The following is a 144179-nucleotide window of genomic DNA, read 5'->3' as shown; positions in this document are numbered from 1 at the left end:
TACCGGAGGGGGAAACTGAGGCAGGGACATGCATTGGCACAGCCGACTGAGAGGCTGGGTTGGTGGCAGAAGGCAGAAGTCTCCAGGCCACAGCCTGGCTTCTGGGTCAGTTCTAACTCTTAAAACTTGATGTGAAGGGGCATTATAGACTTAATGTGACCACAAATGATGGGTAGTTCTACTCTTAAAACTTCGTTAGTCATTTCTAAATTGGAAAACCTTTTCGAGGAGGTAAAATTATCCCAGATGATTCAGGTATTCACAACCATGCATCCAAATGCATGGGTTTATTTCTGGCTGGCTTGGCTCCATTGGTTGGACCATCGTCTCTTACACCAAAAGGTTGAAGGTTCAATTCCTGATCACGGCGCATGTGGAAGGCAGCTAATTGATGTTTCTCTCCCACATCAATGTTTCTCTGTCTTTCTCCTTCTCTCTTCCTCCCCCTTTCTCTCTCTCTCAAATCAATAAACACATTTTTTTTAAAAATCATGGTTTTAGAATTTTCCCTAAAATTGATATGGTGGAAGCCATCAGGATGACCACCAAATAACTCTCCTAGCCAAAGAGAGATTCTGGGAGGAAAATGCAGCAAGTTTAAACACGAAGTTCCAATACCTTGAAATCCAAAACCACAAAACCAGGCAAAGAAACAATCAAATACACACCAGTGCTCATGTTCAAGTTTCTGTGTGCCACAACCTTACCTTCTGCGGGGCCACCGGGCAACCCCCCGCCCACCCCCCGCAAACACCGAGGAGCCAGGCCTGCGCCCCAGCCCGGCTCAGGCCTCTCGCATGAAGGCTGTATGAATAACAGGCATGTTTCTGCGGTGGAATTTCAAAAGCAGCAAGCAACAATTTAATTAGCTCTAAGTCCATAAATCTCCCCGAACCCCAGCAGGTCAGCAAACCATAAGCCTCACTAGCAATTATCAGCAGAAGACTATTCATGTGGAACCAAGATGCCTAACGTTTGGCAACCCCCGCCATGAAATAGTCATAATTTTCCGAGAACAACAATGGAGGATGGCATTAAAGTGCATCAGACTTAATTCTGCCAGAATCCTTAATTTAGAAAGAACTCACACAAAAGGACATAAAACACAGGAAAACCCCAAATGACAAATGGCCAGAGGAGAGAGACAAATCACAGGATAATTTCACAGGTGATTTGTAAAGTTTTTCTTCTAAAACATGGCTGTGTGAATATTTTCAGTAGGAAAATGGTAATCCTGGTAGGAGTGGGTGGGACACACTGTGTTACTTACATATGAGTTATATATAACTACTTATCATATTATGATGCTCTCGCTTGAATAATTCTTTACATTAAGCAGTCCCTAAAATCTACCTCAAATCTCATTTATGATGCTAAACACTGTTTTAGGTTAGGAGGTGATTTTGGCTTCAATATAATCTGAGAATGTGTGATAGTTTTGATAAAAGACTCTACTAAAATGAGACAGATACGCATATTTATCAGGCACCCAGAACAATTCAAATCCAGCAGATGTACCCAAGTTCTTTAGGGCACACTCCCTGACTGGCTACAGAAAGTAGAATACAAGATTTCTTCCTACAAAGTCGTGAAGGTAACTCCAAGTTTTGAAGAGTGGCAGGCTAGTGGAATGCTATTTTTCCTGCACTCACCAGCCTACCTAATTCTCATGGGATTACTCTGACCGTCTGATCTTTTCAGGGTTTTCACTGCCTAGTCCTGCTGACCTTGCTAATTGCTGTGGCTTAGGTCCGGCTGTGAGTAATGGAAAACTCAAAACAGGATTCTCTTAAACAAGAGAGAAGCATCAAGTAGGTGGAAAGGGCTGGTGCAATGGTCGGTAGTGACTGGGAACCCTTCCGCTCAGTTGGTCTGGGGCACCCGCCGTGACCTCGCGGTCCAGGGTGGAAAGAGCTGTTTTCCAGGAGGCCAGACAGAGGAAAGACGAGGAAGAGGACAGGGGTCCCTGCACACACGCTGCTGCTAGAGGGTCTTTGTGACCATTCCAAACATACCCACGACCCCCGCCACTCCCATCAAGAGGGGCTTCGCACGTCCCTGCCCCTTGAACCTGGACGGGCCTTTAGAAAGCGGCTGAAGTGACTCTGTGTCATTTCCCAAATAGGAGAACGGCTACGAAAGAAATGCCAGTTTCTCCCGGGACGTTCATTCTGAGAGCCGTCAGGCGTCATGAAAAGACTCTGACTACCATAAGTCCCTCTGGGGGAGGGAGAAGAGATGGGCGGTAAAGAAGCAGGGGAGGGGCAGCGAGTTCCTTCTCCTTGGGTAGGTAAAGGAGGCGCACGTTTCCTTACGTAGCTCCCGCACTGAGCAGACGAAAGAAGGAAACCAGATTGGGGGCATCTCATCACTGAGCGCAGTTGTGGAGTGGCTGTTTCTGGACAGAGGACCCCGATCAGGGACTCCGCTGTCACGCATTCAGGAAGTGGTCATCCGGCACCTACCGCGTCCTGGGTGTTTCGCTGTGCCTTGGGGCAAAATCTCTGAACTTGAGTTCCTCTCAGTCTACTTCTAGGTTAAGTGGAATTTTCTAGATATAGTGCATTCCAAACAAAATATACAAATGAAGTGGGTAGTGAGGATAAAAATAGAGCTGATGGTATGCTTAGTTCGTCTAAATTAAAATGCATTTATTGACCTCAGGGATGACCTTTTAAACAAGTGCAAGTAATTTTGCACTTAAAAATAGCTTACCAATAAAAGAGTGTTTGATCGGTCTTGTGTATTGGGGTTCCATTGAAAAACAGTTTGGAAACCACAACATACAGAAATCCCCTTCCAACAGCCCGCATCAGGGGTCATCTGTCATCCGTCTCGTCCTGCCAGTGACAATGTGGCCCATTCCGTTGTCACAAGTTCTACTAGAAAAGTTTTCTCTTTGCCTTTGTTACTTCACATCTGCATTTTTGCTGACCTGCCACTCACGTTGACCTCCATGGAAATCTCAGGGAGGCATTGGTTTTTGTTTTTGGTCTCACACACCTGTTAGCAGGAGCCTCTCTACTTTTATGGTCTGGGGAGACTTTGCACAACCAACAACCCCAAAACTCAGGGGCTTAAAACAAAAGCAGTTTAGTGGTCTCATGATCCTGTGGGTCCGCTTGGTGGGTTTCCTGCTGGTCTCACCTGGGGCAGCCTGAGGGCGTGCAGTCATTGGCTGGTGGACAGCTGGTGCCTTGCTTCTCCCTCTCACGACATTTCCATGTCCTTGTTTGGCTGCTTTGCTGCATGTTGTTCTCAGTGTAGTCGGAGTTTTTATGCCACGACTGGATTCCAAGAGGAAGTCTCTCAAGTCCCAGGCTCAGAAGTCCCAGAACGTCATTTCTGTTGCGTTGGGACAGGGACAGAAGTTAAAGCAAGAAAAGCAAGTTACAAAGTCAAGCCAGATTCAGGGAAAGAGGAAGTAGATTCACATTTTTAGTAGGAAAAGCATCGAAGAGGGAATTTTTGGAGGTCCTATTTGCATACAACCAGCCACATCCCGAAAAGCTGTAATAAGACATTTTCCTCCCATAGATTCTAATGGCCAAGACAGGTTTATACGTGGTTGTCCAAAGTGTTTTCATCCAGTAGGAGAGTGACTTGTTCTGCTAAGAGCTTTAAAACCAGGTAACATTTTCCTCCGTGCTAGTGTAGAGAGGTAAAACTTCACCTCCGCCATTTTTGGGTCTCCAGCTTGGCCTGAGAATTAAATAGACATAAGATAGAGTATAAAAACATGAAAATAATGGAAATTTTATTTTTAAATGTGCATAAAAGTCTCCACAACATAATAAAAACTCACAGGAGTGGCAAAACCCAGATGCTTTTATACTGACTGGAACAACGAGAGGCAATGGTGGAACAGGAACTGAAACATGTGGGGAGGCTGAAGGAGAAGAGAATCATTTTAACAAAGTCTGTGCACAGAATTCTCTAGCCCTCAACTCCTGGTCTCTGGTGGTAAGCATGTTTCTTTCCTCCTGGGACGGGGGGACATGTTTCACATGGGAGCTCTGTCTCCTGCCTTCAGGGAACAAAGGGGAGGTCAGAATACACTGCATGTACCTTCTGTTTATCAAGTGCCTTTAGCTCCATATGATTCTCATGCCATAGGGGCATATTTTGAGGTGCCATAGTCAGCCACCTTTAAATGGCATACATCCTTACACCTGTCTCCAAGTCAGACTGGTTTGAACTATAAGGAAAGTCTTGTGGGCAGGTATCCCCTCTCGAAGGGACTGTCACACGTGTTGTGGGGTGTTATCTGGCAGTCAAACTTGTATACACAGGCTGGTCATCCACCGAGGCGGTGAATGAGAGCCCAGTTCCTACCCTTGCCCCACTCCCTGAGCCCCGTGCCCTGGTGTGGCATGGAGGGTCCTGCAGAACTTCATCGCTGCTCCATCTGTCTTGGACACAGCACCGCCGACCTGCACATGGTGCGGGTCTGAAGAAGCCTGGGCATCTACTGCTCGTCGCCAAGCGGTGGCGGTGGCTTACCACTCCGGCCAGGCTGAGGCTTTGGACAGCCTCCTAGCCTTTTTCTTAAACCTGCCGAGCTCATTTTCTTTTTCAGCTTGCTCGTTATTCTTTCTAATCTTTTGCTAAACATTATTGTCACTTCTGTGTAATTTGTAAAATTATTTATTGATTTGAGAGACAAGAAGAGGAAGAGAGAAACATTGATGTGAGAGATAAATATCAATTGATTGCCTCTTATGGATTGAACGCACCAACTGGGATCAAACCCAAATACGTGCATGGGACGATCCTCCAACCAACTGAGCCACCCGGCCAGCGTGAGAGCTGCCCTTGTTACTCATCGCTCTGTCACACTAAATTGTTCCAATGGACCAATGAGTAATGCTTATAATGTCTAAAGATATATAATTTTCAAATAATTTTTCTATTATTTCTACTGTTGTTTTCCATTATAATTGGGTGCGTCTTTGAACTTTCACGTTTAACAGCCTTATTGTTTTGTACTTATTGGAGACAGTGGAGCAAAGCCTGCTCATAGAAGTACCTCCGTGCCAAATGTGAAGGTAGCAGATACATGCTAGGCAAATGGCTAAAGCCACCAGCAAATTTATGCTCAAATAAAAATGATGGTGTGTAACCGTTACTGCCATCTGTTGGTAGTAGGCAGAATCAATGTGATTTTGTTCTGGAAAATGGTTTTGCTCCTGTGTGTATGATGGCTTACAAGTTACGTTTGCAAGTACAGTAGTCTCCCTTGTCCACAGTTTTGCTTTCTTACTGATGATCAACTACAGTCCAAAAATATTAAGTGGAAAATTCCAGAAATAAACAATTCATACGTTTTATGTTTTGAGCCATTTTGAATAGCATGAGGAAATCTCCATGTCTCCACGTGTCCTGCCTGGGACATCACTCGTCCCTTTGTCCGGTGTATGCATGCTGTGGACCCCCGCCCCTCCGCCTGTTAGTAGCCCTCTCGGTTATCAGACAGACTGTCGCAGTACCGCAGTGCTTGTGTTCAGGTCACCCTTATTTCACCTCATGGTGTCCCCAGAGCACAGGAGTAGTCATGCTGGCGACCTGGATCTGCCACAGGAGACTGTACAGGGCTCCCTTGAACTGAAAAGGTGAGTTCAGTACAACAAGACATTTTGAGAGAGAAGAGAGACCACTTTCACACAACTTTTATTATGGTATATTGTTATAATTGTTTTATTATATTATTGATTATTGTAATCTCTTATTATGCCTAACTGATAAATTAAACTTTAGCAAAGGTATGTATGTGTAGGGAAAACATAGTTTCGATAGGGCGTGGTGCTGTCCGTGATTTCAGGCGTCCACTGGGGCTTGGGAGCTACGCCCTGTAGTCGAGGGGGGCCACTGTATGAGAGTTTCCATAGCAACCGTGAAGCTTTGGAGAACTGTCAGTCTTTAGGAGACGCTATGGACATGATTCACTATTTTATGAGCATTAATTGTCTGCATTGAGAGTGCTTAACTAGTCACGCTTGCAGTCAATTTTTAAAGTAATTGAGTTTTTGTAAAAATAGCATTTTATGAGTTCAGTGAGTCTCGAAAATATTAATTAACAGTTACATCATCCCAGTGAGATAATAAAATGCATTTTTTTTTATTTTTTGGAGAAAGAAGATTGTACACCATTTACAGCAAATAATTTCTGGATTAACTTCCAATATAAAGACATTCACCTCTTTAGTGTCACAGTGTAAGGTCATTCTCTTTCCTCCTTTTGAGTGCAAGTAGGTCTGTATTTGTTCTAGAAGAGCCACTCCTTGGCCACAAAGACTTCTGCTTTCACAATGACTGCTGTGAGCCTCTCTCCCCTGGGAGACTTTGTCCTTTCTTCCTTAGGGCCCTGTGGGGCCCCAGACCGATTTCTGACGCACCACTTAAGTCGAGTTAGTGAATGTACTTGGGGCGTGGCTGCCTCCTCTTACTAGCCAGTAAGTCCCATTGAGCAGTGCCATTTTTGAATTTCCACAGCACCTACCTCAGTGCCTATTATATTGAAGACAGTATTGTGTAATTAACAGTCACTGAAGAAATGTGTCCTTAACTTTTCCTCGGAGCTTTATATTCCACCACTTACTGCTCAGTGTTTTGGCTGCCTTTCAGGCCCTGCCAACTCTCCAACAGCTCTTTAGAAGGGGAGTAGATGACATTCTCTAGTTTGATGATGACAGCTACTTCTAGTTCAATCAGTGTGGCTTCTTAACACATTGTTTGCGGGTAGTTTTTATTGTACGCTCTACTACCAGTCAACGTAAAATGTATAAATACGTTTCCCGCAAAGTGTTAATGACAACCCAGTCTAGGGGGTGGTCTTCCAAATAAGTGAAGTTTGACCTGACCTCTGAAGGGTGAGTGGGCATTCACCGGTAAAGGCAGTGGGGACCACCGCAGGCAGATAGAACCGTGTATGGACAGGAGAATGAGGCACTTAAAGGATGGAAAGAGCAGTAGGGTGTTTTCTCTGATAGATACTGTGAATTATACCTCTGTACGCACACTTCATGGTACCTAGCTCAGTGCTATGAGCACTGTGCTGGCTAGACACCTATCAGTGATGACGGAAGGAAGAAACGGCGGGCTGTAAGCTGGTCCTGGGCACACAGCATTCTAACACCTTCTCTTTGCTTCTAACAGTCTTGAGGTTCTCTAAGCTATTTTTTTCTTCTTCAGCCATTATTGTTAAAGGGAATTCCATTGGCAGCGATGGCCTTAGTAATGTACGCTCTGTGTTAAAATAAGCTCATTTCTGTTTATTTTCTGCATAGAAATAAAGTGCAACCGATGATCAACGTTCTTTCCTTTATTCAACAATTGTTTACTGAACACCTACATCTGCTAGTTTCCATGTAATGCACTTGGCTTTAGAAGGAGCCAAAATTACCTCCCCCCCCCAAAAAAAAAACCCACTTCAATACAAAGCAATAATTGCACTTAACTAAAAGTCTGTATAAAATGCATACTTTGGGGTACTCTCAAAGTATTTCCCAATAAGAGCTAAATTACAAATGGCAGTTAAGTTTTCAAAGCAGTCCAGCAAATCTTATGTAACTTGCGGGTAGTGATGAAGGATCTAGTTCAAGTCCCTTCGGGGTGTCTCTGTGTGTGTATCTGTCTTGCTGGTAAATAGGTCACACAGTGCTTCTCCTTTCCTACGTGTGGAATTTCCAGCCAAACTTCGGAATAGATGAGGTTCACCTCTAGTTTCCTTCTATCTCCAGCCTACGTGCTGCCCCAGTGGCATGCGCTCCCCAGACCCCCAGGTGTGCAGCACCCACCTGCAGCCTGACCCCGGAACCCACCGCCCCGCCTGCATGCAGCACTGCGCTCACGGCTGTGCTGGTTCCCACAGAGGTCCCAGCTCTTTGACAGAACTTCTAGGTGTGAAAACCAAATAGACGGCTGGGCCAGAAGTGGGCTCAGAGAAAAGGAAGCCCAGAAGAGTGGGGAATTTCTAGTCTGCAGGGAGGACAGACATTAAACACTTACCCGATTCTAACTGGGAGAAGTTCAAGAAGTCAAGGGTCTGATGAGAGCACTCAGTCCAGTGACTGACCGAGCCTGGGGTACAGGAGAAAATCTTTACTGAGAAATGGCATTTAAGGGGACTCAGGAGGGATGGAGAGGAGTCTTCCTATAACATAGAGAGATTGTTTTTTGGCAGGACCTTCTCTTTGTCTCTCATAAATCCCTGGTTCAAGGTGTCCTGAGCCTCTGAAAGCACCATCCTCACCGGGCCACGCCCAGGACAAATGCCTTGGATTGGGGGCCCCTGGGATGATCAAGGCCCTCTGCATTCATGCCTATGACCTTTGACCTTCTCACCCAAGTCAGATTAATCATGTCAAATAGAGGCTCTGAGTCTGAAAACAGACTTAGAAGCTGAGCCACGTTGGGTTCAAATCCTGACTCTACCTTTGGAGCTGACTAATATTGGAAACATTGCTTAATGTTAAGCTTCAGTTTCCTCATCTGTAGAAGAGGGAGAAAAAAAAAATCTTACATTGTCATACCAATAGGATGATTTGATGGCCATAAACAGAAGGCCCGGATGAAACTTGCTTAAACAATGAGATTTATCACCTCACGGTGCACGCAGTCTGCTCCACGGACAGGCTATCAGAAATCTGGTTTCGGTTCTCCGTGGTTATCTCGATCCACCCAGCTCCCCGTGTGCAGGCTCTGACCTCGGGCAAGCAGGTTCTAGCAAGTGGGCTAAAGGCCAGCGTGGAACAGAGACAAAACAGCAAGTCCTTCTCTCGGCCTCTCCGGAATGAGGCGGCACTTCCCAGAAACTCGGCGTGCTTCCTCGCTCAGGTCTTGTCAGCCAAAACCTGGTCATGGGTTCTTTCCTGCAGTAGAAACTAGGGAAAGGAATGGGCGGGCCCTTGGACAAATCAGGGCCACCGTAGCGCTGAGCATGCGGTGACCTCTCCTGGGGAGAGGGTGGGGAATGGAACAGAGTCAGGGCTCCAGGGAAAAGAAGAAAGTGGCCGTGAATGCGGGGGAGGGTCCATGAGAATCACATGTTAAATGCTTATCACTGTGCTTGACATATAAATAATTAATCCCCATTATTTGGTAAAAGGGCAACACAGGAAGCATCTGCAGTCCTACAGACAATATAAGTAGTGCAGCCACCTCAACCAACGGGCATTTGCTACAACGATCCACCGTTCCCCTCCCCCAAGAATATCCCATTCGAGAACAACAGGCCTGGCTGTCGACAGGTACCTGTGGTGGGAGGAACTGGGACACCTATAGCAGCCTCTAGAAAACCATGTAGTATGTACAGGGTCAAAACAAGTCCTACAGTGATAGCTGTCCATCCCTAAAGGAGGGCATCTCAGTGGAAGACGCCCGGGCTTCCTCTAGAATCTTACAGACCTGACACCTCAGAAGCCGGAGGTCCACGTGTGGCCTCCGAGCTGTCAGAGGCCATCATTCCTGTGACCTCCTGTCCCTAGTCTTCCTCTTCTGCAAACATCCCCACCACGCTCCATCGGTTCCCGCTACACCCAACCCACCCTCCAAAAACTGACCCTGAACATCAGACCCCAGTAAGAGCTCCAGTCGCTTCTCCACTGTGACAACAGAAAACTCCCTCATGTACGAAATACAAGCTCCAGACTTCTCCAGAGCCTTCCACCAGGCAAGTTGAGGGAAACCCTACGGGAGGAAGGCTGGTGGTGGTGGAGGGGCTGGTCTTAGTTCTGAACTACTTTAGTTCTAAATGTGGTCAGCTGATCTCAAAACACTGCCCCCTCGGGTCCCACCTGCTCCCACCACTTCTCACTTCTCTTTGTTTTGTTTTCCTAACCCATTTGGCGTGTTATCTCAGTTGCCACTCATGATTTGGCCTCTGGGGCTGCTGACCCGGTTTCGACTGTTTGCTTTGGCTCTGACTTTGCATTCCTTTGGAGACTTGACTTTCAGAATTACCTGTTTGCACCTTGCACAACTTTTAGCAATAGAGGCCTCATTCCTCCAACCTATTCCAACCCCTAGACTGCGTGGGTGCCCCTCGGTCGGCCCCACCAACCCCGGAGGGCAGTTGAAGAAGAGAATTCTGTGGCCGAGAATCACGTGCTCTGCCTCTACCCTGTGAACAAGGCTGTTCTGAACAGGTGGCAAGAAAGCCACCTGATGGAATTGGTTCCTTCTCATGTGTAAATGAATTATGCCATGGGCACTTGAGCCGATTCCTTATATGCATTTCCAGTTTTTAGAAATGCATCAACGTAACAATACGAAGTGAAATCTTCAATGTGTGGGGTCCAAGAAATTTCCGAGTGATACAAGGAGGAATTTCCCGAGTCTCCCTCACAGGGGCAGGCCGCTCAGGCCTGTCACTGCCATCTTCACCCTTGCTTTGCTCCAGAAATCCCAGAGCCCAGACATGTCTCCACTTCTCTAATGACTTCTGTGGTTGTCGTAGCGGGTACCCAGACACGGCAGAATCTGGATATTCCGCTGTTTCTTAATTTTTATGGTTTGATTTGAGTGCTTTGCTACCAAAACATGTATCTGCTTTAACCAGCCTTGACTCTCTCCTTTCTCCCTTCAGCTGGGGCCCAGGGCTGGCATAGAGAACGGCTTGCTTCCGACTGGAGCCTGAATGGGTGCTCCACTGACTACCTCCGTGTTTTCTGCTGCACCCGACAGAAAAGAGCTCCGCAGAATGAAAGACGAGAAGGGGGATAAATTAAACTTGGCCTACGAAAAAAATACATCAGGTTTTAAAGTGCACAGTAACTGGTGTCTGGGATTTAGTAGGCACAGATCGAGGTTCTGTTCCTTCCTTAGAGCCGCCTCGTCCTAATGAAATGCTGTGAACGGCAGGTAAACAAAACCTGCCGGTTGACATTCCCCCGCTCAGCCTCTCTGGTGGGTGTTTCAAAATGTAATGAAACTATTGAGGTTAGTGTGACACTGTGTTATAACAATAAATATGTGCTTTGGTCTTTGTCCACGGCTCTTGGCCAGAGCTCTCGCAATCTTATAAAGAGGCTAGGAGCATCTTTTGTCCTTATATTCAGTCAAGTGTCCATCACAGAGCTCCTGAATCCCTCGGCGTTTCCTGGGTGATAGGAGTGTCTTTTCTCAGGTGGGGGCTCCTGGTGGGCTCCTGAACCACTGCAGGATGGGAGCTGGTCACCGGAAGACTGAGCCGTGGTCAGGAGTGCGGAACACCCATCTCCACTCCCATCCTCTAGGCCGGGGAGGGACCAGAAACTGCGCTGATAATTAATCCCGCCTGTGCGATGAAACCTAACCTACACTATTCACACTGTGTGTGCATTCCCTAAACAGCAGTGCTGAAGGCTTTTAAGTTCCTGAACACATCTACCTGCTGGGAGGGCGGTGCACCCCAATTCCACCGAGACAGGTGCTCCTGTGCTGGGGACCCTTTTGGACCTCGCCCCATGTATCTCTTCACCTGGCTGCTCATTCGGGTCTTTCCCCTCTTCTTCATTATACAGTAAACTGGTAAACATAGGGAAGCATTTCCTTGAGTTCTGTGAGATGTTATAGTAAGTTATGGAACCTGAGGCAAGGGTCGTTGGAACCCCCAGTTTGTAGCCAAGTCAGGCAGCAGCTGGGGTAACCTGGGGCATTGGCATCTGAAGTGGGGGCAGGAGTGTGGGACTGAGTCTTTAGCCCGTGGGATCTGACGCCAACTCTAGGTGGACAGTGTCAGAGCTGAACTGAGCTGTAGGTCACCCAGCTGGCGGCAGAGAACAGGTCCAGGTGGGGGAAGCCACGCCCATCTGCTGCCCAAGGCTGTGAGTAGAGAACAGAGGAAGAGTGCGTTTCCTTCATCAAGCAAATGGTCATCGGGGCTGTTACCAGGTGGCGGGGGTTCTATGCATGAAACCGGAGTCAATCCCTGAGTCAGAGATGCCACCGGTGATAACCACTTCCCTGCACTTCCCACCAAACCTTTACTGAGAAAGCAGAACAGGGGCTTGTAAAATGATCTACAGACAATTCCGTCAGGAGCTGCTGAGTCCAGTAATAACTCGAGATGTTTTTATAAAGCTGACTCATACAAGGGTTGAATAAACATATATAACTTCTTACAATATGGAAGATCTGTATAACTCTTGTAAATAAATGAGTAGGATGATACTATGGAATCCAGCAAGGAAAGCACTTGTTTTTGGGGTCCGTGTGCAAAGCGAGGGGCCCTGGGACACGAGTGAACAATTCCATTCGCCGAGGGGCCATTTCCAGTACCTGCTCAGGACCAGCGGGCGTGAGCTGTTGGTGAGGCAGAGGCTTGTGTCAATACCAACGTGAAATGGATATCAGTTTGCAAGTCTGTTTCAGTTACATGGGCGTCAAGTTTGAGAATAAGCACCTCCTTGGTGTAGGATGTTTATCTTCCTTCCCAGGGTGTTGCTAATTTTGTTATCTCAAAACCAAAATGGATGGTTTCTGGAACATTCATCGGTTTACCTTGGCAGAGCCAGGAAATACATCTATGACATTCAGAATAAGAAACACATTTGTAGCTAGGAAAATAATAATAGGGAAAACGGTCTTCACAAATAAATATCCTTCCGACGTTCATCGCTCCTTTGTTTAATGTGAACCGCTGACAGTGGCCCGTCAAGCAGCTGCCACTGTGTTTTCTGAGGAGCAGCGCAGACCGAGAGGAGCCAGAAGACGGAGAAACTTAAAACTACTATAAAACTGCCGTCATTTTTCCTAATTAAAGAGCAGGCTTGTCTGATTCAGAGAAGGGCCTGCATCAGAAGACGTTTTATGAGGAATGTAATTTATGGCAGCCCTTAACGAGGGTAAGAAGAATCAAATGGAAAGCCTTAGAAAATAAAAATAAATTAAATGAAACAAAGGCTGATAACTTATAACTCATTCATTATTTGTATATAAAGGCTACTGCGAGGTTCATTTTCAGTTTTTTTTAGAAAAGATGCAACCCCTCTTTGATAATCACTGGCACGGCGGTGCACCTGGAATGACACCAACGTCCAGATTAAGAGAGTACACGTTAATCAACTATGTTGGCTTTGCCTGTATCCTGTCAGTTAGAGATATATCAGTTGCTGGCTCTGGGGGCGGGACATGTTTTATTCACATTCCCAGAAGACAGCATTTATAGCTGTGTGACAAAAATGACTGTACATTTCAGCTCTGGCCGCCAGAGGTCTACTTGCCACTACAAATATCCCATCCCAAGCCTTGCTGCTGCTGAGCTGTGTGTGAGCTGCAGAGTGTGGTGGGGGCCTGCGAGAGAGAGAGAGAGAGAGAGAGAGAGAGAGAGAGAGAGAGAGAGAGAGAGAGAGGAGAGAGAGAGAGAGAGGGAGAGAGACGGAGAGAGACGCGTCCGCACTCTCCCAGGCCCACGGCATCAGAACCTCAGAATCTGCACTGTCACATCTCCAGGTGATTTGTATGGACAGTAAGTGTGAGAGGCATTGTTCCAGGTTATGGGGACACAGATTTTGGGTTCCACATATGACCAGGATTAAAAAATTTAACAGCTCAGTGGAGCTGGCCGCCCAGTTTTGAGCTCCATCTCCTGATCCCAGATTCATTATTTTTTTCCTAAAAGCATTGCAACTCAAAAACTCTCCTTTCCTTTAAAAATACTTGTCCTAAAGTGTTCCTTTCATGACACACTCTAATCCCATAAATGATCATAATCATGAACCTTTTTAATTTAACATTTGATTTACAGATATTATACTGGCATTGGAAAAGCCCTTAAGTACTAACACTAGTCTAAGATTCCTCATTTTGCAGAAGACACCCCTGGCAGGGCATTTTTAGAACTGGGCGATCTAAATGAGATTCTGTTCCCCCTACTTCCAAATCCAAGAGACTTGCCCTTTAAGAGCCAGGACCTATGGTGGGTGTGAGGGAGCCCTTGGGCTCTCAGTAAGAATATCCGCCCCCACCCCCAAACCTTTATATGCAAAGGAAGTGGTGCAGAGGTGGGAAAGGGCTTGTCCATCAAGATGTGCAGACGCTGGGGGTAGCAGTCTGCCCTACTGGAGTGTGCCAGGATTCCTTAAGAGACTTAAGGGACCAGGCAAATGTTTTCTGCCGTGGGTGCAGGGAGAGCCCAGGGTGATCTGAGAGCAGGGGTGCCTCCTCGGGGTGCTGCGGACGGGCAGTGTCAGCCTCTCCACCGAGCTCACAGGGAGAGGAAGGACCCCTTGGCCTGACAGTTTCCTGAGTTTCAGAGCAGCGCCCCTTCCCCTAAAAAGACCTCAAGTCCCATTGGCCAGCAGAGAAGAATAATCATCTCTTCAGAGGGGTCCAGAAGCCAAAGAGAGGGCAAATAAACACAACAATCGGGTCACTCCCCCAGTGGAACAGGCTCGCTGGAGTGGACAATCGGGCTCCTACATCAACAACTGAGAGGAATACTTAAGGACAAAACCACAAAATGGCAAGTGAAATAAAAAGACTTTTGAAAAACCTGACCCATTCAGTAGGTGACTCAAGAAGGGGGTGGTGACAGATGAGAACCATGTTGTTGGCCTGGAAGATGGACAATCACCAGCATCACAAATCACAAACACGCCCAGAGATGGAAATCGCGAGGGAAGAGGGGAGAGATCTGGGGATGGGGGCAGGATACTTGTCACTCGGATAACACATTCGGGAAAAAGAGGAAGGACCACGTGGAGGAGAAGAACTAGTTTTAATAACTCAGGGGAACGTTTTCTAAGCCACCGAAAGGTGTAGGGTTTCGGCGCCTACAGAGGTCTTACAGGTCCCTTGTAGGCAGGGTGACCTGCGGCCCAGTGCACCCAGAACAGCCCCAGCATGACGAGTCCTGACACCTCCTTTCACTCTCAGGAGTGCCCTCGTTTGGGTGACACATGATACGGTCACTCTTCCTTTAACTGACAGCTTTTAACTTCAGTGCTTCTCACTTGTTCATACTGTCTAAGATGTGTGTTTTATGTTATGAAAAAACAGAAGTCATTAATTTTTCTATTGACAAAAGCACTCTGCGGCTTAAAAGGCAACTGTTCAGAGCTACAACACATTTGATCCTCACAGTCTCTGTAAATGAGTGGAAATTTAATTAGCTCCTGTTGCAAAGGAAGCAACTGTGATTCTTCATAAATACGGCCCAAGGGCTGCTCTGGCTTACCAGCTGGGTACACTGAAGCAATGGTGACCGGGGGGCTCTGTTCAGCCCACGCTGCCACCCATAGGCAGTTCCCTCCCCAAGACCTCCTGTCCCCCTGCCTCCCAACCCAAAGATTTCTGGGACTTCCCAGATACCCAGCCTGTCCACGTCAGCTTCCCCACACATCTGCTGCATTCCCTCCCTAGCCTGTGTCTCCCTTTTCCACGCCTGCTGCCTCACAAAGGTACTAGAAGGAGCCACACTCTTGCTACAGCAGACTGGGTCACAAATAAGGGCCCATGTCTGTGCAAAGGTGCCCTTGATCAGTGCTCTCCCAGCGGCCTGTCACCAAAGGGGCACAGAAGAGCTGGGCTCCCTGGACAGCTGCAGAGAAAGGCTCTCTGCCGACCACAGTGGGGAGCAGGCTGGTGCTTGGAGTCTGTCGCTTTTCCAGCCCTTTATCTTTATTGCTACCAGGGCTCCAAGCAGGCCAAAGGGCGAGAACGGAAACTCTATGTGGTCTCCTTCTCTTTGTCTTCCCTCTCTACCTCCTCTTGGTCAAACAAAGCTCTTACTCATATTACTTCATGCACAGGATACGCGATGAGGGACGTGTGAACTCTTAGCAGTATTCAAAACCCAGCCTCCTCCCATCACAGATGACTTTGTAACAATCAGACTGTTTGAAAGTAGATACCTGGTTAGGTCACAACTTGCCCCTCCTACCAGCCATATTCAAGACCCCCGGCCCCCCCCCCAGTCTGGGTCAGCCCCCAGGGTATTAGAGAAGGAGTACCTTCATTGGGTGAGAACTTCCAGGTCAAGGCCACCGGGATAGCTGCAACTCTGGGTCTGCTATTCTAAAATGAAGTTACTTACTGCTCACTGACATAGAGATGTGAAAAAAAGTTTCTTTCAGTCACGGCCCATTGATTAGATCATGTAATTTATAAACCAGAAAAAAAAAAGACAATGTCCAAAAGATGCATTTTCGAAGCAAAGCGACCCTTTTTGCTTGCAGGATTACTCTTCGTCCCTCACTCTTACTAACATTTTGGTTTGGGACAGGATGTTCCTTTTGGACTCTTTACACTGTTATTGGCTTACCTACTTAGGCCGGAATGCCAAACCCTTCATACCTCCGCTGTAGAACAGAGCAGAGGCTGTCGCCCGCAGTCTGGGTGATGAATGGGCCCAGCCCCTGCTCCGTGGCGTGTGTGGCAGGGTGCCTGGTATGCAATCACTCAGCGCTCCACCTTCCCCGTCAAAGGCCTGGGGTTGGTAGGTCCTTTATCACTTCCTGGTTTCCCGTCACACACTATTCACCGCCACATGGTAATTGACAGGATGTATACCGAGTTATGAGTAATAGTCTTTCCCCAACGGCTCCTAATCTTTTCTCTGGTCGCTGTTGCCATCTCATCAGCATTTCTTCCCAGGGCACAAGGTCTGCCGAGCGGAAGGGCTGACATGTGTGCAGAGATGAGGTTGCAACAAAGGTTACTACTTGAATTCCGTGTGTAGAAAACTTAGGACGTGGGAGAATCAAAGAAGGCCAAGAGAGTTAAAATAAATAATTCTGAGTGCTTAGCTACGCCCTCCCGTTTAAAAATATAACTTTACATAAGCTATGCGTATGCAAACCATATGTGATATCCGAATCCGTTCCCCCCTCTGTAAAGGAAGGGGTTGGGTACAACAGCTGTGCTCTCCACCCAGAAATTCGCTAGGCACTCCCGAGTAATGAGCATGAAAATAATTAATTCTGGAAAATGGAACAATCAAGCTCTGTCATTTAAATATTCTGCACAAATATTTGCATTTGCCCTGCAAAAACAATACGAATATTAAAGTACGTATTTATTTTCTCATTTGCAAATAAACGAGGAGAGTGACTTTGCTCTCCGGGCGCACTGCGACATGCAAACATCTCTGACTGGGCCAGGTCCGGCCAACCGTCGTGCTGTGGCTGGGGACCCTCTGCCTTCTGGAACCTCACCTGTTCCATCCCTCCATCCCCAATCCTACGTCTAAGCCTGTTTCTCCAGCTTACAGCTTCCTAGTGATACACTTTGAAGAGTTGCAGCTCTTTATATAGTTCTATGGTCTCTTTAGAGAGAAGCATTTCTACAGGGAAATGGAGACACACACACACACAGATATTCCCCTTCACGGCCTCTGTCTTTATTACCATCCATCTCGTTCTCCTTCCCTGTTTTCCTACCCTTGTTATCTCTTAAAACTATTAAAACAACTTTATTCAATCTGAATACATGAGAAAAGTGTATATTATGGTTCACTACTTGTGGAAGAATATTTCATCACTAGGCAGCTAGTGGGCCTGAGCAATATTTCCCTGTGGTTTTTCTCCTCTGTCCTGTGAGTTTCTGCCCTCATGTGGGTCACAGCACAAGTGCTGCAAGGCAGCCTGGAATCGGCCTCAGGAGACCCGAGTTTGAATTCCCGTCGAGCTGTTACTGGATTTGACTTCCCCATTTCATTTGTGCTATGCAAACTGAAGACACATGCAAACATACACATAGAAGCACACCATGTGCCGATACATACATTTTATGTGATCCTATAGTCCTTATAACCTTCCCTATTTTCTATTGCAGTGTGAACTGATAGCCCTTGCCTTGCCCCAAATTTTACACAACTGAAGCTGATTTTTTGAGGGTATAGTAACATTATTTTTCATTTTGCTTTCAAACAAACAAACAAACAGCAGGAGGAAAAGCAGGTTTATTCTATACAAACACCCGCGCTCTCCGTGCAGGGATGTCAGATGCTGCTAACTCTCTGTTGTGTAAAGAGATCATCTCTAAATCCCTTGAGTGGCTGTTTAGCTCGAGTTTAGAGTCTCTTAATCTTATATTTGATGCTAAACCAAATAGACCCTTAGGGAAGAATTAAGAACAAGGCAGACAGTATACAATTCTTATTTTGTTAAAGCTAAATAGTATTTGTTGCATTAGGTATAGCCAGGGAGACTCCTGTGAGGGTTAGTTGAGTGACTGTTTGCACACAAACCCTCTAAAATAAAGTGATCTAGCTACACAAGTGGACTAATGGGATTAAATACTTTTATTTCTATTTTATCAATTGCCATTCAGAGTACTGCCCTTTAAAACACCAGAAGGTCATAGCTTCCAAGATCACAATAGAAATAAAAACAGAGGTGAGTTGCAAATCTTGATCTAAGTGCCATGAACTTTCTTTTCGTATTGAGTCTCAAATTTTGTCCACAGAAATAATAATATTATTCAAACAATAGTAAAGAAAAAATTCATCGGTAATGAGCAAAACTTTAAGGAAACAAAAATGAATATGAACTCCTAAGAAGCTGATATTTTAAACACCAACTCTTCTTTGGGTTGATATTGTGATGACTTAAAATATATTATTTTGCTTTAGGAAAATCATTACTGGTGGACATATTTTTCAGTTAAAATACAGATTGTGCCTAAAATCTAAGTTAAAATAAAAGCAACTCAAATACTTCTCCATATGGCCATTGGAATTTTTTTTTAATGGAGGTTACATTTACAGTAATCACTTGTGTTTATTGCTCTTGCCACAGATTTTTTTCAGGAGTTCTTTGGGGTTTGTTCTTGTGTTTATCTGTGCATAATATTATTTCTCTTTTTTCCATTGCTTCTGTTTGGACATTGCTCTGCCTAAGTAATAACTACCAGATCCATCTGTCACTTCAGACACTACAGAAGCTTCTACTTGGAACCAGGGTTCTGGTCAGGGCCGGCTGCCTCCCCGGGACACGGCTCTGTCTGTACTGGGTACCAGACCTCGCCGTTGAGCAGTACCAGGCTGCCGTGCTGTGTGCTACAGTCTCTGCCGTCCTGCGGCATCGCTGCCTCCCACTGTTCACTTTCGCCCAGGACGACCTGGAGCCCGTGCAGTGAAGACTGGGGTACTGAAGGCTCAGGGCTGGGAGTGGTGCAGGGATGGCGCTGAGTCGCATAATGTTCCTGGGAAACGTGGGAGAGAATTCTTAACTCCCTATCAATGCTACAGGCCATTCAACTGGTCCAGCAGCTCGGCAGCTTGTGCCCAAGCGTTTTGTGACGCAGCTGTATTCACTGTCCTTATAACGTGACTCTACTTATATTCTGTCTGAAATCAGAGTCAGGCATGCGTCCATGGGGCAGGACCGGGAGACAGATCTGAAAGAGAAACACAGCCATCCTTTTCCTGGATCGCTCCATCTTCAGTCTCATAAGAAGTAGGTCTCCTGCCCCTCCTTCCCTTAGGTCCACTTTTACATATGCGTGCGTTTTTCTTCCCCAGGAGTCGTTGCGGTTTTCACGTAAATAGGCGACTACGCGCCCAGGCCAGGTCTGCATCCCAAAGCTGGAGGTACTTGGGGCTCCAGCTGACATGACGCCCCATAAAACGCAACACTCCCTGGTGAGACCCGAGGGCGAGGGGAGGATGTTCCCAGAACCCTATATCAACTTATTTTTTGTGAACTCTTGTTGTAATTGCACAGACTATTAGTTCTTATATTGCATATAGCCACTTTTTACTTCTTTATATTCTTTACCTCTCCGTGCCTCAGTCTGCCCGTCTACAAAGTGGGGCCATTATAGTGTTGAACTCCCAGGGCTTCCATGAAGCTTCAGTGAGTTAATAACCGTCTCATGCTTTGAAATGGGCTTTTAGAGTGACTGCTATTTTAGTGTTAGCTATTATTACTTTCCCTCACTTTTTCTAACTCATTTGGTCATATCCTGTATTTTATCCGCTCACTCAGTGATTTTTTTACAGGTGACCTGAGTTTGTTTTTCCCTTTCTCTTTTTTATTTTTGTCTCTCTACTTCCTGTCCGAGGCTCTTCCTCTGAAACATCCTTCCTGCTTTTGTTGAACCCTCTTGCCAGGATACCTGGGATGGCTGATTTCTCATTCATTTACTTGCTAATCTCTCTCGGCCTTTCCTTTCCAGCCCAGGCAAAATGGCTGAGCAGGTGGTGCTTACCAGTCAGATCAGGGCCCAGCAGGATTTATGACCAGGAGGCCGGATCCGGATGAGAGAGGTGTAATGATAAGTCATCCCAGAGGCAGAGAGGAGGTGGGGGCCGAGAGGAAAGGGTTCCGTGAGGACCACGTGCTCCTCCAAGGCCACGGGCTGTGCGAGACTTGATGGACAGCGGGAACCGGAAGTCCCGGCCCCGCCCCCGCCCCTACTCCACCCACAGCCCTGAGCCTTCAGCAGACGCAGGGCATCCTCAGCTGCTGTTGCTCTCCAAATGCAACGTGCTTCTCAGACCCTGGGCCTGTGTGTATGTCTCCCTTCTTCCTGCAAGAAAGACCACGTCTCCTTCAGAGAGAACCATGCTCCACCTGCCCCCAGTCCCCCTCTCCCTGACAGGACCCTGCCCTTTCTCCCCACGGTCCCTCCCTCTGGTCACCAGCACAGAACTTACCAGAGGTCCATCCTGATGATGCGGACTTGGTACCCTCGGGCCTACTAAAGGCTTTAGCACACGCTGACCACTCAGTGGTGAGGACCTGACAGGCTGAATGACAGAGGCAGGAAAATGAGATGAGGTGACGGCAGGTGAGGTTGCTGCTGTGTAGAGAAGGAGGGGCTGTTGGGAGCAGGACCCCCTGTAAGCCCAGGTTGGTGAAATAAGATGTCTCTCTCCGAGTCGGGGAGAAGAGAGGGGGAGCAGCAGGAGGAGGGGATTGTTAGGAAGAATCAGTGTGCCCCCTCCTGTGAATGGGGCGCTTGGCTGAGCCTCACCCCTGAGAGCCTCCATCTACACAACTCGTTCATCTGGGGCTCCTGCACCTAACTCCCGTGATTCGACCTGTCTGAGGTCAAGTTCACGGCTCTCCAATCACCCTTTTCTGACCACGCAATGGACCGCTACTGGGAGGGTGAGAGCCACTGTGAGAAAGGAGCTGGGGCCAAGCCCGTGAAACGTGCTCTGTGAGCACCCAGGTCCAGCCACACCAGCTGACCGCGCCTGCGCAGGGCGTCTCTCCCAGCCTCTGGGGCTGTCCTTCGTGCTCTCGGGAGAACCAAGATACCCCGCAGGGCTCCGAGCGGCCCACTGGCCCCAGCTCTAGGTGTTATGCCCAAGGCCTCAAGTCCATACCCGATGTCCTGTCTCAGTAAGACCTGTGGCACCTCCGTGGAAACTCTTTTTTAAAAAAATCACAGGCTGAGTTGCACATGGACGGCCACCACCGCCTTCTCCCAGCGGCCAGGTCCCACTGCGGAAGTGCGGGGCCCCTCCTCGCCGTTTGTGAGTCTGCCGCTCGATCCGAGCTCCGATCCCCTCTGCAGGGAAGACACGACTCTGCACAAGTCTGGGGGACACCGCTCTGCCAGGCGGTGCCCACGCAGACCCCGAGTTTCTCAGCTCCGTGAGAAAATGTTTGCTGATTCCCTGCCACGTGCTGGGGCAAGACACCGCCTCGCTTGGTCCTCCACTGGATGGACTTTTCCCTCCTGGTCCAGGTGGCTGGTGCAGGTGAGAGGCCCCCCACCCACCCACTCCCAAGAGCCCGGAAGAGCCCACCCATCCGAGGAGCAACCAGAAGTTGGATTTGCTGGAAAAAGCGAATGCGTGGGTCGAGACAGATGGAGCCTCTGCCCAGGCGGAGGAGAGTGACTAACCGCCTGCTCCCCGCGGGGGGTGGGAAGCCTGCTCCCCGGCTCCCCTCCCGCTGGGAGCCCTTGGTGCGCAGTTTGGCTCTGTCTCCGCGGGGCTCCTCTCACCCCGTGACTCACAGCCCAGGACCGGGGCGGGTGTTACCTAGGAGCATTCCATTCGGCTGACCTCAGCAGTCAGCCCTGACCTCGCCCTCCTGCTAGCAAGGGCGTTCAGGGCACTAGTTCATGACCACAGCCGTTTCCTGCCTCCCCTCACCCTCTCTTTCTGCGAGTAGGCCAAGTTCCCGGGAACTTGGCAAGTGACCTCTATCAGAGAACTTTGTTCTTCCACACCGAGGGAGGCTGGTGCAGAGCAGGAAAAACCATTTTGCAGGAAGAGGGGTCAGCAGGCCAGGGCTTGGAGGGTTCTGCTCCACAGTTGGGGTCATTTGTGGGACAGTAGGACATATTCTTAGTCACAGACCTGTGTGGTAAACCTGGGCTGTGGAGGGACCCGCCCCTTCTCCCAGGCTGGAAGGAACACCAGAGAGGCCAAGGGTAGAGGTGGGGAAGGGATGGATCTGTTGGGGGGGGGGGTCTTTTCTCCATTATCACGGGTCCATGCAGACGATCCGAGTACAGGTACGAAAACAGAAGCAGTGGACAAGATTAGATTGGTTCAAGAGCTATTATGAGGTCTACTCATTCAGATAAAACTTGGAAAGAAAACAGAAAATTTAGGCCTCCGCATGGCTTTTGAGTAATTGTATAACCAGTTAGTGTGGTGACTTGGATGCCCTAAAGTTTCCTTCTTTTTAAAAATGGAGCTGATGGTGTCTCCTGCTGTCTCCCAAAAAGATACAGAAGGAACAGAAACACGTAGACAGGGGTGGCATTGTGGCGGGAAGTCACCAGTGTTCCGTTGCACCAAAGCAGACCGGGAGCGCCCTGGAAAATGACGAGGCAGGAGCAGGTGTGGTGGGGACTTCAGGTCTGCAGCTCTGCCTGGGGTGGGGGTGGGGGGGCGGACAGATTGAGAAGGGAAATGCGCAGTGTGCCCCCAGGGCTGGCCCCCTAGACAGGGTGGATGGGTCGCTGGGCAATTCGTATGGTGAGGGAAACTCTCGGGCCGTGTTTTAACAAGGGGAATGTCTCTGTACGGAGGGAAGGCGGAAACCAAGAGAAAGCCAAACAGGGTGAGAGAGAAGGATAGTGTGAGAAGAGGAAAGGAAGAAGAATCAATGTCTAGTGTACAGAGACTCACTGCCAGGAGAAAACGAATGTTAACATTCAAGAAGGTCCCCTACAGTGAGCCATTCGGCCATCTCGAGGAAGCCTTCACTTCTTGCAGGAATGCTTCGGCTAAACACAAAGACAATGAGAGACCGGCCAGAGGGATGGTGGTCCGAAAGAGGACACTGCAGAGCCCTTCCTTAGTGACCTGATTGCTAATGGTGGCTGTAGAGGGTCTTTATCATTCATGTATTGGTAACTTTAATCTTTTTTTTTTAAAGATTTTATTTATTTATTTTTAGAGAGGGAAGGGAGGGAGAAAGAGAGAGAGAGAAACATCAATGTGCGGTTGCTGAGGGCCATGGCCTGCAACCCAGGTATGTGCCCTGACTGGGAATTGAACCTGCGACACTTTGGTTCGTGGCCCGCGCTCAATCCACTGAGCTACACCGGCCAGGGCTGGTAACTTTAATCTTAAGTTAAAAGATCAGTTGCATCTCATCATTACGAGTTTATCTGGTTCCTCCCCATTTGCCCCCAGACCAGGCGCTCAGAATACCCACAAAGCACAAGAAGGGGCCAACGTCTGATGCCCCCAAGGACCACCAACCACGTGCAGGGTTTGGGTCAAAACACAGGGGCAGAAACCAAGTCTAACTCTAGTCAGTTTCCCTCTGATGACAGTCTTCTCTGAGCCAGGAAGCCCGTCCTTTGTACCTACAGGGTTGTCAACTCATTCTGGCTAGTGTTTAAAAAACAACTGTAGTATCCAGTCCCTTTTTAGGTTGGTGTGAGTCAGTTGTCGAAGGTGACAAACCCCATCATGCCTCCAGACTGTCCCTATGAAGCATCACAGCGGTTAAAACGGGACAGGAAAAATAAATGCCTGAATGGCCAAGAGTAAGGTCAAGGTAAGGTGCCGGGGTGGCATGAACGATAAAGTTCTCTAACATCTGTGAAAGGGCGGAAACCTTCACTGCGCTTAAAAAGACAGAAACAGTAGCGATTTGTTTTTCCAAAAGGAAATAGCCTCCGGAGAACCACAAAACTGGAAAAGACATTACAGGTTATACTCTAATGTAACCCCTGGACTACATTTTTCCAAAAACACTTCAGAAGGATGGATGATAAAAATAAACACATTTATAAGTGATATAAATAGTGGTGTTTGAGCGACGGAAAAATAAAAAGGAGTTTTAATCAAGTTCAAAGAAACTCCAAGTGAGTCCTTATACTTGAGCGAAAATGGAGCTCACAGCCTAGACTCCATTACAATGCCTTCCAGAGCTGCTTCGGTCTGCACATCCCGGCTCTTGACCTCAGCGATAGACACCTCCTGCCCTGTGCCCTGCAGTCCTTACCTCCAGAGAGACACCCGAAAATGCAGGGGCCACAGAAGGCCGGTGACTGAAAAGCATATAAACAAACCCTCCCCACCAAACCCCTCTCTACACAAACTGCCCCACCACAGGATCAGGATGGGACCTTTCTGTACAGGAATTCCACGGAGATGGAAGAGGATTTTAAGAGGTAAAGGTCAATAAGATAAAATCCTTGTTAGGAGGGTGGATGAATAAAGAATTTTATGGAAAACAGTTGGCAATATAAGACAAGAGATTTAAATGTTCATTTGAATATCACCTCGATGATTTTCTTCCAAAGGACTCATGGGAAGTGTGCTCTGGCACACACAAAACATGTAAAATTAACGTGAAAAAACCCCGCCAGGCCCAGTCATGTGGAGGGACTAGAACTCATGCACCGCAGGAGGCTATGTCTGATAGTACAAAAAGTGCGGAACGCTATTTGGCAGGTCCTAAAACGTTAACCTGGTACCTACCCAATGACTCAGTCCTAGGTGTTTAGCCACACCTAGGTATTTACCCGAGAGAAAAGAAGGTGTAAGTAAGTACACACAAAGACTTGTACATGAATGTTCTTAGCAGCAGTTTTATAAAACTAGAAACAACTCAAACATACATAAAACGTGATGATTACCATGTAGTATATCCGCACAATGAAAATTGCTCAACAATGAAAAGGAACACGTTACTGATATCATAACAACATAGATTAATCTCAAAATAATTCATGCTGAGTGAAAAGGGTGCATGTCCTACAATTCCGTTTATATACAATTCTAGGAAAATGCAAATTAACGTGGCGAGAAAGCAGTTCAGTGGTTACTTGGGGGTGGGATGAGCGTGCAGTGGGTGGGGTGGGGCAGGGGGAGGAATCACAGGGGGCCCCAAGGAAGCCTCTGGGAGTGATGAATACATACCTTCACCATCTCGATTGTGACATAATTTCTTGGGGGAGTGCATATGTCAAAACTTACCAAATCTTAAATTTGAATGTATGTGCCTTGTGATGTATCAATTATATCTCAAAATAGCTGTTAAAAAATAAAATGTCCTTCCCACTCTTGTCCATCTTACACACTTTTAATTACTCTTTAAGACTTTCCTCTAACATCACTTTCTCTGTGATCTTTCCTGGTTTCTCCCCTTTTCTACTTCATAAGGAAAAAAAACAAAACAAAATAGTTTTTCCTTCCTTTGTACTCTCCTTGCACCTCAGCTCCCGTCTCCACTGAAGTTCACGTAAATGCTTATAGTTCGTACTTCTGCCACACTAATCATTTCTTTTCGCCTTTTTTCTTTACCTGCATTGCGACTCATTCCTACTGATAATCTAGTCAACATTCAGATGCTTAGAATTATATAAAAACACCATCCTAAAGACTGCATGACCAATACCGTGCGCTCTTATGTGGAGAGGTACTACAGAACCTTAATAAGTAAATCATAAGGAAATGCATAAACGTATGAGAGGCAAGCCACTCACCATGACGAATTCTCAGCATCTGGCAAAAGCAGAGGAGCCGCGCATTTTAATTGGCATCGCAGGTCACAGTAGAGGGAAAGCTGGAGCTAGAGAGCTTGCCTTGCACTTGGCTTTCGTGTAAATATCTTTAAAAATGTCTCCCCTTCAGACTGCCTTGCATGAGTAAAACACTGATTAGGAGAAAAGTTATGAAACAGTCCATTTTTGAATCTGAGTTCAGTCTAAACGGCAGAGAAACTGACTAAGCTCGCAGGTACGACTAGGCCTTGGAGAAAGAATATTGTCCATCCGAGTTCACAACTTTCCTTCATTAGACTAAATCTTTTGGGTGATCTTAGAAAATGCAATTAACTTGTTCTCTGTTAATTATACCATTCACCAGTGTAATCAACGTAAAGTCAAAAGACAGAATTAAACAACTGGAAGGGTCCACAGGAAGTCAGCCCCTTGGACCTCGGTTTCCTCCTCTCTTAAATGGGGATAGCAGACTCACTTTCTTGGAAACACAGGCAAATGCTTTAAAAACATAAAGCACGACCCAGCAACTCTGCTCCCGGTCCCGTAACTAAAAGCGATGAAAACATGGGTCCACACAAACACTCACACATGAATGTTCACAGAAGCTTTATTCAGGGGAGTCAAAGAGCAGAAACAACCCAAAGGTCTATCAACTGATGAAGGGACACATGCAATGTATCATCCACACAATGGAATATTATTTGGAAATGCAAAGAAGCGAAGGACTGATACCTGCTATGGCATGGACGAACACTGAAGGTATGCTGAGTGAAGGGGACAGTCACAAAGAGCCTATGTTGGATGGTTTCATGTGTATGAAATGCCCATAATAGGCAACATTCTAAAGACAGAAAGTCAATTAGGATTTGCTGGGGTCTAGGGGAAATGCAGGCTTGAGAGGTGATGGTGCAAAACTCTGTCTAGACTAAAAGCCATTGAATTACACATTGTACGTGGTTGAGTTGTGTGGTTTGCAATTGTATCTCAAGGAAATTAAGAATGAAGCATTTTTATCATAACTGAATATTATGTGTGAAATAGCTGAACAGTGAAGATTGGTGGTGTGGAGATACAAACGGTATACAGCAGCACTTCTCAAACTTTGAATACAAATCCCCTGGCGATCTTTTAAAGCACAGATCCTGATTCAGCAGGTCCTGGGTGGGGCCTGGCATTCTGCATTTCCTGCAAGTTTGAGGGCAGGCAGATGCTGCTGGCTTGTGGATCACGTTTTGAAGGATGTAAAGTCTATAGAAATAAAGCCTTTTCTCCTTGAAGAAATTGTACAAGGATTGGTGAGAAAAAGGCACCCATAAAATATGATTAAAGAAGATACGTTTGAGAAAGGTGTGTGTGCAAATACTGTGTTATACAGTTTTATGAAGGCTAGTCAAGTTCTAGCACTTAGAACTCTCTGAGAAAATGACTGTAACTTTTTGCAAGACCTGACTCAATACTAACTTATTTTGGCCACTGTTTCCTGATGCTCCCTATCTTTAGCCAATAATCTCTGCTTCTATTCCTGCCATGTATATAAGTCCCAGGATATGATCATGACTTTGTTCTCTAGTGTTTTCCCCCCCAGGGCCAGCCCATTCCTTACTAAGGATGCTGGACCCGTGGTTGACAACTGAGAGGGAGAGTCTCGCCTGAGTGTAAAAGCGACTTAGGGAAGCTTTCTGAGGTTGTCATAGCTCTTAGTAGCTGAACGGTGCTACAGATTTGTATCAGTCAGAAAAGCAATGACTGGAGAAATTGGTTAGGGCCCAGGACATCCAAGGGTGATCACGTTACTGCTCTGTGATGGACCGTGAGAAAACACGGTTTCTCGCTGCAGGATGCTGGTGTGCCACTTGTTTCACTGGCTTTTGAAAGCAGGCAACTTTCCTAAGATCTATGGATACATGAATGACTTACATAGGAAGACTTCCATGTTGCATCTCTGTCACGATTTTACCACGGGCTGGATGTTATCAACTCAGAAGCTTGAGGAGAGCTGTTACAGCCTCTATGGCTCACCTAGCGGCCTCAGCTGGAGATCTTCCGCTCTCGTATGGTCTAACCTCCCTCCGACCTTCCTGGACGAGGAGGGCTGGGAAAGGCCTGGCACCCGCCGATCCGCCCTGCCGCAGCCACAGAGTGTCCGTAGGAGTCAGCCCCTGGCTCCAGATGCAGAGAATACCCTCGGTCTCCGCCAAAGCAAACACTTCCCCATCTGGGAGGCCCACCGAGTGACAAGCAGCTTTTGATGTAGACATCACTCCCCCAGAGAGCCATTTGTTTGGAGGTGGAGGGGGGGTGGGAGGGAGCTTGCCTGCCAAGATGCCATGCTATCATATTTTTGCTTCCTGCAATGAGATCCTCAGGGGTTTGGGTAGGAGCGATTACACTGGCCCTTTAAAAGAATGTTGCTTCTGAAACCAGATTCTTTGTGGTAGAGCCCTGACATGCCTTTATTAGGGCTGATGAAATAATCTGTGGAAGATTTAGCTTACTTTCACAGACCTTTCTACCAGAAACGGAGAGAAACCAGGCAGAGGTCCAAGCCCCACCAAGTGCCACTGCCAGGAGCACTGGGATAGGTTCTTGAGGTTTACGATCCTCTGTCTCAGAAAGACAGGGGAATTATTTTGGAAAACTGAACTCCTGCTATAAAAACATAATACTGAGAAGCAGCTCATAAACAAGGCACCCTTGGGCCACACCCCAGACATAGAAGTGTGTCTTTTTTCTTTTTTAAGATTTTATTTATTTATTTTTTAGAGAGAGAAGGGAGGGGGAGAGAGAGAGAGAAACATCAATGTGCCATTGCTGGGGGTTATGGCCTGCAACCCAGGCATGTACCCTGGCTGGGAATTGAATCTGGGACACTTTGGTTCCCAGCCCGTGCTCATCCACTGAGCTACGCCAGCCAGGGCTTAGAAGTGTGTCTTTAAGCCAACCCAAATTTGGGGAATCTCAGAGAGCAGAACCCTACAACATAAGGAAGTTTTTCAATCAACTGTATTCCTTTAAAACCATACACAAACATTTCAATGATTTGTAAACTTATTTATGTACACTTATGGACCCAGGTGCTTCTCATCAAATTGCATCTTACGTTTCACCTAGGCATCGAAGAAAAAATGTGCCTCCTGTGTAAGGAGTCGCACAAGGGCCTTGTGTACATGCGCTGCCTGTAGACCTGCTGAGCTAGCAGTGTGTCCAGGATGCCTTTCAGCACTGAGCCCCGCTCTGCAGAGCCCTGTGTCAAAGGTGCAGTTGCTGGGAATATTGGGACAGTCTCGTTATACACCTGAGTTGTCTCACCAGGTTGGCATCTTAACCTCACAACACAGAGTGAAAAGCTTGGGAAGCTGAAGGTCCTTGCTCCCTTTCTGCCCTGTTAGCCTCAGTTGGGTGCAGAGAACAGAATTTGGTTTTATAGCAGTCTTCAGGAGAAACTGCGCTCCTCTCTCAGTCCAGCTTTCCTGCTTGGGGTTGAGCCCCAGGCAGACAAGTCTGAGAAGGGGGACCCCTCAGGAAGGTGATCATGGAGCCATAGCAGCTTGCTTGTAGGTACGCTGTCCGAGGGGGCTGGAAGCAGAGCCTGGTGCAGAGCCCTGCAGGGGCTGAACTGGGCAGACACCTTGGACTTGTCCCACATGCCCATGGGACAAGTCTGTCAAAGCCTCAGCATGGGGGAGCTGGCAGCATGGAAGAGCGCTGGCCTGGGTTGACCAGATGATCCAAGAGAGAATGTTCTCCCTCCGGAGCACCGCAGTGCACTCTGTTGCTGTGGGAATGTATTTAATGTAGTCAAGTTGAAAACGGTTCTAAGAAAATTTGTGTGCATCTGTTACTACCCACCTCATCACTACGCATTTCAGAGAGTATTTGCATGACATGCCTAAGAAAATATAGAATGTTCCTTTGATTTTTAACTTTTGATATTCATAAATGGAGCGCTATGCTATCCCTATTCTACTGGAAGCCACTGAGTAGAACAGAAAAAATACACAGCAGCTCTGATATACAAAGCTGAGGCCTTGGGGGCCTCAGAGTGAAGGCAAGGGTGGTGTTCTTCAGAAACACGGGTGGTGGTGGTGCTGTGCATTTGAATAGAGACGACATGTCTCCGGTCTGAGTCCTGCCACTCACCAGTCGCAGTCTCTGATGCTCATTGTCATGCTCTGTACTTGGGGATGTTGTACGACCTTAGGGGCTGGTGAGGGACAAGGCCTGCGACAGTGCCTTAACAACTGTAAAACTCTGTGTTGTTTGTGGGGCATCATTTTTCCTAAGCAGTGGCCCTTGTCACCAACTATAAACTATGCATCATCATAAATGGCATCAACACTTTTATTTTTCATTTAAAGATTTTATTTATTTTATTTTTAGAGAGGGAAGGGAGGGAGAAAGAAAGAGAAACATCAATGTACGGTTGCTGGGGGCCATGGCCTGCAACCCAGGCATGTGCCCTGACTGGGAATTGAACCTTCGATGCTTTGGTTCTCAGCCCATGCTCAATCCACTAAGCTACACCAGCCAGGGCAACACTTTTATTTTTTATTTAAAGATTTTATTTATTTATTTTTAGAGAGAAGAGAAGGGAACGAGAAAGAGAGAGAGAAAAATATCAATGTGTGGTTGCCCCTCATGCGTCCCCCACTGGGGACCTGGACTGCAACCCAGTCATGTGCCCTGCTGGGAATTAAACCAGTGACCCTTTGGTTCACAGCCCACGATCAGTCCACTGAGCTACACCAGCCAGGGTCAACACTTTTATGAAGCACTGACTGTATACAACACGAGGGGTTAAGGAACAGGGAGAAAACAAAGTGGTTTCAGACACGACCATTGTCCTCACGGGGCTCACAGTCTCCTTAGTGGGAAAGAACACGCTACATCACCGCTCTCGCTACTGAAACAAAAAACAACCCTAGGAGAGACCCAGTTATTAGTGAGGCAACAGTGCCGGGTCGAGAATGACCCAGGATGAGTGCCCAGGAGAAAGGGACACTAGCTTTTATGGGCAGGGGAAAATGACCTGAATGCGGAAGGACAGCCAGGCCGTTGCTAGGTCCCCAGTAAACCCTCGACCACACGCGGTACAGGGGTGTGCAGTGGAGAACAGAAGGCATGGGGCCCAGACACGAGTCCTGGGCTTACAGTTCACCTGTCTGGTCACCTCTCCAAGCCTCATTTTCTCTTGAAATGTAGGTCACCCATCCTGGTCCCTACATCTATCAGGAAAATATTGTAAGACGGTAAAATGATATTTTAAATACCAGGACGTTAAGTCTTTGGGAACAGAGAAGCCAGGTAAACAAAGAGACTATTATTATGTCATTCACAATTTTTCAATGTTTTCATTAGACACCAAGCTGAAAACTTCTGTTTATGCAACCCAGGGAGCCTATGAATGAAAGGTTTGCTCTTATTAAGGAATTCTTTTCATGGTGCTCAGAACACAGGGGTATGTGAGTGAAAACTAGACAAAGGGCTTGCATTATCTGGCCGGTTTCTGTTTGCTCAGTGTCACACAGACGCCCAAGGGAGCCCAGCTGTAGCCATTCCCAGGGCTTGTGGCTTCTGCCCTACTGACATCAGTCCAGGAATATGGCATCTCTCCTACATCCTTTCTCTCTCTTCATGGAAATGTTGGAGGACCCACAAAGGAGGAATTCCAGACCTTCCAGCACCTGCACCCCGGGACGTGATAATCCCACCGCTCCAGCCTGCAGCTCCGGAGAGCTGCTCCCAGAGGCCTGCGTGCGCCCTTGTGTGGGAGCACTGTGAGCCCGGTGCTGCTTAGAAATGGTCATCCTAGCCCAAGGACAGCGCAGCCACAACCCCCCTGTGACCATGCTCTTGGTTTTATTTTTCCCGAAGCTTTCTCTGATGAGCTGCTGCCTTTTCAGAGTTGAAACAAAGAGTGTTGTTCGGTGATAACCAAAGGCCCAGGGGCTGGCCGGCCGGGCCTGTCTGCAGGATGAGGGCTGTGATCGAGTGTGTGACTCACAGCCGGGAGGAGGCTGCCAACCCCAGCTGCTCTGTGCCCCACGTCCTTTCTCCGCTGGGAGCACAACTTCCACCCCCTCCGCTCCCCCGACCTTTGTCTCTGCACGGGACTGTTCGGCGGGACAGAACACCCAGGGAGCCCCCTCATCCTGTCCAGATTCAGTCAGGTACTTGACACAGCAGATGACTCACGCTGGACTCAGCCAAGGCCAGCGGCACCAGGCTTCTTTTGTTGAAGAGTTAACTGTAAGTTCCATAAACGATTCCAACGAGCGGAGTCCTTGTTGCTCACAGGGCAGCTCTTTAATGTCTGTGAAGGAAACAACCGCCCTGGAGCCACGGAACAGCCAAGCCCAGAGTAGCCCAATCTCTTTCTCTCTTCAACACGCTTCTGGAAGATCACCCCGAAGTACTTTCCTCTGAGATCTGGCCGTGGTCACCAGATTGAGTTTGCTGCAAGAGAGGAGTGTACAGTCTATCAAAGAAGTGTTGGGTTTCAAGTTCAAGAGCTAGCAACATCACTCCAGAAATAAATAAGGGCCCGAGGATGAATTTCCTTGTTTAACTCAGGGGTTTGCTGCCAATGTCGACTGTGGTTTGGGGGCCAGCCTCATTCATGGTTTCCATCTGGAAGGAAAAACGTCCGTATCTCCCAATGGAAATAAAATACGTTGTTCAAAGAACCAAGGAACACCACTAGTGAGACATCACTAAAAGTTGAATGGATTAATGAATTAGTGGGTGGGAGCAGGATGGAAAGGAGGGAGGAATGGGGACAGGATATGGGGGAGTGATACTTTGCTCTGAGTATTTTTTAAATGGTTTTGGCATTTAGTGTCATGTTATTTTACATACTCAGTATAAAACCAGTAAGACTGAGGGCCAAGGGAGAAGAAATCTCTTTTACTCTTTCAGGAAGAGTGAAAATAGTCTTTATCGTCACGATGATGGGGATGGACTGTGAGCAAAGGGCATAAACAAAGAGCACAATTTTTAAAGTCTTTCTGACTTTTAAGGGCTCTGATACAAGCTCTGAAATTGAGATCAGCACAATCTAGAGTTCTAGAGCTTCCTCATCCCTGGAAATCTTTGAGAATAGAGTAGATATACAAGCATTTGTGTGATCCCAGTACAGGGTTGACAAGTGTGACTCTTGACTTAATGTTTGCGATCCCCTCAAAATTTGTATGTTGAAACATAGTCCCCACTGTGATGGTATTAGGGGGTGGGGTCTCTGAGAGGTAATGAGGTCAGGAAGATTGAGTCTTCATAAGGAAGAGTGGAATCAGCGCCCTTGTGAAAGAGACCCCTGAGAGATCCCTTGTCCTTTCTGCCAAATGAGGAAACAGCAAGAATACAGCCGTCCATGAACGAGGAAGTGGCCGCTCACCAGAACTGAATTGTTGGCACCTCGATCTTGGACTTCCCAGCTTCCAGGACTGTGAAAAATAAGCTTCTGTGGTTTATCAGCCACTAGTCTACAGTATTTTGTTGCAGCAGCGTGGCTGGACTAAGACCCGTGCATAGCCTTTGGGAGGTTGTGGGGACCTCTCAGGGCTGGATCCAGGCGAGCGGTCACACAGGTGGTTTGTCTCGGAATCTTGCCTTCTCACTTCCTATCTTCTCTTCTTCCCTTAAACCTCCATACTTAGTTTTCTCAACCTGTCTCCATGCCTGCTTGTCCCCAGTAATGCATTGCCCGGAGTCTGCAGAAAAAGCTTTAAGTCCTAACATCACACATACGAGTTTTGATAGTCTAATGATATCCACTGTTCAGTACAGCATTCTTAGGAAAGAACTATGACCATATCTGGTAAAAGACCCAGAGGATTTGAATCCAGAATTCAGATTGTGTGAAGTGTATGTGTTCAAATCCTCACTGAGATGGCCCAATATCAAGTTGGCTTGTTGGCATGCAGAAAAATCCTGAGTAAACTGAGTGACTTTGCTTCCTCCACTCCAGAAACTTAGAATAAACTTAGTCAAGTTCTAGGAGAAAAGATGCAGGTCAGGGAAGACTGAGTATCCAGGATCCAGTAAGGATCCAAATTGCTTATGGAAGTTCTGATCCGACCTCGGTTGCCCCTAAATCAATGATACATGTTTGGGTTAGTTTGGGCTCCTTTCCTCAACCCTAACCTCTTTCCCAGGCCACGAGTCCTCCCAGGACATCTCTTGCCAGGAATAGTTCTCCTTGGTTGTCCCTTACCCTAATTAGCATTAGAATAGAGAAAGAAAGAGGAATTGGTCGAGATATTCACCCCATGGAACTTGCCCCAAACATTTTATTCTTGTCTTTTATTTTTAGCAATGACATCAGTTGGGTTTGATTTGGGTTTCTAATGAGTCAGTTCCACTCACATCACCCTCCATTAAACGTGCCAAGCAGATTTTACATTACAAAGCTACTTTTTAATAAGATTTAGTAAGCTTATCCTTAGATCTTCAAGGATTTATAGATATTCAGGAGAGTGGGAAAGGGCTGCCTCATTTATTGGCTATATATTTAAAGAACAAATTTTGGAGAAGTTATTCAAGTAACATGTGTTTTCCCTCTTCAACCCCCCACCCCCACCCCCACTATACATGCGGACCTCACAAAAGAGCTTTCTTGAGCCCTGGGTTCTTGAAAACCAGGAAGCGCTACACAGAGCAATAACTACAGTTCCCCAGGGCCCCGTCTTTTTAGATCTGAGCCATGTGTTATGATAAATAAATAATCCCCGAAGTGCTTATCTTGCTTCTGGCAAGGGTATAACAATTCAGATGCACGGCTTCATAACGCCTACACGAAAGAATTTAGGAGAAGGAAGAAAGAATCCCCGTCTTGGCATAAAAAGGGAAAGTCACGTCAACAGCAGAAACTACAAACACGAAGAGGGTATGGGGGCGACCTGACTGAGCAGGAGCAGGAAAAAACCTGGAGGTTTCAATACCAGTAGTTGGGTCTCCAGCCAAGAAAAAGGGAGATGAACTCACAGATACCAGGAGTATTAAATAACCAGATGTTATGAGACTGTCATCATCCAAAAGTCCCTGCTTATTTCTGAACCTCCGTCCTGAGGAATAAGCTGTGGTTTCTGGACTTCATCTATTTAGTGCTGAGCTTTCTGGGAGAGAAAGTCATGCATCCGGGTGTATTTTGGGTTTACAAAAAGTTAGTGTGACTGAAACTATTCGCCAAACCTAGTATTTGTAGCCACGTGGCTTATCATTTCTGGAAAAAGCCTCCCCCTGGACAGGAATGGGTGAGGATCACCCTACAGAACCTCTTTGATAGGCCTGGCTTGAATGCTACCCACTCGGATTTCACCAGTGATGGGCGTGAGAAATTGCTGCACCTAGAAAAAATGTCTTTAAACAAGGAACTCCTTCTCGAAGTCCCTTGAGAACCAAGCTCTGGCAATAGGTTTCTTCCTCCTGATGAATTGAACTGTTGCTTAAAACTACACTCAGGATTCTGCAACCGGCCGTCTTCCCCTTTCTCTAGGTTGACGGAAAGCTCAGGAGTACATTTGATGTTGGATGGCTATCATTCTTCTCTGTCAGATTTTACTGCTAGTTTTTTTTTCCCCCACTTTGACGTTTTGGTTCATTTTGGTTCTTAAAAACTGTTTTACAATCTCTCTCTCTCTCTCTTCTTTTTTGCCTGAAGTGGGCGGTATATAAAAACGATTTGATTAATTCAGAGATTTAAAATGTGCCTCTTCAGACATGTGTTTCCAAATGGCACCGCATCCCCCTGGCAGAACACGTCTCCTCCTTCTCGTGTGTACCTCCCCACAGTGAGGAAGGACAAGAAAGCAAGACAGCAGGCCCAAGGCGGAGGGCTGGCCTGGCCTGGAAAATCCTCAGGAGCAAACACCTGACAAAATAATACCCTCTGAAACTACGAGAGGTCTTATGGAGAGTTATGGTTTCAATGTTCAAAGGCTCTTTCTCTTGTACGAAAACCTAGTTGAAAGCTGGTTTTAGCCTGTCCTTTCCTGAACGCTCAAGTGACAATTGAAATAAGAAGTGTGCCCCACGGGTGCTGTCGTCACCCCAGATGCACGGCAATGTGGATGTTTACCTACAGTCCGGGCAGGAAGGCGGGGCTTGCAAAAACAGACCTCAACAGGCAGAGGGTGACCCGGGAGATTTCCCCACCCTGGTTGCTAGCCACATCCCGATTTTTAGGCCATCCATTAGAATCTTTGCATTTGTTTTATGCTGCCTGTCATTATTCATGAGGTTTTAGACATTCATTCACAAATTGCAAGATTATCCTTTACATACAAATACAAGGGTCTTGGGACTTTTAGGGCTCTTAACTCTTCAAATGAGCAATTGTTTTTTTTTTTGAGTGCTATTTTGAAGAGGAAAGCTCTGGAGCTTCCTAATTCCCTGTGCACGTTAAAGGCACAGTAACAAACCTTGACTCCAGCAGGTAGTAGGGGGCACTGTGTTCAATGTATGAGTTTTTACAACCGGAAATCTGAAGAAGCTTAGAACAGCAGGCGGCTCCTGACTTCTGTTCCTGAGCTGCCGTTATATGGCAGAGTAGGGACAGTGAGCTGTTTGCCCACTGGCGCCCCATCCGCCCACCCCTTTTCCCTACTTGGGGAGGCTGACCCTGCCCGGTGTGTCACCCGAGCCCCTCCTGCCTGGGGGGGTCCCACTGGCCTTGGCCTGGAGGTGACAGCTGGAAAACAGAGTGAATAGGCGATTCTCCTACGCCAGCCCTGGCTTTTGCCTCATCACTGTTTTTTTCTCTTAACCTTGCCCACTCCTTTCTAAGTGGTCCCTTGTTGTGGTTTTTACATTTGACCCTTCTCGGGTGGATTTTGTTTGCAGCCAGGCCTTTGACTGATACCAATGGTAACCAGCAAGGAAAGTGGAAGTGGTTCGGAGCAGTGAGACTGAATTCCCAAGCTGTGGAATCACACCTGAGGCTTCTGGATTCTTCTTGAGACTGCCGGGTGGGGAGAGAAGCAGGGGACATGAACTGTCGGTCTGCCCAGGGCCCTAAGGGCCCGCTGCTCTGTCTCCTGGGAAGTATAAGGCCAAGGACACTTCAAGCCAAGCCTCAGAGGTTTGCCCTCAACTCTACCCATCACAGATGCTTACTGTATTTGGGCACTGGGGATAAAAGAACTGGCTCATGACTTAATCAAAATTTTTTAATGACATTTTTTGTTTTTTTGTAAATAAACACTTGACAGGAAGGGGAGCGATCCCCTGATGGGGCAGGGAAGCCAGTCAGAGCCCAGGCTTCATTCTTCGGGCGGGGCTGCCCCCCCGGGACCGTGCACTGAGCTGGAACAGCGGGAGACAACTGGGGCAACTCGGGAAGCCAAGGAGGCCCGAGCAGGCAACGACATCCTCAGTCTTTCATATTTATATATTATTTATATGTGTATATATACATATATATTACATCCAAGTGTGGCAGTCATTTGTACCATTTCCCAGGGAGACACGAACGTTTCTGAGGCAGTAGGGCGTGGGGCTGGGGCAGGAACAGAGGGGTCAGCTAAAGTGCAGGGCTGGGGGCTCACAGGAGCTGCAGGAGCCGGAGCGACTGTAAGAGCGCCCTGGGCTCTGCGGCCGCCAGGTACTGGCAGCAAAGCCAGTCCTCCAGCTCCACCCCGCGCCTGCGGTCCACGGCCTTCTCGGCGAACTTCATCATCATCAGGGCGCGCTTCATGTCGATCCAGTTGTGCAGCGTGCTGCACAGCGCCTCCTCCGAGGTGCCCCGCTGCTCCACCAGATCCCTCCGCGGCCCCCACAGCAGGCACTGCAGCACCCGCCGGGCCTCGCTGATGCGGATGCGCTTGCTGGGGTCGGCCTCCAGCAGCAGGTGGGCGAGCTGCTGCAGGCCGCGCGAGTAGAGGGACAGGGTGGGCAGGGGCGGCAGGTCTTCCCGCCGGTAGCCCTGCTCCCGCTGCTGGGCCCGCAGCTGGGCCCGCACCTCGAACGGGTTGGGCTGGTGGAGCAGCTCGTAGATGAGAATGCCTGCTTGGAACTCGTCGGACTTGCTGTACTGGGAGGCAGACACGATCTCGGGGGCCAGCCGGGCCTGGCTCTTTACCTGCTGCAGGTTGGTGGTGGCCTTCAGGAAGTTGCTGATAATGAGCCGGGGCAGGTGCTTCTCACTGGGCGGCCCCTGGCAGGTGGGGGCGGTTGGGGGGCTGGGGGTGACACTGGCTGGGAGGGTGGCAGAGGGGCAAGGGAAGGAAGTGGCAGCGGAGGCAGGGGATGTGGTGGAGGCAGGGGCGCCAGAGGGGGCGGAGGAGACACGGGGCCTGGAGGCGGCCGTGGAGGGGCCGGGGGAGGCCTGGGGGGCGCAGTGAACCAGCAGCAGGTTCTCCAGGCACAGGTCTCCGTGGATGACCCCGTGCTCCTTCAGATGCTCCAGCCCGTTGCACAGCTGCAGAAGCAGGAAGCACACGCGCCGCTCGTAGGCCTCGGGCTCGGACTGGTGGCTGCCGGCCGAGTCCCGCACAAAGTCAGAGGCGGTCTGGTGGGGCACCTCCCGGGTGATGACCACCACGCAGTCCTGCTCCTGCGCAGGCGGAGGGTCCTTGGGCACGTCGGGAGAGGCGAGCATGCTGGAGGGCACGGAGGCCACGAAGTGGCCGCAGTCCTGCTGGATGTTGAAGTGCACAGGCACAGAGGGGCTGCAGTATGAGGCCACTTTGGGCTCCGGGGTCTTGCAGATCTGTGGGGAAAAGGAGAAGCAAGGTCAAGAGTGGGATCTGCCATTCTGTTCCACGGGGCGGGGGGGGGGGTGGAGACACTTGGAAATCCCCACGCGGAAAGTGAACTGGGACCCTTACCTCACACCATACACACCAATGCACATAAAATGCATCTCACAGACTTAGGTGGAAGAGCCCAAACCAATTTTAGAAGAAAGCACAGGAGAGAATTTTTGAGACCTTAATGTGAGCAAAGGTTTCTGATACCACAGCAAAAGCATGGTCTGTAAGGGAAAGAACTGAAAAACTTAACCCCATCAAAATTCAAAACTTCTGTGCTTCAAAATACACTTTTATTACAAAAACAGAAAGGCAAGTAACAGACTGGGAGAAAATATGTGCAAAACATGTATCTGATAAATGATTTGTATGCAGAGTCCCCTGCTGCCCCACCACAAAAAAAAAAACTCTTATAACTCAATAGTAAGATAAACTTCCTAATGAAAACAGCGGGGCAAAGATATTAATAGGCACTTCACCAGAGATATATGTAAATGACCGCAGGCGCATGGAAAGATGTTTAACATCATGAGTCACTAGGGGAATGCAAATCAGACCCACCATGACACACTAGCTGCCGCCCACTCGAAGGGCCATAAGACACACGACAGACAGTGACAAGCGTCTATGAAATGTGGAGAAACGGGAACACTCCTTATGGCAGGTGGTTTATAAAACTGTGCAGTCATTTTGGGACACAGTTTGGCAACTTCTTAAGAAGTTAAACATAAAATGATCGTACAACCCAGCAAGAGTGGGGTCCCTGGACCACAGCGCAGAGTGTGGCCTCCTGGTAGTGGTGGAAAGACCTCCCTCTGCCCACGGTGTGGGCCAGGCAAATTCCCAGGGACCCTGGTCAGAGCCGACACAGGCAGTCGGCCTTGTGGCCCATTGCTTGCACTTGCGGCGGCAGCTACCTGAAGGGATGTGCTTGACCGCTGCGGAGCACCGTCTTGGGAACCTCCCAGGCAGGCGCAGCCCCTAAGCCTCTAGGGCAGGAGTGTCCAACTTGCGGCCCGACACAAAATCATAGATGCACGTAAAGCATGATGAGACTTTTTTGTGATTACGTATCGCAATGTATTTAATGTGCGGCCCAAGACAACTCTTCTTTTTCCACTGTGGCCCAGAGACGCCAAAAGGTGGGACTTCCTGCTCTAGGGCTTGCCCACGTCCTCCGAGGCTGCCCTAGATTCTAGCCCCAGGTAAACAGGCCTACTGGCTGGTGTGAGCAGCAGGGCTGCTTTAATGAAACGGCTGTGTGGAGACTTCTCCGTGAGTCAGAGCAGCGGGAAGAAGACGGAAAGCTCTCCAGGGCCCGGGAAGCCACGGGGCCATAGGCACCCTCTGGAGCAAACAAACAGGGGATCTCAAGCTCCTTCAGAGAACCCCATGACCATCTCTCCTCAGCCTCTTCAACATCTCCTGGTCCTACTGACAGCACCAGCCACCCGAGGATCCGTAGCACGCCAGTCCTCACTAAGGCCACCCCACGACCGGAGAAGCCTGACCCAGACACCGTGGGTCTCAACTTCCCTGTAATTACACTGAAAGGGGCTGAACGTGGTCTGAGGTCTCCTCTCTCAAAGGCTGTTGTGCAGCCTCAGCCATGCTTTACAGAAAGGTGGGGATCAGCGCGTAATCCCGAGAAGAAAGGCACCTTGCATAAAAACATCACCCTGCAAACAATCCCCAAATAACCCTTCGGGCTGCTGCGGTGTCACCCTCAGATGACTACAGCAGTGGCCGAGACACGCCGCAGTGCTCACAGGTGCTGTTTGTGGAAGCTGCGTGGCAAGCACCTTTTCACAGACATTTATTTATACTGCTGCTGTGCAAACCTTCTCAGCACGCCACCTGAGATCAAAGAGTTCAGCCGCTTAGAAAACTTTTATCTAGGTAGTTGGGAGGTGGGGGAGGTAACACACTAATCTAGTAATCTCTCTATTATGGAACTGGAATAGAAATAAAAGGGAAGTGCATTTATCCTAGATAGTGGTTCCAATTACACCGCAAACATGACTTTGGAACACATATCTAAAGGCGCTTTCTTATTCTAGCCCACCCACTCTCTTTAGCTTTTCGACGGCCAGCTTCTGGAACGCTGTGACACTAGAGGAAAGGTGGGGGTCTTTACAAATAGTCTTGCATAGAAGTACCAACTGCTGCATAAGGACCTGTCTGCAGTGCTGTGTGTGGGTCTGCCGGGTCACTCCCCTCCGGCGAGGGCTCTCAGCCACGCAGACGCCTCCGGGAGTCCTGCGCGTGCAAGATGTGGTGCCGGCTCAGCATTTCACCCTCAGTGTCTCGTTCCATCTCAAACCACCAGATGAGGTGGGTGGTGTCACAGAGGGGGACACTCAGGGTCCAAGAGGTTAAATTATTTGCTTGAGAGCATACAACCGAGAGGTATCTGAGAGGTCAAGGGACAGGCTTTGGAGCACACAAGACCTTGATTTAAACAGACACTGCAAATATTGCACATGTTGCAGCGGAGTCCGGTTACGTGCAGTAGTTCCGTTCTATGAGGTAGCCGCCAGCAGTGAGTTACTCACTACCGAACCACTGCTCCCCGGGGAAATGCAAGCTTCGGGCCACGACATTTTCATCAACTGGCCAACACAGACCCTTGTTGTATGTGGGCTTCTGTTTAAAGATGCCTTATTAATAGGTGCTGTTGATTCATTAACATTGAATTCATGGCCAACAGTACTGTACCTCCTGCCTGAATGAAGCTGACCTAAGACTCTCCCGCAGGCACCCTGTGGCCTTCCTGCACCTGGAAATGCCGGACAGGACTTCAGGGCTCAGTCTGGCCACTTAAGCAGCGAAGTCACCACCAGTAAGCACAAAAATGTGAAGAATGGAGACTGAAGCTCTGCATGGACCACAGAAGGGACACTTTTGGCCGTGTGAGGGCTGAAACAACACGGAGAGCTCCCTGGTGCCATGTCAGCTGGGAATTTGCATGTCGAGTGACTCAAGTTCCCCCACCCTGTGCATGCCCAGACATGACCATGAAAATACCACACGTATTGGTTTGGGTTCCAAATAAATTCTATCAGTGAATTTGCAACACAGAATCCACAAACAATGAGGATTGACTGTCTTTATCTCGAAGTCTCAGAGGCAGTGACAGCTCCTTCCTCACAGGGCCACCGGCAGCATTAAATAACACAACACAGGTGTGGCTTCCAGCACAGCACCGAGCGCCTGGCACAGGTGAGCAGCCACCAGGAAAGGTTGCCATGGTGATTACTCTGGCAGGTTTGGCTGCAGCCGTGCTTAGTACACAATCCAGAGCTGGTGGGGAGGTTATTTTACCAACCCGGAGGGTGCAGCTGCCCGGGGCCTAAGAAGTGTTTCCAAGGATCCCTGTTCTCCAGGGTATCAAAGGCCTGGGCCCAGCAAACGCTCCCAGCAGAGCTGCTGACAGTTCGCACAGAGATGTAAATGAGGGCGCAGGGCGAATGGCGACGGGCTGGATGTGGTTCAGAATCTGTGAGCTGGCCTCTGGCTGCCTGGAGAGAGGGGAGGAGATTCTAGGGGCAGGAATGGGGGCAGGAGGCTTCCTCTCTATCCCATCTCCCCACTCCCCCACCCCTGCAACTCCCTCATTTCATTTTCAGGGGGTATGCACTTGTGTTTTGGCTCAAGAACCTTCACACAAACCTTTGATTCAGCTCAGATTTCAAACGTTTTGTGGAGCCAAGTCTCACTTTAAACCTCACAGCCTGGGCCTCGTTCATGGTTGAAAATCTGAGCAAAGTCACGTCTGTTAAATAAAAAAGGCCCAGACGGCTAAACACGGGTCCCTAATTACTCAACTGGAGTTCCAGTTGACCGAGGAATGAAATGGGCTTCGAAAGCGCACACGCATCTAATGACATTTTTCTGCCATATCCTCACAGAGCAGGGCTGCAGAGCTGGCTCCCTCTCCTCCCTCGCTGCTGCGAGGCGCTGAGCCCGGGAACCAGGGCCCAGCATTAGCGGGAGCAGGTGCAAGCCTTACCAGGCCCAGATGAAATGAGCTCAGCGGCAGACAGGCCTCGGAGAGGGACCCAGGCCGCCTCCCTTGGAGTCCAGACGACTGCCTTCCGTCTAGACTGCGGAGGTAACGAAGTGGAACAGCTGCGCGAGCAGAGCGATGCTCCACACCCCGCCCCCTGGCCCTCCACCGCCAGGCCGGCGCATGTGCAAGTTCACATGGTTGTTCCCCACACTCTGACCGTTTCGAGCTCGTCTCCAGATTTCCTTCTCAATGGCACCGAGGCAGCCCTCCAGCTGCCGAGTGTCTGGCAGAGTCAGATGGGAGACCCCTGGGTCCCTGTTCCCCAGAGGACCAAGGCTATCTTCAGTTTCCTCCCGGTTCACATTTCTGCTGACGTGAGCAGCAGTGCTGGCTTTTATCATCCCCTGGGGAAGCTGCATCCTCTTCAGGGAATGTAGCTGATTCCGCATTATTATAGGGGGTTCTGGAATGCAAGCTGCACATCACAATCGCCCCTGTGTATAAAACCCAAACCCTGGCAGGCCTTGCCAGGCGGCCCCTGGGTTCTTTGCAGCAGGGTCACATGGCTCCTGCCCCATAGGAAAGAGGGATCAAGCCTCTTCCCCCAGGCTTTCCCCCTCAGAACTGCTGGATGTCTCTGGACAATGCATGGGCCCCCAGCTGAGGCCAGGAGAACAGTGAGAGTGAGGGATGCCCGTGGACACAGGAAGGTGTGTGCAGCCCCCTTTCTCAGGCTCACTGGGGCCGGCAAAACTGAAGGGCTTCCTAAGGTGCCTCCCTCTCTTCCTCGGCCTTCAAGGATCTCAAATCTACGTTCCTTTCATTGGATGGCTACGGACCCTTGGCTCTGGGCTGACTGCGATAACGGGCCAATCACATTCAGCCCACTGGAAGGTACACTCCCTCCTATCTCTGCTGGACACAGCACCATCCTTATGGGAGGGGAAATGCTAGGATTGTTTCTTTTGCTTTTGAATCACAGCTGGGGGAGTGGCAGGGAAGGGACCTTACCAAGAGACCAGCTGCTGGGTTTAGACATAAAGAGGCAACGAAGTTCAGGAAACCCACAGACTCCCGGGCCAGACAGTTGAGTTTTCTTCCTTGACTGCCACTGTGGCCACGCCCCCATGTCTGTCAGGGGGCCTTGGTTTCTGTGCAATAACTGGATCCCCCTAGTAGCCACCCCCTCCCTAGTGTTTTCACAGGCAGGCAGCAAGCAAGTATAGACAGTTCTTTGGACATAGAAATCGGCAGTTGCCAATCTATATTCTATGGGGGTGGCACCAATTTCTTAAAAGAAAAATCTCATAAAATTCATTGCAATTTTCCTTGGCTAATAATTATAATATTTAAAAAATTTTTTCGCCACTGGTATGTAGGAAGCTGCCCCACCCAAGGTCATTTTGCTGTTTACATTTTTTTTCTGACTGGAAATAAAATATCTTGGGACAGGTGATGGCAAAAAAGAGCTCAGTGTTTCCCTCCTCATTCCTGACAAAAGCCTGCATTTATAGGAGGGCCACAGAGACATCAGATATTCCAGGGGCACTGAAAGAAGATGAAGAAAGGAGTCCTATGGAAAGACTTGAGTCCGTGGCCAGGGTCAGAGTGGCCAGCCGTGTGCAGACGCTCGGCCAGCTGGCTTAGAGCTGTCCTGAGAGAACAGTGGGGTGTGGAAGCATTAGCCCGGATCCCCTGGCAGAGATTAGAGAGCTGTGTTACCTGGGACTCATCACTTAACTTCTCTGAACTTCAATTTTCTTAACTGACATGATGGGAACATAGGCTTTGGAGGCAAGACAAAGCAGGGTTTGAATACATCTCAGCCACCAGCTAGCTATGGGCAAATGACTTAATCACTGTAAGGTTCAGATTCTTCATGTGTAAAATCCGCCTACCCCGGAGGATTCAAGATCACGCAGTTAATACACTAAGACAAGAGTCCAGTTATACAGTAAATGCTCAACCAATGCTTTTCCTCTTATTGTTCAAGATGATGCCTAGGTCTAACTTTCCTTCCGGCCCTGTTTGAAGAACAATACCCTAAACGTCCATCTTCTGTACTGGAATACAAGCTCTGTATATTCTCCTCTCTATACTCAGATCTTGACAAAATACCTGGCAAATAGTAGGCTCTTAGTAAAAAACCACAGAATAAATGAATAAGTCCTCTGTTGCATTGAAAGGCAACTGTTTCCTCAATCCAACTAGATCACATAAGTTCCTGCCTGCAAGCACAAAATGAATCTTCTATTCATGCTACAAATCTCGTCACATCGTGCCCCCCACCAGGCAGAGAGTGAGATCACTGAGCGTTGTGTGAAAAGGGACCCTGGGACCCGACCCTCCTCCTGAAGCCTGGAGAGGTGAGAGGGCTCGCTCCTAATTCTGCCCAAGCCAGGCCCAGCTGGCTGGACTGCAGAACTGGAGGGGCGGTACCTACTTTCACAGCATAGGTGCTGCCGGGGTCCTCGGAGCAGGTGGCGCAGTAGTAAATGGCATCCCCCGAGTCACAACAGGGCTTGTTGCAAGTCAGCTTGAAGAGCGACCAGTTATTCTCATCGAAGTGCAGCTCCTTTTTCTGGCCGCCCATGAAGAGGTCCTCACACTTGGCCAGGAGGCGGACCAGGGACTGGGCGTAGAGCCCCACCAGCTTGGTGTAGGTGCCCTCCTTGCTGCTGATGCTGCTCAGGAGGCTGTGGAGCTGCAGCTGCGTGCTGCCGGTGGAGGCCTGGCTGGCCACGCTCAGCTGGGAGGAGGAGGCCGACGGGACGCCTTTGCCCTGGAGGCTGGGGCTCGCGCTGCCACTTCTGCTGCCTGCCAGCCCAGGCGCTGGGACCCAGTGGCCATTGCCTTTGAATGTTTTCTCCAGAGGCTCCGAAGAGGAGAAGGGGTGATGGCGGCGGTTCCCGGGGCTGGAGGAGAAGCCGAAGTGGGGCTCCTCACGCGCACAGACGTTGGATTCCGAGTGGCTGAGGTTCAGCTTGGGGCTCGCTGTTCTCGGCTTGGGGGAGCCCTGGTTCCAGAAGAAGCCATCTGGCGAAGAGGCCGCCCGGCTCACTAACTTCTTCTGGGGGAGCGGCGGGGGCTGCAGGGGGCTGCTGGGGGACACGTCCTCAGTGGAGCCCGAAGGGAAAGGAACAGGAGCAAAGAGCTTCTTCCCGCTGCTGGTGGGCGAGTGGGTCGGCTCGGACGAGGGGCCTGAAAACAGGAAATGGAAACGATCAGGCTGGAGGTCAACGCCATGCAGGTCCAGGGCCCCGTGGGCCTGCATCCCTCTGTGTATCTATTCTCTCTCTCTCAAAGCAATTTATTTTTATTTTTATTTATCTCTTGAAGTAACAACATACACACAACAAACCAAATTTAAATGCAAAAACAGTGTACAGCGCTGACGAAGCCTTCCCCCTACCCTGGCTGCCTGCACCCAGGCCCTCTCATGAGAGGAAACTGCTTGGCAGTTCCTCGCACGTGCCTCTGGGGATGCGCCAAACCCACCAGCGGACGCCGCACATACACTCACACAAAGGACGGCTAACTTGCCCACTGTTCGGAATTCTGCTTTTCTTCAGCTGATGCAACATCTTGGGGCTATTTCACAGTGGGGGTACGGATCTGTCTAGGTCCTGTAAACAGCTGCCCCACCACACGCCACTGCACGCGAGTGCCACGATTCACTTGTGCAGCGCCCTCCTGATGGTCCCGGAGGTCGCTTCCGGCGTCTGCAAACGGCGCTGCAGCAGCAACCGCAACCCCGCCACGTGTGTGGCTTTAGATCATTTTTTAGGAAGTCTAGATTATAGAGGGTACAATTTACCTACAGTAAAATCCCACCCTTTTAGGGTATTGTTCTAAGAGTTTTTCTTGTTTTACTTTTTTATTGACTTTATTGGGGTGACGTGGGCTAATAAAATTATACAGCTTGCAGGTGTGCAACTCTGTAACACATCATCTGCATATTGTACCGTGCGCTCACCACCCCAAGTCAAGTCTCCTTCCATCACCACTTACCCGCCATCCCACCCCCCTGCCCCATTGCCCTCTCCGACCTCCCCACCACGTAGTGCTTTGAGCTTTGACACACACGGCAGTGGCTGGGGGCAGCACTGACCCACAGACATGTTAGAAGGCAAAGAATGTGGTTTCACTAAAGAAAAGACAGGTCTCCAGAGAAAGCAAGTGGAGAAGACTCCACAGGTCTCCCCAGGGCACAGGAAGATTCAGAAATGTCCCAGATGGTGAGATCACCTACATAGGGAGGAGACTGCACTTTACTCTTTTTTTTTTTTTAATCCTCAACTGAGAATGTTTTTTTCATTGCTTTTAGAGATGGAGGAAAGGGGAGAGAGAGAGGGAGACAGAGAAACAGTGATTGTGCTCTGACTGGGGATCGAACCTGCAACCTAGGTATGTGCTCTAACCGGGAATCAAACCCGAAACCTTTCGGTGTACGTAATGACGCTCCAACCAACTCAGCCCAATGGGCCAGGGCTGCGCCTCCGTCTTTGTATCAATGTGTAAAATGGAGTTTTACAGAGAAACAAGTCGGGCAATAAAATACGCAGGGAAAAGTGATAGACACTGGAAACAGGAAAGGCCAAGTGAACTACTTATTTCTTTCATTCTAAGAACAGAGACTGGAAGAGGTACCCATTATTTTCATAACAGCTTTTAGGGGGATAAAAACAAACATCAACTGTATTCGTAGGTTCGAAAATGCATCCTATCATCCTGAAGGTTAAAGTGTGAAAGAAATACGGGTCTTAGATCCGAGGGAACAGGTACTCGTGCTGTGAGCCCGTCACCTCGCTCACCGCGCCAGGTCGCCTTCAGGACAGGGCACGCGCCCTGTACCGCTCCCCACCTCAGCAGAACGGCCATCGAGGAGGAGGCACAACTATCACACAGGCGCGAGGCAAGTGGTGGAAGGCTCCAAAGGACGCAACCTGTCCGTTAGTCTTGTGTCACCTCACTCAGGTGCACATGCCCCCCCCCACCCCAGGGCTGCCCCTGAATGGTTAATAACCGTCAATGCCCACATGAGTCCCCCTCTGCTCTCTCCAACCCAAATGGGGACAGAATGGACAGCTAAGGACGGGCACTGGCACCAGGCCCCTCAGATGATCACTGGGCCTCCTCACTGGGGATGCTCCGCAGGGAGGGGGGACCCTCTCAGGAGCAAGGTGCCCAGTGCTCATGCCCCAGCCTCACTGCCACCCAGACACACGACCGTGTGCGACAGCAGCGGGTCTCCTGCCCAATGCCACCCTGAATGCCAGGCTCACAGGAGGACAAAGTGGGAGCACTCAGCTTGTTGGACATAGGAGCCGGGAACTAACAGGTTCTTGCAAAGAGAAGCCCAGAGCGGCAGCGAGGCTGCCGGGTCCCACGTCTGTCACCAGACCCGGGAGGAAGCACAATCCTTGGCATGCTCCCACATCTGCAGTGGGTAGCCACTCTTGCTTCCCAGCGGTTTACCAAGATTGTGGCAAGATTCCCGACCCACCTCGCCACACTGGCTAATGACAGGCGGGGCACCTGCCGGCAAGGCTGAGTGAGCAGTGATTTCCACCCATCCCAGGAAGCCCAGGTTAATTATAAATCCAGCGGCAGTGGCACAGTGGGGACCAGTCACTACACACACCCATGCATCTTCCCTTCCCTGCCCTTCCCCCGTCAGAATGGGGGCACGTGAAGAACAGCCGGCATTACAGAGGAGCGGAGATCCTATCACAGCTGATCTCGGCAAGCTGCAACCCTGAAGTCCATAGGTTCTCCAACCCAAGCTCGGGGGTGGGAGCTTTCCTCCTCCTGGGGCTCAGTCAGCAATGGGGACAGAGGCAGGCTGGGGTGGTGAGTCATTTCCTTCCCTCCTTCCTCCAGCAGCACAGGCTGAGATGGGGGAGGGTCACCTACCAGCTTCTAGGCTACAAAAGGGAGCAGCAAGATCTTTTATGTTCAGGGCTCTCAGAGGTCTGAGCACCTCAGCCACCCAGCACCCAGGTGCAGAAGCATGGCCGGGCCGAACCACGCCCATTCCCTGGCTTTTCCGCATTTTGGATCACAGAGGCCCACCCCACTGGGCTGTTGGAACCTCAGTTTCTTTATTATCAAAGTGCAGAACGTGGGGGATGAGGAGATGAGGTGGAGTTGATGAGAACCCGGTGTATGTGTGTTAATCAGCGCCTCCAGCATCAGGGACGGCCGGCCTCTCTGCTCAGGCCCTCTGGTCCTCGGGCTGGCGGCAGCGGAGGTTCTGACAAACCAGTTCCTTGCCGAGTTTCCTCTGTAAGCCTTGTGCTTGTTTTACTTCCCAGTCCTTACTGGGTTTTCCTCTTTGACTTCCTCGTAAGGTTCTCCTTGACACCTCCAATATGTCCCTATTTCTGCCTGTGCTCTGCTCTGAGGGATGAACCAGTAACCAGCTGGCGACCTCCTCCCCCAGGTCGAGTTGCCTCATTTAAAAACTGACCGGATGGCATCACCGTGACGGCCCCTTCCAGCACTAATAGTCTATAATTTCAGCCACTCCCTCGACTTTCGACCTCGGCTAACATGCATTTTGTCTCCGAGCTGCCCCTGAAATAAAATACCTCCGGGCAGGCAGATGGTTAGGTTGCTCCTGCCTTCCCACTCCCTGGCTCTTCCCACGGCTGCCCACGGTGAGCCTTCCAATCTGTTAGGACAGCGGGGATCTTTACATAAAAAAAAAATCTGTACACTCTTACTCCACAGATTACCAAAGAGAATCAAGAGGTTCTGCTTTAGTGCAAAAAAAGTAACTCGCGTGTTCAGGCAGGGGGAAGGAAACGACCTTCTCTGGCTACTGTGGGGGCTGTGCTGGTCCAGGGCTCCCGATGGAGCCAGGTCCCACAGCCACTGGGGCGAGGAGTGCGGCCACTCGGAGGAGGCGGGGCTTCAAGGATCCGCATGCGGGCCATTTCGTTTTTCTTCGATTCTCAGCTGCCACCTGTTTGGCACCCAGCAACCCCTGCTAAAGCACGTACTAATCAGAGGGGCGCTCCCCACACACCCCCTTCCCCAGCGGCTGCTAAGGACTGTCCTTACGGGGACCTCACCAGATGAAATGCTCACCTTCCTAACGTGTGCACTTTGCTCGAACAACGGAGCGTTACGCAGGCATATTGTACTTTTAGTAGTTGGAAAAAAAGAACACCGCTACGTTCTGTCGCAGGCACACCACCTTCTGCCCGGAGGCACCCTTCTGAACTTACGGGTCCTTGAGGCTGTTCTCCAGATCTGGAACCACAGCCGGCGAAAAGCCCATAATTCACGCTGACAGCCCCCAGTCACCTCAGCTGCTAGTTTCCTTGGGCTACTCCAAAGCGGATGCTGACCCATGGTCTGTCTCCATAACACTGATTTCTCCACAGGTCCAGCAGGAGCTGCCTACTGTGGGACCCGGGCTGCCCCAGAGGACCTGCTGTGGCTCTGTCACTCTCCTGACCCTTATGTGGACAATCTCTTGAGCACAGTAGCTACAGCCTTAATCACTATTTGCAGCAGCTGCCACAGTCTGATTTAGAACAGCCCTCTGCCCCCCTCCAAAAAGAGGGAATCCATATGACTCAACACCTAAAATAGTTTCAGAATTCACAGGCAAACCACTGGTTCCGAAGATTGTGCCTAAAAGCATCTGAAAAACTCTGGCCAACCACCCACCCGTATTCTTAGGACTCAGCTCCAATGGCGCAGGAGACAAACTCAAATGCAGACAGACCTCGAGGGACGGCGGGTTCCGCCCCAGACCTCTGCAATAAAGTGAGTCGACGTCTTTCTGCTGCCAGAGGGTCTGGTCCTCAATTTGTAAAAGAAACCCGATAATGCAAAGCACAGTAAAATGAGGTATGTCTACATATCCTGGTTTTATGCTGGCCTTAGATCACCCCAAAGTCTGGCTTACAATTAGGGTATAAAAGGAGTGAGAATGGAAAATACTTTGCAGAGAAGTCTACCTACGTCATAGTTGCAACACTGCATTTTTAAAAAATGATTTTGCATACTAATTGGGCCAGAGATCTCCAAATCCCGGCTCCTCAGCTTTCCTCCCTGTTTCCAATCCTGCACGTAAAGCCAGTGCCCACGACAGAGGACACCTCTGCAGCTTGTGTGCATGTGCTGCAGGGGCGGGCGAGAGTGTTTCCAGCCGGAAGCTACACATCAGGTAGGGTGCACGGGGTGGGATCTTAGAGGAACCTAGGGGAAGGTTAGTGCCATTCTATTTGGAGCAGAAGAGAAGCCAGGATTTCAATGGCCAGGAAAAACAGCTTAATCCCCATGCAGAAATGCAGGCCAAAGTTCAAACCTAGTGGGACTGTGAGGTTTTTCTTATTATAGAGTCCTCTTCTTGCTGGTTTTCAATAGGCACTGTCATTGTTCTCTGCAGACAAAATGAGAGCTGAGCTTGAGGAGGAAGTGGTCAGTCCAGTTTTGAGCGGTATGAATGAACACAGTTGGGCTCCTTGGGTCCCCGGCTCTGCCTCCTGCAGCTGCTGGGCCAGCACAAGTGTGGAGGCCAAGGGCAGAGTCCCAGTGCAGGGTCCCCAAGCGCCAAAGGTTAGCTCTTGTGTCTGACTGTCCTCCAGCTTCTGGGAAGGTAGAGCAAATGGAATTTGCTTTCTGTCTAAAGACTTAGACTCTTTTTTAAAAATGAGGATAAGAGATTGTGGAGCTGGAAATGGCTGTATCGATGTATCCAGTCATTCAGTCAGTCTTTCCTGAGCCTCTAACTAAATGAGTGACTAAATGGAAGGCCCTGGCAACAGAGCAGATGGTGAAAACCTCGCCCAAACCCCACAGCTCCTTCCATCCCCTCCTGCTAAAGGTGAGAAAACTACAGCCATCTGCGCGGGCACCTTGCCAAGTTCACACAGGAAGTAGCAGTCTTGCAGGTTTCTGCAACCCCTTTTCGCCACCCCCAGGAGAAGGGAAGTGTTGGGGCAAGGGATCGTTCTGGCCTCGCGTGTAACTTTTTCCTGCAAAGGAAAATTGTGCAACCTCCTGTTTGGTCCCAGAGTCTTAACAGTCTTAACTCTGAACATTAAAAAAAAAGCAACAAAACATTCCTTCAAAAGGAATCCTTGCTTTTTCAAGAAGGTAAATGTGGTCTGAAAATGGAAGCATGTTATTAGCATTTTACAACTGGATGGAAAATGTGGCGCTGGTGAGGAGTCTCTCCGGGCCACTTAATCATCCCACGAAACAATGACCTAGACATGAATGCGATTTACATGCAAAAGAGACGCCCTGTCTCGGTTTGGAAAAAAAGCTCCTGGAAAACATCCCGTGCCCACGGCCCAAGTGCGCTCCAGGGATCCTGATCTTTCAAGTCCCTGTTAAAACACGACCAGGAAGGGGTTTCTTCCGAACTGACAGGAGAATGAAAAGTTGGCTCAGAGCACTTTCACACGCTGTTGATGGAAGTGCAAACTGACATTTTTGGAGGATCATTTGGTAACAGCTACTTAACATGCATATATATTTTGACACATCCATTCTTACCTCTAAGAATTTATCTCACAGATACGTCCACAAATTTATTTCACGGTATGTCACAGTATCTTACCGTAGACTTGTAATAAAAATCACCTGAACATCCATTGATAAGAAGGGTTTAACCAATTCATACAATGGAAGACTATGCAGGATTATAAAAAAATAAGGTAGATCTAGAAGTTGTGACTTAAAAGACTTCAAAATATATTAAGGAAAAATGCACAGAAGCAAAGTTTATGGTATGTAAAAGATGGATACAAATTTCTGAGGGGATAAGAAAAAAATGTCCGAAGTGGTGCTGGGAGCTGCGGGGGTCGTGTGCAGTCTCTGCCTCTCCGCTCACACCTTTCTCCGCTGTTCGAATGCTTACTACAGGCGTGTACTGACTTTACTGAAGTATTATATGTATTTAAAGTTCAGTTTGAATGGAATCGTTTTAACAATGACAAAGCTTCACTTCAGTGATTGTGTAAGGGCTCAGGCCGCAAACAATCTAAAAAACAAGTGTTTTTTCCTTTGGGGTCCCTTCTTCCTCCTCGGTAATAGATGTCCCAGAACAGAACCCATGATTCAATATTCTGTAGGAGACAAAACCCCTCAGTTTAGGATCAAGCGCTTTAACAAGCCTGTTTAATACTCAGAGAGCACACTGCTTTTAGCTAGAGAGTTTTAGATGCCTTTTTCAAGAACCCCTTTAAAAAAAGACACTCTGTCTTCTCAGAGTCTCAGGTGACAGCCCCAGATGGAAGCAAAGGCTCGGTGGTGGTCAGGCTGTCACTCATTTGGACTGACGTCTGGTCTTCGTGGACTTGCTGTGTCCCCAGTTGACAGCCCCGCCCTCCAACCGTGCCCGCCACCTTCCTGGCTAGATTGCCCCGTAGCACCCACGGCCATGTGACACCCTGGCTCCTCCACCCCTTTATCCCCCTCACTGTCCACCTCTCCCCACTAGAATGGAGCTCCACGGAAGAAGGGACTGGACATTTTTTTTTCATTGTTGTATCTTCAATAGCTGAAATTGTACCCAGCACAGAGTTTACATTCAACAAATACCTATCACATCAATGACCGAATGAATGTATATGCTTTAAAAACCTACCTGGCATTATTATTCAGAAAAACAAGCCGACTACCACCAAGACACATACTTAACTTTCTGTATCTCTGATTTGCTGGCTGTAAGAATAAGAATACGGACGCTGCCCGGGCACACACCGTCACGTGGCCTCTCCCCGTGCTCACTGTACAGCTGGACCTTGTGCCCAGCGTCTGTGCCAAGGTTCAGTGTGTCAGTTCGGTGAGCCCTCGCTCACCTCCTGCACGACGGGAACCTGGCATCCGGAGATGCCGCTTCAGTGGCTGACACTGCATGTTGTTACCCTAAACCGAAGAGGAAAATCCCCTCAATGGCACGTGAGGCTGGCGTCTGTAAAAGTAACCGTTTAAATCACAAAGGTCTCCCGAGGACCGTTTCACTCAGCCAATCGCCTCCATTCACTGCAGATCAGCTTCCCCTTGGCAGCGTTCGGGGATCTGCCCCGACACACGCACTCTGTCCCTCCCACACGGGCCGAAGCAACTGCTGAGACGGGCTTCCTCCCACTGAGCTGACTCACTGTTGCACTGAGCCGCCCGCACGGACAAATGGGGTAACAGGTGTGCTTTGAGGAGCACGAAACGGGACACAAGCATAAAGACATAAAATTAATACTGACATAAAAATGGTCTCTTGTAAATGTAAAATTTAGACAAACTTGTTTTAAAATGTGATGGTTATAGATTATCATTGTTTGTTTTTCTTATAAAATGTAAAGAGTTGTTTTTTTTTGGCTATAAAACCTGAATAGGAGAAACCTAACTTTCATAATGAATCCTCACGAGCTTCCAAGAAGTTCACACAAGCGACTATTATTACGAAATGCCCTGGAATGACTCTGTCCCTGCCTCACCCTGGCTGGCGTACACTGGCGATGCAAAAATTCAATGCATTGTTTGTGTTAGTGAAATCCAACTGGCCAAACAAATACATAGCCTCAAGGTATATTATGCCGATATATAATATTCGAGGTAGACACTACATTCTGGTTTCAAAGAACTTCGGTTTGAATTAATTCTCTTTCTCCTATTCTGAGCCACTCCCTCAGCTTTAGCACTAGATGACGAATAGTAGAAGAAGTCACGAAGGATGCTATTTTGGCTGCATGGTGAAAGCGAGCAAAGACTCACGAGACTGGAAGATAGTTATTCAATGACAGATCTTGAGCAAGCGGCCTTGGTTGATGATGAGAAGCTAAATGAAGGGTTTCTGATGTTTCATGACCGGTGGTTCTAGATATTCTCTGGATTAATGTTTAAGAGATGTCAGAGACGGAGGGGAGGGGTGAGGCAAAGACAGAAGGAGTGAGCCCCTCTTGGGTCTCTTGCTATTTGTTTCAAAGTGCGGTTCTGGGTGCAGACCCACACACAGGAGCAGCAGTAGAAATGGTTTGCTCTAAGGATCCAGAGTCTGAAACAGGATGTATACCTTCTTGTGGATCTGGGGATCCAAATTTGGAAGTGCATTTCCATTAAAAAAACTAGATCATGATAAAGGAATAACTATAAAAGTGTGACCATTTTAATTTAAAAACTGTCTGGGTTAGGTTTGCCTTGAGTTTCCCTACCTCCACGCATTGATTTTAGAGCCTTGAACCATTCAGCCTCTGCTTCCCACCAGCCTCAGGTCTGGTGGGAAGGGGCAGGCTGGTCTTACCCTCTTCCCAGGGTGTACTAACCCTGAGCCTTGGTTCCTCTTTGGTGTCTCCTTAGCTAGCAAAGCACGTTTCTCCTCAATTCTGACCACACTTCAGACCTGGGTGCGGGTCCCGTCGTCTCAAAAAGCGTCCCTTGGACCCTCCAGCAGCTCTCATTGATTTCTCCTTCTTCTAGAAGACTTTATAAGCACCCATATCCTGGGCAATCCCATTTCCTAGCTTGTTCCACCCACCTGTGTGTCACGAGTTTTAACCTTATCTTCCTAGATGGACTTAAGAGCGCTGAGAGCAAACATCAGGATTTGCTGGTTGTGAGAAGCAAAGTCCTAAGGCAATTATTAAACTCAGTTCTCCTCGACACCAGCTGGCTGCCACCGTAGCCTGCTCCCTCACAACCGGTCCCGGTCCCAGGAGAGTGAGTCCGGGCTGACCGGCACAGGGACTCCTGTTTCCCGGCCTAGCCCTCCGCAGAGTAATCTGCCTTGCAGAATGTTTGCACAATGGGATGGGAAGAGGAAAAAAGATAGAAGCCCAGGAAAGTCTGCAGAAAAAGAAAATCCTATTTGGTCACATCCCACCCGAATCAAGGCTAAGACATTTCCTGTTTTTAAGTCAGAGCCATCAGAATTTTCCCATCAGAACACACCACGGAATGACTTATACCAGGGGTTTTTGTCCTAGTGGCACTCATCTTTTAGATAGAAAAGCGTGGGCGACAGTCTATTTTCCATGGAAAACCGCCTACCGAGAAGAAGAACTTCCACAGGAGGGAGAGAGGAAGTCGTGTTAGCACACGTCGGAACCTAACATGCAAGACAGGAGAGGGCACGCACCCACAAATGTTGAAAGGGTGACAACAGAAAAACAAGAGTTCCTTTTTGGAAATACACCCAGTCAGGACGTACCCACACACAACGCCTGGAGCTTTGTCCACAAGGTGGAATGGTTGGTAGCCTAACGAAGCCCCATGGTTTTAATTCAACAAACATTAATGTAAACACCCGCTGTGTCCGAGTATGTGCATGTGTGCACATGTACGTGTATGTATGTGTGTGTGCATACGTGCACACAAGAGAGCAAGACGGGGATGGCGTCAGTGGAGGGAGGAAGACAGAGAGAGAAACACAGAGGTTGGTGGGAGAGAGAAGACTCATGGCCAGCATGTATCCACCCCCCTGAGAACTCATCCTAACGGCAGAAATGGAGAGCAGACCGATGTACGGATGGCTCATGAGGAATCAGGGGTCTTTCAGCATGCTTTCAACCTCTGCCTCCTCCCCTCATTGCCATGTGCACGCATTGTGCGTGAGTGGAGAACACAGTCTGGGACGAGGCGCCTTGCCACGTATTCACCAGGGAATGAGCGTCAACGACTCCTTGGTAGAGTCTACCTCACGGGGAAAGCAGGGCCCAGAAAGCGGGGCTAGCTCAGCCCTTCCAGATCCTGGCAGTTAACCCAGGCCTGGCCTCATAGGCTCAGGAGAACCTCAGCCTCCCTGTCGAGGTCAAGTCTTACCTCCATCGCTGCAGGTCCTGGAGTCTGAGGCCAGGCTGTCCGTGGAACCCGTGGTGAAGCTAACGTGGGCGCTGCGGAAGGATGGGCTGAGGCTCTCCGCGGAGCCCTGGCTCGCTTTCTCCAGATCAGAGCTGCTCTTGTTCATTTTTAAAAGGTGCCTGAAAAATGTGGAACAAACAGTGAAATGGATTAATTTGTTTTCTAACCTAAAACCAGGCCTATTGACCATGAACCTACTATGCTCTTGAAACCTGACCAATGCCAGCAATTTTGCAAACGTGATTTTGGGGAAGAGAGAACAGATGCTCTTATGAAACCTTATGAACATAAACGGTAGGAAATTTCGTGGATGTGGTTAAGAGAAATAAGTCTATTAAATTTAGACAAATGCCAAAATCATGATTTGAGAGCAACTGTCTTCATATTCTGGCATCGTCTGCTAAAACATTTGTGTTATTTATTATGTCCTGTGTGACGTCTCTACAAAGAAACTGAATATTATCATACAAGCCAATGTATAGAGATAAACAAAGACAGTAGCTTTTGCAAGATCCCAAAACAAGTGAACTGCAAATCAAGACCAAAAACATGGGATTTCTTTTTAGCCTGGTACTCTCTTGACATCATTTCAAAGAGTCTAAGTGGTTTCTTGGAATTAAGGGAAACTTTATTCAAATTTTAACCAGACTTCTAGTGCAATGCTCAGATGGAACCATGTTAACAAAACCCTTATTCCAGAACTATGGAATAAATCTGCTCTTGGGCTTCCTATGGAACCTTTTTATTGCATCTCTAGGACAGCATTACGAACATATCAGGGAGGAACACCAAGTTCAAGAACAAAGAACTTTGCATGGGTGAACACAGTTCCATTATGAGGTCGAGCATTTAGCATATTGATTTCTCCTCCCCCCTTTCCACGAACTACATGAATATTCACCGTGCCCTGACATTTTCACCACAAAGTGAGACACACCACAATCAATCCAGTTCTTCCCCTGTTGCCGGTAACCCAGATTTGTCTGAACTGATATTTCCTGATGACTTCTTGTTCTCCTGACAGCAGATCTATATCTCTGTACCTGCTGCAGGAAACAGACAATACAGTATTGATTTGGCATCAGAACTGCCTTATTTAATGCACATGACCTTACAGCCAAGAATGTATCGATCGTTCTCTGTGCTGTACTGGTCTTCGCAGTCATTGGAATCCCCTGTTCATTAACAGACAAATTTAGAGAAAGTTCGTTTGCTACCGTGAAAAGTGCTTTCTGGAAACATCTCTCGCTCTCTCCATCTCCAACCCTTAGAAATGCCATGAAAAATGTTTTGAAGCTGTTAAATGGAAGTGTGACCATGATGACAATATTACGATTAATAGTATTTCTATATTTCAATGTCACTGTAGGGATCTTGGAAATGTTAAATCCTTAGGAAGGGCTATGGCAAAATACAGTCATAGGAGTTTCATAAAGTGTTTTTATCCTCATCAGATCCATCAGTAATGGCTTCTCAGATGCAGCCAAAATCTGAAGCTGTGAATGGCGACCACCCTTCAGTCTGGGAGAGAAACCAGCTCCACGACAGCCCAGCTGCTCTGCCCTTTCCCGAGTGCTTTCCGCTGTCTCTCGGGTCTTCAGGCCCAGACAATTGCCAAGGGAGAAATTCCAGCACCATCACTGCTTAGCTGGCCCAGCTCCCCATTCCACAAACATAAAACAACACTCAACATATGTAAATAGACAAAACTTTAACACACACAAATGTGCATATGGGTATGCACACATACACAATTGTTTACAGTAACAGCAAAGCCTTGAAAGGAAGAAAAGTCCTCAGGGGCCAGAGGCAAAGAAGGAACTCAACGCAGAGCATTACGAGATAGGCGTCAACGCCAAGGGCATGCTTGCTGCAAGTTCTGGTAGAGACGCTCTTCACGGGTGAAGGAAGGATTTCTGTTCCAAGTTTTCAAAGTGTTCTCTATTCTTATGTCATTTCTAGTCACTGAATTGGATCAAATGTTTTTCTTCCTACATCTACACAAAACTCCTTGTCGTCCTCCTTTATTCTGTTAATGTGATGAGCTCCATTAATAACCTGCACACTTTGCATAAACTTCATCTGCTACCCATGGCTGGATTCAGTCTCACTAATGTCTGAGTTAGGACCGTTACATTTACATTCAAACATGAGGTTAGCCCCGAGTTTTCCTTTCTTGTACTGTTCTTGTCTCGTTTGGGTATAAAGGTTAAATCAGACTCCTGAATTGAATTGGGTAACTTTTTTCTCTTTTTCAATGATCTTAAGTAGTTTGTGTAAGAGGGATTATGTTTCCTTGGAAGATGACTAAAATTTGTCTGTGAAACCTTCTAGATCGGACTACAGTGTAAACAAGACCGGTGAAAATTTGTTTCTGATACATCTCGGACCATGATTTTGTGGACAGAGATTTCTGTCTATAGGAACTTGCGATGTGACAAGTGCAGTGTTGCCTCAGTGACAGGAGGAGGGACAAGTCAGTTCGTGGCTGTCACATACCAGCTATTAATAAATAACAGGGCAGACAGGAATTTTGATGGGAGAGAAAACCCCTAGAGTTAAAATCTGTTAGAAGACAATATCAGAGAAAATCTTGATGATCTTTGGGTAAAGAAGGCTCTCTTGAATGAGAGTTTAAAAAACAGAACCACAGGAAAAAAGATGATAAATATGATTGCTTTAAAATTTAAAACTTCAGTCTGATAAAATAAGACACCATCAAGAAAGTGAAAAATCTAAACCTTGGAATAGACAATCCACATATTTGCAGTCTCTACAACTGATAAAGTATTGATATCCAGAATATAAAAAGAATACAAATGACCCCATTAAAGGGGGGGCAATGGATATAAAAAGATAATTTACAAATGAAAAAAATATGAAAAGTCATTTGACACGTGAAAAGATAATCAAACGTAGTAGTAATCAGATTATGAATGAGAGAAGATTTCATTTCACACCTGTCAGAGCAGCCTGGTAATATCAGTATCAGATATTGCTAAGGATGGTGGGAAGTGGGACCCTCCTGGCCCTGTTGGAGGGAGTTGAGGGTGATGTGCACACACATATGCTCTGAACAAACAACACTGATGAATCTTGCAAAGCTGAATATGAGTGTTCCTATAATGAAGTCATTCACGTTTAGATATATATCTGTGAGCAATGATACTCAAATGACTAGAAGTAAATGAATGTCTAATTGAATTTAGTGAGTTGTGGCAGTTTCTTGACAAGCAGTTTATTAAATAGGACAGACCAGAAAACAAAAATATATAGTAAGGATTGACAAAATTTCATCTTATAAAACTTTTGGCCCTGGCTAGCGTAGCTCAGTGAATTGAGCGTGGGCTGTGAACCAAAGTGTCGCAGGTTTGATACCCAGTCAGGGCACATGCCTGGGTTGCAGACCATGATCCCCAGCAACTGCACATTGATGTTTCTCTCTCTCTCTCTTTCTCCCTCCCTTCCCTCTCTAAAAATAAATAAATAAAATCTTAAAAAAACTTTTGTTTCAAGAGTACGTGGGATGGATCACAATATTAATATATTTCTTTTGTGGGTCCGGGTTTAAATCAGGTTAAAAATCATTGCTCTGGAATAGGGGTCAATAAACTTTTCCTTGATTTCCAGACGGTAAATATCTCAGGCTCATGGGCCATATAATCTCAGTTGCAATGACTTGGCCCTGCTGCTGTGGCAGGAAAGCAGCCACAGGTAATGTGTAAATGACTGGGCATGTTTTCCAATAAAACTTGACTTATCAACACAGACGGCTGGCCTGTGGGTGGTACATGTAAATAAATTGCAAGTCATGTTCGTAATTTAACATTTTTTGGTAGCCAAGTTATAGGTGAAATTATTTGATTAGTATGTTTTATTGAACAAAATATATAACACTATCATTTCAACATAAAATGAACATAAAAATTATTAATAAGACATTTTATGTTCTTTTTTTGCACTCTAAGTCTTCAAAATCTGCTCTGTGATTTGTAGCACGTGGCAGTCTAGACTGGCCACATTTTACACTCGTGGCTGCTCCACTGCACAGGGCAGGTGGGAGACACTCACCACGGCCCAGGCTGCCAGGGCTCCTAACAGCAAAACTGGAATCACAGCTGTCCGCTGTCCACCGTCACGGAAGTGGACACACTGTGGTATGGTCTTATAATGGATTATATAGCACTCAAAAATAAATGCACTTGATTTTTATGTACCAATATGAAAATCATCCTTGAATATTACAAGTAGCTTTCAAAAGACTCAAGTACAGTATATAAGTGGTAGTAGTATATAAGTGGTAGTAAGTACATATATACCATTTATATACATTTTTAAAACAATGTTACATATTTTCTAAATATAACATATGTAATAAAGTAGAAATAATACTCATCAACTTCAAGGTGGCGATAACTCTGGGTAGCAATAGGAAATTAAAATGGAAATTAGATAAGGAGGGATCTTCCATTGTACTTGTTTTAGTTTAAAAATTTAAAAACATGGCAAAATGTCAATACTTGAAAAATCTTAGGGAGCTACAGGAACATCAGTTCAATCACGTATGAACTTTATCGATGTCTGAAATACTGGACACACGAAAATGATCATCTCCAGAAGGAAGGAAAATCACCAGGGCCTGCGTGGACCTGGGACCCCACGCTGTTCCCCTGTCGGCCGGCCGGCCTCTGAGGCACGGAGCTCGAGGGATGACCCAGTGGGATTTCCGTGAGGCCCCGCCGTGGGACAGGTGGGCTCGGGGTGGGGGGTAACTCCCCCATGGTACAGCCTCATGGACAGGAAAGTCATTTCTCAGACCTGACAACCCTTCAGAGACTCTGGGGGTTAATTCTCTGCATCTAGTCACTGGGAGGGAAAAGTCCCAATTTGGGGGACCCACCAAGTGAATGCAGACAGAATCAGAATATTCCTATGATTATATAATACATTCTCTGCAGGCTGTGTTTGTATGGGAGGAGTGGGGAGGGAACCATAATTTCATGTTGTCCTGGCTTCTGGGGACATTACTACTGTTTCTCTACTAGAAAATGCTCAAGCACATCCAGCCAGGTAACTGAAACCCCACAGGCATTGGAGTGCTCAGGTATAAATGGGGAGGGAGAGGGGTGACTCCCTTCCCTTAACAGCAAAATCTTGGGAGTGATGACTCTTCCGTGCGAGATGCAGCAGGAATCTCCCAGCCTGGGAACTGGTGTCATCTGCACCCTTAGAGAGTTGCCACTTTAATTAAAGGAGGAGCAGATGTAAAACGAAAGGGGACGCATGTCACCACAGTCATGACTGACCATCACGTTGTCTCTGTGTCTTCGGTCTGTGTGCGCAATAGCTCGCTTAAAAATCCCCAGAAAGGGCTGCACAGTCCAAAGGTGACCCCTCTGGGTCCTAATAGATTCTTCTGCCAGACCTAAGGCCCAAAGGTAACCCAAATACACGCAATAACAAGATCACACGTACTTTTCTAAGGGCACCTTTCCCTCCTTAATGGCAGTTCGCCTTACATAAAACTTGTGCAAGCCATCTATGAGAGGCAATCTGATGTCACATCACTGAAGGAAGTGGTTTCAATGGGCCCCAGCCACACGCTGGAGTCTTTCCTCTTTGGGGCGGTGAGAACACAGCCCCGCACAGATGTCTGCTCACGCACTGTGATAAGTGACTCGTTCTTGCTCAGACTTCCTTTCCTGCCCTGCCCCTCCCCCATGTTGATTAGCCACGGCCGCAGGAGAGCAAGGTGACATCCCCAGCCAGTGGCGCGGAGTCCTCCTCGGAGACTCCGGGCCCTGCAGCTGCCACCCGGTGTTTTCAGAACGGCTTTTCCCCCCATTGTCCTCGGAGAAAGGAGGCTTGCCGGAGTTCTCTCCATACCGCGCTGGTAGAAAGCTAGAAAAAATAATCCGGGCGGAAGACCCATCTGCCAGACTTCCTCATTGCTAGGAACAAGCCTCTTCTAAAAATACCCCTGAGCTTTCGGAGCCTCCGGAATTCTTACTGGACCCCGCCGGGCCCCAGAGCGTGGCAGGGACCGTGCGTCAGACCGCACCTGGCTGGCTGCTGGGAAACGCACCCAAGACCGCAGTTTCCAGGGGGACACCGGCAAGTTTTCGTTTTCAGGGCCCTCGCTTAGGTTTGGTCCACGGACACTCGGTTGAGCGCGTTTTGCCATAGGAAAACTCAGAGAACGCTGGCGTGCAGTTTTAGACCAGCCTTCTACACCCAGTACCCACTCCCGGCGCCGAGTCTTTGGATTGGTCAAGTTCACTGCTAAGTTCGGCCACGACTCCGAGAAGAACTCCAAGGTAGCTCTGACGGCACAAGCCGGTTAGACAATTCCATCTACAGTCTCACAGTTACCAAGGAGAAAACGGAATGGGTTCAGAAGCAGAGAGATCAACTCACACCTAAACCAGAGAAGGAGAACCTCTTACCATCCTACACTCCAGCCCGTGGTGCGGTGCTCATCAGCGGGGCCACCCAGAGCCCCGGGGCAGGCCGGGCCGCGACTGCAGGGTCCCGCAGGGCAGCCCAGAGGATGCGGGGCCGGCTTCAGAGGCGGCCGCGCTGCCTTGTCAGCCTGCTGTGAATCAGCAGCTCAGTTCCTCTCTGACTTTTCTACAAAATGCACTTCCTGCAACGGCACAGGAAAGCAGGGAGGCTCTGCCTGGGGACCCGCTGCCTTCAGCCTCCAATTGTCTCACTGGGCTCCATCGTTAGGAGCCATTCAGACACCCTCAGACATACTCTGAACTTCCCCCCGTTTATTCTCTGCGCTTCAGCCACATCCTGGGGTCAAAATCCTTACACGATTCAACCTGAAAGAGTGGGTTTCCTTGGCAAATTAGGGAACCCTGTTTTCAATTTAGGTCTATATTACCTGCAGTGTGTCCCCTATCCTGTCTACTCTGAATACCATTTCCAGGTTCTTCAACGAGTGAATATTGACTACCTACTGTGTGCTGAGCACCATGTTAAGGGTTGGGATACAGGAGGGGGGACAGCAGACGCCATCCCCTCTCATTTGTCAGGCTCCTGGAAACAAGTAGGCAGAGGGTTCCAGCCCCGTCTCCAGAAGAGATCTGCAGCGCTGGGGGTTGAACATCCTGACTCAAAGTCTTTCTAAAATGCTGTTCTCACGGTGCTGCCCGACTCAGAAGATCCCTCCCCAGAGCTCCTGCAAGGGTTCTTGACCTCGGCCACCACGCTGGGTCAACTCAGGGCCTCCGTGGTGACAAAAACACACCTTCCAAATTTCCTCTGACAATCTCGCTTTCAAATACCCCCTCCCTCCACTGTTGATACATCACATCACAACATGCGCCTAGATTTGTGGTTCGGGGGAGAAACTGATCACCATTTTGGTTAATATACCACTGACCTGCCTTGTGAAACCCTTCGCTCCAGCTGGGCTTGTCTCCCACTGCCCCTGACGCACCCCGTGCTCTCCTTTCCCCACTCGGACTCACAGGAAACAATTCTCTGCCCCCTTCACACCGTCGCCGTGCTCACGGCCAGCCTCAGTAGCACCTGCAAATCCCTCCCAAACCGCTTCAGTCTTCTGACTCGCCTGTCCCCGCCGGAACTCGCACCAAGCAGGGCTGGGCACCCATCCCTGGACACTGGGTTACAGTCCTGGTTAGATTATTCTAACTGTCTCATGGGAACTAGGCTTGGGACTACCCCCAAATCATGAACTGAGGGGCTGTGTCACAGTCAGGACGTCCTGGAACACAGAGTAATTATCAAATGTTCCTGCATTAAGTTTATCTCCCTCGGTTTCAACAACTCGGTGGCATCCGGGAGGACAAGTGTTTCCTTTAAGAAAAAATGGACACTGGCCCCGGAAAACTTGCAAAAGGCAGGAACAGCGAGCAAACAACCAACCACCCTCAAGAAAACTGGATTCAATAGCTGGATCCTTTTCGTTTCTACAAAACACACCAGTCCCAGCGGATCCTGAATTTGCATGGAGCTCGTAGTCTTTGCATTGTTGTTGCTGCTTCTGGGGACGTGAGATGAGAAAGGCAGAAAACTAAGCTGGAAAGGTTTTTACAGCTTTTATCTCTGGCATCCTTAGATGAAAATGCTGAGGGAGTTATTTAGCAAGTGCCTACGTGCCACCTGCAAGGACTACTGAGTCCAGGCTGCTCTGGGGGCTTGTTTCCCCCACCGACCTACCAGCCTGTACCGGGCAGGAAGGCAGTTTCATTGTTGGTCATATGACTTCACGGGGGCTGGCCTATTCATTTGCATTTTGCGGTTAATGCTCTAGTGACTGCGGGACTCTGCAAGCTGAAAAACCCTTTGGTTCACCCTGAAGAAGAACACACTTTGCATTCAGTGGAAAGCACTTAAAGATAGGACTAAAGTCATACTTACTTTTAAAGATAGAAACACACATTCACATTTAAAATTACTAGTGGGTTTTAGTCAAAGGTAAAAATGCTTAAATTGGTCAAGTGGAAACATGCAGGCATTTGCCGGCCTATATACAGATACACTCTGGCATTGCAAGATGCCAGTATTTTTAAGAGATGACCTTTCTGGTCTCAGAAATTCCAAGCGGCTCCAGTCTATGGCCCGAGTCTGCATGGGTATGTGCTTTCCTAAAGCAGCTTGGGGCCGCCTGGGGCAGGAGAGGGGACAGCACGTGTCTGGAGTGACCCAGCACGGTGAGGTTTCAGCTCGGGCTGCGGACAGGGACAGGCACTGCTGAAGAGCAGGGAAGAGCACAGGAAACCCCACAGCAGGCCCCTTACACTTTTATCTCTAATGCAACCGCTTAAGACTCTTGAGTCCCCAGCTCCGGCCCTGGAAACTCAAGGAGGAAGCTCTTACATCTGTTCACACTAGGGCAGATGGGAGGAGGAGATGAAAAGGAAGAGATGCATAACAAATGGAGGTTGAGATGGAGCAGCTGCAGTCACAGAGGGGCACCTCCCACCAGCTGCCCAGCCCGCAGGCTAGAGTGGTATGGAAGGACCCTCAGGAGCCTCGGGGAGGAACCACCACGCAAGCCCTGGAACAACGCAAGCCCTGGAACAACGTCCCAGATGGACTTGAGTCACCCAGCGGGCCCGTGGACATGGTGGGCAGGAGTGTGGATGCTGGGGCGTCGCTGCCTGGGGCTGGGTCCTGGCTCCACTGGTCCTGCGCCTCGCAGAAGGCTCTTAACCTCTCTCTGCTTCAGCCTCCCAGGAAAGCTGACAATGGGCATGACAGTAACACTTATCTCATGGGGCTGATAGGAAGGTTCATGGAGTTAATATTTGATGAGTGCTACAAATAGCACCCGGTACATAGAAAGTGTTGTTATATAGAAAAATGAATGTGATGGTTGGACGGACGGACAGATGGTCGGGCATGGAGAGAGGACGGGGGGAAGGAACAGAGACACAGAAAGGCAGAGACAGAGAGAGGACTTTGGCAGCCTCCGGCGAACACAGAATTCTCTTTGCCGCTGGGAGAGAGGCGGAAAACAGCAGGTGGGCTGGAGGTCCCCTTTCCCGATCCCTCTACTTTCATTATGTATTTAAGGAGACTCACAGAAGAATGTGACTTAATAGTCACAGGCATTATTCTAAAATAACTAGGAAGAGTTGCTTTGTCCATGAACTAGATCTCACTTTGAATTGACATATTCAAGAGCTCGATCATTTTTGGCGTAGCCCCAGGTTCAGCAGCTGACACACTCCATCATACAAAGATTTAGAAAGAGAATAACCTCTTTTATCATAGCAGCCTGCCTCCCCCTACAAAAACAGAACCTCCCCTGATTCCTTCCTCCTTCACACCTCTCCCCACCCTTTCCGCCAACACCCAGAGGATTCTTCTGATTGACTAAACCAAAGCACTAGCGAGTGGGTCTTCACCAGCTTGGGACCTGCTGCTGTTCTAGTCCTGACCTATTTCTTTGCGATCCGTCCACCAACACGGGCTGTGCCTGACCAAAATCTGTTTGTTTCTAGACTATTGGTTTTGGCAACCACGTTTTCAAAATTACCTCCCTCTCTCCTTCCCTTGATTCAGCAACTGCTTTCAGTCCCCTATGGTTGACCCAGATCTTGAGCCCAACTATTTGACTTAAGAAATATGTGTTTATGTATATTAGGTTTCCTTTCTACGCTCCTGGCTTGGGAGAATCCAGCTGCTTGCAACAGAGCTACGAGGATGACCTGCTTCTCACTCCCACTCGGGTCCAGCACGCTGCCCAGTAAGGGTGAGGTTCCCCTCCCACGCCCAGGTGTTCTTCAGCCCTCTCTTACCTGCCCCTCAACAGCTCCATCGCCCTCTCTTCAGCCTCGGCTGAAACCCCTGGACATTAGGTGAGGGCTCTCTGGTCACCCAAGTCCACCATGGGGCAGGGGTTCCCCACACCACCAATGCTTGGACACCAGCTGGGTGTCTTACCATTCGACTCAATTCTGACGTTATCTACGTGGAGAGAACGTTAGATCCCACAGGTTACGGGCTCAGTCCCACAAGACTCCCTTCCATCACAGATGCCAAACGGAAGTCCAGCTTGTCACCTGTGCTTCTGATTGGCTACAGGTGGGAGGTTCCAAGGGCTCCTCCTGGAGTTTGATTAATAATGTAAAACAACACTCAGAGATCAGAGGAAAAATTACTGAAAAGGATAAAACTCAGGAAGAGCCAGAAGGAAGAGATGTACAGGTCACGGGTGCAGAGCTCAGATGCCTTCTCCAAGTGTGCCGCTCCCCTCACTCTCCCCACACTGCCCTGTGCTCTCTGGCCTGGAAATTCTCCAAACCGTGTCCTTGTGTGTTTTCATGGAGGCTTCCTCACATAGGCCTGATCGATGAAATCATGGACCACTGGCAACTGATTCAACCTCTGGTCCGTCTACCATCCAGGAAGGCTGTGGGGTGGGCTGAAAGTTCCAGCCCTGTAATCGCAATGGTTGCCTTTCCTGGCAACCGGTTCCATTTTTAGGTGAGTTCCAAAAATTGCCTCATTCACATAATAAAAAACATCTTTATGGCTTTTAGGGAATTCCAAGGGTTTTAGGAGTTGCGTGGCAGAACCAGGGAGGAGGACCAAATATGATTTCTTATTATAAGTCACAATGCACACTGGGTAACTCCAAACATTTTCCATTCTCACTCTTGCACCAGGCAGTCCATCGTGTTTCTCTAGGAAAACGCACAGCCACGCAGCCTGGGGCCACAATTAGCTCATGCTTCCTGTCTTCAGGGAGTCCTGGGGGCTCCCTGGCAATCCTTGAACTTGACCTCCCATTTTCCAAAGCAGCGATTCCAAACATTCATCACCTTTCTTGGTATTCTCAATTCTTGCCTCTTTCAAGTAAATCCTCTCTCTATCCCTCCATGACTCACGGTCTCTCTTCACGTTTGTACTTACTATCAGTGCAGAGACGTGAGGTGACCACATGCCTTAATTAACTCCACACTTTCAAGTTAACCCGCATTATTTTAATTTTTCTCTTTGTCCCCATTTGGAAGACTCGACTTCCCTAATTTCCCACTTCCAGGCCCTCACAATGTATTTCCTTGGACACATGCGCTGGGATTTATGTTTAAAAAATATATGTAGTGTTACTTTGTGTTCTTTAGAGTTATATTAATTACATCATGTTCCAGATCTCGTTCTGTTTCTTCATCATTTCGCTTGGTACCAGTTTAAGGCCCATCACGTTTCTGCATATCCATGTAGTCCATGAGGCTGCTACTAAATATTTCACTTTATACTCACTGCCTTTTACCTGTCTGTTTCCCTGGAGATGCAGGCCTGGGTCTGCCCCAGTTACCTGCTATAAACAGCCTTGGAATAATCTTCCTTGCATATGCCCTCGTGTTGACCTGTGTGTGCATCTCTCTGAGGCATACACCCCAGAATAAAGCTGCCGGTCATAATGTAGTCTTGTTCTTAATTACTGAGTAATTCACATTAGCTCTACCTACACTGAGTCCTTAGTGCTTAGTGGCTAAATGACTGTCAGGAACAAGAAAGCCTCAGACTCTGAGCTGTAAGAAGAATGGATTTCATTGCCTTTCTCTGCTTTGACAGGAAACATGGACAAGCACGGAGAGACGGGTAAGAGGCAGGACCCAGGGACTGGATGTGGGAGTCACCACACCGACAGTGCCCCTGTCTCCAGGTGCGGGAGAGGACATGAATACAGAGGAGGCATTCGGAGAGGTTCGGAGGGAGGGCACCAAGTACACGTAATAGATCAGGAACATTTCTGTCCTGCTTTCGTCTAGTTCTCCTAGGGAGACCTTCTGTGTCCCCAGGTTGGACATTTCCACAAGAATGATGGCCTAACTTGTTATCTGTTGAGAAGACTTTTAAAAATTATGTGTACTAGGTATCATGAAAGCAATCATTTTGTTTTTCTCACATGTAAATGTATAATATTTCATTTCTATTTTCAAACTATTCCTCCAAAAGATTCTGACATACCTCCTGCACCTACCTCCTCACCCCCCAATCTGGGGCATAGAAAGTCAGTGTTACAAGCCGAAGAGGGTGAGGCTTAGGGAACATACATTATTTAACAAGATTTAAGGACTGAAAAAGTAAAGGTAAGGTCCATAAAGAGAAGTAAGTCTTTAAATAATGGAAAATAGATTTAACGGTAACTGTTATTTACTAAAATGCTGAATTCCAAAAATTCGTGGACTAGTCATAATTGCTCATTAAAATTCACAAAATATTCAATAAGTACTCAGTAAGCAGAAATCAACCGTTTTGGCGTTACAGTCTGAACTGTGAAGCTGTAATCAGAGACGATGTCCACCCTTTGCTGAGGGCCCCCAGGCTGGACAGACCACAGGGCCCCTCCCAGGTACGGAACTGTCAGATTCGTAGAGGGAGCAACGATCGACCAGCAATGAGTTTGCATTACAGGTGGTCAATTTTAGATTCTAAAGTTGGGCTGGCAAACAGTCAGCACCCACATCTGCTGCCCTCTCCCACAACTTGAAGACTGCTGACTGGTTGCAGCCAGCCATCCTGCAGGCTGGGCCCCGGCCTCCCCATCTCCCATGTAGACCTCCAGACTGCCGCCCCAAGGGAGCAGAACTGGTGTGGAGGATGCAACCTCATAGCCCTCGTGGTTCAAGAAGAGGCAGTCTCAAAATCTTCCTTCTTATCTGCAAATACTCATAAGACTTATTTCAGGGGCAAGCTACGACCCTACGACCTATTTTAAAATTCCCAAACCCTTTCTTCCTGGTCTTCCCAGTCATGTGACTTATTAACATGTCAATTCATCTCAACCGTTCTTGTATTCATCCAATGGAGGGGTGTTTTTGTTCATTTGACCTCCTTGTAGGGAGCTTCTGCAGGGCTTTCTACAGCCCAGCACCACACAGCGCTCCCACCACCAATCGTCTGCCTGGGTTTCAGACTTCAGCTTTCATAGCGCGTGCAGTAGCGGGTAGGAAAAGGCTAAGACACGAGCTACCAGTGAAGCCAGGGGCTGTCACTTGAACAGCCGTTTACGCGAGTCGGACTGTTTGAGAGGCGCAGGGAGTAAGCTGTCCGGGCGTTAGACAGAAGCCAACTGAAGTAGGGAATGCCACAGGGTTGTATGGGAACAGCGTGTGCACCCTTACGCCCAGCATTTTTAGGGATCTGCCCTAAAGTCGAAAGAGAAATAATGAGCAATTTCGGCCCAGAGGACGAAGACTCTGATCTCAAACTCTGAAAATCGCCAGCTGCAGGAAGGGCTGCAGATGACTCTTTGGAGCCGGTCCACCAACCCTGATAGAAGGAAACGCGAACCCTCCCAGGCGCACGCCGACGGTCCTAGCACAGCAGCAGGTTGTCTGCCACACCAACCGAGCCGATTCCTCACCAGTTGTCGAGTTCCACACACCAGATGGCGGCTGACCATTCCAGAAACAAAGTCCCTCCGATCACTTGAGGACAAACGGGGCTCGATCATATGGCTCAGGTGTGTTTTCCAGCCTGCCTCAGAAAACACGGAAAATCTATTTTCACAGAAGCAAAACCACACCCTAGAATTCCTTGCCACTCATTGGTGGGGCGGGGAGGGGTGGGGGGGTGTGGTGGCAGCGGGCGGTGAAAGTCCTTAGGTGATTACTACCTGAAAGGAGCATTCTGGGGCAAGAAAGGGCAGGCTCCACACACCTGCTCAGCTTTAAAAAAAGGGAGAGCCAAGGAAGAGAGACGAGTAGCAAAAGTGAAATGCGCAAACGCTGGGGACTAAATCCACGACAGGATGTGTTGTGCCCACATGGCGTTCGCCCACCTTGAAGCACTGATGAACATTAACCTCAGCCTCTTTAACTGAAGGTGACAATGTTCTACTGAGCAAGTCTAGCAAGAGAATTATAATGGAGTGTCCAGTGAAAAATGGGTGGTTCACACTGAGCTCTTTTTTCTAATTCAATAATCCTTCGGTGAATACCTACCATATCCCACGCACTGTGCTAAGGCAGTCTATAGGAAACTTAAAAAAAAAAAGAAAAATGAAACACAGTCCCTGTGTAGGACACCAAGGAGTTTACAAATGGATGCAAAAATGGTGCCAACTTGATACGATGCAAGACAGGCTGTGTCAACTGCCCAAACGGAGGCGTGAACAGAGCGCTGGGCATGAATCACAAGACCTGGTTTCAGAAAGAAACTTCGATACAAGTATTTAAAGCTACTGTTCCTACCTTCAACATTTCAAAGCATTAGAGTTAGGTGCTTTTGGAGAAATAAACAGGATTATTCTCCATCTACAACTATTTAACAAGTACTTTTTTAGCATCTATTTTGTGCCAGGCACCCAACAAGAGATTATGAAATTATTACAGATGGCTAAGCATGCTCTTTACCAAGCACCTGACATAATTTTCTTTAATAAATGGTTATCTATATGACTGCATGAAGCATGATCTTGATCTTGCATCAGGTCAAAAGGCAGGACTACTCCTGGGCACCAAGCTGAGCTTACCGTTGCATGACTGAATGCAGTTGCTATGATAACCAGTCTCTTCACAGGGAATCAAAGCAAGGGCGAGCCTTTGGTGGTCATACCACACATCTGCTGAGCTAATTATATCAACCCAACCCTCAGGGGCCTTAAGGGAAGCCACTGGCTTTTTTAGCACCTTGCACAAAAGTGTAACAGAATGTGCAAGAGTAGTAGATATTGATGAATTAAAGAATCTCTAATCCCTAGCTTTAGCCATGGACAATGTGCTTAAAAATGGAAAGAATGTCATAAATATTTTATGTATACTACTATTCAACCCAGTGATTTTTTTTAAATTAGAGAATAGAAAGATAGGAATCAATTTTAATCCTCGGTGCTAGGGCATCATTAGATGCCCAGGCTTTTCAGGCTCTCTCCACAAGCTCAAGGGGAGAGGCCAAATAGTAATTGGCCCCTGGCTTGGAACAGAACATAAACTTGCATTGTTGATACACGTGCTTTGTTCCGTTTGCCAGACTCCGTGTGTGGGGCTGCGGGGGAGGACTCTCTCCCTGACGTGTGCCCAGTGCTCCTTCTCTCCGGGGCCGATGCATTTCGGTGTTGTCGAAAAGGCAAAACCCAGTCAGAGATGGTTCTCTAAGTACGTACACTGCTTTCTAACACAAAGTGCGCTTTTCAGAAAGCCACACAGAAAATCCCAGTATGCATCAAAGGCGACGGGATTTCCTTGTACACTGCTGCCATCGCCCCCACCCCGCCCACCCCATAATCCACTGCAGCAGCAAGGGCCACCGGAGCAGCGTCAGGAGCTTTAGCTGCAGTGGATATGGGGGCTGGAGGCCGATGCCCATCTCACTCCCTCTGCTCCCATCCCCCAGAGCTCACGCTGAGGGGCCCCGTTACGGAGACAGCACCCCAGGAAGTCGGTCCGATTGCCCAGGTCAGGGCAGCGGCCACACCCCTGGACAGAAAAGAGCCGCATCTGTGACACGGTCACCACCTGTTGCTGAGAAGTAGCGTGGGAGGGAGGGAGGGAACTGAAGAGTGACCGAAAGCCCGGGGACAGCTCTGCTCCCCAGAGGGAGTCCCTGCAGAGGAACATTATAGCTAAGTGGCGGGTGAAAATGACCACTAGCACGAGTGACCACTGCAAAACGAAGTCACCCCTCACTTTCTCGGTGAACCTTTCCTTCCTCCCGATCAGTCTCACGGGGGCCGAAGACTGTGGAAACTAAAACAGTTTGGAAACTGTTTTATCATATCCCAGTTTCTAAACTGTTTTAGTTTCTGTCTGTGTGAGATATTGTCCTCCATAAACTGACAGTATCTCCCACTAAAACAGCTGTGGGCTTGTCTCACTTCTCATTCACCTGTCCTCCTCTGACTCCACCTCTGAGTTCGGGCCCACCTTCCTACTTCGGGTTTCTCTGTGAGATGTTTGTCTCTGTGAGATGTTTGTCTGCGCTAATCAGAGGCTTCTCCCACAACGAACCTGTCACTCAAAAGCCACAAGCCATTTAAAAACAGGTTTGCATCTGGGAAGAAATAAGAGGCAGAAATGAAGTTGATTCTTTTGCATTTTAATTACTTCCCCAGGCACTTCTGCTCTCATTGACCTGCCCTAGGTCTTGACCCTGACATTAAGACTAAGAGGTCCTCACTTCTCTCCTGCAGGGTCTGGTTTCCTAAACAGCAGTCCTGGTCACTTCTCGCCTCCCGATGCTGCCCTAAATTGGAGCAGGGGTGACCCAGAGACTCGGCGGGATCTGCCCGTCTAACGAGATATGGGCTCGTGTCTGCAGCAGGTTGCCTTGGCAGCAGCAGGTAAGGAAGGACCCAGACTCTGCCTCACCTGGCCGGCAGGGGGAGGAGGGCTGGGCACGCACTCCAACACCGCTAAAGCCAAAGCGCCGTCAGCCCACCCAATAAGCCTTGAGAAACCTCGTCCCACATGGCATTCCAGCAAGAGGTTCCTCGGGAACCCTAATGGGAGTTTACAAAGGACGATATCTCACACAGACAGATAAGCGACCGCCAAACATTCAAAACAAGACCACAGGAAAGCCAAGTCATTCTCAACAGTCCTTTTTTTTTTCCTTCCAAGTCAGAGTCTGTTTTGTAAAACAGGACCCCAGGCAAACTAAAAATCCTCCTCTGTTCTTATTCGTAACAGACCTAGAGAGCAGCGCATCTCTGTCAGGGCAGGTAGGCGACACTGTGCTGCCCCAGTCAGCCCTTCTCCAGAGCTCTGAGCCAACACAGCACTCAGCACGAGGCCTCTCCTCTCCGTGCACACAGCGGAGGCCGAGCCCGAGAAATGGAGCCCATCTAACAGACGGCCCGAGTGAGGACATTAAATCAGCCTTCTGGTTGCTCAAAGACCTTCCGACATTTTTCTGTCTTGGCAAATTTTCACGAGTAATCTAAACATACTTGTTAAGGACAAGAACATTAAATACATGTAAGTAAGGACAAAAAGCTTTTAGGTGAACTTTTGAAATAGTTACTCCAAATCTTTTCGGTAACTGGAAACTTCAGTGTTGCTAGGATAAAAGCTGAATGATGAAAATTTATTAAATATCTAAGTCATTTCGAATTCAAATAAAATACTAAAACTAATTACTGAACATTGGGTCCCCCCACACACACACTTTTGGCTTCCTTTTATACAAGAACTAAAGATATTTGGGTCTATTAGTAAACATATCTGATGCCATACTGAGACATTTTGTGAGCAAGTCCATTTCTAGAAATCACAGAAAGTGTCTGTAGGTCTACCCATCCACAGAATGCTGATGTAAGAGAAAGTTCACAATCGTTTACTCCTTAGTTTTCACTAGAAATGAAAGGCTGTTAAGGGGTGAGACCCCTGACCCCTTGTATGTCACTAAAGCTACTCGGAAACAACTCCGTACACAAGGGAAGCCGGCTGTGTGTTTGGCAAACCTAGTCTTCTTGACACTCAGCGGACTCAGTTCTTCTCAGAACTGTGTAACCTGCCATATGCTCCCGTGAAACCTTCAATTGTGACTACGGTGGAATGGGTCACCAAGTATTGTTTCACAGTAAACTATGATCCTACCTGACCAAATGTAAAACCTTTTGCTGTTTTTAACCAACGCCCCAAAATCAAACTCCAAGTGAAGTCTTTTTGATCTTGAACTCACTTGGGGTTTTCTGGACAACTCCTAGACCATTTAAAAAATATTTTTCTCTCACCTCCTAAAAGGGAGATGTTCAAATATTCAGGCACACCCGATATGTTAAAACACATGGGCAGTATCGTCGAATGAGAATACTAAGCTTAATGTTGTATTAGTGTAAGTGCCCGTGGAAAGTGTTCCAGGAATTGTATGAAATCCTAAAGTAGCATGTTCTGGTATAATGTTATAAAATGTTGCGTGTTTCAGGAATGACCACGTTTCCTGGTCAATTCCACTATAATAAACTCTCATCAGATCTTTAACGATGGACATTTTTGAGATAGTTGTCACTCACAGTCACTGTTTTACTCTGATGGTTTCCCGACGTGTTCCCGAAACGGGCTTCACCTTCTAGGAGAGTCAGGGAGGGGACTTTTGACAGGTGCAGGTTTCAGGGACTTTGAGATCATGGAGGAGAGCTGGGTGGAAATTTCCAGAACACATTTAAAAAAAAAACAGATTCAAAAAGAGTACTTAATTACCTGGGACTGAATGAACTGAGGAGGAAGGCTATAATTTTTAATCCAAATGCTGGACTGAAAAGGAGAAGTAGCTGACATTGATGTAGACAGCTTGTGCCCGAGGGGCCAGACCCAGACCTCCTCCTTTACCTTGACTCTGGCATCGGCCGAAGGAAAAGGTAATGCCGTCACCTGTGTCTCCCAGACTATTGCTAAGGTGGGTAGCCTCTGGAATTTAGGAAAACATCTATTTCAGGCCAGGAGGAAACCCAGCCAACGCCTGGCTTGAATGGGCAAATGCCACAATTCCTGAGAATGAATTCATCAGCAACGCCATCTGAGTGGAAGTGGTTTGTGCCTGACAGGATTGACCCTAAAAAAATTATGAGCCTAAAGCTGCAACCACAGAGATTCAGCAAAAAACAACAAAGGGATCAATGAAAAGTTTCAAGAACCACTAACTGTGGAGCAGTGGTGCTGGTACCTGACATTGGGTCACATCTCTCGGATTGTCAAAAAGAAACAATGGGTCCCAAATGCAGTCACTTTTGCCAAGTCCCACCAAGACTCAATACCTAATCTAACTGTAATTTTAGCCTCTCCCAAGAATAGAATTTCAGACCAATCCGTCTAGAATTTCTTGTCAACCCCAGTGAGGAAATATGCCTCATAGGACCCCTTGCTTCCCCCAAGGGAAGGTGACCTTTCCTGAAATAATGCTCTTTTTTAACTTCCTGGTCTCACTCTGCTTCTGCCTATAAAAATCTTTCATTTTACACAGCTCCTTGGAGCACCTTTGCATTTACTAGATAAGATGCTGCCTGATTCATGATTTGCTTGATAAAGTCAATGAGACCTTTCACTTTACTTGGTTGAATTTTCGTTCTTTAACACCTTGCTGTGGTGACTGGGGTTTCTTCAAGCCCTACTGTACTTAAACAAGAACATTTTAGCTCCTTCTCCAAAGCTCAGGTGGTATGTCCGGGATTGGGCCAGGCTCATTCCCAGAGGGGGCGAGTGTCCCTGCTGTGGCCGGTAACTCTCTGCCTACGTAACTAACCTCTGCCATTGGGTCCCGTGAGCCTTCAATAAATGGTGTTACTATCGTTATTGTCACCCTGTTTTAGAGGAGAGTCATTTGGAGGCTCAGTCATGGCGAGTGGCTTGTTCCAGATCACCCAGCCTGTAGGTGAGAAAGATGCAATACGAATTCGACTGCTAATGCTAAGACCTGTGCTCAGCTACCCAGGCCTGAGGCAGACAGTACCAAGCCCGAGTTTTACTCTCATGCCCTGCTCACTGCCGCTGCCTGCTGATGTGCCCTCTACGGTTTAGGAGCATGGACTCCAGGAGCCAATTGCCAGGTACGGCTGTGCAACCTGGGCGGGTTGTTTTAGCTCCATCTCTGTTTCGTCATCTGTAAACTGGGGGTGGTCAGTCCTACCTCCGAGGGCTGTTTCTGAGGACCAAAAGGATGAATACATCTAACTCCCAGCCCACGGTAAGTGCCATATATATGGGAGCTCCTCGTCACTGCTGATCCCCGCATTCATTTAGGGAGTTGAAACCGTAACCAACGAGAGCCAGCGATCCACTGGAAATGACGTGACTAGAGAAAGTCTGCACAGAAAGACGATCTGCTTTTGGGGGGTTTGTTTTCTTTTAAAAAAACAGCAGGTTTCTCCTTTTCTGACAGGAATCAGTTTTGCTTTCATAGAGGGAAATTTTTCCTCCAGTTTAAATTCCATGAACCGCTGGGTACCTTATAAAAGGCGTTTCTTTTTCTTGGGCCTGAGAAAGGTTCTGTGAACTGGGAGGAGACAGCAGTGAAGCAGGGGAGAAAGCTGTGAGTTTCAGTGTGCTAAAATGGAACTGCATCTTTTTTTCTCTAAAAACCCACATCTGAGGGTTACTAACCAGGTGCAGAGCCTCCCCCGATTCTGCTTTCGGCCCTGAGGCCTCCTGGCCGTGGCAGCCGCAGTTCCTGCACAGCGCACACTTGGCCTTGGCCCTGCCCCTTGGCCTCCCCAAATCCTGAAGCACAGCCTCCTTCTTTCACGTGTTTCAAAGTAAATGGAGAATTTCAGAGTTTCCTTGAAACAGCCTACAGAAGGTATTTCAGAGAGACAGGGAGAAAAAGAGCACCAGAGTATGAAGTTATGGGCACTGGGAAAGAGAGACAGCTTGGCAGGGCTTCTTGGAAAAATTCATTCCAAAGAGCCAATCCCAAGCAGGGCACTTGCTTGTAGCTCTGTTTCCAGGACACAAAAAAAGAGCAACTGCTCTCAGAAGTTTACCTAAAGGCAGGAGGGCTGGGCAGACACCGGTCCCGAGGGCAGGGCCCGGGGCCCAGGCTGCAGGCCTTTGGTGTAGGCAGGGAACTTTCCCGCAGGAGACCTGTGTCCTGCCAGGCGAGCCCCGAGTCACACACAGACACTCGTACTCACCTTGACTTTGGAGGTGGCGGAGGAGGTGAGAAGGCCTCCACCCCATTTCTGTCCTTGGGGAACTCAAAGGCGAAAGAGGCCGATTTGCTCATCCCAGTCCCAGCTTTGTCCTTCTGCCCAGAGGAGCTGTCTGGGGGGCACAGGCGGTGCCAGGTGGAGGAGTTTGAGGGGTCCGTGGTGCCAGTCTCCGTCTCTCTCCCCCAGCTTTGACTCATCAAGTCTTGCTCCACCTCCTCCTCTTCCTCGATTCGGCACTGACGGGTCCAGGCCCCGGTCTGGTACCGGGGCCGCCTCTGGTCCAAGGCCGAGGAGGTGCTGGTGGCTGGTGGGGGACACCTGACAGGGTCCCGGCTGGCCACACCGTTGGCCCGGCAGGAAGAAGCAGAGTCAGCGGGACACCTGGATGAGGGCTGAGGCCCAGTGCCACCGCCCGAACTCCCCTCGCTGAGGTCTCCCAGTGGCGAAGCTGACGGCGACACGGGGGACCCTCCGGGGCTACTCCTGGACAGCTTGGGGGGAATGGCAGGCCTCCCCTGGGAGCTGTTCTCACTCGAGTCCAGGCGGCGGCCCTCCCTGGGGCTCCTCCCCTGCCCCGCTGAAGTCTCCTCGTCACCTGCCTCAGAGTCCCGGCTCGCAGGCTGGCGCGGCCACTGCACCCCCACCGCGGAGTCGGGGCTGCTCAGGTAGATTGTCCGGTGGTCCTCTTTCGGGTGGGCCGCCATGACTGTGATGGTGGCCGCCACCTGCGGGGCCATATCCAAGCCTTCCCTGTCCCGGCCCCAGCCAGATGCGGTTTTCTGAGCCCAGGTGTTAGCCGTCCGTACATGGCCGTGGCCGGGGGCCGCTGCTGCCGGTGGTGCCTTGGCCTGTGGCCTGGAAGGCGCTGGAACCGCCTTCTTCCTCTTGGTGCTCTCAGCATAGATGGGCTCAGGCTGCACAGCCTCCCTGGGGTGGGCTGGAGGCTGAGGCTCCCCGTTTAGCCCAAAGCACCTGCTGGAGGGCACCACGTGGCAGCCAGCGTCCTGCTGCTTCCCCTGCACAGGTTCCTTCATGAGAGAGCAGTAATCGTTCTCAAGAGGCGGAGGGAAGGGGCTGCTGGTGCCGCTGCTGGCACTCCCGCAGGAGAGGCCATCGCAGGAACTGGCCGCCTCCGAGGGAGGGGACAGCTGCTTGGGACCTAGACGGGCTGGGTTCTCTGCGGGGCCCTGGCTACAGCACTCCCTCGGGGGGCTCAAAACCCGCTTCATGTCCTCAGCTGGCCCCACACAGGTGCCCTGCTCCCAGCATGTGGGGGAGCAATCCCTGCCGCCAGATCTGCACGGGGGTCCCTCAGCCTGTGAGCTGTCCTGGGCTGCAGGGACCAGGGAGCAGCAGTCCAGGATGGAGCAATATTCTCCCCCTTCGCTGTCCCCAGAGGGGGAGCACCTCTGGTCGCTGTCGTCCTCCGAGGGCAGGGACTCCCGCAGGGGCTGTGGTGAGGGCAGGAGCCCAGGGCCCTTGTGACAGCCAGATGTCATCCCGCCAAAGGCAGCCTGTTTCTGGTGGAAGCTCTCCTGAGTGGAAGTCAGCTCTTGGTAAGGAAACGTGGGCTTTTCCTCTCGCCCAGCCTTCTCTTCGGGGAAGCTCAGCGGGTGGAAGGGGGTGTTCCGCTCCCCCAGGGGCTCCGGGCTGTGCAGGCCGACCGTGGCATACGTAGGCGGGCCTCGAGAGTGGCCATCTGCCGGGGCCGAGGGCCCGGGGGGCTTCTGAATGCCGAGGAAGCTGCCCAGGTAAACCATCGACTTGTCTTCCTGCTTTGGGAAGGCCAGCTTGCTGGAGGGCCGTCTCCAGAGGACCTACACAGCCCCAGGGTGAAAAGACTTATATTAGACCTTATCAGAGAAAAAAAAGGAGAGAGAAAAAGCGAGAAGGAAGTGCTGTGACTCTGCAAACCGTCTTCCGGGCCGCAGCGCACCAGCGGGGCGGCAGCTCACCCCCGGACCTCCCCACAGCCCTCTGGCCGCTGCCCTCCCAGTCCCCGAGGACCCTGTGGTCGGCCCAGACCCAGCACTGCCCCGCCCACCTGGGCCCGTCCTTCTTTTGGCCGAGTCTGCAAAGGAGGGGGAAAATCACTCTAGAAAAGAGTATTTTGCCTTCTCTCTCAAAACTGCTACATGAGATAAGTTCTCCTACGGGCTTTGAATATCGATTTTGGGGTTTTGTTTAATTTTTGTTTTGTGTTTGTTAGTCTTTTGATAACTGTGTCGTGACACATTCCTGAAGAAAGTGGTCATGAGGCTTTCGAAAACACCTTGGGTGAGCGGTGGGGGCGCGGGCAGGAGGCTGAGGGCTGGTTTCGGAGCTGGCCTGTGCCAAGAGCTGCTCTTTCTCCCAGGGGCAGGCAGTACCCCCGCCTGGGCCTACGTCAGTGGCTGGAGTAGCTTAGCTACGAGACAGAGAGGTGAACTGGTCACTCTCCTCCCTGAAGTCACTGTCCCCTCCGGCTCCCCTTCTAAGGCTCCCCTGACACCAGTTCCAGCAGCAGCCTGAGTCGGCCCCGCATCTGGCTCCTCTCCAAGATGACTCTGAACAGACAGAGTCCTGGCTCGGGTCTGTGAAGGTCGACCCCGTGAGAGGATGGAACCTGCGTGCCCAGACTGCAGCGGCCCTGAGGGGAAACGGAGCTTGGTGCAACCACAAGAGATGCCTCTCTGCAGTGACGGCTCCCCGACCTAACGCTGACCTCTGATTTCACACACCCTCGCCCACCCTTCCTGAGTCACTCACCGTGATGGTCCGGGGAAACTAGAACAGGGGAAGAGGTCACCGAGGTTGCCAGCAGTTCTTAGAATGTGTTTTAGGTCCCCAGTTGCAGAACCAGGGACCTGGCCTGCAATCTGGGCATGTGCCCTGACCAGTCCATTGGCTGGTGTGGCTCATTGGACTGAGTGCTGGCCTGTGAACCGAGAGGTCACTGGTTCCATTCCTGGTCAGGGCACATGCCCAGGTTGCAGGCCAGGTCCTCGGTTGGGGCATGTGAGAGGCAACCCATTGATGACGTTTCTCTCGCACGTCAATGTTTTTCTCCCTCTCTTTCTCCCTTCCTTTCCCTCTCTCTAAAAACTAAATAAATCTCTAAAATAATTTTTTTTAAAAAAAGAACATGTCCTGGAGGTCCAACTCTGCAAGCACATCTGGAGGCGGCAGGCTCTCCGTGCCCTCTAAATAACATGCCTTGGCAAGCGTTCCATGTGGGATGAGCTGACTGGCCTACTCTCCAGGGACGCCGCTGTTCTCAGTGATCCCACGTCAAAGCCAGTGAGATCCGAGCTTCGTAACGGAGAGCACGAACACTAGCCGGGAGTGGGATATGATTAAGGAATGACTGTTAATAGTTTTAAGTGTTATAATGGTATCGTGGTTACACTTTTTAAAAGGCTTTATTTTTTTTAAACACATACCAAAAGGATGCGATGACTGGCTGTCCTTTAAAGTTATGGGAAAGGGAGGGCGGGGCACCGGTAGGGACAAAACAAGACTGGTCATGAGGAGGTGGTTGTTGACACCGGATAAATCACGGTGGGTGCGTGGAATTTGCCATGCCGTGTTGCTACTTGTGCACACACTTAAAATTATTGACTAAAAAGATCGCAAGAAGCCTCATGTTGTGTGCCCTGATAATTATCCGAATGAACAGTGAATACAGGCTCCAGATGAACTTCAAGGGAGGGAATTCATGGTCCTTAGTGTACAGGAGCAGACCGGCAAGGGGGCGGCTGTCAGGAAGGAGCAGTCTCCGGGCTCGCTGATGGGCAGCCGTCCTATGGGAGTCTTGCTCTGACAGCCCTTCCTGTCTGCCAGCCCGTCACCAAGTTCGGCAATGGGACAGGCCCCGGTAACATCACCACGGGTTAGTCAGGCTCACCTGCGGGACGTCTCCATTCATGTTCGCCTCTGTCCACACATCAGAGGCATCAGAGCTCAGCATGGTGGGCTTCACGGCGATGGTGGGCTTGGAGTAGGGCGAGCTGTTCACACCTTCATCTTCCAGGCGGCAGTCGTCAGGCCTGGGGGGCAGGCGGGGAGGTGGGGGCAGGCTACCGGCTCTGGGCTGGGGGTGGCCGGGCGTCAGCTGGTGGTCGCTCCGTAGGCAGAAGCAGTTCTTACAGGACCCAGGCTTCCAGATATGCTCCACAAAGTCACTGCACGCGGACATTTTCGGGCTCTGGGGGTTCAGTCGGATGGTCTGGTGCATCTTGGGATGCGCTGGTTCATCCTGCACCCGGCTGTCTGGCGTGGTCTTGTGGGGGGCAGATGTGGGTCACAGAGCAGCTTCCTGGAAAGGAAGAACACCGGCCTGATCAGAGATCTCCCTGCCAGAGGACAAGGGCATCGCTGCTTAGGGTCTGATCATCTGGGGAGAGGAGTGGGAGGGAGGAGGAAAGCAGGCGAAGAAAGCTAAAGACTAGTATTCCATTTACGCCCAGGCCCTCGCCCATTCCTCATAAGGCTCTTAGTCACTCTCTCGTGGCGTGGCCTTATCGGAAGCTGAAAAACTAAACACAGCTCTATTACATGAATAGAGAGCATAAAAGACATTTCAGTCCCTGAAAATAAACCCCAAGTACCTGGAGGTGCAGGGGCAGTTGCATGAGAAGAAATCACACAGACAAGAAGCCTGTTATCTCATCCGCGCATTTCCCGCCACTAGGGGTCCAGAGCCTGGGACTGCCCCAGAGAAACCAGAACTAAGAAGTAGTACAGTGGGTACAAACAGGGGCTTCTGGAGGATAAGCCATGATTTTTAACGGGGAACTATGTGAGTGGGGGGGGCAAGTCGAGGCCCTAGAAGCAGGGCTGTGATCCATACGTGGGACCAGGCAGAGATGGAGGGGGTGAGAGAGGGGAGAGGTGTGGTGCCCGCCTGCCCCCACGGGGGACTCTTGTCAGAAGGTCTGGCATCCTGGAAATTTTCCTCCTTCCCCTGCTTCCTGTACATCATTCAACCGGGCGCTCGGTGAGCTCAGCAAAGGCTGCAGCTGCAGGCCAAGGGGAAGACAGACAGAAATGCATCCGCACCACAGTGCTGTGGTCTAGGAGTGGCAGGACGGGACACAGGAGAGCGGGAGGAGGATCGCACAGTCATTTCCCCAATAACCCTGCAGGTAAGGCAGTCAGCTGGCCAAAAGGCAGCTGACTCTGAGAGTAAAACCGAAAGCAGAGAGTGCGCGTCACAGCACTTCGTAAATTCCCCATCCAGGAGGAGCTCAAAGGGTTGCAGGTATTAATCAATCACCTGAATAACACCCTGTCAGGCCGATGTATCCCTTTTATATGGATGGGAAAACGATGGCAGCCACACAAACGAAGACCTGTCCATAGACACGGAGAGTTCGGTAGGTCCGGAAAGAGAAGCCAACTTCGCTGGCAACTCCTCACCTCACCATGTCATTGGTCAGACCAGCAACTTTTGACGGGTGTGCTGCAAGCATTTTTAACACGTGCCATACCTGACTATGTAGTAAGGGGCACAGCCAACACAACAATAGCAGTCCGGTGTGAATGAAGCAAAATTATACCCATGTTTTTGGTCAGACTGGCAAAAAATACTTTTTTTTGGTGTGCCACAGATTTTTAATAATGAGTTTATGTGCACCACGAGATGAAAAAGGTCGAAAATCACTGCGTTAGACTAAAAGCTCACCAGGCCGGTTCACGAGAAAACAGTTCACTGAAGAACCTAACGACCTAACGCGAACAGGTTCTCGTTCAATAGGGAGTGTTTTGCCCTGGGTTTGCTCTCCACGTTCTTCCCGTGAGAACTTGCTTTGAGGCTAAACTACCAACAGGGCTAACCAGGTGGAATGAGCCAGGTGTCCCAAAGATCACTCCAGAATCTCTGTGGGAAGGGCTATCTTTCTGATCTCCCACACTCACAGGCAGGAGTGCTTATTCAGCAAGTGCTGAAGCTACGTCTGCCTGCTTTGCCTCCAAAGTTAACCCTGAAGCCCTGCGTCTTTAAGCTAAATGAACGCTCTGAAATAAAAGACAATATTTGTCTTTCGGCAACGGTTGTTAGGATGGCACACATCCCTCCCTTGAAGATGATTGCAGGTTAGGCTCTCCTCCCTCCGCCCCAGTCGCAGGTTCATCCCTTCCTTGCCAACTTGCCCAGAAGAGGTCACTAAGCTTCAACAAGCAGTGGAGGACAGCAGGGATTTTTCTTTCTCCCACAATCTCAGGCCACAGAGGGCCTGGCCTGAGCTCTGCTGCTGCATTCTGGAAGAGGGAAAGAGTGGAGGAAGGATTTTGGTGTTCAGTAGTGCAAGTCTCCATACTCCTGCCCCAAGGTGAGGAACAGGTACTTTTCTTTACCGGGAGCTGATGAAGTCCGCTTTCCTGACCACAGAAAAGGCAGCCCCCGCTTCAAGTGCAGAAAGAGGCTCCGGAGGCCCTCAGTGGGCTGGAGGGAGGGAGCTTGGAAACCAGTTCTGCGTGGGCTCCCCACGTTCCTGCAGCCCCTCATGAGGCTGGGCTGTCCTAGGGGTCGGGCATCCAACTACTTCCTCAGAGCTGCCATAGGTCCATGAAGAAGCAGTTGGGGATGGTCACATCTTATTTCCTCAACAGGCAACTGAGAGCAACAGACTTGTCATGCATGGCTGCTTGGTGCCAGAGGTCCCCCTCCTTTGTAGACCGTGGTCGCTGCAGCGCTGGGACTTCTGGCAGGCTCTGGGTTACCCACACGGGGAGGCTTCCTTTAGAACCCCTCCCTTTGTGAGCACGCTCTTGGCTCTGAGGCTCCGAAATTCTCTGACAGTGGGCACAACTTTCATCCACACGACCACTCACAGATACACAGTTAACAAAGCCCCGGGCTTCTCACCATCACGGTCACAGCAAACAACTTACCACCGTGTCAAGCTCGAAAAGACTCTTTTCCAGTTCTATTTGTTTAGACAGGGCCTGAGAGGATCTCTATTTGTTTTAAGTCAAAGACGATGAAAAACTCAAGTGGCATTCACCAATCAGGAGCAGCGCCTCGCCTACCAGCGAGCTCTCCACAGCCTGGGAATGGCACCTTCCCAGCCCACATTCCTTACCTCTGAGGGGAGGCGGGCCCCCAAATTATGCAAATTCCCCCATTTCTGTAGGAGGCAGCAGTGTGAGACTAGAAAAAGACTTCAGCATTCTTTCTGATTCAAGTCATGATAAAATACCTTTGCCTCTGCAAACTTGTGCACTAGACTTGGGGCTACAGCGTGCAAGACTGAAGCTGTCAGATTCCCACCTCCTTTTAAAAAGACCATGAAGAGTGCGGGCCAGATCCAGGGCCACAGAATTAAATATTTTGGCTCATAACACTGCCCCTCATACGAGCATCAAAAGTTGTTTACACCTTATCCTGAAATGACAGGATACCAGAAAACACTCCTCTACAAATTATACCTATATTACAATTAAATGAATGCAACATCAGAAAAAAGAACATCGGTATGGAAAGAGGCTGGATTTCAACAACCCACTGGAAAGGATAGAAAGGAGAGGGACAACCTTAAAAACACACACACGTGCACACCTGCAAACAGACACACACAGAGGGCAAGTCATGATCTCCACCCAACTTCTCATATCCCCTTTTTTCTCCTCCAATGCTATGTAACCTGCTCCCAGCAGCAGGAATGTGCCCCACATTCCTGAACCCACAGTGAGGACTCTGAGTTAGAATGGGTTACAATGGGTTAGTCCTGAACCCACAGTAAGGACGCTGAGTTCCACAAGACCCCGCAACAAGACAACAACTTCAGAATTCCCCAGGGCTCCATGTCCAATTTCAGACTCAAAAAGGGACGGGGTTGTTACCATCAGTGCAGACTGGTGACCAGTAAGGCCTCCGGGACCTGCCTCGGACCGGGAGGCATTGCAAAACTCCCGGCCCTTTGGCCTTTGCTATCCCATAGGCTGTGCAAAGCCATGTGCTTGCTGGCTGGGCTTTATCTGAGAGAAATACACACAGTTACACGGCTAGCCGGCCCTGCCTCCATTCCCAGGCACAGCACCTGAAAGTGGGGAGGTTCTATTTTGTATGTGTGTGGGGGGACGGGGGCGGCTGGAGAAGGGACAGCAGAGGCAAGGGTCACGAACATGCCCACGGCATGCCTTACAGAAGGCTGAGCCATGGCTCAGGGAAAAGGCATCATCTCAGTACTTCTGGAGACTCCGAAGCTGGCATCTAACCCGGTGCCGCATAAGGAGCAGCTAGGACCCTGGGGTCCCAAACCATCACCCCTCTCCACTCCTTTGACAATACTGCTGCCGCGGAAAGGAAGTCTCCGTGCTAGCAATCCCAAAATTCTTCAGTCTTACCCCAAAAGGAGCAGCGGGGCCAGCAAGACCAGCAGAAGAGTCGGCTTCCCCTCCCGGAACTCCAAGGAAAGTTTCCCCTTTTTCCTGAACGCAATGCTCCAATGAATCGAAAACACCCCTCCGGCTCCCGTGCCCTCCAGGCTCCGCGCCTCCGCCTCCGGCACAACCCCGAGTGCACGCGGTCCCGACGCTCCACCCGCCCCAAGCGGTCGCCTGTCACCCCAGCGGACGCGACAAGGGATCGCCTGCCCAGTGATCGCAGCGATCCTCCAAAGCTCCCTTCTGCGGCCACGTTTGCTAGACAAAAAAAGGCCGAATTTGGAGAAAGCGTCGCAGGCTCACCTCGGGGCCGCGCTCTCCCGGCCTCGCTGTCGGTCGCCGAGTCGCCAGCCGTCCGGCCGGGCGCCCGGGAGCATTGTTAGGAGAGTGTGTGCGCGCGGTGCGTGCCCGGCGGCGGGCGGGTGTCGTCTGCTGAGCCCGGCGGCGGGGTGGCAGCTGAGAACGCGGCTCCGCCCCCTCCGCCTCCGGTGACGCCGCGCGCCGGGCTCCCGCCGCACCTCTGCGCTCCGCGCGGCCCGGAATCCCTCCGTCCCGCACGCCTCCAGCTCCCTCCCCGGCGGGCTGCTGCTCATCAGCCTTATTCCCCAAACTCTCCACGCCCGGCCCCTCCTCCCGCCCCCTCCCGTTCCCCACCGTGAGGCTCCGCCCCCGCCCGAGACTTGGCGTACTCTGACCCCGAGTCAAGCCCCCCTAGGCACTCCTCCCCAGCCGTGGCTCCGCGCAGTTCTGCGGGATGGAATTTCTGTGTTTGCAGCCTTCCACGACGTTTGCATAGGTGTCCCTTCATTCATCAGGCTCTGCGGAGGGGGTGTGTGGTTGGGAGGGGGGCAGGGAGGGTATAGCACCAGCTCTGGATTGGGGAAGCAGAAAACGAGGGGTCGCTGGTGGAATGATGAGGTCAAGACCCGAGACGGAATGCGAAAGCTGCGTGGGCACCGTGATTGTCAATTACTCATGTCCTTGGGAGGAGGGTGGCGCCAGACCGAGGCGGGCTGGGAATCCGGACGGCGGGTTCCAGGTCCTGCCCAGCCTCTGGACTGACTCTAGGCCTCAGGCAATTTGCTTAATCTCTCTTAATTTTACTTTGCCGGATGTGGAATGCAGGGGTTGAACTGGAGATTGCTGATCTGCCACGCCCCTGGGACTGCTGGGTCTTCTGCAGGCCACTAGTACACCTGTGTTTACATCGTTTCTATCCAGTGACTCTTTCACTGGGATGGGACGAGTTAGAGACAGTCCTCGGGCTAAAAATCTTTTCACCAAAAGTATGGCAGCCTAAGGCCCAGTCAGTCCCCTCCCTTCCTTTTGCTGCCTGAGACAGGCTCACACCTTGACCTGAGTGTGTCCTTAGGCAGCCAGCGCCAAGGAGCCTCAAACGTTCCACTTGCCTGGCCTAGGGAATGAGGTAAAATGGAACAGGAAGAAGCCCCCAGAAAAACACCTGCGGGTCTCCTCTCCTCTCAGGGCCTCCCTGGGGAGTCAGCCTATTGTAATTCCAATTAGGGTGCTTTGACAGTCAGCCAGTCAGGGCGAACCTGCAGGCCCCCACCCCGCTGAGAAAACGGAGGCTGGTTCCTGAGCTCTCCTCGTGATCTGGCTTGGCAGAGCCCAGAGGGGAGAGAAGAGGGAATTTCAGGGGAGAATGGGAAGGGTTAACAGGAACAAATTTAAAGGACACATGGACAAAAACTAGGGGGAGGGTGGTAATGGGAGGGAAGTGGGGAGGATTGGGTGGGTGGGCTGGAATGGGAGTAAAAGGGAGAAAACTGTACTTGAACAATGATTAAAATAAAATAAATAAATAAATAAAAAGCAGGGCTTAGAGGGTGAGAAGGTAGGTGGACTGGAGAGAGGAAGAAGGCATGCTTTTGAGGTTTGGCTTCTATGAAAAAAAGGAGGAGGAAGGTGGAGGGAACACAGCAGATACTTCCTTGTGCTCCAGCATATCCAACAGATATGGAATTTGGGGGAAGGAGTGAGGGGTGGAGGTGGAGCTAGCATTCCTTAAGTACCTCCCCTGTGCCAAACAACTCCACAAGGGGGACATCCTCCCCATTTTATACAAGCAAACTGAGATGTAAAGGGACTGTAATTTGCTAGAGCCCATCAGCTGTAAGTGGTAGTACCGGGATTGGAACCTGGAGCTGTCTGGCTCCGCTGATGGGCAATTCCACTCCGCCACGCTGCCGCGCTCTCCGAGTGCTAGAGACCAACCCTATCTTTCCTTCTTTCCAAAGTGAGGGAAAACCCTTTGACCAGACTGGCTAGGCTCCATCAGCATCCAACAAAATGGAAGGGTCCAGCCCATCCACTTGCCAACACCCAGGAGGCAAGTGGGTACAAAGCCATCTGTGCTGGAGAAATAAATGATGTCAGCAGGGGCGTGCAAGTCAGCTACAGTGTGAGAGGGCAAATGCGGGGGTTTGAGAAGTTTCAGGTCCCTGTGATTCAGGACAGGTTCTCCCTCTGCGAGGCCCAGGGGAGATACTCACCTGACAGGACTGATCAGAGAGGAAGCACTCACCTTCCCACTTTATTTCCTTCTCTTTGCCTAGTCTGTCCTTAATACCTGAACAGGCTGAAGAACAAAATGAGAAGAACTTGCTAGTGGAACAGGATTGGCAGTTCTGTGGTATACAGCGGCAACTGAAGTGTTAAATAGGTCGTTCTGCAAAATAAACTATTCTCAAGTGTTTTCTGCGCTCACACAAAATAAATGCATTATACTGTAGTCGCTGACATCTAACGTGCATCGGTTTTGACACCAGCAATGTAGCCTGAAGGTAGCTTCATCTTGCCTAATGAAAAGGATCAAAAAATACTTCAAAAGGCTCCCTTAGATCCACATAAAAATGTCCATTTTCTTACGCAGTGCTCCACCAATGGCTGTGAAGCATGTTTTCTCCTCAGTAAAGCTATGGTAGGCTCATGCATTTTAATAAACAATGCTTGCTTGAACTTTCAAACGGCACCCTGCAATGCAGTGCAATTTGTGTATACACAGCATTCCTCTTCTACCTGCTCATCAGTCCATTTTTAGGACGCTTTGCGCTGTAGGGCTTGGGTTCCCTGGTACAGATCCGATCTGGAAGAGGAGTGATTCCCTTCGGGGTTTCAGTCCACGAGCACCATACTGTACAAGAGAGCAGTTACATTTCAGGAAATAAGGACGCAAGCTGGGACAGGTGGGGCTTGAGGGCAGGGAAGGTAAACTGGTTCAGAATCAGAAAGGCAGAATGAGGAAGTGCACAGCATTAACTTAGAGCCGTGCACCGCATCACAACCGCATTTCCATCGATGACAGACTGCTCCTGTGACAATGGTCCCATAAGATTATAATGGAGCCAAAAAATTCCTGTAGCCTGATGACCCTGTAGCCACCATAACATTGCAAGGCAACCCATTTCTCATGTGTTTGTGGTGCCGCTGACAAAAACAAACTTACCGCATCGCCAGTTGTATAAAAGTATAGTACATAGTATTATGTACATAATGCTTGATGATACATGACTATGTTATTGATTTGTATATTTACAACACATTCTATTTATCGTTATCTTAGAATGTGTTCTTTCTGCTTCTAAACCAGTTTGCTGTCAAACAGTAAGCCGTGTTATGCCAGCAGCAGCCTCGTATATCTTGTGTTTCCCTTGTCTCCTGATTGCATCATTTTCTCTTGTGCTTGATTCAATCTCGTGTTTAGCACAGTAACCTGCTGTACAGGCTTGTAGCCTGGGAGCACTGGGCTATCCTGTAGAGCCTAGGTGCGTAGGCTGGAGCATCTGAGTTTGCGTAAGTGCCCTGCGTGGTGTTCGCACGATGGTGAAGTCACCGAACCACGCATTTCTCAGAATATGTCAACATTGCTCAGCGGCGCATGACTGTACTGAGAAAACACTAGCTGGGGTGTCTGAGGGCTTAGACAGTGTGAAGATTGGACGAAAGTTATCCCACGCATGATATGTCCCAGGTTGGAGAATAGACCTGAAAAAAAACAGAGGATCTCTCACCTTAAAGTGAGAAAGGTGGACAATTTTCATCCATAAACATTCATTGAGAGCCTTCTACTTATGAAGCATGTGACAATGTACAAAGGGAGAAAAAGAGACATGAGTAAGAGACCAAATATAAGCACTGTGAGAGGGAGTTAGGAGACAGAAGCACGAACAGTGATGTGGTGAAGGAAGGGGACTTAGATGAGAAGGATTTTAACTTGTGGACAACGAGGGTTTTCCAGACTGAGAGAATGGTGTCCGCCGAGGGATGGAGGTGGGAGAGGCAGAGGCTTCTTCAGAGATTTGCTGGCCGGTCTGACGGGAGCCAGGCTGGGACTGCAGGGTGACACTGGGCGGAAAAGGCTCAGCTCTCAAGGGAGCCAGCAGGAGAGCACCGGCATCCCCAGTAGCTGAATGATGTTATCCAAGTTGCTTTTTCATTGGCTCTATCTAGACCTTATATCTCAGATGGGTTAGGAAGTGGGAGGGAAGATTGGAGACAAGGAAACTGGCTTAGAGTTTCTGTCTCTGGTCCAGATGGGAGGTAAGGGGCCTTGCTAAGGGACGTGGCTCGGGGGTGGGTGGAAGAATAGATGTTGGATGGGTGGTTTTGAAAGACACAAATAGGAAGACATGGGGACCGGCTACATACCGATTCATTATGAACAATAATATATTCATTAGTCATCATGTCATTTATGGAACGCTTATGCTGTCTCCGGCCCTGTATGCTAAATGATTTACATGTCTTCTCTTATTGAAACTTTACTGGAATTCCAAGGTAGGTTCTGTTATTGAGGCAGAGAAAGGAATCAAAGGTGAACTTTAGCCTCAGAGACTGACAGCATTAATGATGGCATCATAAGTATAAACAAGGAAGTCAGAGGGTGCAGCCTGTGGTCTCCCGAGTCCGAAGTGTGTGGCAGCCATCCAGTGAGCGGAGTGATCACGTCACGTGCGGTGTTTAGAGCCACAGGAAAACGGAAGAAGGTGGAGGAGTATGGTGAAGCAGGAGCAAAGCTGATTGGAAGAGTTGAAAAACTGGGGACACGGGAATCTAGAAGAAGCCGTAAAGAAAAAGATTGGACTCTCTCTCCCAGACTTTTTTTTTTAAGATTTTATTTATTTTTAGAAGGAGGGGTAAAGAAGAAGAAAGAGAGGGAGAGAAACATCAATGTGTGGATGTCTCTCACGTGCCCCCACTAGGGCCCTGGCCCACCACCCAGGCATGTGCCCTGACTGGGAATTGAACCAGCAACCCTTTGGTTGCTAGGCTGGTGCTGAATCCACTAAGCTACACCAGCCAGGACTCTCCCACACTTTTTAAACCCAGAGCAGTAAGAAGAAAAGTGTCTTGGAGAGGCTAGCCAGGGAGCAGGTGTCATCAAGGAAATCCAGGTTTCAGTTAATTGGGTGAGGAGGGGAGTATCTAAGTCCAGCTTCTGCTCTTAGTGGCTTTGTTTATAACAGCAGGGGGTTCCGGGAGAGAACTAAGCCAGAGGGAGGACAAGAGGAATGGGACGGGTGGGCTCGATAGGGCTGCAAGTAGGGCCGAGAAGCATTTAACAGGAGGAGGAGGGTGACCCCAGGTGAGGGAGGGTGGAGCTCCTGGAAGCCATGGGCCCGCGCTGGACCTGCCCTGGTGGCATCGGGGGTCCCAAAACCACCACAGGGGAAATTGGGAGGGGAGGAAGGGGATGGAAAAGAACTTTTGAAAATTTGCCATGAGGAGCTTTCTGGGTTCCTTCAAGTAGATGATCTCAGCAAATCAGTTAAAGGCTCGGCTAGCAAATGAGCTCAGCCCCTCCCTCCCCTCATCCCTCTTTCCTCCCAGTGATAATCAGCTCTTCCGAGCTGCCAGCCCAGGGTTGTCTTTTGTTTCCCTGAGGTGTGGAAATTCAAGCAAACTTATCCATTAATCCCTGTCCTGTGCCCCAACCTTTTTAACAAACGTTTTCAACATCCCATTCCCCTTGACTTTAGTCCTGAGCAGTTCTCCACAGGAAGAAATATTCTAAATAATTTGCAGTATCACATTCCAAGCACTGAATAGATTCTACCACCCCTCCCCAAAACCGAAAGCTATTATTTAAATAACTGCAGGATATCAGAATCTCAAACCGCATGGAAGTGAGGGCCAAGGGCTCAAGACTGTTGTGATCTTTTTCTGGGATTGAGAGCTCAGATGTCAGATGTTGAAGAAGAAAAACAGTTTTCCCCCTTTTATAGTATAATTATAGTTAGACATGCCTTCAGCGACAGATACCTTATTGCAAATCTCATTCCCCCCCCCAAAAATGTTGCTGTTTGGGGTTGAATTGTGTTCCCCCACCTCCCAAAAAAGATATATTGAAGTCCTAACCCTCGATACCACAGAACGTGACCTTATTTGGAAGTAGGCTCTTCAGAGAGGTGAAGTTAAAATAAGGTCAGTAAGGTGGTCCTTAACTCAGTACAACACGTCATTATAAAAGGGGGGAACTTCTGGATCCAGCGACAGACACACATAGAGGAAACGCACGTGAAGACGCAATGGGAGAAGAGTCCGTGTGACTGAAGGGACGCATCTCATGGCCAAGGAAAGCTGAGAATGCCAGAACGCACCAGAAGCAAGGAGACACAGGGAAGATTCTTCCCTCAATCTGTCAGAAAGAGCCTAGCCCTTGCTGACACCTTGATCTTGGACTTCTAGCCTCCAGAACTATGAAAGAATACATCTCTGCTGTTTTAAGCCAGCCAGGATATTTGGGAAGGGGCAGGTCCCTTTTTTTTGGCACTGTTGTGGCAGCTGATATGGTAATTAGGAAACTGATGTGGTTACTAAAATGCAAGTGTTCCGATGAGTGATATGTTGCTTCTAGACAGAAAATGAAGATTTCTCAAAAATCAACTCCAAAGAACATACACGACATACATGTTAATCAATGCCCACTATGGATGGGATGTCAGAAAGTTCATTGTAGGGAGGTCAGAGTGTCCCTTCATTCAGCCTGCCCTAGGAAGAGAATGCCCATCCTTCCATCTGTAGCTCCATCGTCTTCAGTATTCAAGGGCTACACGTGGGGGAAGTCCCAATTTCTTAATCAAGCCAGCATTTGCACAGTTGAGAACTCTCTCCCTCCTCACGCAGGCGGTGTGAGCTAAGATGCGCCTCAGAGCCCATCAAGGGATCGTTCTGGGCCCACATATATTTCCGGAGATGGCGTTAATGGACATTAGAGATTACCTAGGTCTAATCTTTCACGGACAGATGGGGACACTGAGTCTCTACATGACCAATGTGGTTCATCCCAGGTCTCACTGGACATTTCATAACACTGTTCTTCTGAACTTTCAAGGTTGTTTGGTTTTAATGCGAGCTCAGCTGTGTGCCAAGGATGTGAAAATGAGAACTATTTGAGGAATTAATTCATAACTCCCACTGCTTGGCTTTCTGACTGAGCTAGGGTCAGAGTTGGAAAGAAGCAGAATATTTTACATCGGAAAGGGTCACAGAGGAAAAAAAAACAAGCCCATTGGAGAGATCTGTTTAGTCGCCCTAAAGAAAACCTCCTAATGGTACAGTCATTTTGAAAAACAGTTTGACCGTTTCTTAAAGAGCTCACCACAGATTTGCCATAAGGCCCAGCAATTGTACCCATAGATACCTACCTAAGAGAAATGAAAATATGTCCACACACAAACGTGCACAGAAATGTTTATACTGCATTATTTAAAATAGCGATAGAGTGGAAACAACCCAAATGCCCATCAACTGGTGAATGAATAAACAATATGTAATATTTCCATGTAATGGATTATCCTATCAGTATCAAAAAACAATGAAATACTGACAAACTGATACAGGAGAAAACATGGATGGGTCTCCAAAACGTTATGATAAGTGAAAGAAGGCAGACACAAAAGACTAATGTGTGGTTTCCCTTTACATGAAATATCCACATAAGGCAACTCTACTAGAGACAGGAAGGAGATTAACGGTGCCCAGGTCTGAGGTAGGAAGGGCACCGGGAACAAGGATTGGTTGTAAATGAGTGCCAGGGGTCTTATGAGATGATGAAATGTTCTAAAGTTGGATTGTCATGATGATCGAACAACTTGACAAATTTACTAAAAAGTATTGAATTGTGCACCTAAAAGAGCTGAAATGTATGGTGTATAAATTACACCTCAATAAAGCTGTCTGTTAAAAAATAGAATATTATTCAGCCTGAAAAAGGGAGGAAATGCTAGCACATGCTACAACATCTATGAGCCTTGAGGGCATTATGCTAAGAGAAATAAGTCAGTCACAAAAGGATGAATGTTACATAATTCCACTTGTATGAGGCACCTAAACTAGTCAAATTTATAGAGATAGAAAACAGAATGGTGGTTGCCAGGGCTAGAGGGAGGAGGGAATGCGAAATCGCTGTTTAGTGGGTAGAGATTCCGTTTGGAAAAATAAAAAATATGTTGAGACGGATGGCAGGGATGGCGGCACAGCAGCGCAAATGTGCTGAATGCCACGGGGCTGTGCACTTGCAGAAAAGCTAAAACGGTCAGCTTTACGTCACACATGTCTTGTCACAACTGAAAGAGAGAGAGAAACAGCCTATGTTGCTGTAAGCAAAGTGCCTTTTTGGAAGATGAAACAGGTCTGGGAAATCGAATGTTATCTTAAGTCAATGAGCCTTAGTCATTCCCGAGGCCGTGTGTCATTAACCTCCTGTAGGAGAGGGATCGATCCGTAATGCTACAGAACCACAGAGGTCCCAGGCCTGTTGCTGCCTGATAAGTCACGGATGAGAAAACGTCACATGCTCCGCTGTGTCCGCCAGTCCTGTCGCTATCCCCTTGTCTCCTCCACGGCTACTGTGGTTTGGGCCTGACTGGGTCAGGAGGCTCCCAGGTGTCCTGACCTTTGTGTTGTTTTCATTGACTTCTCCTGGAAGCCTCTGGCCGTCTGTGAAATGTCACCTCTGAGACCTAGTTATCATCCGCCAAAACCCAGCCGTGAGAATGTTGTCACGTGGACCATATCTCAGGGGTTTGTACTCACAGAGGTGAGCCAGTACTCTGAATCAAGTTTTCCTGAGGATTGTTCAATGGTAGGGAAAAAACCCTTCCTATTTATCTAAAAAAAAAACCATGTCATTTCCCACCCGTTGTAAAGTTTTATACACCTGTTGAAAAACAAAGTGTTTCCTTTGCTTACTCACCCTTGAAGTGAGGTGGCATGTTCTCTTTCGCTTCTTATTTTCTTATGGTTCTCCAAGAAAATAAACCATGAAAGGATCTGAAGACAATCTTTTGGACACTTTAAGTATTTTACTAGTAACCAGCATTGGCCCTTGCCAGGAGTAAAACCCCATTTTGGTATAGTATAGGGAACTCTGGGACCATGTCCCGTTTGTCCCCCACGGCGAATGCCCCCCACCCCACCCCACCTCACAACCACAACAAACCTTAGCCTGCCTCCTTAAACCTCCTTAACCTGCCTCCTTAAACCTTCCTCCTTTCAGGTTTTCTTGAACATGAACTCAGTCACGAGACAGACGTTGCCTGATTTCTGCGCAGGGTGGGGGAGGGTGACGTTGGGGAGCAAATAAGCCTTCCCACCTAGCACCTGCAGATATGGGCAGGCTCCCTTCAAGTTCAGCTCCGCAGGGCAGAACTGACATAGATTATCTCTAACCTACCTGTGCCAACCCCAGAGCCTCCACAAACACTGACTTTTATTAGCCAATTATGTCTCCCCAAGTCATAATGTCATAAAATTAATATTCTCATTTTGAAGCTCAATAAAGTGATGTGGGGAGGATTTGCAGAGTCAAACCAGTCAATAATCAGGCGGAGAAGATTGGAGGGGGGCAAAAATTAATTTGTCTCCCAGATCCTCTGTATGAACTTCAGGAGAACACGGCACACCATGTCACCGAGGCCAGCCGGCTGGCGTCAGGACGCTCTGCGTGTGGATTGCATTCCTAACTGGTTCTGTCGTAGAAGGAACGGTGACTGAGAGGCTCCCAGAGGGACGCTTGGTGGAATGTCCAGTGCCTACAGCATGTAGCCGAGTCCATGAGCTCTGCAGCGACCAGTGAACGGGGGCAAGGGGGACCCATGTCTAGAAGGGGGGAGGGGAGCAAAAGCTTGAACTCATTTACTGGAAGCCCCAGGCCTTGTTAAGGAGTCTTTAGGATAATAGCGCTTTGAACTGGCTGTTCAGTTTTTTCCCTTTTAGAAGTAGCCCTGGTGGTTGGCCCGGAGGAGAGGTGGAGAGAGCTGGGTAGGAAGGGGGTCAAAAGACACGTGATGGGGCTGATTAACAGGCAGGCTTTGTATGCAGCAGCCAGGGAACACCTGCGGCTCTTCCAGACCGGCTTGCCCAGTAGGGGTGGTTCCAATGAGAAAACAGCTTCCAAAAAGATGTAACACAAGAGCATCAAAGGAAAAGAAAAATGTGCATTTGTGAGATGAGGGGATTGTAGTGTTTTATCTCTGATTCTTCTTTAAATAAACCTCTTATTATCTATGATTCTCACCCTTAGGTCAGAGCTCATGGGATGATGAGGGCTGGTGATTTTGCCCAAAAAGGAATTTGCTTTCAAAGAGGCATCTATTCAATAATCTCTTTTCTTAAAAAAAAAATAAGACAAATACAGAATCTCTTCCAACTCAGCTGACTAAGGCCGAGTGGGGATGACAGTGGCATTCACTGACACAATCCCACAGAGCCAGTGTCCAGAATGAGGATAAATGTGACTTTTCATACCAGGGCATAGTGCTGCCTTGTGTGTAATTTGTTGAAAGAACAGGCATCGCAACGCTGTTGCATGGCAGAGAAGATAAGAAAGGAACCTCCACATTTTGGGGGGGTGTAAGACAGCTAAACTCGTGCTTGACAGATTGGTGTTCGGGTCTTATGACAGCCAGAAGGAACAGTTCTTGGTTTCTAAGGGGCTATCTATACTCGTGGGCAGGGGAAGGGAGAACAAAAGAAAAAAACCCCATACTTTCCACGGGCAACTAGCTTAGCCCAGATCTATTTCCAGATGCTTATGTCTCATATTTACGGATATGTCCCATAGCCGATAGAGCCTTTGTGAACATCAACTGTACGATCATCCAAGTGAGATATCTATCGCTCCCTCTTGAGAGCTACGTTGCCAGAGGAGTTCAGCCACTTGAACTTGGTTTTAGCAAGACTTGGAAGGAATTAAGTGGGGTTTCATCATTGTCACTTTTGAGAAAGCCTTTCCTGAGCCTGGAGGCGGAGTTGAAGGTCCATCTTGGTCCTTTCACTGGCTTCCATGTCCTTGTCTATAAAACACAGCGATCGCTTTCTCAGAAGGTTGTTTTGAAAATTAAGCAAGCTAAGTTGTGTAAAACACCTACTTTAGAACCAGGGGTCTTGCTTAGATCTTTGGGGCTACTATAATGAAGTCCTGCAGGCTGGTGGCTTATAAACAGCAAATATTTATTTCTCACAGTCCAGAAGGCTGGAAAGTCCAAGACCAAGACACCAGCAGATCCCGTTTCTGGGGGCAGTTGGCCTCCTGGCTCACAGGAAGCTGTTCAGTTGCTGTGTGCTCGCACAATCAAAGGGGCCAGGGAAGTCTCTGGGATCTCCTTATAAAGGCACTAATCCCATTCATGAGGGGGCTCCCCCTTATTGACTTAATCACCCCTAAGATCACTACCTCCTAGCACTACCACTTTGGGGTTTTGGTTACTATATATAAGTTTGGGGGGAACCCAAGCAATCAGTCTATAGCGCTTGGCATACACTATACCCTGGAGAGATGGTGGGTATTGATAGATCATTCATCAGAAAGTTAAGTCCATTCACCCACTCATTCAGCACATTTTCATGGACAAAACAGACTCGAAGTGATGCCCTGTTGATACAGTGATGAGCCAGACAGGGATATGTTCAGACTTTCTGAATCAAAAAATATAAAGGGAGGGGGGTGTCAATGACAGAGCCAAACAGGGTCATGCGTCTCTGATGGCAAATTGTGACATGTACTCAAGGGATGGTGCTGTATAAGGTCCTAGAGTAGCAGACCCCACCCTGTAGGCAGTCAACAAGGCCTTCCCCAGGAACAGACTCGGTTGCAGAGAGGGCAAGGATAAGGGTCAGCTGCTTGGGAGGTGGGGCCTGACACAGAAGCCGGATGTGAGAAAGGGTATCTGTTCCGCTGTGGCTTCAATGTCATACTTCTAGAGGATCACGATATTTATTGCTGTGGGAAAAACTAAATTCCAGTGCTTTTCCTGGCCCAAGAGTAGCTGTCCTCTGGCCCCACAGGGATAGGTATGGAGGCAACACAGACGATGCAAGGGGGAGGCCAGGGGCCTGGGGGAAGACCCCTGGGGGAAGGTGACGGGGGCAAATGGGAAGGTGCCAATAGGATCCTGGGGCAAACACAAGGTGTGCTGGGCTGAGGGGTGGGAGAGCTCCGTCCTGCCCCTGGCTAGCAGTCTTAGGGACAGATGAGAAAACTAGGGTTCACAAAGATGTGTTTCCCCAGGATGCACACCCAGTAGGTGGTAGGGCTTGGAGTGAAACCCAGGACTTTTTATCCCACACCACAGATTTGAGAAGATTTGAGAAGTAACTGCTAAGGTTCCTTTCAGGTCTAAAGTTTGATGTTACAAAAGATTCCTATGGTGGAAGGAAGGAAGGAAGGAAGGAAGGAAGGAAGGAAGGAAGGGAGGAAGGGAGGGAGGGAGGGAGGGAGGGAGGGAGGGAGGGAGGGAGGGAGGGAAAGGGAAAGGAGGGAGGGAGGGAGAGAAGGAAAGAAAGAAGGAAAGGTGAGGTAAGCAAGGGAACAAAGAGAGAAACAAACAGAGACAAAGAAACAGAAATAAAGAAAAAGAGAGAAGAAAGCTAAAAGAAAAGAAACAAATCTTAAATTCTGTGACTTTCAACTTTGGAATATGTCCAATTTAATCATCTATACAACCATTAAAATCCATATTAGTATTGCCACCAATCCACTGCTCTGCCCCCCATCCCCCGCAAAGGGCAGGCCCTAGGAGAGAGGCAGAACTTCTCCACCATACTATCATGATGGTTACTCCGGCCAATACTGGATTATCCGTGCCAAATACAGGGCGAGCCATGGAGACATGAACCCCTCAGAGAATCAAAACCATTCTGAGTCATTAGCCCCAGTATCCTCACAGCTCCAACGGCAGCCAAGCTGGAGGTTTCTGCTGAGCTTCCTTTTCTTAACCACTTCCAGGCTATGGTTTGGAGCCTCCGGGTTAGACATTAGAGAGAACACACAGCAAAGGAATGATTTACTTTGCACCTAGGACAGACCGCGGGTGAAATCACCAGGCTGCAGTCCGGGTCTGAAGCCCAGGCAATGCCTTGTCTTTCATGACTTGAGCCAGGCCCCTCCTTGGCTGCTCCAGGTAGGAGGCAAATGCGCTTTGTCCTTGAAGCCATTTCGGCATTTCCTCCTTCCCCTAAGTCACGCGACCAAAGACACGGTTCTCCACGCCAAGGTCTGCTTCTCTGCCCTCCCCTGCCACACACTCACACAATTCTTCTGTTTACACTTTTGTAAAAAATTGAAATGTGTTGCCAGTTAAACATAATATCAAAGGCCCCAAGGTGTTTATTTCTGTTTCTCTATTAGAGGAAAGGAGTCCTGGTAAAAATAGCCCTTTGCGGTTCCAGTGGAATTTAAACATTTTTAGAATAAAATGTTGGGAAGAGTCACATCCCCTCCTCACCAAAAATCCTCTTTATTTTATAAAGCAGATGTTTAAAAAAATAGGGTCTGCTTTTTCTGCAGGGTACTTAGGTGCGGCATCAAAACATTTTATGAACAAGACATGGCAACAGCCTCTGGGCTCTCCGGTGTGGAAAGGGAAAGCTGGTAACTAAGTTTGAGATGCTCTGATGCAACACTACATACAGAAATAAATTTTCTATAAAAATAGCACATTAGTAGCACACCTATTTTTAACCCAAGTTAAAGGAAAACAGAAGTATCTTATTCACACTCATCCCAAATTCCATCATTCAAGACTTTTCAAGCGCCAAGACTTTTCAAGAGGAGTATCTAGAAATGAAAGGATGAGAAAGTGCAGTGGATTTACAAGGTGGTCAAGAGACAAGATTTATGATGAAAATTCTGTTAGGGGTCTAGGTACGTCGGATGAAAGTGCTATCTGGAATTAAACATATTTACAGATAAGGATCTTTAGTCCTCCCTTTGTTGGATTTTACAGGTTGTGATCTGACGCTTTTTATTAATGGTGAGGGTGAGAGAGAAGGCAGGTTTGGAAACCACAAGTATTGGCTATTTGAATACTTAGCCATAACTTAACGAAAAAAGTCTGAGAGGTGTCTATGTATTGATGAATTGGAAAGAAAGCTGCTGGTTTGCTCTGTTCGTTGCTCCAGGACATTTCTTTTAAAACAAGCTGTTTTAAGAGGAACAGAGGGGAAACCTGTCACCTAGTCTATACTCAGTGACCTCAGAGAGAGCTTCTGATGTCCCAAGGTGTGGGGGAGAGTGAGGGAGGGGAGGAGCTGGACCGTCAGAAATGTGACTAGCCTAGAATAGGAGAGGAACCAGCTGACCTGGGGCCAGTGGGTTTTTATCTGCATGGTTACCTGCCTTTCTCTTTCTCACCCAGGGAATCAACCCCTGTACTCTTTGAAACTAGTGTCTTGGTTAACTAATTCTATTTTATTAACTTTTAAAATGAAAGTTACTGTGCTAAATTCATAGCAGCTGCCTTATTCTTTGCTTTGAGTTAAACGATCCCATATCAGAATGTCCCTTAGTGTACTATAAATAATGGACTTTAAGGTGTTGCTCTTGTTGTTTTTTCCAATGTATAATGTCTTTATTAATTTGATTGTTAAACTGCTGTTGCTAGCAATCATTTTACTTATGTTAAGTTGCATTTCCTTTGTATTTTATGTGTAATTTTTCAATTGAGTGCATTTTATATTAAGGATGGATTACATACGCATGTTTGGGTCAATGAAAGCTATGTCCTACTTGATTTATTCTTTAAAAATAAAGTCCCCAGAATATTTGATGCCTTCTAAAAGAAAAAAAAGACAGTCAAGAGAGAAAATGAGGTCAGCTTTTATTAGCACACGGACTACTTGAAAGAAAACTTGACACTTTTCAAGAAGCAGGGGATCCTACGTCGGGGACTAGGGCATTAGAACACACTTCTGCTCAGAGATGTCATCTGTGTGTCATGGGATCCCTGGTCTCATATGTAATGTAACACTGGATATATTGGGTCTTGCCATTTAGTTTACAAAAGATATTGTTGTCCTTTTTGCTGCCCAAATCAGTTCAGGATACAGGCACATGTCTGTTTCTCTTAATGACTCACGATGTGTATATAAACTATGAGTTTGTAGTCACACTTCTGAATATGTCTAGTCATTCTCTTTAAAGTTTCCAACTACTTCGCAAAGTAATATTTTGTTTGACTGTCTCCAAGTGCTGTCATTTTGTAGCTCCCAAGGTTCAATCCCACGTCCCCTTTGGGCTCCATGCGAACAGCTCACGTTCTCGCACCGCGTCTGCAGGGTTTCCTTAAGTCTCTCCTGGTCTCCCCCTAAGCCTCAGTACACGTGTTCACCCTCGACAGGCCTCCTTAAATCTGTCATCATTGATAGGACGCATTCACCCCACCAGTGCGTTCTTCCTTCCTTATTTTCTATTTTAAGCCGTGCTACCTACAAAGCTCACCCCTCCCGATCGAAAGTTCACTCATCCTTCAAAGTTCACCTCTAGGTCATTTTCTGCGCTCCCTCACCGTGTTCTTCCCCTCTTAGCCCAATCCACTCTGAACACCTACGCCATTTATGTTGGGCCTTTCATGTAACTTCCATGCCTCCTTTCATTGTTCTTAGCCGTTTCACAGGTTCCTCTCTTCGCTTGCCTTGACAGCAAGAGCCCAAAGGTCAGATATCTTGATTCAAACTCCCCTTAACCTCCAGGAGTGAGCTTTGCATATCAGCGGAGCCATATGCTGTGTTTGAGAGTCTTTGATGGTCTCCCTGTCAATCGTCAAGCAAACATTGTATTCCAAGTCTGATCTCTTGCCAACTTTATCCTCCACCTGGATCACGTTGGTGGTTGTCTGGACGTTCAAGGACACCTGGAATAACTGGGAGAGCTGCTTATTGCCATTTGAAGAAGCAGAAAGGAGATTCAGTGGGTTATCATGCTGGTAGATGAAGATCACGCAGTATATTGAACATCTAGAAATTCCAGGGAGACATTTGACTAAGAAGTCCAAGATGTCCTTGTGTGAAAGAAGGAGAAATAAATAAACTGCACTGAATCCAAGGCATTTCTTGACCCCAAGGCATTATTATTCATTCTAAATTAATTGACTGGCCCCCTGGACTTTATGTACTGTATCAGGCTCACAGGTTTGTCCCGCCCCAGAGAGCAGGACTGATGTCCAGGTGCTGATGGAGTTCAGGTTCTCTGCCCTAGTCACACCTACCTCACACTCTTGGTGCTCATCACCACTTTCCGGGCCAAGGGCCTCATCTTTTCCTTAGGCTGTTTCTATCTTTACAAGCTCAGTGCTCACCCAACAAGGGGACAGATAACTAAAAAAAAGTCAATACAATCTTAGCCTCATGGTAACATAGGGTGATGATGTCCTGGACAGAGCTGAAGGCTAAGCAGAGCCGAAAGTCTGCACACTGTCCATAAGAAAGAGTAAAAGGCTGAAAGCTGGATCCCCTGGAAAAGAAGATTTGGTGTGGAGTGGAGCAGCAGGATCATATTTTCATTTGCACATGTGAGGAGGTAATGTGAAAGTGGAACTTGTTTGTAAGAATGCTAGAGACTAGTGAGGTTAAACTACAGGGAGCCACCATAGGCTGAAAAAATAGAAGAAGTTGCATTGTAATGTGAGAGTGCACTCCCAACACTGGTAAGGGCGTAAGGACTTGGGTTCAGATCAAGACACACGAAAGAGATTCCTGCATTGCATGAAATTAAAACGTAGGTGCTCTCTAATGATACACAGAAATCACTAGGATGGTTTCCAACTCATTTATGTTCTTCCTGAGATGTAGCACCTGTAACAAATGAGATTCCAGCTTCAGACACAGAGATGAATCAAGATTTTTGCAAGGTCAGGATTTGGAGGGAGGGTGAGGGAGAAGGGAGGGTCAATATCAGTGCTGATATCTTCGTTTTAGTGGGTCTTTCTTAAACACATGATGCTCATTCGGAAGGCAGTGCCACTTTTATTCCCTCCTTCACATCTGGTGTACAACTCAATACATACCCCAGGATGTTAGACACTTAAAATTTGAAAAACAATGGTTAGTTGCTCTGAACATGTCCAGCTGTCTTTTTATGCCAATTTACAATGGCTAGGAGTAGTAAGAAATTAGATTTTGGGGGAATCATTATTTGGAGAAAAAGTACCATTTATGGAGTGGTTTTCAAGCATATGCCACATCTAATCTCTAAAATAATTCTACAAGATAAACATTAATTATCATTCCAATATTAGAGTTGGAAAGAGCAAGCAACTTACTCAAGTTCACATAGCCATTAAGTTGTTGAGCTTGTATTTGAATCTGAGCCAATCTGATGCCAGTCCCTTCCCACAGAATCCCACAGCCAGCTCCTAATTGTATATCCTGCATATTTTTGAAATATTGAAGGCCATGTTTAGAGAGCCTGTTACTTTGGAAAGAAATGGCTTGGTTTCACAAGGATGAAGCAGCCTCTGCTAACCGGTTTGGCAATGCACTGGCATGGGTTTGAACATCAGGTCTGCCCCCTTAATAGCTGAGTGCCCTTCTGCAAGTCCTCTAGGCCCTCTGTACCCTGATTCTGACAAATGGGAGTGCTAATGGCACCTTGCTCAGAGGGCTGTTTTTAATAGGACACGGAATCCGTGAAAAACCAAGGACTAGGGAAGCACCATAGGAGACAGGCAGGCTACTCCTTGGAGGCCAGACTTACTGATGACAGCAGCACCATTCCTGGCTCCAACTAATTTCTTTGCAAAAGGTTGTTGTCTGTAAATGGTTCTGATAATCTTTCCATCTCCCCCGCCTAGCACCGTGCTCAGATGCCCAATGCCTGATTCATAGTGACAGAGGTGAGTCCAGGGAACGGCCTGGCTATGGGAAGAAAAGAACACAGCTTGGAAAAGGCAAAGATCAGCAGCTTACGCATAATGCAGACAGAGGTGATAAACAACCTTGGTAAAAACGAAGCGGTGCGTTTGTCCGCGGATCTCAAAGCCAAGTACGGACTGCCGCCCCAATGCCAGTTAGCAGTGCATCGGGGCTTCGGGGTGACTTTTCCGTGGGGAGGAAAAGCCTGCATTAATGATCTCAGTCTGCAGAGAAGAAGACAGGTGAAACCTTGCAAATCAGGGGCATGCTTGACACTAGGGAAGGAAATCTCTAAGTTCTACTCTGGAGGCAGGTCAGTCTCTCTAGCCACCGCTGGTGCCATCTGGGGTGTTCCCTTCCATCTGGAAAGACTTAGAGGCTCTTACTTTTTCTTCCACCCCCCGCAAGCCTCTTGTCAAGCCTCCTACGTCACTATCCCTCATCGTCTTAAGACAGTTAGGATTTCTTCATACTGTTTCTGCTACCAGTCCCTGCCTTTGACTCCAAATGCGATTTTGGCTGGCACTTGGAGTGACACACCACTCACCTGACACTCCTTGGCTAACTTATGCTGGCCACCCCCCTGTCCTACTTTTTTCTTTTTACCTCTTTAAGGCAAACTTAAAAACTTGTCTTGTTTGTTTGTTTGTTTGTTTCACTGGTCCTATACGTTCCTGAGGTACAGCCCAGAAACAGATAAAGGGAAACCACACGAGCTTGGTTGGCGTTCGTTTCGTGCCCTCCCGGGGGAATTGCACCGGCTGGACCGGGAGCAGGGCTCCTCTTCCCAGAAGAGGAGTCTTCGTGCAGTAGGGTTTATGCTGGCGGCACGTTTTCATCCTTCAGACAGACAGTGAACGTGTGCAATAAACAAACAAAAGCCCTGGCAGAGAATACTTAGGACTGGATGGAGAACAGAGCGTGTGGTCTGCTGGTTACCTTCCAAGCCTCTTGCACAGTGTTCTGATTTCACTCTGAGCGGCGCGCTGCCAGCACGTGCAAGGTCGGGGAGGCTTGTGACTCCCATTGTTTTGCCTTGAACACTCTTTGCAGAAATCATTGTCTTTCTCTCTCTCTCTCTCCAGACATTGGCATGACCATACATCTGTCTTTAGAAGTCGTATTTATTGAGGCATATTTTATGTGCAGTAAAGTCACCCTTTTTAGGTGTTGCCGGTCTATGAATTTTGACAAATGTACACCGTCACGTAACCACCACCACAATCAAGATATAGAACAGCTCCATCACCCCCAGAATTCCCTCGGGCTCCTCTGAGGTCAACCCCTAGCTGCCGTCTCCAGTGCCTGGCAATTGTTGATCTGACGTCTGTCCTTTTTTAGTTTTGCCTTTTCCAGAAAAATCGTATTGGTAGGTAGCATTTGAAGTCTGGCTTCCTCCACTTCACATAATGTGTTTGAGATTTATCCACATTTTCCGCATAGTAGTAAGTTGTCCTTTTTTATTGAGTCACATTCCATTCTATGGATGTACCATCATTTGTTTACCCGTTCACCAACTGATGAACATTTGATTTGTTTCTGGGTTTGGTGATTTTGAATAAAAAGTCATCTTGAAAGTGTTACTTTGCTAGTTAAGTCAACCTTGCCTTTCAATTTAGTAGGCAAATTTATCATGACTTACTCCTGCAGCAATTAGCAACTGTATTTTTAGTTTGAGTCGATATTAAGGAGTTACCCTCCTCCCTCTTAGCTGAAGCAGTTGTCCTGAAAGATGACGGTAACCAGGCAGACTGGTCGTGGGAACTCGTTGCAGATGCTCCGGTAGGTAGCCCTCTTTCTGCTCTCGTCATCCCAGGCTTGCGACTTCCCACGCGGAGAACAGAACACAGCGTCTTAGCCACATCTGAGCAAGCAAAGGTGCGGCTGGATGAAGGGACGCAGAAGGCAGTGGCCGCAGCTGCGCGAGACCCAGCAGTCCCTGTTGTAATGAGGCTCCGAGGCAAATAATTGCACACGAATGGGTTTCCAACTTGACCCACCGGCAGCTGGGAGCCATACTTAAATTCTTCAAACATTGTGACATTTTGAAAATTGCCTCCCTGAGAAGCAAGAGAAAAGGTACACATAAGGACATCGAAATTCTATATGTAAATGCTGATTTACTCTATAGTGCTGGCATTTACATCTGGTGCTTCCTGTACCCCCCAAATGGGGACCTGGCCTGCAACCCAGGCATGTCTCCTGGGAATCAAACTGGTGACCTTTTGGTTTGTAGGCCAGTGCTCAATCTACTGAACCACACCAGCCTGAGGGGAGTTTGCCTTTTAGATACATTTGCCTCAGGCAGGATAGTTTTGCAACACTCTGTGAATATCACATTGCAAAACTACTGCTGTTAAAATCTCTCTCCTTCTCTTCCCTTCTCTCCAGCCTCTTCTTTTTCCCAGAGAAAAGAAAGACAGGGGACAAGCAGAAGGAGAGAAAGGGGGTAGGAGTGGGTAGGAAGGGGAGAAGAAAGAAGGAGAAAACCTGGGTCACGAAACATTACCTTCCATCTTAAAATCTCAAAAGTTATTTCCAAAATCAACTCACTTGTTCTTCCTTGATTGTCACACCGTGGAACACTAAAGAGGACCTACCATGAATCTTTGTGGGAATCCACCGTGGGACAGTCATCTGTCAACCCTGGCTGGACCATGGATGCTCAGACAGTGGGTCAAACCCTGTTCTGGTTGTTCCTGCAACAGCGTTTTCTGGATGAGATGAACACTTAAACTGGTGGACTTTGAGTAAAGCAGATGACCTCCATACTGCAGGTGGGCCTTGCCCAGTCAGCTGACGGCCCAAATAGGATGAAGACCGACCTCCCAGAAACAAATGGGATTCTGCCAGCAGACTGCCCTTTCCTGGGTCTCCAGTCTGCCAGCCGCCCTGAGGATTTTAGACTTATCAAGCTTCTACAATCATGCGAACCAATTCCTTAAAATAAATCTCTCTCATTCTCTCTCTTGATGTACAGACATACAGGTGTAGGTATAGACACACACACACACACACACACACACACACACACACACTTCTATATGTACATATGTACTCATTTATCCTGCTGGTGCTGGTTCTCTGGGGAGCCTGGAACGCTCATGCACACAGCCAGTCAGTGGCGACAGAACAGCCACCTGGGTGAGGGCAGGACAGGGCGGTGGTTGGTGACAGAGGCTCTGCAGCCAAAGTATCTGACTTCCAACTGAGGCTCTGACAGTCATCAGCCGTGGACTCGGTCACCTCACCTGCGCGGCCGTTCTACCTCCCTATGAAGAGCAAGGGCTCTGGAGCCTCAGTCGTGAATATCTGAGTCCTAGTGGCACTTCTCTAGGACTGGAGCACGCTAGGAAGGGATGTGTTGCTTCTGGAAACCCTGAAAATGGCAGTGTTAGAAAGCTTTGGGGGGACTGAGGAGTTACCTCGGGGTTAGCATTTCCATCAAGGCTTATCTACTTGCTAATGAGAACTAACAAGGAACCCATCACCCTGCGAAGCGTTTCACCTAACGTAAGCCTCCCAGCAAACACACAAGGTAAGCCTTATTGTCCCAGTGGAGTAGGTGAGGGAGGTGGGGTCTCACCCGAGGTCACACGACAAGGTAGTAGTCTAGGTCTTGTGGGGCTTGTCACCACAATATCAAACCAAATGCACACACACACACGCTTCCCAAACAGTTGCAGAATTTCTGCATTAGAAAAATGTTGAAGACAACTCCCACCCTCCCCCAAGCCATACATCTCTTCCCTAGCACCTGCCTACGCCAGCCCTGAGCTGCATGTTTTCTGCACAGGAATGCACTGGTCACCGAAGCAGCTCCTTTCATTCGGGCGCAGCTCTAATGGTATGGAGTGGTTGTTTGTTTCATATAGCAAGCCAGTCTCTTTCCCCTTGCTCTATCCCCTCTGGCCGTGTCCTGTAGCTGAGAGCCATGCAGGCTACTTGCACACAGGTATACACCCACCCCGTCCAGTTCATCTGAACTTGAATGATGTGTGTGGCAGAATAATTGTGAAATGCTAACTAGTTTGTTTGTTCCTACCACATTTTCAAGTGTCCCTTTGTCTTTCCGCCAGAAATCACTGAGGACATTCTTGCCTACTGCCTGAAACAAGGGAAGACAGCAGATCACAGAGGACAGTGTCCCTTCTGGAGTCCTGGAAGGAGCAGGGACAGAGGGCTGCTTTGGACGGAACCGCGTGAACAGTAACAAGGGACCGCACACATGCCCTGTGCACCTGATGACCGGGGCCAGGGAGGCTCACAGGCATCTCCGGGGTGCCAGCTTGGATGGATCGGTGGTGTCCAGGGACTAGAAGAACCCCAGACCCCATGATACCTTAGACACAACGATGGAGCCAGAAGGGGAAACTGGAAATGACTGGGTTTAAGTCTGTACCCCACTAAGCTAAGGCAGGAAACACAATTTTGGTTGGGTTATGGAAAAATCAAGTCACATTTCTTGTCCACATAACTGTACAGAATGAGCTCACCATCGGCTTTTATCCATCCCTGAAGAGAAGCTGGGGAAAATGATTCTTTGAGTTTTGAGACTAGCCCCGTCCCCGGAAGGGTCTGCATATAAGGGTGGCTATTTGGGGTCCCAAGGACACACCCTGAGAGTCACGGGCAGGTACTGACTTCTTCTTTTGTTTTTTCAACTCATGTCATCCAGTTACCAATATTCCTTCAAAAGCCATTTATGAAATGCTCGGTGTGTGCTAGGCACAGCACTAATCATCAGAAAAATCAAAGACAAATGAGCCCTTGTTCTCAGGAGAACACTCAAATGTGAGCCAGTGCAATTAAATGACGATATTAAATTGGTTTCAAACCATGTGAAAAACGTCTCAGGTTCCACTCCTATGCAGACCCGCTTCGAGGCAGAAACCTAAATTTTTATCCTTAAAAGGGGTCATTAGGTAACCAGGGTGCCATGAAATCTGTCTCCTGAAGGCAATAGTTGGGGGATGGAAATCTAGGGAGCTGAACTTCGTAAAGATTGGGGCCACCCTGCAAAGTGTGAATTCACTTCGAGTTCCCAGGCAGGTGACGCCGTGCTGGGCTCTCGCAGCGACAGACAAGCATCTTCTAGGACAATGCAAATGGGTGGGTTAGATAATGTTATCGAGCGGGCAAACTCTGTACTTGACACATACTGTTTTATTTAATCCTCACAACCGCCAAGGAAATAAGTACCATTGTTAACCTGTATTACTGATAAGGAAATCAAGGCTTAGAAAGTTGACAGCCTGCCCAGTGAGACACAGGAAAGTAGAGGCAGAGCACAAATTCAAACCCGGGTCTGATCCAGAGCAAAATCCTTTACCTACTGGATGGTACTGCATGCTAAAAAATGCACGACGAGCATTTTAAAACCAAAAAGAGTTATAAACTTTTTCTTATACTTCTCTTACATCAACTATTAGTAAAGATTAGCAAATGCTTCACTTGTTTTTGTAAATATTTTCTGACGTAGCCACAGGCATAAAAACACACCCATTTGTTTACATATTTTTCTGCGGCTACTGGACACGTCAAGAGCAGGGCTGAGCAGTGGTGACAGAGACACTATGGCCTGTGAAACTGAAAATATTTACTGTTTGGCTCATTCTAGAAAAAGTTTGCTCACCCCTAACTATTATGCTATGGAAAAATATGACAACAACACTTCACAAATAATTGGATGACATCATGTTCTTTTTAATCAGGAATCACATTCTTCCATATCTGCCATGAAGTGGTCTCTTTGTATTCGATTTTTTAAATTTCAGAGGCATCAGACAGTCTTGCTAGGGCTCTGTGACCCAGTTCATCCTGCTCGAGCAGAAATTAGCCATCCTTATGTATACTTGAGTAGTATCCCACTGAATTTATTAGAAGTGCCACTATGGTGAGTAACAGGCTCCTAAGAACTCCCTTTTGATTGGTTTGAGAATTAGGAATATGGCCTAAGTACCTTTGAGAGGAGGATGGAAGTAAGTACTTTAAAACTTGGAACATTCTCTGGGTTTGAGAAGGACGAAGTAAGTGATTCTGCTGAGATGATCTCTTTGAATTAGTGCCAGGCAAGTGCCAAAAAAAGTCCTTCCAAAAACAAAAATGAAACACATCGGGGGTGGTGGCACACTCATTTACTGTGCACAAAGATGTGTGCTTTGTGCACAGATATGCACCCACACCTACGTACACACGTTTCAGGCACACCCATCTTCTCCCTGTTGAGATTTATTTTGTTACAATTCCTCTGTTGCTTCCAAAAGATGGAGTCAGCCTTGTCTTCTCTATGTTCCTCTGCTCTTCCAACCCAAGACTGAAGACCATTCACCTCTCTAGCTGAAATACGTACTGATGATTTCAGGGTAGTTTGCATTTAGTCTTGCAAATCATTCTCTTGCTCAGTCATCTCCCGCCACCCTTCACAATCATCGTTTCCACTTCTCTTTAAACTTGTTTCCTCAATAAATGTTCACCCAGTGGCTGGAATAGTCACGTGCTGCTAGAGCAATGACTCCATCAGGAAGGGTCAGGGAGTGCCCATTCACCTAGGGGCAGTATCTGCTACACATGTGGTAGAAACACACGGATGAAGATGGGGTCAAGTGGTTAAAGCAACAGAGGGACATTTCCTGGCAGGGGTGGTGTCTGATTAGAATCTCAAAGGATGAGTAATAATTACTCCCAGGAAAGGGGAGGAATAGCAGGGGAGGGTAGCAAGGGTTCAGGCAGGAGGGCACGAGTGCTCAGGAGTCCCTGGCTAGAACCTGGCCACTGGTTCGGGATCACCATCCCCTTGATTGTATTCCCGCCTCACCCTGCTGCCCGCCGCTACACCGTGGATGCGGCCAGGAAGACATGAACGAAGCCATCCTTTGATCTGAGAAAGTGCCATCTGACCTCTGAGCTCTGTTCAGCTTCAACGTCTTTTTCTGTCTCTGGTAACAGTGCCTAACACACCACCATCAGCTTTTCCCTTCACCAGCCTGGAAGGCTGGGCTCGCCCTGGGTGGTGCAGGTTATAGCCGCTCCACAGAGCGCCCTTTATCTGGACTAGATTAGAGGCAAGATCTGGAGTTTAATCAAAGAACTGCCTTCGGGACTTTCCTTATTTAGGGAAGCTATTGTTGACAAACCAAAACTGCAGAGGCAGACTCACACCCACGGCTTATTCAAGCCAGGCAGTGCACTTAGCACGTTGTGTAGGGAACAGCTTCTTTCTTTCCAGAGATCGCTGGCTCAGGAAAGGAGAGATCAGCTGTCAATCTGGTGGTTCTATAAACATCTTCGGTTAACATTGCGTTAGCAAAGTCTCTCCAGGGTCCCACTGAAACGTGATAAATTTACAGCCGGGCACGTATAATTTGCACATATATAATTTTCCTTCCAACATTCACAGATTTAGAAATATCTTTTTCCTGAATTAAATAACAAACAAGAATTTTAATTCAACATCCCTGGATAAAAACGTGAGAGAGTCTACTGCTAAGGTTAATTGTTGGAAGGCGTGGCTGGTTCATAGTTTCAGAGCTCACGTGTCCGGGTTAACAGTATTTGCCCGTGGCCCTTATCAAGCGACGTGGGCTCTGCCTTACATGGTAATACAACAGGAGCCCATGATATTCGGCACATTTTGGAGCAAAAGTGTGACACGAAGGCCCTTCTGACAGGCTTCCACTTTGCCCCTTTCAGTCTCAACAATGGAGACATTCTTTTTCCAAAACGGTCATTGAGACCAGCACTATCAGTTTGTAGCTTAATAGCTGTTTGTCACTTCCGGCTGATGGAGAAACAAGGCATCTCCACTCACGACTTTTAAAAAATGTTATCAGACAAGGAAGTTGTAGAGAAATATTTTAGAAGTTATTTTACTAACTTTCTAAACCCTTAAAAAAATCTGGCTTTCCGATCAGACATTTGGCTAAATACTATGCAAAGCAGTTAAATCTATTCACGTTCCTAAACCCCTTCTGTTTTATGTATTTGATGTGGGGAGGGCCAGGGGACAGCACAAACACCTTGTGTTTTAGGTCTAGGGACATGATAAGAGAAGTCTGAGCTGATTCCATTATATCTGATGCATTTGCCAGTTGATCAAAATGATCCAATGTCAGAATGTCCCTCAGGACAGAGGAGGCAATCTGAAAGTGATACACAGTTGGCCGACTGTTGGGTGAGGCGGGGCACTGCACGGACAGGGCCCCCTCTGTCTGAGTCACAGCCTTCTGTCCTGTGTTCCCATCGAAAGCATCCTTTGCACATCTCTAGCCTAATGCTCATACAATGAGGTTTAATTATCTATCCATTCCTCTGTTCCTCCTACCACACTGTTAGCTCCCGGATACCAATCAGCTGTTATTTATATTGTGTTCCTAAATCCTGGGCAGAGTACACACTCAATCAGCATTTTGTGGGGAAGGAAAGAAAGAAGAAATGAAGGAAGGAAAGGAGGGAGGGAGGGGGGAAGGAAAGGAAGAAAGAAGGGAAGAAGGAAGGGAGGGAGGGAGGGAGGGAAGGAGGGAGGGAGGGAGGGAGGAAGAAAGGTAAAGACAAATGTGCACTTACAATGCCTATGAAACTATTGGACAAAGTAGGCTGATGAGTCATTTTATTAATAAGCAAGTATGGTTTACTAAGGATTAAAACACCAGTTACATTTTAACAGTTACTGTGGGCCTTATACAATGAAAAATAAGCACAATATACAGGGGGCCAGCACAAATAACACCCCCTTTTTATTACAAAATCTTTTATTAGAAATCATAAACATGTAATTCTGTAACATAACAATATGACACTCAAGCACACCATATGATATTTTAGGTGAAGTGTTCAAATTAAAACTATAAATTATTACACCCGTATTATTACCCCACCCACACTCAAGCAGGCTTTACTTCTGCTGGACACTGTATTTTAAAAGGTTTTTTTTATAAAATAAACTGATGAGATCTTTTATTTTCAAGAGTTACCTGGGATATTAGCTTTTCAAATAGTGAAAGGTATGGTAAAAAGTGAGAAATTGCTAACATGAGGTGAAATGGATTATTTATAGTCGCTACTATGAACTCGCTTGTTAAAAGCGAACAAGAAAATATTGCTAAAGCAAAGCAGCTTTACTTATTATCTTTGCATATTATGAAAACAAAATACTTGAGTAAGTCTTACTGATAAGGGGTTAATTTAATTCTTTGTAAACGCATTATTGTTTTAACCTGAATGATGTAAACACCGTATATTGGTTAATCATTAGAGGATTCCCAGCTTTCCTCCTGGTTCTGCGCCTTAAACAAGAAGATCGTAAACCCTTGATGTTTCCTGGGAGTTATCGTGAGTCAAGTCCAAAGTTTATGCAGTGCTCCGTAAACCATAAACCTCGCCAGCAGGCACCACCAACTGCGGAGGAGACTCAAAGCGCACCCGGCACTTCTGGGGCAGCCTCTGCTCAGCCCGCCTTCAAGCCGTGCCTTTAAAGGTTCAGCCGTACTTGGCCTTTTGCCCGCGACCTACTTAGATTTTTCAAAACTAAACTTTTCATTTTAGAACAGTTTTATATTTACACAAAATTACAACAACAGTACCGATTGTTGCCTCTACTCAATTTCCCCCAGTACTAGCATTTTACATTAGTATGGTACATCTGCTTCAATTAATGAACCAATATCGTCACATTATTACTATCTAAAGCCATAGTTTATTCAGATTTCTTTAGTTTGTCCTACTATTCTTCTCTCCAGGATCCGGTCCCAGATACCACATCATGTGTGGTTGTCAAATGTCCTTGGGCCCCCTGACTGTGACGGGCACTCGGACCTCCCTTGTCTTCAATGAGGGGGCAGGTTTGAGGACGCATGGCAGGGGGTTTTGTACAATTGTCCCTCAGCTGGGAGCTGTCTGATGCCTTTCTCATGGTTAGACTGGGGACGTGGGTTTTAGGAGGAAGACCACAGATAAAGGGCCCGTCTCATGACATCATACCAAGAGACCACAGTATAAAAGTGACTTATCTCTGTTGATGTTGACCTTGATCTTCTGGCTGAGCTGGTGCCTGTCAGTTTTCTCCTCCGTGAGGTCACCCTTCTTGCCCTCTTCCCGTACTGTTCTCTTTGGAGGGAAGTCACGAAGCACAGCCCACACTCGAAAAGCAGACGGCTGTGCTCCACCTCCTGGAGGGCAGAGTGCAGACATGATTTTCTGCACAGGACACGTGTCTCTGTTTTCCTATTTATTCATTTGTTCAGTCGTTTTTTTATATTAGCAGAGGCCCATGAATATTTATTTTTTACTTTTGCTTTAGGTTACAATCCAATTCTACTTTATTTATTTTGTTGCTCAGACTGTACCTATGCTGGCCATTAGGAGCTCTGGGAGTTGGCCGCCGTGTCCCTTGCATGTACTGCTATCATCGTGTTTTTGTTTGGTTGGCTTTTTAATTTAATTTTATTTGTTTAGCCCTTCTTACTCTCTGGCACTTTCAGATACTCTAGGCTCACCTAGTGTGGAGAGTGGCATTAGAAACCAAGACCTGAGTGCTGGGTGTGTTTGGTGTCCTTGACTCTAGGTCCCCTCAGCTGACAGAACGAGGAACAGATACGGGTGTGTGTACTGACTGGTATAGATTCACATGCATATAAATGCGTCTTTGTGTAACCAAAGGACATACAGATAAATCTATACCTATCTTAGGCTAGACATAGGTCCATGCAATGTTCCAGTGTATTAACACACTGATCATTCTGGCCTTTTCTCTTTGCTTAACTGTAAACTCTCACTGCAACAGTGAAAAACCTGACTTCCCCCACTGGCTGTATCTTTATGTAGCTGTTTATTCCCAGTGTACATGTATAGCAGTATCTGCATTGTTAACCTGTACTCCCGGGAGAAATAACTTTATCAACCAAAGCACAGATTCTTGCATCATTTCTTTTGCCTTTGGTCTTCCAGATTCCACTTTCCTGCAAAGTTACTAAGCACCTTGGGCAGCAGCCGCTGGACCCCTCAGTGAGGTGGTGCCATGCACCTACAGCACCGTTAGATTGTTTTTATCACCTTCCGCATTCCACACCTGGGATCCCTGATCTCCTAGATGATTTTTTAAGTTTGAATGCCCATTTCATTTTGTATAAACATAACATGGGTTTATGCTTAGTGCAGATTTGCCTTAACATTAAAACAATGTTTTAAATTAGTTTACATCCAGCAAAACTGATAAACCACAGAGATTTATTAGTTCACCAAATAGTTCCTGAGCGCCTACCTTGTGTCAGGCCCTGTATCTGACCCTTGAGTCTGAGGGGCTTTATCTGGCAGTTTCCAGGAGCACCCCCGGTGTAGCCCTGCGTCATCAGGGCAGTTTAGGGAGCGCTGACTAAGCCCCAAGTGAGAAATGGGATTGTGATATTTATGGCCACATCTTTGAAATCCTAAGATTCCTTAGATTTGTGCAGCCACACTTCCCACAGTGCTTCAAGAATCTGCAAAAATAATCTATTTGGAGAACTGCATTTACATAAGGTTAGACATTTTTTTTCCTTACTGCTCTTTTGCTCTTAGTAAAAAAAAAATAATTTAAACTGCAGGGGAGAATAATAACTGCTAAAGTCAATACTAGCTTTTGTCTGCTACACATGCCTTCAGCACGACTTAAATTATAATCTGCTTTGTCGATCTGCATCTGCTGAAAAACAACTATTAAATTGCTCCACACTTGTGGGCGATCTGCTATACTGCTTTATTTTATGGACTTTATTTGTCGTACCAACGGTGTTATCTAAGCAGCTAGTGAAATCGCATGTGCAAAATGATGCCGATAAAGAAAGAAAGGCGATCATTGTTGCTTCTGCCATTGGCAATGGGGTTGCCAGGGGTGCACTGGCTGGCATTAGCAAATTAGCACATAGATTATTGTTCTTAAGGATATTAAGTCTTTACAAATCTTTCCAGCCTCATCTCGTCTAACCCCCAGCATGACACTTGCCCGTGGTGATATAAGGTTGGCCCCAGTGGGGAATATTTATTTCCATAGCAGATTGAGGGCCCGGGAGGAACAATGCTCTGGATTTGTATGATTGAGTTGGCAAGTTTAAGAAAAATATTCTTGAAATCTTAACATTTATGTAACAAGACAGTGACTGTATGTTTTGATGGGAAAAATACTGCCACACCAGGCGATGCAAGCAATTATTCTGTGCAGATCCTCCTCTCTGGTAGGAGAGACTGTTTGGTAGAACTTTCCAGCATGTTAGTTACAAGACAAGTGACTGCCCCTGTGCAAAGGGAGACTTGGAGCCCGGAGAGAGAATTCAGAAGCGGGTGCTTCCAGCTAAGGTGTTGGATGCTTAGCAAAGCTGATTAGGTACAATGACTACATCTAAAGAGCTAGAAAGAGCTTTCCTCCCCAACTTTCCAGAATATGATTTTTGTGCACAAGAGGTATGTGTACTTTGTTGTCCAAACATTTGCTTTTGAAAACTTGGGGGCAAGAGCCAGCTCAGGTAGGAGGGACAAGGCTCACCTGCTCACTGCAGGCTGGAGGAAGGAACGAGAAAAGGAAGGGCGGGGCTGGGGTCATGCCACCTGGACTGCTGTCGTTGCTCCCATGAGTGGCTATTTAAGCTGAAACTCGAAGTGTTCTCATGGCCCCTGTGACTGTCAGGCCCAAGCTCCTTGGGGCCGACTAGACCTGCTGGGGAGAAGGTGGGATTTCACCTGAAGGCAGGAAACAAGGATCACTTACCTGAGGAGAGGAGAGGAGGTTGGGGTCAGGAGAAGGGGGGTCATCTCTTTCCTCTGGGAACTGAACTGGGCTCGGACTTGGAGGTGTGGGGAGGCCTGTGGAATGTAGACCAAGTGCAGAAGTTGGGCCGAGCCGGACATGTTAAGAGTAAACAAGTCTAGAAGCAGTTGTGAGATTCACTCTGCTGGTGACCGAGTCTCCTGGAGCGTCTCGCTGGAAGCCCGATCTCAGATGTTCCATGCGCTGTGCAGAGATGCACCGGGTGCGTGCCTGTGTGTGTGTGCTGGAGAGGGCTTTGGGAAGAACCGTGTTCTTCTTAGAGGCTGGAGAAAGGGGTGCTGGGGGCGGGGGCAGACATGCCAGGCCCGGAAGAGCTGCGCTCGGATAAGGGGGAACAGCAGCAAAGTCTGCAGGCCAAAAAGCAAGAAATAAACCTCTAAACCCGCCCTTGAGAACACAGCTTATGGCGCCCGGAGAAACCTCGGATCATTTGGGAGGCATGGGGTATGTACGGGTGCCTGTGGCTTTCGGGAAGTGGGGTTCACATTCAAGCACTAAACCGGCAAGGGTTCAGACATTAATGTCTCGGGAGCACAAAAAAAGTAACTTAACTTCAGTTCAAGGTCATACTTTGGAACGCCAGGGACACCAAAATTACACTTTGTTTTCTTCAGCTTCTTAACACTTTTCCATGTTTCTACCATGAAAGGTACTCTATTGCAATGAAAAACAAATTCAGTGCCTAATTTGGAAAAAAATGATGAGCATTTAAAAATAGACTAATATTGTCAACATTTTAAGTTGACGGCAGTCTCTAAGAGCTTTTCTCTTCTTCCCGTAGCTCCCAATGTACCTGGGTCCACGTGCACGCATTCACTGTTCTCTCCCAGACGTCCCCAGTGTGGGGGACCGGCCTGCGTTCTTACAATCATAAAACCTTCGATTGGGACCCACGCTACAATAACAAAGGTAATCAACTGTGTGGGTGGAAGCCCGCCAAACATCTGCTGAGTGCCTTATCGCTCGGAAAGCCCTTTAGAACTGTTTGATCTCCTTTGGATAACGCTGTCTTGCCAGTGTAACTAGTAGGTTTCTTCCCTTTTTATTTTATTTTAAGACAACGATATATAAGACACTTTTAAAGACATGAGCTCTGACTAGCTTTCTAGATTTAGCTCGTGGGAGAACTAGGTTCAATTTCCTCGTTTGCTATCACAAACTCGGATTGCTAAACAAATACACACGAAGTGCGGCTCTAAACCCTGGATGGAAGTTAGCTAATCATTGACATTCGAGACACTCTGCTACTTGACTGCACTTAAACAATAAATGCCCAGCTGCTCTGCAGGCTAAGCTTCTCCTCTGGAGAAGAACTGTCCCCTTAAGGGGCCCACACGGCTCTGCTGAGGGGGTTGGCGGACTGTAACCTGCCTGTTCCCTCTTCGGCTTCTCTCGGAGCGCCCAGCTCAGGGGCTGGGGCAGACGGAGTGGTGACTGCGTACCTGCTGAGTGGAGGGAGGGGAGGGGAGGTAATTGCCACAACAGGAGCCCTCCTTCAGTCCCAGGTACTGCCCACAAGTGACAGATTGAATCCACTAAAAACCACAGGATTCTAATCCTATTTCCTGGGTGGAGAAACGAAGACTGTGGCAGAGTAAGAAATCTATGTATATCTGGACTTTATCTTTGGTTCCTGGAACAGAGCTCCTAAAACCCAATTTCCTGAGTGATGGGGGCGGTGGGGGGCAGGGGTTGAGATCACCTGTTGTTAAAATATTTGGTGTCACCTCTGGTTCCTGATACAAGATCTAAGGCCCTTGACATTCCAGAATGATAAGAATGTATTTTTGTATGCTAATGGGACGACTGGTGGCAGAAGGGGCATCTCCTAAATAGCTTCAGGAGACTAAGGCGTGATTTATCCCCTCCCCCTCCATGACTTCCCAGGAGAGAAGAGGAGCAGGAAACTGAGATAATCACCAACGGCCATGATTTACTCAATCACACACATATAATGAAACCTCCATTAAAAAAAAATCCCTAAACTGCGGGAATAGGGGTGGCCATAAGGAGGTCAGAGACCTTCCTGGTTGGTGGGACATCAAGGTGCTGAGAGGCTGGGAGAGGGCGTGGAAACCCCAAGCCCCTTCCCATATACCTTGCCCTGTGTATCTCTTCCATTTGGCTGTCCTGAGTTGTATATAATATTGTATTACAGTTTATAATAAGTCCGTAACAGTAAAGTGCCTTCCTGAGTCTTGTGAGACTTCTAGCTAATTACGAGACCCAAGGAAGGGCTCTAGGGAATCCCTGATTTATAGCCAGCCTCTCAGAAGCATGGGAGACCAGAGACTGGCAGTTGGCGTCTGAAGTGGGGGCAGTTTCATGAGAGTGTGCCCTTGCCGTGGGGGGTCTGATGCTAACTCCGGGCAGCCAGTGTCAGCGTTGAACTGAACAGGGTCGATGGAACACCCAGTTGGTGTCCAGAGGATTAGGGAATTGCCTGGTGTTCAGTGCCACAGTGTAACAAGTAAAAATGGTTTATAGAGGCTCAGGCTCAGAGAGGTTAACCTGTTTAACTTCACACAGCGTGAAAATGGGAGAGCTGGGGTTTGGAGCAAATTCCCCAGATTTGAATTCGGTAATGTTGAATACCATGTTGTCTACGATTTATCTGTTTGATTTCTGGGAGTTTCCTATTAATCCTGCTGCTGCTGAAAAATGTATTTCATGAGAACCACAGTAGCGCTTCCAAGTGAACGTTTCTGTGAACTTTACCAGAGAAAAGCACGGTATCAATGCACCCCGGAGGGCCACAGGGAGTTCCTAGGGCCGGAGCACCATGTCTGGTCCCCGGTTCACTCTTTAGTAAAAGTACTAATTCTGGAAAGGCACATGGTCTCTCACTTTGGTTCATTTTCTTCTATTCTTTCAAAACCTAAGCAATTTATCATCTGTATTTTTCTTCTGAGAAAATATGAAACTTCAGGAAATCACATTGTTCACTTCGGTGGAACGGACTGGGGAAAAGGTGCAGTAAAAATTTGAGAGATCACTCCCACCACCCAAAACTCAACCGCCACAGCCACCACTGCAGAAACAGCAGCCTAACCATCACCGTTCTCACGGCCACCGATGTCGTCGCCACCACCATCGCCATCATCATCACCACCATCACCACCACATCATCAGGTTTTCTTAGGTCAATACAGACATTTTCTCTTCCTCCTGTGAATGTTCCAGTTATGATTTCCTTTCACGAAAGAGTTATAGCCCATACTCACCCACGCCTGTTCAAACTGCAAGTGTCTAGAGCATGACTTTGATAGGACACAGATTTTAGTGAGTAAAAAAGCAAACACCCAGCGCCACTAACGGCAGAGGTGGTTTATGAACTTCCCTCTTTGATCCGTCAGATTCTTCTCATTGTTTGTCTGGAAGTGGTCAGCCGTCAAAATGTCTTTGAAGTAAGTTTGAGTAAATACTTTTCCAAACGCATCCCTCCCACCTCTCAAAACATACACGCACCCTTGTTTCTGGAATAACATTTGGCTCTTGCTTATGGGGGTGTGTTATATGAATCTGAATGTTTTCTCTCATTGCTTGTCTTTCCAGGTCCTGGGTTGATTGATGTACCATATGACCAACAAACTAGAGATCAGACTTTGCTCTCTGCATTGTGGCTTCTCATCTACAATGACCTGTGTTATAAAAACAATCCCTGTGTTTAGAAACCATAACTAGTAGATATGGTTATTAAGATTAATTTTCTTAATCAACCTATTAGATTTTGAACACACATACAAACATTGACCTTTTCCTGAATATCAGTATAAGAAGTCTAAGAATCCCTCTGAAACTGCCCTCAACATCTGTGACAGCCCTATTTTAGGGTGGCAAACTCTCTTTGTTCAAAAAGGATTTGATTTTTGAACAAGGTCTCACTCAGAGGAGGGCTGCTGAGTGAAGGAAATAAATGCTCACGTTGAACATTAATTTTACTCTAAAAAAACTTCTACTAGAATATAATACAGTGATGACCAGCAAGAAGTAAAATTCGAGGAATGGAGAGTTGGTGATGCATATTGAAAATGCATTCACAGAGGGAAAAATAGAAAAAGAAAGTCTTGATTTCATGAAATAAACAACAAAAATACATCACAACTTTAAATTTAAACTTTCTTGGATGACCAGTGATCTGAGGTTCAGGACAGAGAGAAGCTGAGGATCTTTTAAAATTTTTTCACATTTCAAAAAGATGTATGATTTTTAAAAGTTTAAACAAATATCATTGCAGTAAAATAGTTTTTTTGTGTGTGGCTTCCAACCTGACTTTAAAGACAGTTCACAAAACAGGATCCAGGAGTGTTTCGAGACACAGCAGCTACATTGAAACACAGGTATAGTTTTCTAGGGTGACTACTTGGAAGGTTAGCTTATTTTAATATTAACGATCTGGTAGTCTCACTTAAAAATGAGACTAATGCTTAAAATCACCTTTCTTATTCATATGGTCCTTCCAAAAGTCAAAGAGCTTTGTGGAGTTTAGACTGAAATTTCCCACAATTTAAAAAAAATTTTAAAAAGATTTTATTTATTTATTTTTAGAGAGGGAGGGGAGGGAGAAAGAGAGAGGGAGAAACATCAATGTGCAGTTGCTGAGGTCCATGGCCTGCAACCCAGGCATGTGCCTTGGCTGGGAATTGAACTGGTGACCCTTTGGTTTGCAGCCCACGCTCAATCCACTGAGCTACACCAGCCAGGGCTAAAATTTCCCACAATTTTTATGAGAAAAGACTAAGTTATATACTATCTCTTTATATGCATTCTGAAGTTCTCTGAAATTGCAGGTTCTAGAGAAATACTAAATGTAATTTGCCACAGTTCAGTTGTTTTTGGTTTTGGTGCTTTTAGACAATATATAGTCCCAGGTGTTACGTTTATAAAACTGTGATTCTGCAGCTCATGTATCTTAATTTGTTTATTAAACACTATATACAAACCTCCGCATTATTACATATTTTGTAGACATATATGATGATATATATACCTAAGTGTGCTCACAACTTCTGAAGGAAAATGGACCTTGTAACCGTGTCCCCAGGGTTGTCCTGCCCACACAGAGTCACCTGGTATTGTGGAGCACCTTAAAGACACTGTGGTAGAATCTGGACAAAGGAAGACATACACGCTGGCTCCCGTGTTGTAATTTTTCCACTGTCTAATCTGGGAGACAAGTGGGCACCCAGAGGTGATGTATAACCACACCCACAATGAAAACAGGAAGGTATTTCCTGCTCTGTACAGCCCCCCCACCCATTCTGAGCATCCATGGCAACTTTTTAGACATGAACATAGCCAGTCCAATGCATGGTCACTAGTGCCCCGTGTCTCTAAAATCTAAGCCCCTTTGTTTCCTCACTGTGTCTGTCACCCGGGCAGCTGTGCATTCACGGCAATCCACCCAAGTCAAATGTCGGGAAGGAATTCCCCGATCTGGCTCAGAACGTGCTCGGCTATTTTTAGGATTCCAGCTGGTGGCCTTAGCAGCTCTTAGAATGATCTCAGTGTGGCCGCGCTTCCTTCTATTGAAATAATTTGGGAAGTGAGTGCTGGATGAAATTTCAGTCTGCACCTATCTTTATTGCCATTTTAAAGTAAACAAGTTCCTAGAATTCTTTCCACTAGCCCGATGCAATGTAGTTGTTGCCACAGGATGGGTGGGCTGAGGAAATGATGGGAAAATCAACTGAAGTGACTTGGAATCTTGGGCTTCTACCTTCTTGTGAGTAACTCAAACAGTGAGCCTCCCTTCGGATTGCCCTGGGGGTCGTTTTCACAGTGGGCTCTGCTGAGCATCACCTCGAAGGGTGACGGATCGTGAGATGGTGGGGTGGTGCTCGGTAAGACTGAGACCCAATGACCTGCATTTTTAAATGGACTCCCAGGTGCCTCTTCCAAACAAGGAACCTTGAGAACCGCTGCTGACTCAAAGTCCATAGAGCTAGGAGTCAGAAATCGGGCTTTCGGGTATTCCCACTCCCATTCCACATTCCTCTATTTTACACATCAGATGCTCCCTTACGCTTTCATTTGAGGAAACACTTCTGTGGGGAAAAAAGACTTAAGAGAGACAGTTACTCCAATATAAACATCTGAAAGAGAGCTTTTCATGCTTATCTTTACTGGTGATTTCTTTCTGGGTAGAAGACAAACGAAGGCACAAGAAAATGATTTTGCCCAGATAACTTCTGGACATAGAAAGTCACTGACTTCATTATCCCCAGGACACACTTTCACATTTCTGGCTGCAACTGATTTGTACAGCTCAGGGGGCCCTGAAGACAGACCCCCGTGGGTGTTGGCTTGGGTATCTGAGCTAATGCTCTGTCCCCACTGCACACCCAGGACCCTACCCCACATCCCATACTCCAATCTGGCCTTCAGCCCAAGAGTTCCTCGTTTCAGACAAAGTTTGAGAATGTGACATGTACAAACATAATCAAAGAATGCATTCCATATGCTGGTATTTAAGTCACACAGAATGAAGAAATTAAACACATGTTAATACGGTTGGTTGTAACATAATTTTGTACTGTGGTACTTTGCTTTCCTACATACCCAAAGTAAGTCTTTCCCATTGTGTCAAATTTAGCAAGCATTCTGGAAGATGAAAGAAACTAGGGGACTTCCAAATTTTAAGAATAGTCAAAACTTATATAGCATTCCATTGTGTTTCATATGTACAAAACTCATTAATACGATTCTGATAGGTTTGCTAGCATAAAAAACTTCAAACTCATAAAATAAGGTACATGGTAGCTTATATATCTTTACTTATTAAGCACCTACTATAAACAAAGCTCCATATGACCTGGTAATAATACAAAGGAAATAATATATTGAGTCAGGTCTCCAAGAAATGTACAGTCGAATAGGTATACATGCAGGAGAGGAGTAAGGCTCGTACTAAGCCCTACAACAAATGCAAGCACTAGAGCTCTGTCATTTCGCATGGGAGAAGGGGAAGTCGGAGAGCCTCCTTCGGGTGTTTTCCTCCCACGAAGATGTTTAATGATGGTACGTTTTGCCATGGTTCCTTGGTGTATTTGCATATGAGTGTGTGTGTGTGTGTGTGTGTGTGTGTGTGTGTGTCTGCCTTTCTCTGGATATTTGGTTTTGTGCATGTTTTTCTCCTCCTTTTGTACCTTTTTAATGTTTCTCTTTAATAAATACACACTAGAAAATCCAAAAGTTAACCCAGAGTCAGTTACTATTCTCAATTTCCTGGGTATCTTTCAGAGATATCCCGTGAAAATATAAGCATAATGTGTATTACCTTGGAGACTATTTCAAAGAAATAAATATATAGCTGCTGCATTTTTAAATGGCTACGTAGCACTCTTATCTGAATTCTATGCATGGAATTCTATTATTTCAACAAATTCTTTCTCTCTCTACACACACACATACTTAGATTTGTACAGTTTAAGTACAGGAACAATCTGGTAAGTTTTCTGAGAATGCATGTGTCTACTTGGGTTGCCATAACAGAACACCACAGACTTGAACAACAAAAATCTGTTTTCTTACGGCTCTGGAGACTGGAAGTCCCAGATTAAGGTCTGGCAAGGTTGGTTCCTAAGGAGAGCGTTCTTCCTGGCTTGCAGGAGGCCAGTGTCCTGATGTGTGCGCATGTGGTCCTTCTTCTACGCGAGCACTTGAAGGGAGAGAGCATGAGTTGTCTTGAGTCTCTGCTTATAAGGACCTTAAACCTAAATAATCCAACTGGATTGGAGCCCCACTGTTATGGCCTCGTTCAAACTTAACTATTTCCTTAGAGGCCCCATCTCCAAATGCAGCCAAGTCAATCAAGGACTTTACTGTGTGAATTGGGGGAAACACTGCCATTTAGTTCATAACCTAGAGTCTGTTATGAATTCGCTTATCCAAATGGAAGGTGTTAGGGGAGTGTTACAGCTTACCGTCTGAGGCAGTGATAGCCAGGTCTGAGCCTCTTGGAGGGCTTTGCTGTGGTGCTTACTCGCTGGATGTTAGACTAGGCTTGACAGTCAAAACAGGGTGCTTCAACACCAAAGGGGAGTGGGCAAATAACTAGCAGACATCTTACATATTAGAGTTCTGTTTATAATGATTCCATCACACCTTTTTACAGTTAATTTTTGTGGCATTTTATAATATATGGAATGTATTGGTACAGTCTTACGTGCACACAATTTATATAATCAGAAATACGAGGGACAGGTCTGGACTAGGTACTGATGGCTCTGCCATCACAGAGGCACAGAGATCACTAGTAAGGGACAAAGGTGGCCTTTTTCATGGTGTAGAGATTCATGAACACAGTTAAGATCCTAAAACTTGATGGGAACGGTAGATCTCACACACACACACACACACACACACAATCATCAAAAAAGTAGAAAATAGTGGTGGAAGAAAAGAAAGGATTAAATTATGCTACTCTGACACCAGAGGGGAGAAAAGGAAAATGAGAAAGAGGGAGGTATGGTTATTATTTCACAATATCTTTGAGCTGTCGGCTTTGTTTGCCCTATTTGTTCCTAATAATCAGCTCGGTGGCAGGAGTCCAGCTAACCACAAGCGATAATCATGCCAGTGTTTGCACTCTCAGGGGACAAGGATTTCTTGCAGAGGGCTCTGAGTGGCTCCGAGTTGATCCTGAACCATTTCTGTGTTTCTTTCGATGAGAGAATAATGCTTGGCCTAGGCCCAAACATTCTCTCGGTTGCTTGATTAGAGAATTGAGAAGCCGAGGTAAGTGCACTCCCGTGACTCTGTCACAGGTAGGAGACCTCATGAATTGTTTTCCTCAAGAAGGTATTTTAGAATTCATGTGTTAAAGCTTCTTCAGGAAAGGGGAACTGGCTGCCTTTCAGTAAGGGGAGGGAAGTCTTCTTTATGGGCTTATGGAGAAGTGGAGGGCCTTTCTACCTGCTTCCCGCCAGGCGCGTAGAGTTTTATGTGCTACCCCCAAACTGTCCAGAAATCCGAGCGGTGGCTTCTGCTCAGTGCCTGCAAACAGTGTGGATCTCTAAGCAGTAAATGCATAGGCCAACAACGCACAGAGAACAAAGTCCTTGTTAGCACCAGGCGTCTGCAGAGAACCTGGACTGGAAAAAAGGGAGGGAGAAGATTTTCTCTCTCTGATGGTACCACAGAGAGGCATGATGGATGTGGCGGGGGCAGGGGGCTCTACTCTCTGCTGAGTGTTGAAGGTACCGGAATGACAGAGCAACTTCCCTTCCGGGAAGATTTCCCACACAGTACGTGTCTCAGTACTTCGCCTTGAAATTTTATGAGAAATTGTATATGCATTCAGATCTATGCATTTGCTTTTCTCTGGGAGGTACTCCATCGATTGCAAAAAGATCTGTGACTCCTCCCCAAGGTGTTAAGAATGATTGTTCTAGAGGAATTGGAAGCTCACAAGTGTTTTTTTCTTGGGCATCTTTTCATTCAAAAGGGATGTTAGTTCTTAGAATGGGATGGAAGTGGCAAGGGCACACAGGGTGGAATGTCAGGAATTGGCACACCTTCCAGGGGTCAGGCCCTCTGCCCCTTGCACTGCGGAGGGCCTGAGAAAATGCTTCCAGGAAGGTGGGGGCTGTGGCATTGAGGGTGGTGGTGGTGGGAGAAGATTCTATTTCTAAAGACTTCTAAGCTTTTCTTTCATTTTTTGACATTCACATGGATGAGTGATAGAGTTCTCACAAGAAATTTGGAAAACCCCAGCACAAGCACTTTGAATAAAATGGAAGGCTTTATCATAATATTTTTAAACTTTTCTTTTCCTACTCGTCTTGCAGGAAGATGGCTCTACAACAAGAACCCCCCGTGTGGCGGGGCCCTGATGAGTGAGAAGCTGTCATCTCGGTAGTTGAGAGCACAGGCTGCCTGGGTTCAAGCCTTGGCTCCTCCAATTTGTCCCTGCTTTACTTCTGTTTCTTCATCTCAAAAATGAGATTAAGAACAGTACCTGCCTCATCTGGTTGCCATGAGTTAACAAGCTAGTTTATACAAAGTCCTAGCACAGTGCCTGATTCATAGTAATTGCTGCATTGCTGCTTGCTGATGTTCTTAAGGGTCCTCGCCCTCCAATCCCCTGTTCCATTTTACCCCTGCTCACTAGTCAATAGTGAGACTGCAGTAGGTGACCACTGACACAGGGAAAGGATGGGACAGGAACGATGGGCAGGTGGTGGGGGAAGAGTCCACGAGCTTTCAGTTTCAAAAGAACAGACTCTGCGGCGATGAGAACCAGAGGGAGGTGATAGGTTGGGAGGATGCTGGATGAGCAGTAGGAAGGCGGCGGTGCCTTCACCCTCGCTCACACACTGGCTGTGAAAGGGCGGCATAGACTGGGAGGAGACTGAATTGGACCCGAGAGTTCTGAGAGTGCAGACACTGGTAGGGTTCTGAGAAAGGAGGCCATGAACCCTGGTTTCCACATCAAGCGTTTGGGATGCTGGAACCCAAAACCAAAGAAACAAAACCCAACTGACCAATGAACCAAAAACCCCTGACATATAATTTCATTGGATCTGAGAGTAGAGCGAAACCAAGCCCCATTTCTTTAAGGCTCTAGGGAAGAGGCAATTAATGACTGTACAGTGTGACTTGGCAGGTGTGGCTTTAGTCAGGCTGCAGAGGTCCCCTGGGCCCCATCGTGTCCCCAGCAGAGTGTCCTAGCCCCCAAGAATGGTCCAGGGGATGAGAACCACCTGGGTGGAAGGTGATGTTAGGTGCAGTGGGACTTCCCAGCAGGAGCCAGAGTGAGTAGACAATACTGAGGCTGGAGACCACGGACACCCTCCCCAGCCTCCACATACATGCCTCGGCACTCCAAAGCCTCACCGGGGAAAGGGGAGAGCAAGAAAAACGGACTCCACCATCCTGAGACTTAGAAGAGAAATTAAGATGAACAATGAAAAAAAGAAATCAAGATACATTTTTTTTTGCCCATTTGAATTTGCAGACGGAGATTCATACCTGCTCTACCTGTTTTCTCCATGACTCAGACATTGCCCTCATTTGGGAAAAATGAAGTTCGTTTTGGCTTGAAAGGTTTAGTTCACCCCTGGCAATTGATGAGTCAACAGGGCATGTCTCCGTGGCCTATCAAGGCCCCACAAAGACGGGAAGAGACTGGGACCTTGGGAACAGCTGACACCGTGAGATCAGGGTTATAGCTCATCAGGGTGGGGGAGGGGATTGTGAGCAAATGCTTAGGAGCTCCCCCTGTGATGGATGGGGAAGGGCACCAGGGCTCAAACTGCCGGACCTCTGTTCCAGGCAGGAACTACGGTAACATCTATGCCTATAACATTGGAATACTATAATCCTGCATTTCTATTCTGTTCTAGCCAGTCTCTAGACAAACATTACCAGATGTCTACTGTATTCCATAAATTGCATTGGATGCTGGGAACATTGCTGGGTAAATAGGATATGGTCCCTGACCCCAGAGTGTCCATCCCAAGCTCACAAGGAGATCCTTCAATGCGAAGTGGGCAGTAGACAGGCTAGGAGCACACAGAGAAGAAAGTCTGTCCAAGGTGGGTGCTCTGGAGCGAGTCCCAGAAAGAGGGCTTCTAGGCTGGGTTTTGGAGGATAAATAGTCGTCCATACAGCAGACAGAGATGAGTGGGAGAGACATTTCTGGCAGATGACGGAGCCTGAGCAAAGGTATGCAGGAGAGGAGCCGCAGACAGTGCTTAGAGAGCAAAGCACTCAGCATCGCGGGACTGTCAGGTCAACTGAGTAGAGAGAGAGGTGGAAGTTTGAGCCAAGTCACAGAGGATCTTGAATGCTATAATTAGGAATGTAGCATATATTCTGGAGCTGATGGGTAGCTACTGACGGGTTTCTGGCAAGAGAATGGTATAGCCAGGCTTATGTTTTACAAAGATGTGCCTAGCAGCATTTGGAGGACAAACGAAAGAGGACTCAAATGGTGACAAGAATGCAAGGTGGTGAGATTGTCCTGGGATCCTCTCATTCACCAAGCAGCTCCAGCGAGACTTCAGACTGGACCACGGGCTCCCCAGACCCACCCATCAAGTCTTGCTTGTAAAAGCAGTCTAGGATCAGATACATCTGAGCTGAGGGCTGATGCTTAGGCTGGCTTCGAAAGACTGAAAAGAGCAACAGACAACTCTCCTTGACTCAGACCTCCTGCCTGTATCCTTTCTGGTAACTTCGAGATCTAGATTTCCCCACTTTTCTTCTTTCTGCCCTTGCTACTCCGTCATTTCCACTCACAGCCACTTGAACCATCCCTGTCCAGCTGCACCCACCTGGTGTGGCGGTGATATTCTTGGACCGAGCAAGCAGGCGTCTGGCCAGCCTTGCACCAATCGGTCAGTGCAGGGTGTCGGGCAGGTATCCCTGCACCTGCAGCACCCCGGTTTCCATCCCTCTGAGCAGGGTATGAAGCCTCAGCCTGACTTTGGACCACAGTGGAGTCGTCCCTTGCCAGAGCTGCCTTTTCATAATTAACAGTGGGTCAGGGCTTCTGGGGATTACTGTGACTTAATACTGCCTCTTGCTAAATCATTCGGTGACATTTCTCATATAGTCTTCTCAGCTTCCGCTGGCTTCAGTCTGGCTCTCCCAATTCATTATTCATGCCCGTGGCTCAGATTTTTACATCCTCACAGCTATCGCTGGTCCCGCAATATTGGCTGGGAAATGAAGGAGCCAGAAGAAGGGCCAGAGAGTACAAAGGGGGTGGCGGATGGAAAATTCCAAAGGCGAATCACGCCAAGGGTGGTGGGGGCATATGGCAGTGGGTCAGGTCTGCCGGTGGTGGGACCCCGGTTGAAGAGGAGTACGTTGAAGAGGAGTACGAGCAAAACAAGCTCCGGGAGACAAGAGAACTGGGAGGAGCCAAGTGCGGAGCTGCGCTGGGAAAGGAAATTATGTGACATGATTGCAGGAGCAAAATGCAGCTCTAGCTATTGATTAGATTAGTTTATCTCTAGAGCGCAGCACTGGGCTGCAAAGGAGAAGCCAGGAGCTCTTGGAGCAGGGTTCCCAGAGAAAAGAGAGCAGACTTCGCTGCTGCCTGCAGCTTTCTCACGAACAGTCCCTGTTTAACAATAGGTCTTCCCCTCCCTCCCTCATTGTTAGGTTGGATAGTCTAGTTAATTCTGTCAATTATTTCAGCAGATCCTGTTGACACTGTGGCCCTAATGACTTAGGCACTTGGAACAGAGGGCTGGGCAGGCCTGGGCTCTGATGGGACAGGAGCAGGCCCAGCTGTGCTGGTGCTGGCAAGACCCTGGAGGTCACCTACCCCTGCTATTCTCCACCCAGGCTGCACCTGGACTCACCAGGGAGCTTTAGGAAAGAAAATACCTGTGTCTGGGTCTTGCCCGGGGAGGTTTAATTTAACTGGTCTGGAGGAAGGCCTCTTTACATGGCTATTAAAGCAGGATAGTGAAGTGAGTCTACTGGGCAGCCAGGGTGGGGACCCCTGACTTAGTCCAGACGTCTCGTTTCATGCATTAGAGAACTGAGGCTCCCGAAGGTCATGCCTCATGCCCCCATCTGCACAGCTAGGAAACACGAGGGTCTTCTGCCTGTCCCCAGGCCTGTGCTGCTCTGCTAAGCTAGACGTCTCTCAGCACAAGTACCTGCCTGGTGTGACTCCTCCCCCATCCTACCAAGAGATGACGGGGAGGTCGCGTCCTCACACGTGTCCTTGGGGCCCAGCTGCCCTCCCCCGGGGGTCAGTTCCAGCCTGCTGAGTATTGTGTAACAGCCTGAAGAGAGGTTAGGCATGTAAGTAACTCCTTCTATGAGGGAACACGTACACAGGCAGGCGGAGACTCCGCCTCCTGTCGCTTGTGTTTGATAGCAGGTGGCTTTGTCTCTGAAATGCAGTCATTGCTAACCATAAAAATACTGTGGAGTAAACACAGTTAAGGAGGGGAGCCGCATTACTGGTCATCCATTTAGAAGCATCCCTTTGATCCTGGACGGGGCAGGGCGTTTCTTAGGAACCTTTGGACTTTATACACATTTGACCGGACAGGGGCAGCTGGGGATAGTGAAAGTGAACATCGATGTGGAGAAATCAAGCAAAAGGACTCCATTTTCTTTTTAAAGGAAAAATCCAGTTTATCGACAGCTTGGGGAATTTCAAATGTAGAACACGCTGTTTAGCTTTCTCTTTTTAATGTCAAACTTCAAATAGTTATTCCTCTGCCCTTTTTCTTTTTTTAACCTTAAAAATATAAATAGAATAGTTTTCAGCCTAATAATACTGAATAATTATAATAATTATAATAAATTATAAATAAGAGATTAATTTGATTTCATGCAAGGCTGAAATCATCCATTTTGGATGATCTTGTGGCCCCATTTAAGTACAAGATAAAAATATATCAGACGACATAGCTTAACATGGAAACAGAACGTTTTTGAACATTTGCTTTAGTTCATTCCCAAGTTCAGCTGAGCACGATAATAGAATAATGGTTTCCCCAACAACGACTTGGGGCAACGCCCCCGCCCCCACACTGCTTCCAGTCACACCCTAAATCCTGGATGATGGAAGATGAAAATGGCATCTCATCACGCACCTGGCAGTTGGCAGCATGCGCTCCCTGGAGAGATATCTCCCCCAAATGTGGCAGTGGGAGGCTTAATTTGCACATACCACGGAATTCATATTCACGTACGCTCCATTTAGGCTTCATATGTTTACAAATTTCCTGATGAATGAGGAGTCAACAAGCACAGCAACTGTAGGTGTAGAAACAGAGGGAGCGCAGAGTACACCGTCCAGAACGACAAGTGAGCAGTATCATGGGGCCTAAAACAATGACGAGCTTCAAGTTCACCTGTGCAGTTACCTCGGGGTAAAACTGGCAGCTATTTCTTTAAAAGGAGCCCTGGAAAGTTAAATTGTTTAAAAACAGACATCCTATGGGTGCATTATTGAGATCTTTACTGCTTCAGTGGGCAATTTCAATACCCTCTCTGAAAGGTTTCCAGGTAGAAATCTTCCCAGAGTTCTATGAGAAGAGAGAGCCAGGTTTCACCCAGGACAATAGGGCCCCGGGGTCCTCGGAGTCCGCGCAGAGGCCTGCAGCACACGGCCCCCCTGCGGGCCGAGCAGGTGTGCTACATAAAGGCCCGTCATCAGGGCCTGCTTTTATGCATTGTGTTATCACAGCCACTGCCATTGGGAAGCGTGAAACTTTTTTCTTTTAAGAAGAGATTCTATATTGGCAGAGGCTAGGAACTACTGAGGCCTTCAGGATCCATTTATCTGTGTTTTAGTGTATTCCAAAAACTGTTTTCTAAGTGAAGTCTCGGTTCTCTTCTGTATTTGTGTTGGGGGTGCAGGTGGGGGAGAGATTGGGAGGGAGTGAGAGAGAGAGAGAGAGAGAGAGAATGGGGGCATTCAGATATAATTCCTTCTTGGTCCCTTTGTTTCCGTAAGATGATGCAAACTCTGTGAGCCTTCAACAGCTCCGTGGGGTTTCTGCATTCCAGTTTCTTGCCACAATGTGTGATCCCGCATGCGTTCTCACCTGCGGTGGTTCAGAACCTCCCCCTACTGAAACACCTAGGCTCAGAGATGAGAAGATGACCCCAGTCTGGTCCTAGGCTGTTCATCATGTGGGGACATGGCCCACCCAGTCCAATTTAGACTTCATCTGTGGATTTTCTAGATTTGGAGAATGTTTTCTCTCTCTTTTTTCTTGCCTGCGGGGTCCGAAGTGCCTGGACTGTGCCTGGCCCATCTGACTCAACCCCTGTCATTGTTGTCATTAGGGTTTGCCATCAGAGCCTTCTGTGGCCACAGCTTCTCCATGGGCAGGAGTCTGAAAGCGTAAGAGCAAAATCAAGAGCTGACATGAGGGGCGACGAGAGAAACCTGGGCCCATTCCTGCGAAGCCATCCTTTCCATGGTCTGGTTCTATGAGCCGATACATCCTTTTGTTTGTTTGTTTGTTTACTCTCATCTGAGTTGGGATTCTGTCACTTGCAATAGGAAGTTCCAACAATAACAACAGCATGATGTTATTTGCCAAGCGCCTAGATGTGCAAAAGAGAAGAAGGGCAAAAGCGTGATGCAGGAGTTTCTAGCAGAGCGTTCAGGGACCGGGACAGGAAACAAGGGAGACACGTTTAGTGAGGAAGATAATAAACCTAACTTTGAATGTATTGACTTTGAGGAGCTTTGGATTTCTCCTTGTGAAGCTGCACATTAGGCGTTTGAAAACGTGCATAGAAAACTCAGGGGAGAGTTCAGACATGGGGGTGTGGATGTGGGGTCGACAGCATGGCACTGCCGCTGAAGCCCACGACCCTGGCTGAGGCCACAAGTGAGACTGGGAGCAGGAAAGGAGGGGCAATGGGCCTGGAAGAGACACGGGCCACGGGGTGATGCGGCCCAGTGAGAGAGGAACAGGACACTCGGGGCATGTACCATAACAGAGGTCAAAGAGGATACTTCCAGCAACACTTTCAAAGGATGCCAAGAGGCTGGGGTGAGTGGGAACTTAGAAGAGGCATCATGTTTTACAAGTAATTGATTCATACCCCCTGGGGGAACATTTCAGTTTAGCAGGAGCAAACTCCCAAAGACTCAGGGTTGAGAAATCAATGGGAGAAATGGACGAGAAAGGGGGGGTGGGGTGGGGAATAGGGTTGAGGAGAAAGGTTGGGAATTCCATAATGGCAGTGGAATCAGATCACCTTTTTTCCCCCTTAAGAGAAATTGTGATTCCAGCACATTTGTATGTTGCAGAGAAGTCAAAAAGCAGAAAAAATACATTGGATGGGTGATGACTAAGAAACCAAGTTAAAAGAAGAAGTAGGAGAGGATATAGAATGAAGCCTTGGAGAGGAGAAAATATATTCCCTTATTTAAGGCAACAGGAAGAAAGGAAATGGCCATGATGAGTCTGGGAAAATGTCACGTAGAAGAGAGAATGCTAGCTAGTGGAAACTCTATCAAATGATACAGAACTCCAAAGGCGGATGACAAAGTCACGTACTCCATGAAGGGCAGGTGAAGGAACTTAAGTGTGGAAAGAATTTGCAACCACTACGAGAAGTTAATTAACTTTGTCATAATAATTTTGGAGCCGCTCTGAGGTTAGAAAGCATAAGTTGGCGGTGGACTCAGTCAATAGCCACTCGCAGCCCCAGGTAAGGAATGGCGAAGACCAAAGCTGCCTTTGCCCAGCTCTACAGAGGGTCAAGGATCAAGGGAATCTAGGCTGCTGGTGAGTCTTACTGAGCTAAGGGAGCACAGTGGTCTCACGTCTGGGCTTGCTCTCGGGGACCGGTCTTACTGTGGACGTGGTGTAGTGCCGGAACCAGCGCTTCAGGGACACTCAATAAAGATCTCTTTTGCAGAATAAAAAGCCACCCTTTAACTTTTATGATGAACTCTTTCATCTCGTTCTAGCTTTGAAACACAGGAATCACTTTTCTCTCCTCCCCACATTTGTTCTGGCAGAACAGGATGTTTTTTGGAATCACTCCTAGGGAGAGAGAGGGCGGTGATGGCAGTGAGAAAAATGAGAAGTAGAAATGCAAGGAAAATACAGGAATGTATTTGCATTCGCATTTGGAGGAAGGAACTGAACGGGGGGTGCTCGGTGTGCGTGTGCATGTGCGTGTGTTCAAGTGCAAGAGCTGGTGGTTTGGGATGAGGAAGTGCATGAGTCATCAGCAGGGGAGGCTGCGCAAAGACGGAGGTGGTGAGCAAGGAGAGCTGGGCAGTACGTGGTGTGAGCAACTGTCCCAGTTTGTCCGGGGTGGAAAGTGGACGTGGGACTTGGAGTGCTAAAATGAGAAAGTTTCAGGAAATTGGGACGATTGGCCACCCCTAGCAGTGTGGGTGGCCAAATATATTCATCCGTGTTTCCCCCTAAGTGGAAGAGTTTCAGAAATCCTGGAGGCTCTGTGGAAGATGGCACCCCAGGAAATCCCCTGGGGAGAACCATTTGACTTGTATCGGCAGACGAAAATGCATTCACTCCACGGACTGTACATGTTTCTAAATTGAGCTTCTAGGAAGATTTCTAAAACTTCCAAGTTTTATCGATCTGAAGCTAAAAGTGTGGAGTTGGCCTTTGTGATACACTAGCCCATTGCCCCAATCATAAACATAGCGTTTGTGGCAGGGCCTGAAAGTGTCACTGGAGGATCCTCACCAGCGTTCTTGCAGCACAGTAAGTGGATTCTCTTTCCCTGCCCACCCTCCCCCAGCTGGGAACACTGTGGTGAGGACCATCTACTGTCTCCAATGTCAAGTACAAGGTGAGACATCTGCATGTTTCAAAAGCCAAAGAAAGCATAAACCCGAAGGGGTCTTATTAGCCTGCTGAATAAAATGCATAAACACAACAAGAACACTGTACACAAACTATGACAGAGAAGAGACACGTGTGTGACAGAGACATAATTGTCTTTAACTTGCAAACTCACATTGGATCCTAAAGTCCTGGAGGGAATGGAGCTTCATCTTGGATACTCCTTAACAGTAGTCAGTGAACCCAATAACATTAACGACTCAAAGGTGGCAGGGTGGGTGAATGGGAAGAGGGGACGAGCGTGCTCAAGACTTCTCTTGGGGATGCAGAACCTGCAGACAGCACTTGAGGAAGTCGTGGTGGGAAAAGCAAACACAGAAGCCCTGAGGGAAGAACCAGGTGGGAAGACCCAGCCCTCTGAGCGGGCTGCCGCGCGCTCTCTCTCACGTACCTTCACCTTCGGTATGAATGACTTGCTGCTTTGTTCCAATTCTTGCTCCTGACCAGCGGGCCTCAAGCTTGGCTGCACAGTGAAGTCACCCGGGGAGCTTCTAGAAAGCTGGCGCCTGGGTCCAGTCCCAGAGATTCTGATTGAATTGCTCTGGTTTTAGCTTTGGCCTTGGGCTGCTTCTGTGCAGCCAAGATGGATAGCCATTGTGCCCTCGATCAGGAAAGGAGGAGGAATGGCTCGGGTCCATGGTTCTCAAGCTGCATGTGCCTGAGAACCTCCTGGGGATCTTGGTCAACTGTTTCCTGTGGCCCGATTCAGGAGGTCAGGACGTGGCTGGAAGAAATGCAGGTGTTCCGCATTTCTGATGAGCTCCTAGGTGATGCTGACGTGGGTGGTCTGAGGACCACTTTTTGAGGACCGCTGTTCTGGGTGGATCCTATGTTTCTATGTCCTGAGCCGAGTAAGCCATTCAGCATTCTCTCTGCACCCCCCCGAGCCCAGAGATGTCTGTGGACCCTCATTTACATGTGCTTGGAGGACACCTCCCTCGTGATCCGTCCCATTCCCTCCAACCAACTGAAGGGAGGCAGCCTCTCTGTTTCCAGCCTGGAAGTGTGAGGGTTTTATTCTTTGTTGTTCTTCTTGATTTGGGGGGAGCCATGTAATGACCATACTGGGTGTCAGGTAATCCCAAGGAACTTGGTGTCCTGGGCATATGCGAGCTGTCGGCACGGAGGGAGTCCCTCGGACCTACTGGCACCCCGGCTGGCCAGTCAGCCTTTCCTCCGTGCACAACCTCCACTCCGACTTGGAGCCTCCCTCTGTGCCCTGGACCTGCCCCCCTGTGACAAGCAGGACTCACAGTGCACTTGGAACCCTCCCCTGCAGAGGCCCATTATGCTCAGAGAACCGTAGTGGCCCCAGTAATGGTGATAAATCACAGGTACCGATCGTGGGGCACTCTGCCAGAGACTGTGCTGGCACTTCACGGACGTCATTTAACTTAGCCCACACTGGCTCCAAAGTCCGCCCTCTGCCACCCTGGCCACAGGGTAGAACAGTGTGGAGGCAAGAACACTGGTCCCCTGGCTGGTAAAGGGCTGGGCTTTGGTCCCTGATGCCGCTGAGGGGACAGGTAGCCCCTGACAGGTTGCTGGCCCCACCCCGCCCCCCAGTGCTTGAGTCCTCAGACCCTTATCTGTGAAGTAAGGGGGCTTGGCTAAGCCCCCTCCTCACACTGACTTTCCGCCAGTCGAGCTGAGAGAATGCAGCCGTGTTCCCTTTCCTGGGACTCAGCCCCGCCTGGCGACCACATCGTACACTCGGCAGACCAGGGAGAGGAGTTCCCAAAGGTCCGGGCTGCGTTGCAGTGGCGCCGCTCAGCCAAGGTGGCTGGAGGTTATGTCAGCCTCTCTGAGAGCCTCTTAATAGCAGTCTTTATCCCCGTTGTAAAATGACTCTTCTCTGGTGAGACTCCGTGTTCAATTGTCTGGGACAGCACTTGATGAAAAGCCGATCACCTGACACCCGGTGGAGAGGCGGCCTGAGATCAGACACCCTCCAGCACACGCCTCTCCGCTCCTCGTCTGTCAGCCCCGGAGCGACAGCCCAGGGGACGCCCTGCCTGGAAGAGCCAGGTGAGGAGCAGCGTGCTCCAGGCGCTGAGCTCAGCCGGGCAGCCCCCCCCCACCGCCCACCGCCCGGGCCAGCAGGCAGGTGGGCTGATGGAGGGTGTTCTCACAGATTTTTATTATGATTATGATAGTCACTAGTATTGTGGCTGTCGCTACTAATAATACATAGCATGCTGTGCTGCTTTCCCCCAGGAAAACAACATCTGACTTGAAATTAGGAACCTTACATTGGAATGGACCCTTTTTTTCCCAACGGGCACCATTCTTCCCCTGTAACGTGGGAGGGAGGGGCGAGGTGGGCCCCTGATCTTCATGGCCCTTCGGGCTCCATACTTCTGGCATTCTCTGTGAGAGTTCTCTAGCAGACCAGAGAGAAAGGAGACTCAAACCGGGAAACAGAACCCGGGGGGGGGGGCGGGGATAGGGGTCAGGAAAGCTGCTTCCTAAACAGTCAAATAATGTCCAGGTTTGTTGCCATTATTGCTGACTATTTATTTATATATTTATTTAAAAAACTGTGGTAATATACACAGAACAGAATGTTCACCATGGTAACCAACCACTGTTAAATGCAGTCAGTGGCACTGGGTGCATTCACATGGTCGTGTTGTCATCAGCACCAGCCGTCTCCGGAACTCCTCACCCACAAAGACACGGGAAGAGGGTTAGCAGAGCACTGAAAAGTAACGTTTCAAAATACAACGGTGTTTTGAACGATTAATTTCCTTTGCGGGATTTAAGGCATTTTGCAAACATTGTCTTGTTTGTTCTCACAAGGACCTGGTAAGAAGCAGAGAGTGCAGAGCAGTGGGGGGGGGTCAGACGGAAAGAAGGAAAAAGACGGGGGCATAGCACCTTTGCTCAGTTTCACGACACCCAGTGATTCGCTCAGTGAATCACTGGAGAGTCTCACGGTTTTTAGGCTGCCGATGGTTTTAGAAGTTGACTTGCAGTCCAATATTCAGTTTCTAAGACTGACTGTAGCATTGGCCAGAGGGTGGGGAGGACTATGTGTTTAAAATTATAGCACAGTGTGGGCTCTCCATGCCTGGTGACGGGCTTCCTCCTGGCGGTCGCTGAGATGGGCGGGCGGGGCTGGGAGTGGGGGCAGGGCAGGCCGGCTGCCCGGCAGAGGCCCTGAGGGTGAGGGCATGTCACTCTCTGGTTCGGTCATCTCTGGGAACTGCTCCCACGGGGCTGAGGCTGAAAGGCTGACTGGCCCAGGTCTGGAGGGAAGCACTGTCAAGTGCAGATGGCTTCATGACCTGGGCACTAAAGCTACCAGGCTCCCATGTGTGTGTGTGCACGTGCGAGTGTGCACATGTGCATATGCACAAGAGTGTGTGTGTGAGAGAGAGTAAACTACGTAGAATTCAGATATACTGTAAAAGAAAAAAGTGTGTCATTTTTCTCTGTTGTGGATGAAGGGTCAGATGAAGAAGTTAGTAATCAAAGCTAGTAAGCTTTTTATTTATTTTGTTCAATTTAGTGATTCTTTAAAAACTATATCCCTTGTTGGAGAGGAAGATTGCGTTCGTATGAAGTTGTGATTTGATTAGATTCAGCTGGTTGGCCACTGGAAAACGTCCAGCGAATTTCCAGGAACGAGAAGATGTCAGTGTCCCTGGTGCACAGTTTGAATCTCTCGTGTCCGGGAACAGTCATGTATAAGCAGTGATTCAAAGCCAGAAGTGAACCTGAGAAACAACCTGGCAGTTAGCACCAAGTTGAGTAGGATACCGTCCTTGGCCTGGAACACACCTATCAAAGTGTGTCGGGAGAAGATCGCCGCTTCTGGGTGAACACAGCGTGCAATTATTAGGTCCACTGGTCTCTACTCAACCAGATACATACTTCACTGGTTTCTCACCGAAAACAAATGGAAGCACGTGATAAATATCAGCTTTGTTGCTCTTACCTCTGCAGTTGGCCATACTCTGGTGGACCCACAGGCAAGCCAGGAGCGGTTGGCTTCAGATATCCTTCTTCACTCACTCCGCTTGTTAAGAACCTGCTTTGTACCAGGCGCTGTGCTGCGGGGCAGGGAGTCAGCTTTGACGCTTGAATGAGTTTGCAGACGAGCAGAGAGATTTGGGCGCATAAATGTATCAGTGCAACTGAGTGTCATTGGGACGAAGTGCATGCAGAAGGTGGTTAGAAGGCACCAACTTCCAGTTATCAAATAAAAGGGCAGTGTGTACACCATGTGCAGCGCGGTGACTGCAGTAAATGACACCAAACCATATATCTGGAAGTTGCTAAGAGAGCCAGGCGAAAAAGTTACCATCACAAGAAAAAAAACTGAAGTTCTGTGTGGTCATAGATTTAACCAGAATGATCGTGGTGATTCTTTTGCAACATATGCACATGTGGAATCATGTTATATGCCTGAAATTAATATAATGTTAAAGGTTAATCCTATCTCAATTTTTTTAAAAAAGTCTGTGTGCAGGAAGTACAGTGAAGGGATCAGTGAGCTTGTTGGATGGTGTGTGAGGGACCAGGGAGGGCTTCTGGGAGAGATGACACCTAGGGTGTGTGTTGGCGGGGTGGGGGGGGGGCGTTAAAGATCAGAATTGTCCACACGGGAGGAGTTTGGGAGGATAAGTTAGAAGCATGGAAGGGGACAGGGAGCAATTAAAATGAAGGTCAGGCTCCCTACACAATCTTTACAACAGAATTACCAAACAGAATAGGGTCACTGGCAATTGATACTGCCTGACGGGAGGTGGCCACGGGTTGGCCACAGATCCTTAGAAGATAGCAGGAAGGTGAAACTGAATAATGGAAAGAAGGCAAATGTCAAGAAAAAAATGGGAGAGAAGTTGAATGGGAAAGGAGTAAAGAAAGGTAGAAAGCTTAAGAAATCACCTATTATATCCCAAAGGAAGAACTGACGTGGCCTGTATCAGAGAGAAAACCCCCTAACCCTTGCCAGGATAAGATGGTGGCATTTGGTGGCACAGTCTGAAGATCAGTGGCCCCCTGCTTATCAGATGCAGCCTGGTCCCAGTGGCGGGTGGAGCTGCACCCCGGGGCCTGGGCTCCTGGAGGGCTCCAAAGGGCAGCAATGAGGCCCATCCTCTGCCCCACGCCTGTCACCTGCCCACCTCCTTCCCCCGAACTGGTCATGATCCAGCTCCCTCCTGGAGCAGAAAGGGGGCCAAGAGTCCCAGATGGCAGAAAGCCCACTGGAATCTGGCTGCCACTGGGAGACCAGTTGTCTGTTTTCCCCGCCCCCCCCAGCTCTGTCACAGCAGTTTGTCCTAGGACATCAAGCCGCAGAAGCACAGAAGTTCAGTGTGAGCGAAGAACGTAAGTATCACCTAATTAAATGGTGTTCCAAGTGTTTTGCTCATCTACCCTCAGCAATAAAAATATTTTCAGCATGTTGCCTCCATGTATGTATATTTCTTTATTTTTAAATGACATACTTATCCTTTTACACTAGTATGTTTATTTTACAACACACAAAAATTACATTTAAAGATTAAAAAATAAAGTTATAATATTTTATTCCTGTAAATAATCTAATAATCTAATCCACTAATGGATTATCTTTGTTCCTTCTGGGGTATGTGAAATCTATTTTGGAGACAACTCACCAAATTCAATGAGGTGTTTTAATCTCCTCTGCATTTTCTTCCAAAAGGAAAGCTAACCTTTCCTCAAAAACTTAGAGGGACACCATTGCCTCTTTGGAAACCTCTAGGAGTTCACTGGTTGCCACGTCCCTGATGGCCAAGAAATGCGCCTCTGCACAGCACCACACCTGGAGATCCGGCAGGAACTGGACGCCCCCCTGGGCTGCAGAGGGCAGGAGCCTGGCTCCGCCTTGGGCGCTCCGTGCGTCTCAGCACAGCCTGAGCGCCAGAGCCGTGAATACAGCAGGAAGGGCCTTTAAGAGTAAATATTATCGTTGCCTCTGGTATGCAGAAAAGCCAGAGGTGCAGCCTTCGCCGCTTCCAGGTGGCAGACGAACAAAAATGAGAGCAGGGCAAGAGGAACTGGAGGGGTGTCTGGGAAAAAGGAGATCAATAAAACCTCACCGCTGTGCAATATTTACTATAAACAGCCCAAGGTGGTTTGGGGTAGGGAAACTGTCAACACCGAACAGTCCTTTCTCAGAGGCTGTGGGAGCAGGTGTTCCAGAGGGCGGGCGAAGATGCAGCCGCGGTGGGATCCGTGATCAGGCCCTGACGGTGGGAAAGTCACTGAACGCCCCTGTGGCCAGCAGCCAGGGCCCCTGCCGCTGCTTAAACACCCGTTTGGAGATCCCGTGTTGCCACACTGTGCAAATACTTTCCGACCAGAGGCTGTTTCTTCAATTCGTCAGCAGTTTTCCAAAACACACAAATGCTAGTGGTGGAATTGGTTTGGGGCCAAGAATCCTTAACGGACAAAGAATGCAGAAAGGCCTGAGTAAGATAAAAAACCAAATGCAGGCTATCTTTGCTCTAAGCCATCCCAGGATGCTCAGGGAACTGGCTGGAAATGCCTCTCTGTGCAGCTGTTTGCAAAAACGGTTCGAGAGAGGTTCCCTGTCAATAGCTAAGCTGGTGGGGGATGGAGAAACTTTTTGGCAATTTGGGATAAACGTTCTCCATCTTCCCTTCCTGTGCTCCATTGCCTTTTGAATGACTAACTTGGGTCCTGAGACCAGATTTAAAATTACTGTGGCTTTTAATTTGACCTCTTACTGTTGGATAACAAGAGAACGATAGTCCCTGTAGGGTGAGTGCCCCATGTCGGAAGCTGCACAGAGCTTGGGGGAAAGGCAGAGTCTTCAAAGTCAAGGGAAAGAGGACATAGCTCAAAGGGAAAACAGTTCAGGTGCTGGTTGGGGGGTTAGACTGTGGTAGCTGTTGTTTTGTGCCTGCCTGGAAAACCTTTCCAAACTCCCTAAGTCCAGAAGCAGGGCCGGCTGCCCTGGCTGTGGGGAGTGCGCCCCAGGTCTGGACAATCACTAGATCCCATTTTTCCTGACAACAGTGATGGGTCTAAGGTTAGGACTGTGGCCCAAACGGACCTTTCTGAGTTCCGCCGTATAAACACGAAGTAAGCTTCCATGGTTGCTACATGGGAGAGCATGTATTTGAGGCTCTTCCACACCCTGTTATTTCCTGCCCGGTGGAGATTAGGACGAACTCAAGAGACAGGCAGAGATGAGCGATGGGGAGCGTGGAGTCAACCACATGGAGTCCCAGATCCTCATGGCGTGGTGAGGCCTCACCATCTCCGCCATGACGACCTGAAGTCCGTACAGCATAGTGTCTCCCCTGGAAAATTCCAGTAGCCTTTGACCTGCCCTGTCCCTGCTCTGCCTCTCCACAGTTGATTCCCCATATAGCAAAGAGGTCATTTCATCGTTTGCTTGCACATTTTCAAACCATTTATCACAGCCTGGCAGTCCTCCGCTCAGACCCTCCAGAGGGTTTCCATTTCCCTGAGAGCAAAAGCCAGCGTCTTACAAAGGTTTAGCCTGCAGCCCGCTGCCCTGATCCTGGGAGCCCGTCTTTGTTCTCCGGAGCAATTCTCCATTCTCTGGCACAGTGCACACTACCGGGGTGGGCGTAAGTAGGTTTATAGTTGTCCATATGGAAAAACATGTAACACAAGCATACATAGTAATATAAGCATAAACTCTGCATTTTGTGTGCTCACAACTGTAAACCTATTTCTGCCCACCCTGTACACATTTATCTCTTCGTGTTTTGTCATGTTCATCACTGTACCCAGTGGACCCTGGAGCCCAGCAAGCACCGTGAATCCTGATGTTGGCCTCTGAGGTCCTGGTTCCCTCAGCTCTCCCCTCCATCCTGTCAGCTGTCCCCAAGGCCTTTCCAGCTACCCGCGCCTGCAAATTCCTTCTTATGCATAAGCTAGTGTGAGTTGTGTTGGAGTGATGCAAGGTTGGGGCATGCCTGTAAATCTCTGAAGATGAAACATATTGATCTTCCCCAGGTTTTTTATGTTGGTTCAACCCAAGTGCTCTGAAGATGCCAATAGTGGAACCTCCCCGAATCTTAGAGCTTATTAGCATTTGTCATAATATTGTTTATGCTTAAGTTGGGTGTTCTTAACATTTCTGTTAGTTCTTAAGCCTGAGTCTCGGTATGTCTTAGGGTCAGTATTCTCCTATGGGAATTTATGTCTGAAATCAAACTTAATTCAGTAAGCAAATGGAGTTCGACTTAGAAAACTTCTGTAGATAGTCAAATTTCAGATGGGCAGTAACTCTTTTGTAAAGTGAGAAAGAGTGTAGTGTTAGAGTTCCATCTCTTTATCATCTGGACGGTATAGGGCTCAAGTTGGATGATGAAAAGGAAATACCCAAGAATCATCTATTTGTTTTAGCAATAGTTACGTTCTGCATTACTTCCTCTAGGTCACAGACCACTGGTTTTCCATCTTTGCTGTATATTAGAATCTCCTGCACTAGCTCTAACCTTCCCACAAGGAAGATGAAGGCAAGGATTTCACTGGGCATCACAGCTCACTCCTCACGATATGCGTCATGCTTTTGATGCTATCACAGAAAGTTATCTTAACTGGATTACGTAAATACTGTTTACGGCTGAGCTATGTAATATTCTCCTTACATGGTTAGTCTTTCCTTAAACAACTCCATTCTTGTTTCTGGTCGTAATGTCTGTTGTTATCTCTATGAGAATAATAAATGATCTTCCTCCATTCTTTGTTTTTGACAAGGGCAGGGAGTGATTCTCACGTTCTTGCAGAGTTTCTGTTTACTCCAAGTCATTTCTCTCTGTCTGTTCTGGAATCTCCTTTCTTATCTGAGATTTGTCTCAGAGTCTGTTGATGCTTGCTTGCCTGTTTGCTCCCAGGCATTGGAGGGGGACTAGAAATCAGACTAGGAAGCAGACTGGAGAGGACTGAAGGGAGAGTGTTCAATCATCATCCTTACAAAGGGGTCAGAGCTCTTACCACCTTCATTAGAGGACAGGCCATCATCTATCTTCATGCTCTG

The 144179-nt window shown here is 48.2% G+C and overlaps 1 protein-coding gene across 3 annotated transcripts; it reads right to left on the bottom strand.

The window, feature by feature from the left end:
• Positions 1–37010: 37010 nt before the first annotated feature.
• PRAG1 (PEAK1 related, kinase-activating pseudokinase 1) lies at positions 37011–86416 on the bottom strand. 3 transcript variants are annotated; one of them, XM_036011666.1, is made up of 6 exons: positions 86189–86416; positions 81405–81893; positions 77501–79335; positions 56401–56558; positions 45059–45816; positions 37011–38563 (listed from the first exon to the last, which is right to left on the bottom strand). In XM_036011666.1, the coding sequence occupies exons 2-6, from the start codon at positions 81732–81734 to the stop codon at positions 37397–37399; spliced, it is 4248 nt and encodes a 1415-aa protein (XP_035867559.1). In that variant the 5' UTR covers positions 81735–81893; positions 86189–86416; the 3' UTR covers positions 37011–37396. The 3 variants fall into 3 exon arrangements, with proteins under 3 accessions (XP_035867559.1, XP_028382688.1, XP_035867560.1); XM_028526887.2 differs by having other exon boundaries at positions 81405–81815; XM_036011667.1 differs by lacking the exon at positions 86189–86416 and having other exon boundaries at positions 77501–79371; positions 81405–81485.
• Between the last annotated feature and the right edge of the window lie 57763 nt (positions 86417–144179).

This window comes from Phyllostomus discolor, chromosome 11 (assembly GCF_004126475.2).
Source record: "Phyllostomus discolor isolate MPI-MPIP mPhyDis1 chromosome 11, mPhyDis1.pri.v3, whole genome shotgun sequence".
In the NCBI taxonomy this organism is placed as follows: Eukaryota; Metazoa; Chordata; class Mammalia; order Chiroptera; family Phyllostomidae; genus Phyllostomus; species Phyllostomus discolor.
Note: the sequence above shows the minus strand (reverse complement) of the source record. Positions and strands in the feature narration are given on the sequence as shown.

Excerpts from the sequence above, each read along its gene's own strand:
- PRAG1 (XM_036011666.1), bottom strand. The coding sequence starts at position 81,734 with ATGCACCAGACCATCCGACTGAACCCCCAGAGCCCGAAAATGTCCGCG. Across the intron at positions 56,559-77,500 it reads CCGCCACCTCCAAAGTCAAG|GCACCTTTTAAAAATGAACA; the intron begins GTGAGTACGAGT and ends CACATTTTTCAG. Across the intron at positions 45,817-56,400 it reads CAGGACCTGCAGCGATGGAG|GCCCCTCGTCCGAGCCGACC; the intron begins GTAAGACTTGAC and ends TCCTGTTTTCAG.